Source organism: Physella acuta, unplaced genomic scaffold (genome assembly GCF_028476545.2).
Source record: "Physella acuta isolate Inbredline_101_S28 unplaced genomic scaffold, ASM2847654v3 ptg000010l, whole genome shotgun sequence".
Classification (NCBI taxonomy): domain Eukaryota; kingdom Metazoa; phylum Mollusca; class Gastropoda; family Physidae; genus Physella; species Physella acuta.
This window is the reverse complement of record NW_026731530.1, coordinates 268,092-393,842: the sequence shown is the minus strand read 5'-3', so window position 1 is coordinate 393,842 and position 125,751 is coordinate 268,092. Positions and strand designations below refer to the sequence as shown.

General features: G+C 36.4%; 7 protein-coding genes and 1 non-coding gene across 15 annotated transcripts; 4 read left to right on the top strand and 4 right to left on the bottom strand.

Annotated features, from left to right (window-relative positions):
* Positions 1-7,135: 7,135 nt before the first annotated feature.
* Positions 7,136-34,850, top strand: LOC131931552 (brain tumor protein). Of its 4 annotated transcripts, none has more exons than XM_059288475.1 (14): positions 7,136-7,438; positions 19,942-20,340; positions 20,619-20,741; positions 20,852-20,968; positions 21,057-21,317; positions 21,492-21,806; positions 21,906-22,266; positions 22,375-22,629; positions 22,825-22,924; positions 23,104-23,181; positions 27,119-27,279; positions 27,391-27,579; positions 27,681-27,832; positions 28,500-34,850. In XM_059288475.1, the coding sequence occupies exons 1-14, from the start codon at positions 7,361-7,363 to the stop codon at positions 28,806-28,808; spliced, it is 2,898 nt and encodes a 965-aa protein (XP_059144458.1). In that variant the 5' UTR covers positions 7,136-7,360; the 3' UTR covers positions 28,809-34,850. The 4 variants fall into 4 exon arrangements, with proteins under 4 accessions (XP_059144458.1, XP_059144392.1, XP_059144520.1 ...); XM_059288409.1 differs by having other exon boundaries at positions 23,101-23,181; XM_059288599.1 differs by lacking the exon at positions 7,136-7,438 and adding an exon at positions 17,121-17,267 and having other exon boundaries at positions 23,101-23,181.
* A 4,478-nt stretch (positions 34,851-39,328) lies between these two features.
* Positions 39,329-47,190, top strand: LOC131931465 (LON peptidase N-terminal domain and RING finger protein 3). The gene is made up of 10 exons (XM_059288308.1): positions 39,329-40,053; positions 40,325-40,566; positions 41,578-41,881; positions 42,260-42,436; positions 42,543-42,757; positions 42,973-43,094; positions 43,287-43,457; positions 43,994-44,184; positions 44,334-44,584; positions 44,770-47,190. Exons 1-10 carry the CDS (start codon positions 39,465-39,467, stop codon positions 44,803-44,805), a joined length of 2,298 nt encoding a protein of 765 aa, XP_059144291.1. The 5' UTR covers positions 39,329-39,464; the 3' UTR covers positions 44,806-47,190.
* A 769-nt stretch (positions 47,191-47,959) lies between these two features.
* On the bottom strand, positions 47,960-48,032 carry Trnav-uac (transfer RNA valine (anticodon UAC)). The gene has a single exon. It is a non-coding gene; the product is annotated as a tRNA-Val (tRNA).
* Positions 48,033-50,516: 2,484 nt separating this feature from the next.
* Positions 50,517-60,161, bottom strand: LOC131931188 (vacuolar protein-sorting-associated protein 36). 3 transcript variants are annotated; one of them, XM_059288088.1, is made up of 14 exons: positions 60,144-60,161; positions 58,895-59,062; positions 57,463-57,531; positions 57,076-57,146; positions 56,547-56,661; positions 56,319-56,411; positions 55,642-55,758; positions 55,433-55,510; positions 55,196-55,330; positions 53,056-53,121; positions 52,518-52,582; positions 51,874-51,958; positions 51,562-51,638; positions 50,517-50,703 (listed from the first exon to the last, which is right to left on the bottom strand). In XM_059288088.1, the coding sequence occupies exons 2-14, from the start codon at positions 58,988-58,990 to the stop codon at positions 50,610-50,612; spliced, it is 1,161 nt and encodes a 386-aa protein (XP_059144071.1). In that variant the 5' UTR covers positions 58,991-59,062; positions 60,144-60,161; the 3' UTR covers positions 50,517-50,609. The 3 variants fall into 3 exon arrangements, with proteins under 3 accessions (XP_059144071.1, XP_059143919.1, XP_059143994.1); XM_059287936.1 differs by lacking the exon at positions 60,144-60,161 and adding an exon at positions 59,754-59,867; XM_059288011.1 differs by lacking the exon at positions 60,144-60,161 and adding an exon at positions 59,754-59,867 and having other exon boundaries at positions 58,895-59,048.
* A 261-nt stretch (positions 60,162-60,422) lies between these two features.
* LOC131931375 (uncharacterized) lies at positions 60,423-62,169 on the top strand. The gene is made up of 3 exons (XM_059288209.1): positions 60,423-60,563; positions 61,340-61,539; positions 61,739-62,169. The coding sequence occupies exons 1-3, from the start codon at positions 60,524-60,526 to the stop codon at positions 61,802-61,804; spliced, it is 306 nt and encodes a 101-aa protein (XP_059144192.1). The 5' UTR covers positions 60,423-60,523; the 3' UTR covers positions 61,805-62,169.
* A 2,633-nt stretch (positions 62,170-64,802) lies between these two features.
* On the bottom strand, positions 64,803-75,265 carry LOC131930832 (GH3 domain-containing protein). Its single transcript, XM_059287512.1, has 11 exons — positions 75,115-75,265; positions 73,431-73,507; positions 72,502-72,752; positions 72,087-72,299; positions 71,232-71,377; positions 70,430-70,857; positions 69,324-69,496; positions 68,787-68,914; positions 66,037-66,194; positions 65,653-65,753; positions 64,803-65,550 (listed from the first exon to the last, which is right to left on the bottom strand). The coding sequence occupies exons 2-11, from the start codon at positions 73,474-73,476 to the stop codon at positions 65,329-65,331; spliced, it is 1,866 nt and encodes a 621-aa protein (XP_059143495.1). The 5' UTR covers positions 73,477-73,507; positions 75,115-75,265; the 3' UTR covers positions 64,803-65,328.
* Positions 75,266-79,872: 4,607 nt separating this feature from the next.
* On the bottom strand, positions 79,873-96,234 carry LOC131930183 (protocadherin gamma-A11). Of its 3 annotated transcripts, none has more exons than XM_059286702.1 (4): positions 96,178-96,234; positions 82,113-85,171; positions 81,657-81,767; positions 79,873-80,776 (listed from the first exon to the last, which is right to left on the bottom strand). In XM_059286702.1, the coding sequence occupies exons 2-4, from the start codon at positions 85,137-85,139 to the stop codon at positions 80,765-80,767; spliced, it is 3,150 nt and encodes a 1,049-aa protein (XP_059142685.1). In that variant the 5' UTR covers positions 85,140-85,171; positions 96,178-96,234; the 3' UTR covers positions 79,873-80,764. The 3 variants fall into 3 exon arrangements, with proteins under 3 accessions (XP_059142685.1, XP_059142614.1, XP_059142761.1); XM_059286631.1 differs by lacking the exon at positions 96,178-96,234 and adding an exon at positions 92,731-93,026; XM_059286778.1 differs by lacking the exon at positions 96,178-96,234 and adding an exon at positions 92,731-93,026 and having other exon boundaries at positions 81,657-81,764.
* An 11,790-nt stretch (positions 96,235-108,024) lies between these two features.
* LOC131930916 (beta-1,4-galactosyltransferase galt-1-like) lies at positions 108,025-110,910 on the top strand. The gene is made up of 3 exons (XM_059287614.1): positions 108,025-108,431; positions 108,942-109,184; positions 109,837-110,910. Exons 1-3 carry the CDS (start codon positions 108,043-108,045, stop codon positions 110,777-110,779), a joined length of 1,575 nt encoding a protein of 524 aa, XP_059143597.1. The 5' UTR covers positions 108,025-108,042; the 3' UTR covers positions 110,780-110,910.
* The last annotated feature ends 14,841 nt before the right edge of the window (positions 110,911-125,751 follow it).

The window sequence follows — 125,751 nt, the reverse complement described above, 5'->3', positions numbered from 1 at the left end:
GAATGGTGGCAGACAGTTTGCTATGGAGTCGTCGGTAAATGACGTCACACTCCCGGGGTCAGTAGTGGATTAAGGGGGCTGAGAGGGCTGCAGCCTAGGGCCCTGAAATTTGCTCTTAAAAACTATAACACTTTATATTTTCTATTGATTTTTTTTCTTTCAGTGAGTTAATTGATCGTTTGAATAGTTAGCCTAAAAGATATTTTATTTAACATGATTCACAAAAATAGGCTCTGTCCCCCTTGAAAAAAACCCACTTCAGAAACGCCCTCATCCCCTTAGGAGTTAACACCAGCTGTCATCACTATCTGCCAGAGGCGGTAGCGAGGGGGGGGGGCGGGGGGGGGGACATTATGTCCCCCGGGGCGCCGACCTTAGGGGATCGCCAAATTGAAAGTTTGAGGGGGGGGGGGGGTGCAAATGAAAAGTTCGAGGGGGGGTGCAAATCGAAAGTTTGAGGGGGGGGGGGGGTTGCAAATGAAAAGTTCGAGGGGGGCGCCAAATTGAAAGTATGTCCCCGGGCGCCGGGAAGGGTCGCTACGCCTCTGCTATCTGCATCAAACACCAACTAGGCCTGGAAAAAAAACATGTTTCCCTTAAACACGTGTGTTTATGATTGGTCCGTCTAATCACTAATTTAAAAAAAAAATGAACAGCTAGGGCCTATAGTGATATGCCTATGCCAAATCCATTTTTAGGTCAAATCGACACTTGATATTAGGAGTCATCCATGAATGACATCATCTTTTTTTTGGACGATTTTGCACCTCCCCCTCCTCCCTTCCGTCACACATCGTCACAAAAAAAAACGGACCCAATCCCCCTAAAATGACGTCACACCTCAGCCCTACACCCCCCCCCCCCCCCCCAAATTGCAGTTGAATTTTTCTTAAAAATACTATATTTTGTCTGAACTCTGTCAACATAGAGTATTTTAATCAATTCGTATTACAATTTATTATAACAGTTTTTCTAAAACGCGAAATAACGGCTAAAATTCGTTTTCTAACATTGCTTTTTTATAATGTAAAAAAATGTGACCCGTTCTAACCATCTGACCCACCCCCCACCCCGTCATCACACACCGTCACAAAATTACGGGACCCCCCCCCCCCCACTTACGTGTGTGACGTCATTTATGGACGACCCCTAAGACTGTTCATAAACAACGTAGGCTAGTACAAATGTTGATGTGTGCATCCAATCATAAGCAGTCAGACAGTAAGAGATATCGCCTAACATAATAGAAACGTGTATAAAGACGTAGAGGCCCACAAGATCTACAGTACGAACTGCAGCTGTCGTCGCTTCTCCGAAACAATAAGACGTGTGTCGCTGTACTCAAATAGATGTGTTCTTGATTAGGCCTAAACTCGATTGTAAAACAAGATCAGTGAGAAGTTAGGCTATATTAAGCCTACAATGGACCAGTTTCTTTAATGCATCCATTTAGGTTTGGGTGGGGAGAAGGGAGGGGAAGAAAACTGCCCCCGACGAAATAGAAAAAAATGTTGCACCGTCCAAAAGGGCCCTTGACAAAAACGGCTCGTCAAAAATGACCTCTAAAAATGACCAAGAGCTCCCTTGAAGTAGGCTCCTGATAGATAGGCTCCCGACATTTAGGCTCCAGAAATATGGGCTCACGGCATATTGGCTCCCGACAAAATGACCCCCAACTTATTAGCCCACAGGCACAGTTGTAACGATTTTATCCAACCCACCAGCAACACAAACAGTTTCTACCTCTACTACTACTTTAGCCTCTTTTAAATGCCTAAATTAAAAACTTCTCCATGAAACAACAGCCATTCATAGACAGTTGTTAACACCGATGTTTTTATTAGCCACCCTCCCCGACCCCCCCCCCCCCCCCCCCCCCCCGTGAAGGACTTGTTGCCTACAAACGAACACTGAAGTTCAAATGTATGATTATACATCATGTTTACAGGATAAAACACGTCTTGTTTCAATATCCTACAAAACATACTGAAGACAAATGTACAACATGGACCTCTCTCCCTACAATAACCTACAACCGACCAATGTCATGGACCGTCATGACCCTTAAATTTAAGAACATACTATTCCTTAGACTAGGTAAATTAATATAAGATAAGACCTGCGACCAACCCTACATGCGTTGAATTATTCATGGGTGTTGGATAAGCTAACTTTGAAGATGAAGGGTTCCTACTGGTATGGTTCATAATAAATGAGCCCGTTTCGCTGGGAGACTTATTGTCTCTGAGAAACCGTATTAATATGTTCTTTTTTGTCGGGAGCATATTTGTCGGGAGGAGTGATGACGGGAGCCATTTTATCAGGAACCTTATTGACGGGAGCCCATATGACAGCGGCCTATTTTTCGGCAGCCTATATGACGGGTTCCTTTTGTCGGGGTTCTTTTGGCGAGACCAGTGGTGTCTTTCAGACTTTCTTCTCCGGGGGGGGGGGGGGGGGTGGGGTGGGGGGGGGGGGGTATTTTAACATTTTCGGGGGGGGGGGGGGCGGACAGTAGTATATATATTTTCTATATAAATTCTATTTCGTTCGGGGGTGGGGGGGGACGTTAGACGTTTTTCGATATAGATGCCTGGGAGAAACTCAGGGCGGGACCTTTTAATCTCAGGCCGTTTTGACGCCGCACAAAAAAAAAAATTAAGTGCGCCCCGCCTCAACACATATAGATCTACATACGAATTAACCTCACCAGAGTTTCTTTCAGGGATATCTTTGAAAAAATAAGTGCTAATCCGTAGATACATTTCTGAAAGAAACTCTGAAACTCACGGTGTTGGTTTAGGCACTTAGGTTTCGATAGAGACGGCGTAAAATTAGTATCTAGCACTAAAAGTTGACGTAAACTCGGTTAACGAACGCTCCAGTGATCGAAATCATCGAATGATCCTATGTTGCTGTTTGGAAGAAAGAATTCAGGGATGCCTTTTTTTTTTCGTGTTTTAAAATAAATTGTGGTCGTGAGATTAAACCAGCCAGTTGCCAAGAAACAATGTATCGAACACAGAGATTTGATCCAGCAGACTCATAAATATCTTTGCTGATTCTTGCGATGACTAAAAACTTGAAAAGACACCTGAGGTAAGAAATGTACAAATGTAGTGTGCATGTAAGAGAGAGATAGGGTGTGTGTGCGCACATGTGTGTGTGTGTGTATGTGAGCAAAAAAAACGGAACACTGCTCCACCTCCTCAATAATGTAGCACGGGTGGTGTGGTTGATTCAGACCGCACCAGGCATCCGGCAAAATTTTCGGGTAAAGGGCACCACATTCATGTTTTGTGTTGTTTTTTTTTTTTTTCGTTACAAAAGTGAGCAACAAAGGCAAGTCTGCAATCAGAAAAGAAAGAAATATCCTACATACAGAACTTCAACAGCCTCCCCCCCCCCCCCCCTAAACGAACGACTAATCCGCCTACGCCTAATTGTTAACAAGAAATGACCAGCTAGTGATAGGCTAACCCTTTAGGACCAATAAAATAGAAAATCGTATAACCTACTGATCCGACTGTCTGCACAGTTCGAAAACACAACGTTTTTGTAAGGTAAGAATTGTGCTTTGATTGTGTTTATTGGAAGCGACAGGTCGGATAGTAACGATGTGCCACATTAACAATATTTAAAACCGAATCTAGACGCTAAGGACATGGTGAGGTTTATCTCAAGAGTACCGAAATTGAAGCCGTGAGGCCTTATAAGCTCGTCCCAAAATTTTAGGGGCTCCCAAAGTTTCACATTTTAACAATAATACACACAATTTTCCTGTCGATTTTTGTTTTTACTATCTCGATGAATGTTTTAACGTTCAAACCATAATTTTATTTTTGTACAAACACATAGGCCTATATTTGAAACTTATTCTCCCATGAAAATATACGTTTGTCCTTTAGACAGACACAAACGCACAAGTTGTACAGTGCTTTCATCGCTTCCCTTAAGACAATGTTTATTAAAGAGAGCTGTCCTTAAAATAATAAATCGTGTGACACTGGACTAAAAAAATAGCTTTTGATCGACCTCGCTTATAAAACACAACCAGAGAGTAAATTACATTAGACTAGGCCTAGCCTACATTGTCAGATCTGCATGTGTTAAGTGGACGGATCACATAAACATCTTATAAACTTGACATATTTCTTGAAATCCTGCTTCTTTAGTTCCTTCTTCATTTTCGAATGGATTTTGACTCGTTTTTTTTTGTTATCATAAGTTTGTAAAGATTTACAATATTTAGTCAGTCCCAAGATAAATACAAAGACAGCTGCATGCTGCAAAACCAAGTGTATTTTAACTCTCTTGCCAAATTAATACCAGTGAACATTTTATGACGGAATGACTGACACACGACCAGCCGGCTTATTATATATATATATATATATATATATATATATATATATATATATATATATATATATATATATATATATATATATATATATATATATATATATATATAAACATATGGGGCCCCAAATGTTTTTCAGCCGGGGGCCCCGCTCAAGGTTAATCCGCCCCTGCCCCACCCCCCCCCCCCCCCCCCCGAAGAGATGCCCGAAAGAAACTGTACGCCATAGCCTTCTTATCGTGTAACACCCTGCACATTCTATTTAATTATTTTTTCTCCTTTTCAGTTTAAAGAAAAATGAGAACGAATGATATTTTGTTTAAGAATGTGGACGATCTGTACACAATAGCTCAGTCTATAGGGGTCATCCATTTATGACGTCCACACGCGGTGGGGGGGGGGGGGGGGTCCGAAAAAACTCACTTTTGTGGACGCATATAGACTTTTATAAGGAAAAAAGTGGATTTTGGTGGGGGGGGGGGGGGTCCAAAATCCAAAAACATTGTGGGCGTCATAAATGGATGACCCCATATAGTGGTTAGCACTGCACTGTAGATGGATATTCAGATTGATTTTTTAATTTCTCTGACTCACTAAAATGAAGTGCAACTACTACTATTAGTCTACGATCGACCAGGCTGTACGTAAATCAATCACGGGCGGACACTGGATTAAGTATTTATTTTCTATATAAAAAATAAATGATCTGGCTCCCCCCCCCCCCCCCCCCCCCCCCCACCTTCACAACCCCCTTCACTAAGAAAAGCCTGAAGAAACTCAGCCCGCCTGTCGTTATTCGCCTTTATGTGACTGGAACATTAGCCTGAAATGAAACATCGCAGTACACAAGTAGACTAGGTCGGTCACATCGTCCTTGACGCTTCACAAAGCTTGGCTAGGCCTAACTGAAGTGTACGGCATCAGTCGGCGTGACCTTTAACCTCCCCCCCCCCCCTCGAAAGTCCCATACACATGCTTTCTTTACCCCCCTCCCACCATGGCTATGGCCTCTGTGCTCTAATCTAAAGCCATCTAGTCTTAAGTAGGCCCACCACACACGTTTTAATTGTTTCGTTTTATGTAGTTAGTACAACATGCTGAAATCGAGCAGATGCATACATTGGTTGTTAATACTTCTATGTTAAAATATATCTCTATCTATTCCAACATCGATCTACTAACATTGTTAGTAACAACACGATTGAACTTTATAAAATGTACGTATAATACTTTCCAAAAGCTGTCTAAAGTCGTAGAAAGAAAAAGTGTTAGGGTAGTTTATGCAAAATATAGATCTGAAGTCTATTGATCTATCTAGATTCTATATCTGGATTCTCTGTTGATATAACATCTAGATCTAGACCTTTGTTGTGATGTAGACTAGGCCCTACATTAAATAACTCACGTTCTTTAGGATCGGGTTTATATTATTTTAAAAAGAAAACGATTAGGGTAGTATAATAAATGCCTATCAATTTGAATTTTAAAAAATCTCATAGTTTCAAATTCTAATGGGCTATTTGAATGAAAAACATCTAGAAATCTAGATTCTAGTATTGAACATTGCGGTAAGTTTCAAAATGAGGCAAAAGCTATTAATAGATTCAGAACGGCGCAGAAGTACGTTCAACGAAGCAGTGCTATTGGAAAAGAGCCAAGTTAAGCAATTAAAAAAAAAAAAAGAAAATCAGCCGTTAACAGACCTAGTGTCAAATAAATCTATTTCTCCGAAGACTTTATTCATGGAAAATTGGAATGACTGGTCAATGTGATCTTACCGTATAGATCTACTTTTAAAAACGAAGAGATTGAGTTAAAATCATAAGACGATTCTGATTTAACTGCATTCAAATGCACTGAGTTAATCTACCATGAAAAAGTACGCAATGCAGATGGCAAATCAAATAGAAATATAGTGGGGGCCTATACACCATATTTCCCACTTGATTATGGTTTAGGTCCTACACACTGTGCCCTCCCCCTCAGGATCAACCTTTCAATTTTCACCCCCCCCCCCCCCTCAAACTTTCGATTATCACCCCCCCCCCCCCATATATTTTTTTATATTTATAAAGCAAAAATGCAGCTAAAATAAAATTTTATTTTGTTTTTCCAACCCATTTTGGGCCCCCTAAGGTCGGCGCCCGGGGACATATGTACCCCCCTGCCCCCCTTCGCTACGCCTCTGCTCCCCCTTCGTGTGTGTGTGGGGGGGGGGGTACTTGAACCTTGGGGGGGGGCACGGGTTCAAGTATACTTAGTATAGACTAGGCTATCTTTCTTGTATAAATTCAATTTCCTTCGGGGGGGGGGGGGGGGCGGTGTCCTCTCGAACAGATCCTGAAAAAAAAGCTCTGATGACGAATAACTAGACATTGGTTTGCAATCCTACGGTCAATCTTGTAGGCCTACATCTAATAGATTGATGTTCTATAATCTATAAGCCTACAAAATAATATTTAATTTTCGATTTTATATTCTTACACACGCACTATCAAACAGACATTGTGAACTAAAATAAAAGATAAAAAACAAAGCTATGGATTTGCGATTTTTTAAAAACTCTTACAATAACACATTTTTAAAAAAATAGACTAAAAAGCTAAATACCAGATGCAAAGACTGACAGTCAAATACAAAAGGGGAAAAAAAGCCTTTTCAGCTGCGTGCTATGCCCTCTCCCCCTCCCTCTTTCCAACTATCTGTAATATAGGTCAACCGCTAGCCAGTAAATAGGTTAAATGTACGGTGTGCCATGAATTCATTCACTCACTTGCTCTATCTTTGACGGGGAAGTGTGGCTTCGTTTTACTTGGTTTATTTTAGGAAGACAAAACACATTGAACATTAATATATATTGTTGCTACTAGATCTAGTCTAGATCTAGAATGTATACTTTATGACTTGCATTGCAGTTGTATTCGGTAGTGTTCATTTGAAAACAGCACTCGTAGATCTATTAGTTTAATAAAAAGGACGGACTACAGCAGATTTACAATGGAGATGGATAATTCAAAATGGTTTCAAAAATGTGAAGATTTCCAAACCACTGAATATTCCTTAAGTGTTCTGGAGGTAATTTTTAGTGCATGATGCTGTAGGCCTAGAATGTAGATCTAGATCTGTAATGTATGTAGATCTATAAGTGTATAGATCATCTAGATCTAGATTTTTCTAGAATCTAGAGATTCTAGATCTAGATCTAGACCAGGGGTGGGCAACCTGCGGCTCACAAGCCGCATGCGGCTCTTTTGATGTCAAGTTGTGGCTCTTTTGATGTCAAGTTGTGGCTCTTCATCTCCATGCACAAATATTAATAATTATTTTATTTCCAAAACTCATAACAATATTAGTCTGCAACACTCTGTAATAAACGACATAACAATACTAATAGTTATAAATTTAATTATAGATTCTATATAGAGTCTAGGCCTAAACAATAAACATTCATATTCTATCACTCTAGCTAGACTCTAGTCTATCAGTACCTATAGTATAGTTAGTTAACTCCCTATCTCAGTGTACTACTTTATATTATTGTCCATTCTGAATTGAAATATTCAACTTATCAAAGAAACTAAACCAGCTAAGTGTAAAACTGAAAGGAAAACCCAGCCTATGTCTTGCTTGAAGAAGTGGTTTGTTTCGAATTTTTTTTTTTTTTTTTTGTTGAATACAATATGAGCGGTAAATTACTTAATTACGAAAAATCTGAAAAAAAAAAAAACCCGTTTTGAAACCAATGCTTCTATTCAATCACTTCAGCATTAATATAAACAAAATAAAATGGTGTTTTCACTGAGAGATTTGAGCTATTCAAAACAAATGCAAGTACTCTTACTTACATAGTAGATCCTGTCAACACAAATTCAAATGATATTATAATATTATTTCATATATTCAAAGCTATTTAAGCCTATTTAATAATTTATTTTAAATTTTATATATATAGGCCTATATATATATATATATATATATATATATATATATATATATATATATATATATATATATATATATAGGCTATATATAGGGCCTATATAGTATGATATTTGTTTAGGATTATATATATACTAAACACATATACTATTGACATAAAAATGTTAGTGGCTCTTTAAAAACCCGGTAATGTTGTAAATTGTAACTTTTGGCTCTTTCGTCTCAAATGGTTGCCGACCCTTGATCTAGACCAGGGGTCTCCAAACTTTTCAGTCCGAGGGCCGCATTACCTACCAAATTTCAGTTAGGGGGCCAATTTCTTCCAGGTATGTCTTTGATTTTTCTGGGCAAAGTTCCTCACCCACCTCCAACAAACATTTTTTCCGTGGACAAAATGATCTACGCGGGCCGGATGAGAGGACCTCGCGGGCCGCATCTGGCCCGCGGGCCGTAGTTTGGAGACCCCTGATCTAGACTATAGATCTAGGGCCTACTCGAGAGTCTAGAGCAGGGGTTCCCAACCTTTTTTTACTCAAGAGCACATTCTAAGATATCGGTAGGGTGGCGGGCACCACCTATTTTAAATCAACAAACTCATTCCATAACTTGTCATTTTCCCATAATTTATTTTCTTATTTTCTTATAGTCATAAATGTATTAATAAATAATAAACAAAAAATGTTTCAAAATAATAAAATTATTTGACATTTTTTTCAAATTGTATACACACAGAGAAATGTATTTACAAAACGTAAATAGTTACTAAATAGTGATTAGGCCTATAGTGCAGTCTGGCTCGCTGCTAGACAAGTTGGGGCAAGTATCGAACATATTTAACAAACCTAGGGAGTAAACAAAAAAATTAAAATTATAACAAATGAATAAAAATAAATCATATTTTAAAATAATGTTTATTAAAAAAAATTCTGTCTGTCGAATAGTGAGAGGCGGGCACATACGAATTGTTCAGCGGGCGCCATGGCGCCCACGGACACAGGGTTGGGAACCCCTGCTCTAGAATCTAGATGTAGATTCTAGCTAGACTAGATTCTTTTTCTACATATTACAAGATTTAGATCTAGAATCTACTACAAATAATTACGTAAACTTAGACATTCTAGATCTAGAATCTAGTCTATTTTCTAGTTAGTAGTTACTGTTAGAGATCTAGAATCTAGATCTATCTTGTAGATCTAAATGCCTGCAGCCTAACATAATAATTATTAATTAGGCTAATTTAGTAGGCTAATCAAATAAATTTGAGATCTCGTAATCAAATAAATTATAAATATAACATAGGGGTAAACCTCCTAGGCCCTAGGACCTAATCCACTTTAAAAGCTAATAGATCTAGGCCTATTTTTTTTTTTCTTTCTTTGCGGACATCACCTGCTTATTAGATCTAGATCTAGTAGGTGTCTCCCACTGCAGGAGGTCTCAACTAAGCAAACTCTGACAAACTGGGTTAGGTATTAGTTTGCTTACAGTATTGGTCACTTGCGTCCTTCTGTTCTCACCAGGCTTATCAATATCTTTCATCCACTGAACGCAGGGTAAACTCGTACCCCACAGTATAGATAGAGAAATGCATTCTGAATAAAGTAACATTCTCCATTTAACTATTTTACAAAATTGGAATTGTTGCTATGGGGCTGTCCACAGGTTGGCTGTTGGACTGGGCCTGGTGCCCAAGTGGCTGTCAGCTGTCTATATACTTTCTACCTCAACTGTTGTCACTGTTCTCTGATGAGTTTTTTTATCATATTTAAAGTTCTATTTCTTTACAGTATAATATTTTTTATGAGTTTTGAAGATGAAATTATACAATCTATATATATAATTCTCTTCTGGGAGCCGTTAGAAAACAAGCTGCAAGCGCGCCTTTGCAGTCCCCTCTCTATCACTACCACCCCCACCCCACCCCCACATGATCTGGTGAGCTGTGGTTCACTCTAAATGTTTACAAATTGTAGAGCCGGGTTTGTTGACGGCTATTATGGGCAGATAATTTAGTTTGAAACGATTTTAAACTTAGAGGAGGTAACTAAGAGGAGGCTGCTATTCACGGGGGGGGGGGGGTAGTGTTTTAAAGCAAATATTTTCAGTGGCAGCATTGGTACTGTCGAATTCACAAATTATGAATTACTGAAAAGTAGAAAATAAAACAACTAAATAGCGGCGTATGATATGCAGCGGGTCGGCTCGTTATTAATATTTGTGCATGGTACAGAAGATCTGCATCTTGACATCCAAAGAGCCACATGCGGCTCCCAGATTGTCTACCCCTGACCTAGGCCTATTAAACTGATTTAAATGATTGTTGTAGTAGGCTATAGATAGATCTAGTATAGTTATGAAATCGGTACCGTTACACGTATTATAGGCCTATATATATTGTAATGTTATACTTGTTTGAGAAAAATATTTTGTAAAATGGTTATTGGTCAAAACGCAATGTGCTTTACTACACGTTGAACGATAATAGTGACAATGCAAAGAAATAATTAAATAGCTTGAAATCCGACACATTTAAAATAACATAGGCTACCAAATTCTTTAGAAACGCCAAATTGCATACATTATTAGTCAACACAACGCCATATTATTATTTAATAAACACCCTGATTAAGAGAATTAAATGATTCTGTTAAAAATCCGGCTGTTCAATGGTATTTATGTTTTTTTTTTTTTAAAAGTAATTTGCATTATGTTTGGCAGAGAAAATTGTATACATTTCATAGTGTATGTCTTGATAAGTATATCTATAGATTTAATTTTAAATCATATTTAAATGAAGTAGTTAATTTCTTCATATTCTAAAATTGGAAGATGATGCCATCAGTTGTGTATACTTTCCGTAGTTTAAACATGTGACGTCATTGTTTTTTGCGTTTTGTCGCAACAATAAACACTTTTCCGGTTGCATAATTAAAATGTTTCTACAGTCGAATATGCCTTTATTTTTATTTTCCTTTTAGTTTATACATTTAAAACAACCGCCATATTATTTTCAACAAAAGTCTGTATCTTTAAGTTCTCTGTATATTGCTAAACATACTGATCACATTGCCTCAAAAATGTTGAGGACAAAAAGAGAGAAGTGCGCACATGGGCTTTTAATATTAGGATAAGGACTGTCATAAATATAAAAAGTAGGCCTAACCTAAGCCTACATATTTTTGTAGGCCTATATAGTGATTTTAGCTATCTAGATCTATATTAGTGTTAAAAATATGTTGCTATGGTCCTAGAATCTACCTACTTGATTTCTATTGTTTATTATGGTTCTGCGATTATTTAACTTTTATTCTTTTGATTCTAGTTTTCTAGCATCCAAAGAGGCCTAGATCTAGATTTTTAAGTCAGGCCTTCTTAAGTTCTTAGGCTTACATTACAAGTTACTGGTTGTCAAGATTCTAGTCACTTGCTATTATTAGTTTATCTGATTGCTCATCTTGAAACTAAAAGTTTAGATCTAGAGAAGTAAAAATAAATGTGAAAATAGCTGTTCAGACAGAAACCAGGAGCTGTAAGTACATTTTTAAAAAATGAATGCTATTGAGAGTATTGAATAGCCGAATAGTATTTTATACCTAGATTCTCTACATCTCCGTGTAGAATCAAGATTGAGATCATAGGCTTAGATCTACATCTAGTTTTGGTTGGCTTCCAGTTAAAGAGATTTAGGTGTAGTAGTAGTCTAGTAATGACAATATGTCATCTAGATTCTAGTCAGTCTAGATCTACTCTAGATTTCTAAATCTTTATAATTATTATGAATTTTGCAGGACCCAATATTTTTCTCCTCCCACCTTCATTCATTCCTCCTCCCACAGGCGTAGCGACCCCTCCCTGCGCCCGGGGCGAAATTTCAATTTACGCCCCCACATCTATATGTGTGGGTGTAAGTGTGTGTAGGACAGTCCAAAAAGATTTAATAATTACTGTGTATGATTTTCATTCCCTAAAACTTCACTCGACACTAATTAAATTCCCCATAAGATGCATTTTCCTTTTAAAAAAGATTAGTAATATCAGATAAAAATATGCCTGATCTGAGTTTAGTTCTTAACCTGGGTTCGTTTGAACCCAAGAGGTTCAGTAAGTCAGTCTCAGGGCTTTGGTGGAGATCAAGACACACACCCGACTCATGATTCACAATCAGATTTTGTCAGTGCCAACGATGAAACTATTAAGAAGGGTTCGGTGAATGCGCATATGAATCTTTTGGGGTTGGGTACCTCCAAAAAGGTAAAGAACCACTGCGTTACCGTGTAGTTTGTAAAAGTTGCAAGCTTATGTGGTCTACTTTGGTCATGTCTTTAGAACAATTTTGATAATAGTGTATTACAGTTTTAAATTATCAGTTAGGTTGAACAAAGTAACAAAGCTGTAGCAGTCATCGTGTTGTAATATTTTTTACATCATTTAGTAGGTCTAGTGGCCTTAACTGTATGAAAATTGCAGTATTAGGACTTGTTATGAAACAAGCAATCAAAATATTATCTATTTGGAACAACATACTAATTTTCTTAGCTTATATAATTTCAGCAAAGATTATTGCCTTCCACCCACTCGCTCAGACCATATGCTATTTTACTGAACAGATAGTGATTTAAAAATCCGTAATATTTATTTTCCTTTAATACTTAGATCTAGGCTAGTAAAAGTATCTGATCTCTCACGTGAAGTTGAGAGAATTGTACAACGAACTAGTCGCATCATTTCTTAACAATACTGGCTAGTGAAATCCTACCTTATGTGTTGACACAATCGGTTTATATACTAAGTGTTAAACTATTTGTCTAATCACTGTTCTGTTCTGTTCACTTTACCTTGGTGAAAAAGCACCATCTTTTTCTTATTCTACTGTTACACTATACACTATGATACAATTGGTTTCTTTTCTAAGTGGTAAAAGAGTTATCTACTCACAAATCCAATATAAATACTTGAGATTTCTGTTGTCGAAAAAGTGACCCCCCCCCCCCCCCCCTCCCCCAATCATCTAGAGCAAAGTTGGTAGAGCGGGTTTTAACGTAACTAACTATTTAAAAATGTTACACAATCGTACAGTATGCTTTAAGCCAAGTAGTACAATTAGTTTGTTTTCTAAATTATAAAGGTTATCTACTCATCAACCAAGTAATTCTTCCAATTTTAGACAGTGTAAAAGGCCCCCCCCCCCCCCCCCCCCCCCCGCCATTTCTAGGAAAAGCAGGAAAGCGGTTTATGCTGGTCACTGTTTCTTAAGACTCAATATTTTACAGTTACACAATCAAGGTAGAAAACAGAAAAATCAGTATGTAAATGCTTGTAGCCATCAAATTTCTTAACTTAGACTGTTTATAATTCAAGACAGCAGCGTAAAATGAAATTTTATATTTTTTCCCCACTCTTTTTGGCGCCCCCCTAGGGTCGCCCCCCCCCCCAGTTACCCCACTGTTCCCTCCCACAAATAACGCCTACTAATACAGAAACTTTAACAAAAATAAATACCGAAATAAATTTACTAAGATCTAGATCTAGAATTTTATATGCCTATCATCAATGTATCGTTTAATCGTAAAACAACTCGTAACAGAAACAATACAAACTAGATCTAGATCGATATCACTATTAATATCACAGCCGAAACACACTTGCATTGGCTGGAAAATGTTGCAAAGCTAAAATAGGTCAAAGTTCACATCCTGTCCAACAGTTTCGCTTTTACAATGTGGATAATTTATGATTAATTATCACATGGACACTACTAGATCTGATACCTAGTGTGTATTAGGGGTAATCCATTTGACGTCCACAAAAATTTGTGATTTTAGACACCCCCCCCCCCCCCATCCACTTTCGACGAAACCACCCCCCATCATTGTGGTCGTCCACAAAACTTTAGTAGACCTCTTAATACATGCTGCAAAATTACTAATTCATTTACATTCAATGTATACGTTAACTAATAATGTAATATAGGGATTTGTTTTTTTCGGTAGCACCTATTACTAGGCCTAAATAATAACATCCAAGATGTCCGTAAGTTTACGGCGTGTTAACTTACCGTGTGAAAGTGCTAAGACTATCTAAAATTGTTCTTTATTGAAAGAGTGATCACGCATGTACCCTGCGTCTCGATTTTAAAGACTTTTTTTTACCCACTATTTGTCATAAAGAGTCCGAGATTGCAGGCAGTCATGCATTTTTTTTTTAAATTGAAGATGCTGTAGACCGAACTTTTTACTATCATCTGTGGCTCTCGAGCTATCATCGACTATATGGGTTCGGCTAATGAACGTGTCTTCATTATATTACTTTTACTCAACTTTACGCTGCATGTATTTCCATAACAAACCGCCTCTCCCCCTTTTTTTGTGGTCTCGCTGACCGTTAGCCCTAGACACCTGACCAAGCGAGCACATTTTACTCGCGCTGATATCTATAAATCTCTAATTGTGACGTGGGTATTTGAGTATTTACTTGAAGCATATGACTAGATCTACATAATCTTAGGCTTTGACATAAAAAATAATGATGTAGGCTTACTATGATTTAGTTACAATTGTTTGAAATGTTTAAAAATAAACTTGAAATACCATGAATTGTTTTAGAATATTGCCGCGGTTACTGCCCCATCCCCTCCTGCTTGTAAAAAAAAAAATCGCTTTTTTTTCTTAGGCGGGTGGTAAACAGCTACATTACTGATACATTTACCACGAGAACTGCCGATTTAATGTATAATCTACATTTTATATGCATTTTTTTAAAATGACAAATTTAAGTATTTTGTGGGGTAATTCATTCCGCATGTAGACGTCCACATTGACCCGAACTATCGTTACCTTATATACATTATTTATTGCTTATAAACCTACTACGGTATGGTAACGGATTGGTAAATTATACAGACCTTTAACTGCAAACCTCAAGTGGGTGATGTTTAATTGTTTGTTATTCAGTTATTTGCATCTTTGTCGTTTTAGCTAGCCCTAGTTGTATGTATGCAACATTTCTCCCAATGCCAGTATCTAGTATACATAGTGTTGTTGGGACCAGTGTTTTTTCCCCAGACGCCTTGCTCCAGGAGGAGCTTTACAAACACAATAGAACAGAAGGCTAGGCTTGTGTCCGTGTTAAAACGAGATGGCCATTTCTCAACGAAAGAAGCTGTGGCCAATGTGTTATATAGTCCAACATGCAGCGGAGGCTGGCATTGGGAGAAATGTTGCATACATACAACTAGGGCTAGCTAAAACGACAAAGATCGTGCGGCATCAAAACGGCCCCGTCACAACGATCTCGTCAAAAAGAGCTAAAGACAAATTGACCCCGCCATATAGGCTCTCGACAAAAAGGCTCCCGTCATTACAACTCCCGACAAAAGGGCCCCTGTCAAGAAGGTTTCCGTTCTAATTGATGAAATCCACTGTAAACCAGGCCTTCTATCTATATATCCACCCATTCCATAACCCCGGGAGGTTCGTTGAGCAACTCTGTTGACTCCCCAGTTCTTCACAATGCACCCTTTCCAGACGCCTGCTGTTTTTAGTGACTCTGCAAATGACAATCCAGTCCGATGTCATTCGGCCATTTTCTTAATTCTCTCGTATTTCCTCATGGCATTGTGACTCGCATGAATGTCTACAATGGCCACACTACTGATATAATTATTTTTTTTGCTTTGATGATGTTTTGCACGTTTGAAGACTAGTGTGAATTTTATATGCAGATCATAGATCTATAATATAAAAATCCACACGTCCAAACTAGACCTAGAGTACTAATGATTTTACAAGATATGTCTTAACCGATGGACGCAGCCGTTAATAGTCTCCGATGGTTCATAAAATAATAAAATATTTTCAAAACCTAGTGTGGTGTTATTAAAATAAAAGTGGTTATAAAAAAATTGTGATATTTTTGTTGGACTTTAGATTGGATATATTTGATGTTTTAATATTTTTGATAACTAAACAAAATGTCAAAGAAGCCAATATTTTTCTCCCTTATTTTATCACTGAAAATGTAAACTTGGCAGAACTTGGTCACGTGGTTTAAAAAATTATTTTATTTAGGCCTATTATCGTATCGACAGGGTTTTGAGTACAGCTCATTACAAAGTGGGGCTTTCAAAATATAGATCGCTGAGTTCCTGTACAGCCAATCAATGTCTTACGAAAGCGAAACAGGTTATTAGTTAGGCTTGAAGAAAAGTGAAATTTTAGCCTATTGTTTTATACGCAGAAAAATATTTTCAAGTTCTCGGAATCTGCTACCTTTGCAACACTCACAGGCTTAAGTGTTGTTTTTTTTGTCCCACCACCCCCCTTCCCAAAAAAAAACCCATGGTAGGTCTGTTATCCATGTCAACAGTAATGATGAAATCCATCTCGTCAAACTCGGCTGCTTCATAAAACGGATAGAGATATTGAATATGTTAAATATACCAATGCATTTTGAAAAATATGTTCAAATGCTTTTATTTTTTAGACAAGGTCATACAAAATTTCGATCTAGAGATCACTAAAGTTATAACGACAAGTTAAAAGTTGCTGGACACCAAAGTCACATTTCGAGAAATAGATCTAGAGCTATATATTTATTTTAAGAATCAATTACAGCTTCTAGATCTAGATCAAATATAATTTATAAACGAAATTTAGCCTAGATTGGTAAATCTCAATGTTATACCTAGACAAGCCTGTGGTAGGTTAGGCCTAGGCCTATTTTGTCTAGATTTAGGCATATTTAGCCACTACTGCCACCTGTTGAGCGGCCGTTGGTAGTCACGTGACTAAAATATCTCATCAAAATGCTTTTTCTCATTGCGCATGTCTAAACGGTTCTGCTCGTAAGAGAGATTCAAGATGGCGGGAAGAGGAATCTGAACGATTATTTTCATTTCTCGTTAATAATTGTACATTTTGAACGCTTTTCACTCCATTTCGTATTAAAGAAATCTTAAACATTCCAGGTATTTTGCACTTGTCAATAGTTGTTTATTTCCGCTAGTGGAAGTTTGAAGATAGTCTGCATTCTAAGCTCACTTTCACAATGACCTTCCTGTTGTCTGTCCTACCGTAGTCCTACGCTACTGAACTGTCCGTCTAGATCTAGATTCAATACTATAGTTATCTAGACAGTTGCAGGCTATTTATATATGCCGGCTCGATCTAAACTAGGCCTAATGTTTGTTAGGAATTAAGGCCAATTTATGTGCAAAAGAAACCTGTGAAAGCCGATTACTCCTTACGAAATAGGGGCTCTTAGACTTAGATTCTACTGTGAACTCCCCCCCCCCCCGCTTGATTATATAATATTAGAACAGATCTAGATCTAGAACCTACACTAATTTTGAGTGTCTCTTCCTATACTATAGACCAGGGGTCTCCAAACTTCTCAGCCAGAGGGCCGCATTAACTATCAACTAGAGGAGTTTACACTTTTCGGACACACACCAAAAATTACGTAGGACCGAACACTTCGTCGGTTTTTGGCTCATAGAAACTTTAATTAGCATGTCTCACGCGAAACCACGGCGCCTGCACGTAAACTGTTCATTTATGAACACTTCCGTGTCAAGTACTTCCGTTTCCTTTCTCAAGAATTATTTTTAGAAATTTTTTAACGTTGCATGGTACGCACATTTCTATTTTTACACCAGCCGGATGAAGTGACCTAGGGTTGGACTTAGGGGCAAAACTTGAACCAATCAATGCTTAGCTAAAAGGTTACACTATAAATAGCTTCTATATATGTATGGAACATCGTAAATGTCAAGGTTAATGGGTTTTTTCGTGCTTGAACAATAAAAAAGGGGTGTTCGCTAACTTTTTTGACCTTACATGGGATCGGACAGCAACACAAAAATATTATTTAATAAGAATTTAGAGCATAAAAGGGGCTGGTTATTGAAGGGAAAGGGTCAAAATAAGGTCAAGAAGGCAGTGGAATGCGAAAGAGGAGGGGGAATCATGTGACCTGGCTGGCTTAGCAGCGTACTGCGCGAGCCGCAATGGCTGAATGGGATGAACTTTGGGAGTGTGGGAAAAAGGTTTTATACTATTAAAATTACCTCACAAACAATCAATAACACAATATAAATGCATATAATATATGTTTTTATTCATTAAATTGACTTTAAATTATTCTAAATGAACAAAAAGTGCTATGTCCGATGACGGGTAAAGGTGTCCGAACACATGTAAAACTGTATTACATGTGTTCGAACACACGTTAAGACCCCCCAGTCACTATAACAAGAATAGCTTAAGTTCTATGCGTATGAATACAAAATGACACACACATTATTAAAGTAGAATGGTTGCGGATAGATATGATACTTTTTTTTGTTTTCTATGTTAAGCGGTTACTGAATGAGACCGCATGGAATTTTTACGTTGCGTTTTTTCGCTATGTGTGTCCGAAAAGTGTAAGCTCCTCTATAAGTTCAGGGGCCAGAGTTTCTTTAAGGGTCGTGTGTCGTTCCCCCCCCCCCCCCCCCCCCACTCAACGAAATATAATTATATAGAAATATATACAAATTTCAAGTGTCCACCCCCCTAGCCTAAACATTCTATTTTTATGTATGACATTTAAAAATAGTCACAAATCTTTCCCTGCGCCTCGTTTCCCCCAAAAGAGATTTTAATGAAATGGCATTACTGAGGGGTGATAATTTTCACCGAACACCTCATAAATTATTACCAGTTAATTGTAATGTGTGTAAAATTAATGCTTTGAAGTTTATTATTCACATAGTCTGGTTTAATATCGAAGCAGTATTTTAAAGTTATATGATTGCAAAGGTTTTGATTTGCTAAGGCGCCGCTTGCAGGACAAAGAAATTAGTTCAAATGTACACCTGACAATTCTTAAATAACAGACTTAAATAGAAACGGATAGTTCTGTTTTCTAAAATTGACTTTGGCTTCATAATCATTAGTTTTATCCCTCTACCGCTTAGTGAAAGCAAAACTGTAGTAAGCTGTGAGATGGCACGAAAACGCCTAACACGGAAGCTGTAAATCGAACTGCCTACATTTGAATAATTTGGAATGAGTAATTTAAACTACACCCCAAACATAAGCAGGGTATAATGGTCTTGGTAAATTTTGTGAATGCATTGTTTGGCATTTGAACACTCTTTATTTATGAATTCAATCAGCTAAATCGACAAATCCTGAGTTTGAACCCCTGGGTGTATGAGGCTTGCTAGCGCCGGACATCAAACCATTTAGAAACCTTCAAAACATTCAAAACGAAACAACTGCTGTCTTGTAGGGTCTTGGATGTGCAAAGGCTATAGAAGCAAATACTGAAAGAAAGATAGGCTGAAATAGGAGTTGATAGCCTATATGGCACATAACAAGTTGACAGTTAATAATTGTATTAACGAAATCCCTCCCAACATTACAATTAAGAACAAAGAAAAATAGTTTCTTCAGTAAGGTGTTACTTGTATGAATTTACAATCAACTTATGTTGGTTGCTTCTTCTGTAATCTCTATAATGTCCTGTAATAAAAATTAAAATAAAAATATTTTGGTCTTGCTACCACATTGAGCACCTTGCCGAACTTGGAGAAGTAGCTAGACAGGTCATTCACCCACCTTTTGTAAACAAACATTTTATTTTAACTTTCACAGACAACAATGAAAATGGCTTCAGAAAATGGTGATGCATCATCTCCAACTGCTGAACTAACTCTGACAGAAGACAACATGAGCAGCGGTCTTGATGGTGGCTTGGAAGACAATCAGGCTATTGACATTTGTAGATTGTGTGAAGATAAGATTAAAGTGCCTAAGGTCTTATCTTGTTTGCATGAATTCTGTGAAGGATGTCTTAAAAAGAAATATGACAGTGAAAGAGAAGAGGAAGTAAATTCCCCAAGCAGCCCTTTGGCTAAGGAATGGATGATGGACCTTATTAAATGTCCTTTATGTGGACAGAAGACTAGGTTACCAGATAAAGGGATTGTTGGTCTCCTCTCTGATACTGTACTCGAGGATATGATAGAATCTGATTCTGATGAAAAGAAACAGGTGACATTTTAAAATGTTTTTGTGGATATTTCATTTTGACAGTGTAATATTTGTTAATTTTTAAAAATTTCTATTTTATTTCAAAAGAAAATAATAGAAGTGAGATTTTCTATTTGCAAATGTTTGTGGTATATTTAATTTTTAAAGTTGAGTTGCTTTTCCCCTCTTCCAAAATATGCTGTCCTGTTAAAGCATTTGTTTTACATATTCAAATGTATATTGCATAGAGACATTTATATTTTAACAAAATCTGACAAGAAAATGTTAATAATTCTTAGATTGGTTGTACAAGTTGTAAAGCTGGTGACAATGCCATTGCAAGGTGTAGGACCTGTGAAAATTTATTGTGCCCTAATTGTGTAACAGCTCATCAGTTTATGAGGTGTTTTGAAGATCATAAGGTATGCTATTTTGTAGTTTGTTTTTTTAAATAATTTTTGAAATATGTCTGTACATTTATAACCTATACCAATTTTTTTCTTTGTAAATTCATTGTTATTTTAATACTCAGGTGGTTACTTTCGAAGAGATGATAAAGAGTGGAGAAGGTATTGAACATTTAAGAAAACCTGTATTCTGCACCATTCATGGAGTTGAAAGCATTAAGTTCTTTTGTTGTTCTTGCATGGTGAGTAAAAATGTTTTTTTTCTTGTCTAATTACTTTAGTTCTATTTCTGCTCATATGTAGTTGAAATGTGTTATATTTATTAACTAGGTTCCAGCTTGTGGTGAGTGTGTCCAGAAGTCACACAGCAGTCCTGAACACAGTGTAAAACAACTTACAGAAGCTGTTGGATCCAAAAAAGACACGCTTTCTGATTTTACAAAGGAATGTGGTAAAAAACTAATTGATTGCCAGAAGATAAATGCTAGTCTAAATGCAGCCTTCGAGGACCTTGAAATGCAAAAGGACAATACCAAAGGACTTATACAAGAGACATTTCAAAGCTACAAGACCATTCTTGAAGACATAAGGGTATGTCTAAATTTAGGGTTTAAAGTATTAAATACATATAAGTAATTAAGTTTTTTCAAAACATTCTGTTATACATGACAGAAATTTTGATAATCTGTAATTAAATTTTAAGTTATTTTATTAGCCTCCTATGAAGATTTTGGGTCAATTAATTAAAAAAAATTCTTTCACCAGGATTCTTTTTTGAAAGAATTGGACGAACTTCATGAAAAAAGAGAGCTATGTCTAATGGAAAGAATGCATAAATTATCTACTTACGAAAATCAGCTCACTCAGGCAAAAAGTTTTGTTGAGCGCATTTGCCAAAATGGCCATGCAGGTCAAGTTGCACAGCTTCTTCAAACCATGCTTAGTCAGTTGAACAAGTTGTGCATGGGGCTAATAATGCCAGATGTTCCTGTGAATACTGAATTTAAAACTGATGCTTCAGCTTTTGCTTCAGCTGTTAAAGGCACCTTTGGATATTTTGCTCGAGAGAAAAGTGGAATGGTTAGTAAAAATTTAAAAAATGCCTATTTATGATTTAGTCATCAGATGAGTTTCTTTTCATTTGAAATTCTTTTTAAATACTTTTCATCCATCTTACAGAATGGTATGTCTATACATTCGCCTTTTGAACCTGAACAGTTTTCCCTTCCATCCATGTTGAACATCAGTGGTGGTATGATGCAGGTTCAAGGAAGTCAAGAACTGCTTAACCTAAGCAACCTAACTGGTGTTCCCATAAATACTATTGGCATTGGTTCAGGCATGGAGACTCTTTCTATATCCAATGTAATTTCTGGGCTTACTGCTGTGAACCTGGGGCACCATCCAGATGGCTCCACCATCTCGGGCAATAATAGCCCTCTATCTGATAGTGGAATCTCTGTGGATAATGTCAGCCATAGTAGTGGAGGAAATGCAGCTGCAATGATGAACGTAGCAGCAATGGCAAAATTGCGTCAAAGTAATTAGTTTTATGTTCTTATCTATTACAATACAAAGTAATCTTTTAGCATAAATGACCTTTAAAAATTTCTTCGGTTGTATTGACTACACTTTTGTTAAACCTCAGGTCCTCTCTTTGCCTCTGGAATGAGTATTACAGGACCTGGATCTTCTTTGGGAAATGGTGGAAATGCTATTACGTCTGGTTCTGGAGATAATTCATTAGCTAGCATTCTAGGTTCCAACACCCCCGTATCTAGTTCAAATGCAGCCAACGTACAAAATGCTAATTTGGAGGGCCTTGCTTCATTGTTAAATCAGCCTCCACCTACCCCACTAAGTACTTTTTCAAACATCGGATCTTTTGATCAGTTTAGTCCAGGTAAGCTTAATATAAAATTCTTAAATTTTTACCTTAATACATATTTTATGTAGCACTTAAAAAATACTTTACTATTACATAAACTAAATAATGTGATCACCTGGAGGGGTGGGGGTTGTTCAATGTAATAAAGTTGTAATTTTTTTTATTAAACTACATCATTGTAATACACTTGTTATACTTTTTTTTCCAAAGCATCGATCCCTCAGGAACTAGGCTCTCCAAACAGTACTTACAGTAATGAGCCCTACCCGCCTGTGCGACGCACTAATAAAATGAATGCAATGCAGATAAGGTATCTATTTTGCTTATATATATACATATATATATATATTAAAAATCAGTTTTTTTTTTAGCATCCTGTGTTGGCCCATCTATGAAATTTACCTTACACCAGAGTATTCTACTTCATATGATACAGTAGCTTGTATTTTAGTAGCAGTAATTAATTTGGGTCATGGGGAATTTCAGCAGGTTCCAAGGTGGACTGGGCGATACTGAAATTGGCCATTGGGGACCTCAACATAAACAAGTCAATGAAGTTCCGTTAAGGTTGAGATTTTTTTTACCTGCATCCATGTTTTGGTGCTTTTAACCCTGCATCAGCTAACTAGCATATTATATGTGCAGCTTCCCATCTTTGCATGCATAAACTTCACAATTATGATTTAATTTGCTTCATGTAGTACTGCTTGTATATTTTAATTTCCATTAACAAAATATCGAATGGTTAATCTAAAGTTAAGCTTTGATAAATTTGTTGAACTTGTGATTAATGAAATATGAAAGCAATATGACTTAATCCTCTTTACTCCTTTTGGAGCAACCATAACCTTCCATTTTGTCCTGAAACGTCTTCAGTTCATCAAGAAGACTGCCTCCAGGTCTGTCATACTCCTTCACTGAGGGTCCACTCAAGCACATTGTGTGTCACATTTGAGTACGCCATTCGCAGACTATGCAACACCCAGTGCCTCTTCCTCATTTGATTTGTCATGGCCTCCTGTCTTGTCACCTCCATTTCAGAATGATCCATTTGAAAGAAGTTATGTGTAAGTGTAGGCCTTGGCGATCCTTCATAGCTCAGCTCCATCCAACAAAAGTGGGGCTTGACATGCAATCGTCTGATCCATAATGATTCTAAGATTTCCTACGGTTACTTACATCTTTCATTCTGTCCAGTATCCACACTGAGTAGTCACATATTTTTGGCAACTCCTCAAAAGCATAAAGGCTTGGTTATCAAACTGCTTAATTTTGAATTATCTCCTAATCATTTCTAAAAATTTGTCCGATTTCATTTTCAATCAAAATAACTAAAAATTTCAAATAACAGTCCATATAAATCTAGGCTATTTACAGTTGAAGACTTATATTTTTACCATTCCTATTTTTAGTAGAATATAACTATTGGGTGCCCTATCAGACGTAATTTAAAATTAAAAATAAGTACTTCTAGATTAGTGCTGTTTAAAAGTAGCTTAATATTAAAATAAAACTGAATTGCGTTTCTACATAGTAAAAAAATAAATTTTTTAAATTAATACTTTACAAGGCAAATAAAAATTGGAAACCGAAAAGACTTTGTTTTCGAGTAATGGAAACTTCTTTTATTAAAAATATCTATATTTAACAATTAAATAGTACAGTAACGGTATGAGCCTGGTTTAACTGCGAAAAAACATTGATAAAAGACTGAGTTATTGTTTGAAAAAAAATTGCCTATATTTTTTTTAATAAGCTGGTCACATCCCTGGATTTAACATCTAAATGCTTACATTCTAAAAACAAACATAAAACTTGTATCCTGCATGTAAAAAGTAAAATTAAGACGAATGTGCTAATGTTTAAAAAAAAAATAACAGGGTGTAACTAACTGTATTTAAATTTACTCTAACATTGTCACACTTTATGAAACATTCCTCTCAAATTTCTGGAGTGATGTTATTTATGGACGACCTCTAAATAAAAATAGTATCTCTTTGGTAAGCAACTGATGAAGTTAACAGAAATAGAGGTATGAACCCTTGTGACCTATCAATCTTACAAATGCTAGTGTTAATTATTACATCTGAGTACAGAGAATAACACTTAACTATAGCAGGGAATTTTTTTGAAAAGCAGTTGATTGTGGGAACCCTGTAACATTCCCCCTCCATACACATACACAGAGAGAAATTGTTTTATAATTTGCTTGTTTTGGTTGGTATTGTGGATAATCCTTGAAAGCAAAATGTATTTTTACTATAAAAGATACTAATTAAAAAAAAATTCTCTACTCTCTAGATTGTACTTATAATATTAATTGATAGCAATATACTAGTAATATTAAATACGAGAAAAATGGCCCGTTGAGGAAGGATACAATGGGCGCTAGGCTGATAGTGCTGTCTCTTTTCTCTAAACTAAACCCCCCACCCCCCAAAAACCATGTCTACCGTCCCATTCAACGAAATATAATTATATACTTTTTCCAGTGTCCGCCCCCTCCCCAAAAATTCTACCCCCGCCCCCGAAAATTTCAAGTACTCCCACCCCTCTCCGGGGAGGAAAAAGTCTGAAAGAAACACTGGTGTCGCGCTTAGCCACTACCCGAAGAATTGCGTTAAAGAAATTGCAAGAAAACCACTTTTTAGATTAGACACATTAATTAGGCGGTAATTTTATTATAGAGTATTGATGAAGAAATTTCTTTTGAGTTAGGGGGGGGGGGCCTCAGACGTTCTTACGCGGGGGTGGGGCTTCGCCCCTACCCGAAGAATTGTATGAAAGAAACTTCACGCAAACCACGTAGATTAGACAAAATTTCCTTTTTATTCAATGTTTACTCTAGAATCAATGACGTCATATTACTGTGTGCACTCTCCGGCTTGAGATTATTTTCTACTCTGTGCTAAATGTGACGTCATACTTCGTTTTTCGAATTACTATGCATGTTTTTAATTTGCTTGTGTTTTCTCTAGAGCGTTCTTGTCAGATAGACAGACAGCGAAACTATTAGTATTAATAATTCATACTCTGTGACATCAGGTTAAATCTTAAACAGATACATGGATTCGTAGTTGAGAAAAACTGTTTGCTATTCATTATCACAATTGTATATACAATCTTAGAATATATACATAAATACAGTTACAACTGTACAAGAATATTAAGTAGCAAATAGAATGCTATGTTTTCAAAAGCAACTTATAGTGACTCACACTTTCACCTACATTTTTATAATGGTTAATTATTTTAATTGTATATACAGCTTTTGTTTTCTGACTTAAAAAGAAAATTTAGTGTTTTGTCCTTTTAAACCTTATTTAGCTTTTAATTATTAATTAGTAAAAAAAATCCTTGAATTTCCCTGTATTGTAAAGCTCAATTTAAAAACAATATATTTTGATATCTGCTTATTGATTTTTTTTTTTTTTTTTTACATTTTTGGTATCATATTTCATTTTAATGCTAGAAAATTTATTATATGCATAAGCAAACTTACTTTTATATACACCTCAATTTTTTTTTTTTTTTTTTTTGAAGATTTAAAAAAAAATCTTTTTTGGTAACTCTACATGAGAATGAAATGTAGTTTAATGATATATGGAGGTGCAGGGAATGCTATGCTGAGTCATTTGTGTGCTTTTGGTGGGGCTTTTTGCATAAATGATTGGAGCCACTTTCAATATAGCTTTTTTAGAACATAGTTGTCTAGAACCTAATGGATGGGGTCATTTTGTTGCAGGCACATTTCATGTGGTATCATATCTGATAATGGCAAATCCTTTTAGTAGATTTTTAGAATGTTTTTTACCTCATGTAGTTTTATGCACTAACTATATATCTATGTTGTCATACATATTTTATTATACTTTTTTTGTACATTACTAGGTGTATTGTGACTTTAACCATTTTACTTTCAAAAGGATGCCTTTTTGCATGCTCTAATCATTAACTATTAACAATTTATCAGACAGTAATGATTTAGCATATTCAATATTTAATTAAAGGATATATTTACAAGTAATGTTTTAATAAACTACTTAATAGCTACATGGTTTTCTTCTCACCTAGCAATTTATATTAAGACTTATAGTGGATTGGTTGCCAGGGGCTTTTTACGTTTTCTTGATGAGATAAATATATTGTCTAGGTATGCCTGTATATTACTGATACAAAGCAATTAGAGCCTTATTTGAAGGTGACAGACTTGCCTGTATTCCTTGTTTTAAGCTTTTGCTAGTACACAATCTCCATATGTTCTAACTGCAGGTTCTAATTATCAAATTTTTTTCCCCCCATATCTAGCTTCTTGAAAGATCTTTTTTTTTCCCATTTTCACTGTTATGTTAATCTCTTCGCATATTAAACAATTTGTGACCTTTGTACCAAAGCACATGTACAAACCTATAACATTTAAAATTAAGTTTAATTTATTGCAGGGACTTGTGTTGTTTTTTTTTTTAAATTATATTGTAATTTATGCTAATTTCTACAAAATTAGATGCAAATTTGGTCAGCTTGGTCCTGGCAAAGGTCAGTTTAATTCACCTCATGGATTCTGCTTAGGCAATGATGAAGACATAGTTGTAGCTGACACAAATAATCATCGAATTCAAGTTTTCCAAAAAACTGGAGAATTTAAATACCAGTTTGGAATTCCAGGTGAATAAAATATTTCAGTTAATCTTACATAATAGTCTCTTAGATGTGTACACGTGTTAAAAGTTCATTCAAAGAAATTTTTGTTCATTAATAATTCTACTTTTGAATTAGGACGTGAAGAGGGTCAACTTTGGTATCCAAGGAAAGTAGCAGTCATGTTAAAGACAGGAAAGTTTGTAGTTTGTGATAGAGGAAATGAAAGATCAAGAATGCAGATTTTTAACAGAAATGGTCATTTTTTAAAGAAAATAGCCATTCGATACATTGACATTGTTGCAGGACTGGCCATAACTCCTGAAGGTATTGCATTTTATTTTTTTTACTATTCAAGTAAACAAAAAAATCTGTTCTGTAATAACATTCAATCATGTAATGTTTTTTATTCTTTCAACATTTTTTAGGTCACATAGTAGCAGTAGATAGTGTTTCTCCCACTGTATTTGTTATTTCTGAGAGTGGCGATTTGATAAAATGGTTTGACTGCAGTGACTACATGAGGGAGCCATCTGATATAGCTATCAATAACAATGAATATTTCGTTTGTGATTTCAAAGTGAGTCTTTAAAATTAATAATTATTAATATTAAAACTCATTAGTTCTCTTAAAAGAAACAGGTAAAACACATTTAATATGCACAATGCAACACATTTTTAAAAATTAAATTTTGTCCCCACATAAATTACAGAGACATGGGGTTTTCTCTGGCTTAAAAAATCTCTTGTTTTTGCTTTTTCTTTCCCATTTCCAAATTAATTGATATGATAGTGTTTGTAAGTAATTTTATGTCTTCTGGGACTCGCTTAGATACATACATCTCTAGAACCCAAACCTACTATCCTTAGTTAATGTGGATGGTTAGGCCTATGTGACCACAAATGTTATTTAAATGTATAATTTTAAAGATCATTTTGAATAGACTTATATTTCTTCTAGGTTTTAAAAATTGTTTTAATTTTTAAGTATTTTATGACGGCTTTCAACACAAATCATATTCTATATAAATACACATAATCACATTCCGGGATACTACTGTGTATGAATCTATAAAATACACTTATTGCTAACCCACAAGATAAACTAGAAATACTTATATAAAATTGTGTCAAATCTTTTTTCAGTAGTGTAGGAGAAAGCACTCTTGGTTCTTAAACTTTAAATTTTGTATTGCTTTTGAATTAAATCTGTTATGGTTTTAAGTATCTTTTCTCTTTTAACTTAGGGACACTGTGTCGTAGTATTTGCTAGAGATGGTACATTCCTACGCCGCATTGGCTGTGAAAACATCACTAACTATCCAAATGGAATAGACATCAGTGGCCATGGAGATGTGCTAATTGGTGACAGTCATGGCAACCGCTTCCACGTGGGTGTTTTCCAGCGGGATGGGTCACTTATCAGTGAATTCCAGTGTCCCTACGTGAAGGTCAGTCGTTGCTGTGGGTTAAAAATAACCACTGAAGGATACATTGTCACATTAGCTAAAAATAACCACCATGTTCTGGTTTTGAATACGTTGTATATACCATAAAGATTTAAAGCTGCAAGTGTTGTGAAATTATAATAATGCACATTAAATCCATTGCTGATTTCAGGGCTTACTTTTTCAACAGCTCTGCATTATTTTTTTTACAGAAAAATTGTATTCATTGAATTGTTCTAAAAGCCATTCTTATTTTTCTGATCACATTTTTATGGGTGGGGGGTGGCTCCTTACTCGATTAAAAATGTTTTGTCATTTGTAGCATGATCTACAGCTTTATTTACCTTTTTTTTTAATTTACTAAGAATCAGAAAGTGTTTTTTATTACTTCAATGGCATTTATTGGATATGTTTAAAAGAGATTTATGAATGATTGTAACATTATTTTAAAAGCCTGAGTACATTTCCAGTAAGTATTACCTTTTTGTAAAGAATTTCAGTTACCAATAATTTCTAATGCCAAGTGAATAAATAAGTCACCATTATGATTTTTATTTGTAAATTGATATTCAAATGTCATTAGTGTGAATGATAATTCTGTGTGATTTGTAATTTACATTTTGATCGTTTTATGCTAGTTGTGTTGCTCTTGGTTTTATGATTATAAAACTTTTTAATTATTAGAGCTTTAAAAATAACATTGCAGAAGTCTACTCTCCCTGTTTATTCTTAACACTGCTAAATGTTAGTAAGTGAAATATGCCCTAGGATAGGGGAAGTAGTAATAATACTTGCAATTATTACTTTGTTGTACAGTATTTAACACCATATATGTCATAATAGTGTATATACAATTTTTTAAAAATATATTTCCTTTGTAGAAAGACATAATGTCTCCGTGAAATACTTTATAATAAAAAAAAGTGCTCAAAGAGACTTTACTTTCAGCTGTTATACCAATTTTTAGTTGTTTTTTCCCTCCATATCTACAATTTTAGTATCGTTGTCATCTTCATACAGTATTACTTTTATTGTTGTTTAACTAAACAAATCTTTAGTGAGCAAATTTTCAGACTCTTTCAAATACAGCAAATGCTGTTGTAAAGTACAGGTGATATTATTCTCCCCTTTATTTTATTTTAGAAATCTATGCATATTGAAATGCGCAAGTGGTTTACACTACCCTTCCCCATTCCCCACCGCTTTTAAAGTTAATTCCCATGTCAGTTAATTTTACAGAAAAATATCAGCTATTTAGGGGACAACATTCCATGTAAAGATCAAAGTCTTGCTGTTTCGTCTTTTTTTTTTAAAGAAAAATGTATTGTTCTCAGGCTATTCTTTTTAAATTAAATGCATTACGAATTTATATATATACAATATTTATCCCTATTTAAACATACATTATATTTTTTTTAAGGACTTAAAGGCTATTGATTCTTCCATTTAAAGCAATTATTTTATCGTTAACAGTTTTAAAAAAAAAAATAATTTTTTTGATGATTTACATGAAATTGAATCAATATACCATATCATACAATATTGATTAGGATAAAAGGTGCACATTTTACAATATCTTCTGGTGTAGCTGTTAAGGTTTTTCAAAATTTGTGCCAATATGTTCATTGAATTTTTTTTTTTTAATATTTACATGACCTTAATAGCTCTCTTGTTCTTTTAGAGCAAAAGGAGCTCATAAGACCATTTTAAATATATAAATTCTGTAGGCTTTCATTTTTAAATAATGCATAGAGTATTATTTAATAATTCCTCAATAACTCATACCACAGTTTACTTCTTATTCTATTTACTTCCTTTGGTCGGAATATCTGGCCTTTTGATTAATTTAAAAAAGATTACTGTAATCTCAAAATTACAATGCATATACATTTTAAATATGAATGTGTGCTTACTAAATTGATTAAACACTATCTTACATCCCATTACCAGTTATTTTAGGTACAATAGTGTATACTTTATAGATTTTACATCAGTTATATTTTACAGTATCTTTAAAAGAATGGGAATAGATTTATTAATTGGTCTGTCCCAATCTATACATTGATTATGCAACTTGTATCTAATCTAGTCATATATACTCATCCGGACATGACCCGTGTTTTGGTTTTTCTCCTTCCTTTCCCATATTTTTTAACTCAAAAATTTTTATGTTTTTGTTATTTACTTTATTTAATTTTTTTTTTTTTTTTTTGCCGTGCCTTAAACAGTTTTTGTTTTGTTTTCGTGTTCAGTGTTAAAAAACAAAAGCTTTACAACAGATATTTATATTATATTATGACATGTGGTTTTTAAAAAATTAACCCATGATTTTTTTAAATCACATTTTAGTGTATTTTTAAAGCAGTTGTGCTTTTAGATAACTCTGAGAAGTAAAAATATTTGGGGGGAAATGACCCTTCAAGTAAATATTATTTTTTGGGGGTCATAATGCTTTTCAGTTATCTTCTCCTTATCCATCTGTAGACCCCATCCCCTTGCCACTGCAAACTTTTGTGCAGAAACCTTGTATGAAACTATTAAACACCCACCATACTTATACAGATAACAAAGCCTATATATTTTTATTAACCCATTAAATAAATCAAAATTACTTAGATCTCACCTTCTGAAATGGTCATAAATTTGGATGGTGTGAGTTTTTTTAAAACAAAACATGCAGTTTTCCATGCTACCATTTTCATCCTTGTTATAAACTGTTTTAAGCTTCATCATAAAGTATTCCAGAAATATTATATTTACCCAGTAACTTTGTAGATTTTTTTTTAACATGAACAGAAAGAAGGGAAGGAAAATGAGGCTTCCTTTTGAGCCCATTTTCTTATCGCCACATATACTTGGTCTCCCATTGTTTGTTTGCCTTTGTCATTCAGACAATCTAGTTTTATTTTAAAAATTTTCTTTCTCTAGAAATCACAACGAGTTTTCATCATATTTGTTACCATACTATGAATTGTGATTCTGTGTTCATGTTCTCAATTCCATCTTGATTATTTAAGAAAATGTGTACGTTTTTAATCACTCATGTATTTACATGTTACTTGACCCCCATACTACTGAGATTTTTTGTCAAGGGGATGAGTTTTTAAAAATAATGCAAACATATTTATTATATTTGTATATATCACAGTTAACAGCTGTTGCATTTTTTGCCATGTTGTGGTTAGTTTTTTTTAATAGCTCAATAGGAATAAGTCTGAAAGTCATTTGCTTCATGCTCTTGTGCATACGGAATTTAAAGTAGAACATCAATTTCAAAATATTATTTAAATATTTGTTCTAGTCTTTTGTTTTAATGATTCAAAATTATGTATATAATCATCCTATTTAATACAATAGAGGTTTGGAATAGGAGAAAATTAAATTCAGTCAGGTTTATTTTATCTTTACAAACCAGGGAAATCATCCATTTGGTTTTATTTTTAAAGTTTACATATGGTGCTGTATGTTACTAATTTTTTCTTTCATATTTATGATTATACAACATAAGTAATAATGGCTTTTTTTTTTACTTGAAGAACAAAGGTATTCTCTGAGTGCAATCTGATAATGCTAAGAAAAAAATTACAGTTTGTTTTTTGCTTTTTTTTTTTTATTTGTGCATCTAATGGGACCTATCATTTTGTAAGTTTATTGCACAGTTTTTTGAAGTATCAGATTGTACTCAGGTTAAAAATACTTTTGAGTGTTTGTAAATATATTTTTAAAGAAACATTTTAATGTAAAAATGTTAGGTAAATAGTGGGTTTTGTTAATTTTTGCCCACAAAAAGCAATGTTTTTTTTTTTTTGTTTTCTCTCCCATTGATTCATTTAAGGAGATGGTTTATTTTTTTAAGATTTTGTATTTTCTTTTATTTGTGGCCATCTGTTGTATATTGAAGGTTTTTAGTTGTACCCTTTCCTTTCATTAATTTCCACAGGTTTTGTATATATTTTTTTCCTGCTAATGTACCAAAATTTTGGACATTTCTTTCTTTAAAAAAAATCTGGCCACGAAGTAAATATTTTTCAATTTTATGCTGGCACCCTTGAATGTCCATCCAATCTCAGTTATATATTGTTAAGTTGTTTTTTTTTTTTTCAAAGTGATCTTCTTACACATTTACGTATTAATTCCGTGAGTTGATTGGGCGCATTCACATATTTACTATGAGATTTTGTTGCAACTTGGATTTTATGACTTTATATATAGTTAGTTGAATTGATGTTCCATTTTTTTTTTTAATAAAAAAAAATAAAATTACAAAAAAAAAAATAATAAAAAATAAAAACAAAAAAAAAATTTAAAAATTCAAATTTAAAAACTAGAATTGATTGTTATTTGACACTAAACCGTGGTGCATTTTTGTTGGTTATTTATTTTATTTTTAATAATTCTTTCTTAAAACTGTTTCCCCATTCCTTTTAATTTAACACGAATTTAAAATTATTTGAAATATTCAATCAATATTTACAGTAAGATTTTTTTAATCCCAAAAATGGAAAGTTTGTGCTTGAAGTTACTTTTTAACTCAATCACAAATTCACCAATGGGTTTTCACTCCTCATTCTGTCTTCTGCAGGTAACACAAACACAATAGTAATGACACACTGTTTGGCACCATGTAATTAGTGCAGATATTATTAAAGTTTTTACCTGTATCACTACTCATGACTTTTTCCTCAGCAACCATTTCCCTTTTAAGGGATAACTGTAAAATAACTTAATGCTAATATTAATAATTTTTAGGCTAAGTTTTTCAGTATTTTTAAAAAAATACTTAAAACTGCATTGTTTAAAATAGTGAACTTTTTGTAATTGGGAAAGGTAAACAAATTTTGTACATCTAAAAACAAGATAGTAAGTAGCCTATTTAAAAAAGTAATATTTCCTCAGAGTTGGATCTTTTTTATCTTCATTAATTTGCATGTCATCTAGTTTAATTGCTAGGTTAATTTTTTTTAACCATAAACTTTTTTGCCAAAGTTTATATTTCAGATTGTTAAAATGCAGCTATTTAAATTGATACTAGTAAAATTTTGCATAGTAATTTAGAGGTAGCCTTTTGTTTATTAGACAGTGAAACTATGCATTTATAAAAACAGTTTTAGAATAAAAGTGGGGGGATCAATACATCTATAGACATTTGCTTATTCGTCCTTACTAATTTTGATGTCAACTTCCAATAAGCGCTACTTAAAATTATCAAAAACATTTTATTGGCTATTAACAATGGTTTTTATATTTTATTAATTTAAAATTAAATTTCAATAGACAGGACACTAATTTCTCATGTCTTTTTAAGGAATAGTTTTTAAACTCAGATCTCAGTTTTATTTGTATTTAAATATTTACAGCTATATTTAAGTCATTGTCTTAGTAGTAAATTTCTTTCTCCATACATGCTTAAAGGTTTACTGCTTGTGTGATATTTTTAAAAAAAAATCATACTGCTGTTTCAGTAGATGCAACTCATTTCAAAAAAGGTTTTATATTTGGGATGGGCAAAAATCTATTATCAGAACAAATACTTTTATCTTCTGACAAAATGTTTTATAATAACCACGCATTTTATGCATTCAGCATTCTAATCACAGGTAACAATTATTCTTTACATAAGCAATATTGAACTATGTATTTACAGTATAATTTGCTCAAATTTTTTTTCAATTTAAATGTTCTATTTTGTACTTAGCTATTCATTTTTTTAAATTTGCTGTGTAATAATGCTTTTTTTAAAAAGTGCATTCTGATAATCAAAGGTTTTTTAACAAATTACTCATTCAGTTTTGTAATAACCAGGTCGCTATTTTAACCGGTGACATTGTCAAATTTATGTTAGTGCCATTCAGTGTGTCTTTTTAAATATTTTAAGTAATGTAGTTAGATTTCAATTAGATTTTCCATAATCTGTCTTATATATATATTATATAATAGAAACAACCTTCTAAAATGCATAGTGTTAATCACAATCCTACATACACCACTTTTTCTTATTGCTGCAATAGACAGGCATGAGGGGCACTATACACAAGTATTCATATATATATATATTATATATTCCTATTTTTGGAAATACATCGGCCATTTCTTAAAATGTACGTTTATGTTATGATGTATGCAAAAAATGGAATAAAGGTGTTCTTTCAATATGTGTTGTTCAATTAATTTAAAAATTGTTTTAAAGTGTTCTAAATAACTAAACATTATACATTTTAATGCCTTAATACTATACACTTTAAGCTATCTTCCTTTAGCTAAGTTTTATAGAAAATTATATAAAATGTGGATTACCGCTTTCACCTATTTGCCATTGCATATTTCTTGATCTGTACATTATTTTTTTATGTAAGCTCTAAAATTATATTAACAGCATAGTGCGCAGTTATTCATAGATAATTTCAAAATTTGCATTGCAATTTTATTCATAGAGGCCTTCAAACTTAAATTGCACAAACCATATGTAAGGCCTGTTCTATCACTAGTCTACTTGTAAATTAACCCATAAATGGTACTCAAAAATGCTTACAATGGATACTTCTCTAATTTGCTACTGAATAACCACTTTATTATTCGTGGAGGATTGGGACGTTGTTCTTCATAGTTCATGTCTCTTTTCTTTTTCAATTTTGTTTAGAGATGTAACAATTTCTAGTCTGGTCTAAGCTCGGCTAATGCCTGTTTATTCCGGCGCTAATGTCTTTGTCGGTTCATCCCGACACATTGACAACACTCAGGATGTAACTTGTAAGAAGCTTTTTTTTTTTTTTTAGTTAGAAAACTTTTAATGTGCAGTTCTAAAATGATGAATGAAAGAAATAATTTATGAAATAAATAGACCCTTACAGCCATGAACATACGAACCAGCCGAACCAACAGATTGAATTATTTAGGAGCCCACAATAATGTTATTGATGTGGATCAGCTTGACAAAAAATCCAATAAATCCCATAATAGCAAAACCAATAGCTGTGGCCATTGCAACTCTTTTTCTATCTGGCTTAGTGCATTTCTTAACTAGTCTGGTTGAGTCTTTTGCAAATGTCTTTGCTGGCTCAACAAACTGCATAACCTGATCCATGGCTTTTGATCTTTTAGTTCTGTTTCGACAACTGCTTACGTCTTACTCTCTTTTTTAACCATATTTTAAATTTGGTCCTGTATCTTTTCAACCCCATCTCGTTCTTGGTTAATCTTTGTTAATTTTGTTTCTTATTCTTATGGTTTATTTTAATATTAAAAATTTTAAAAAATAAAACTCTGGGCAAGGGACGTAGGCTACGCTGATTTTACACACATTTATCTAGATCTATATATTGGTTTCATAGTCGTGTTGCGTCGAAAAATAAAATTTAAAAACTATTTTCTAAATTGTAATTTGTAGAATATATTTATATTCGCCGATGAAATATTAACAGATCAAAGTGAGAAGTAATTATACACTGATACACTCCGTACACATTTAGGGGTCATCCATAAATGACGTCACACTTGTAGAGGGATGGGGGGGGGGGGGGGGGTCCGAAATTTTGTGATGAGGGGGGGGGGGGGGGGTTCAGATGTTGCGACGTCACACTTTTACATTATAATTATATGGTCTTCATTTCAAGTCAACGTCGAAATTCACGAACAGGACAACAGGAACTCTTTCTATCTTGTTGTGTATTCAAAAGATATTAATTGTACTCGTATGTATAATGTGACATAAATTATTGAAGTGAAAAGATATGCCACTTTATTATAGCTGCTTTTAACAGAGTTTTATTAATAAATTGCCGCCCGGGGCAGGCGTCCCCCCCCCCCCCCCCCCGAACGAAATGAAATTTATATAATTTATATAGAAAATATATACTTTTAACAGTGTCCGCCCCCCCCCCGGAGAAAGTCTACCCCCCCCCCCCCCCCGAAAATTTCAATTGCCCCCCCCCCCCCCCCGGAGAAAAAAGTCTGGAAGAAACACTGGGTGATGTCAGTAAAGAGAAAAAAGTTAACAGCGTCTAAAGTGGATTGGGAAAGTCCTACGGTTTTATTATTTGATTACTTATTTTATTATTCTGTCGAAACATGTGTATGTTTTAATATAAATACATATTATTTCATATTTAAAGCAATTAATTTTAAATAAAAAATATTTTTTTTACCTAATCCTAATCAAATACCAAATATTGAAATAAAAATGTTAGTGGCTCTTTTGAAAAAAATCTAGGAAATGTTGTAAATTGTAACTTTTGGCTCTTCCGTCTAAAAAAGTTGCTGACCTCTGCCCTACTTCAAAACGTTGTCCAAACGTCCTTTAGCACGCGCCCTCCATTCTAAATATCGTGCCCCCCCCCCCCCCAAGAGATGCCTGAAAGTTACTCATCTCTGAAGCGTCTACATCAGTGGCGTAGCGAGGGGGGGGGGCGGGGTGCAGACCGCACCGGGTGACACCATTGGGGGGGGGGGAATGACACCAAGGCAAAAAATAGCAAAATATATAGAGAAAAATGATAATTCTACTTAATTAAGTGATTTATTCGAGTATTAAATAGTATTTTAAGAGGTGCAAATCGAAAGTTTGAGGGGCGTGGTGCAAATCAAAAGTTTGAGGGGTGGGTGCAAATCGAAAATTGAAAGTTTGTTCCCGGGAAGGGTCGCTACGCCTCTGGGGGTGACACCATTAAGTGCCGCACCGGGTGACACCCGATCTCGCTACGCCACTGGTCTTCATTTCAAGTTAAAGTCGAAATTCACGAACAGGACAACAGGAACTCTTTCTATCTTGTTGTGTATCCAAAAGATATTAATTGTACTCGTGTGTATAATGTGACAAAAATTATTGAAGTGAAAAGATGTGCCACTTTAATTATAGCTGCTTTTAACAGTTTTATTAATAAATTGCCGCCCGGCAGGCGTCCCCTTTCCCTTTCACATCATTATCAGTGTTTCTTCCAAACTTTTTTTTCACCGGGGAGGGGAGGGTATTTTTGGGGGTTGAGGGGGGGGTGGTGGAAGAGTGGACACTGGTAAAAGTATATGTTTTCTATATAAATTCCATTTCGTTCGGAGGGGGGGGGGGCGATGCCTTGGAAAAACTCTGATCGGTAGATATCTATAGGTCGTCTCAAGCCACGTCTGTTGAAAAAAAAAACAACTTCCGGCAGCAACCGCCCGCGCATCCTTGTTATTTGCAACCAAAAAAAAAATTAAAATTAAAATCACACTTTGATTAGCCTTTCTATTGAATTACCGGTATTAGAATTGAACTGGAAAAATGAATACGCTGTGGGTTTCAATTTTAGGTCACTTTAGCTTGAATTTTTGTGATCTGATGTCTCAAGTTACATCAACGACTATTTGACGTCATGAGTTCGACAGGAAATGAAGTTCCATTACGGGGGAGGGGGATGCAGGAGTTTGTTTTTTGTTTTTGTGACAAGTGCAGAAAGATGTTAAAAAGTGTGACGACACAGTTTTTATTTGGAAAATTACTCATTTTTAAGATTAAATTTGTGTTGTTTTAAATTAAAATTTATCAGCAACATTATTGTTGACCCACCTAAATAGGAGGGGGCTTGCAGTGCCTAAGAGTGACCTAATTATACAACGGGGAGACGGAGGTTAAAATCTTCCAAACAAAGCATGACGTGATTTACGGCCGACCCCTTAGACCACTGCGTGGGAGATCAAGCATAAAAATAAGTGTCACACATCACATCTAGGGCGAGGAGAGGGTTTAAGAGGGAAGACGGAGGTAGATGTGTGATTTGAGAAATGTTGCTAAATCTAAAATAGTCTAAATAGAGACGTGTCTACATATTTTAAGCGCGCTTTTTTTTTGCCTCACTATCTCCAAACATTGTCAAAGTCAGAAACCTCTTGAAAATAAAGTTAAAATAACTTCCACTTACCCCGCCCCAAATTATGCAATTTAAAAAAAAATATTTTGAAACAGCTCTACGGCCTATAGCATTACTTGAGTCCAGTGTTTCTTACAGACTAAAATTTCGGGGGGGGGGGGGCGGACACTGATTAAAGTATATATCTGTTCTATATAAACTCCATTTTGACGGTGGGGGGGGGGGGCAGACTTTTTTTCGGGGCAGAGCCCTCCCCCGCCGAGATGCCTGGAAGAAATTCTGCTTGAGTCAAGCCCTCCCTATCTTCACATAGCACAAAAAAAGTCTAACAACCCTCTCCTTTGGAGTGTTAAGTCGTTTAATAAATCATCGAGGACCCCCTTAAGACTTAAGAACAAGGATTATTTAAAACGTTTGGGCAGGTGTGGGGTGGGTCAAAGATGTCATATTTTCTGTTATGTAATATTAATAGTTGCACGATATCGGAACGTGTTTTATGAAGTCAAGAAAACGTCCCAATTAAGAATATTTTAGCAAGCTCATTTAGCACAACTCATCGGATACATCTTCTAGTTTAATCAACCACTCAGTTCAGCGTTAAACATTTAACTTTAACTCTAAAGCCAAAAGCTAATGTTATTTAACAGATTACGTAATGATTATGAGACCAGCTATCTAAAAACATGGAACTGATCTTGAACGTGGCCTTCAAACTTGCTAGTCGGTCAAGTTTAACCAATCAATTGCAAGAGTTTAGTCATGTGATATTTATGTAACAAAATTGTTATATTAAGACTTACATGACATGTGTGCCATTGTTTAGTAAAGTGTAGCTAGATCTAGATTAGACCTAGTTAATTGTAGCTTTTATTTCTTCTTTTAAATAACAGTAAATTAAAAATTCAAGATCCAGATCTATGTTAAAATGGTAGATCTGGCCAAAGAGGCATTCAGTACGAATAATTTCAGTCTGGCAGCTGAAATTTACGAAAGAACTATTCTTGAAAATGGACCCACTTCAGAATTATTTTTGGGATTAGCCGATAGTTTTGCAAGAGCTGGTAACTTTTCTAAAGCATTTGAATCATATAAAATTGCCTATAGATACGGGAAAGTGACTCCAGAAAAATTGAAACATTTAGTGATTGGATTAGTAGATACAGTGAAACAAGATTTACTCAACATATCGGGAAACAAAGGGAAAAAAAGTTGTATGTTCATTTGTGGAGTTTGTCGCGGCCTTTTAGCTGATCCTGTCACGGTACCCTGCGGACATACCTTTTGTAGAAAGTGTCTTGAAAAGGATAAGTCAAGAACGTGTGAAAATTGTGGAATTGTTCACTATAGGCTTAAAACACGGAGTTGCAATTCAAATGTGGTGCTGACTAATTTGATAGAAAAATGGTTCCCGAATGAACAAAAGGCTGCTCGGTTAAAACAAGAAGGAAATGAATATTTTTCTAAGGGAGATTTTGTAAGTGCAATCGACGTTTACACACGGGCACTTGCAATAGGTGAGTTGAAGTAGCAATGTATATATTTATGAATACCTAGGCCATACTAATTAAGTAATTTACCAAGTCCAAAATACTATTACTAAAATATTAGCCTAATATCATCATATATTAAATAATTAAATTAAATAGGCCTATAATAAATTATTATATCATAAGTCAGTTGGGGCCTATTTAATAAATTTATCCAATAATAATATAATACATAATTATGGGAATACCTTTTGTTTATTATTTTAAAACTTTTAATTTCTTTTTGATTATTTTTTAGCCCAACAAGATCATCTTTTGCTTAGTAACAGAAGCCATGCATATTCATCACTTGACAGATATGAAGAAGCTCTTCGTGATGCTGAGGCAGTTATAAAAATACGCCCAGATTGGCCAAAAGGATATTTTCGTAAAGGCTGTGCTCTGTTTGGCCTTGCTTGCTATGAAGAAGCTGCTGTTGCTTTCTTACAATGTTTAGCTTTAGATCAGAAAGTTGCGTCTGCTAAGGACTATCTTTCTAAGGTAAATATTCATTCAAGATTTTCTTTTATTTCCCATTTAAAAGTAACATGTGAATGGTATATCCTTAATTTAACTTTTTTCATCTAGTTCAATTTAAAATATACATTTTTAGTTATAACTAGCCCATTAGAATTTCACAGAGCTCTTGCAGGACTATTGTACGTGTAATAGACATTATAATGAAAAACTAAACCATAAGCAATAGATAAAATAGCTCATTACTAATTTTTGTAATAGCGTACAACCTGAAAGAAAGGTAAATATAAATTTCTTAGTGCAAGACATGTAAGAAATATATTTTATACAAGCTGACCCGCGCAGTAAGCATACACCATATTTAGTTGTATTATTTTCTACTTTTCAGAATTCATAATTTGTCAATTCAACACTACCAATGCTGCAACTGAAAATATTAAAACACTATCAGTAGCTCATGAAGGACAATTATCCTCATCCTCCCTTTCCTCTCTTTCCCCCCCCCCCCCCCCCCCAGCCCTTGTGAAAGCAGCTGTCTGTGATGACAGTTTACAGTCGACTATAAAAAGAGCAAGCAGAACATGTTACTACCTCCCCTTAGTTTCAAATAGTTTAAAAACTAAATTATCCGCCCCTAATAGCATTCACTGATTCGACCCAGCTCTATGATTGTAAACATTTGGCGTGAACCACATCTTACCACAGCTCACCAGACGGGTGGGGGGGTGGTAGCTATAAGCATAGTGAGTGAGGGAGTGGGCGATTCAGCGTGCTAACGTGGTGTCCCGAATGGTCCGTCCTGAATGGTCCCTCCATGATGAGAAATATATATATATATATATATATATATATATATATATATATATATATATATATATATATATATATATACATATATATATATAGATAGATAGATAGATAGATAGATAGATATAGATATTATATATTTTCCACTTACAAATTTAAAAAAAAATCGAACAGCTGCTCTTTTGCTCCATTATGTAAAAATAAAAACAATCCTCTTTTTTTTTACAGGCACTAGATAAAATCCTGTCTGCTCTGTTGCCAGATGACCCTAAAGCGGAAGCTCTTCAGCAAAGAAGTAATCCAACTTTGCTACACAAGTTGATTGAGACTAATTTCACCTCTCCTATTTTGCTACCTGATATTGCCAACACCCTGTGTGGCTTGGCACAAATTGTTAAAGAAACCATAAATGTTGCTAGCAACTTTTCTACAGAACCTACTCCTTGTGTTGTTAATAAGGAAGAAGAAGTCCATAAAGTCCAGCCTGATATTAGTAATGTAGAAGAGGAACCTTTATCAGAAAATCTCAGATGTAAGTAGGTGTAATTAAAAATTTTCACAAGGCTTTTGAGCCCTTCCCTTAATATTTGTATATTAAGCACTTGGTGAAATGGAATTTATGTATAGGTCTAATGATGATAAGAACTACTGACAAAATTTTTTAAGCATGATGCCTTGGTGTATGAACCTTGTAAAAAGAAAAATATGGGGTTAGATAATAATTTAATGGTGTTTACCCCCCCCCCCCCCCCCGTAAATTATATATATATATATATATATATATATATATATATATATATATATATATATATATATATATATATATATATAAAATACACACTCATATACATTTTGGTGTGTTAATATTTAAGTTTAAAAAAGTAAGTATATATTTTTTTGTTTTTTTTAGGGAGTTCCCTACCAGACTGTAGTTCTGTGGACCATGCAGAGATAAAACAAATTACCAAACCCAGGTCACACTCTCCATTGTTATTAGCATCAAGAAAACGATTACGAAACGCGACTACTGCTCAGCATCCTCAGCACCCAGCTAGTCCTATCCGATCCACACCTCAAAAACTTTTGAGTAAGGCGCATAATTAATATTTGGTACCAATATTATATATATATTGAATACACTTTTTTGTATGTTCTTAAGATCAACAACTTATTCGGAGATAAATATATTTCAGAATCTACTTTGGAAAGCTCTTCAGCATTTGATTCTGATGCATGCCAATTGAAGCCTGAACAGAAGAGTGTAGAAGACCTTGAGTGTGGACTCTGTTACAGAATATTCTTGGAGCCTGTTACAACTCCATGTGGTCATACATTTTGTCGTAAATGCTTAGATAGATGTTTGGACCACACAGTAACTTGCCCTCTATGCAAAGGAAATTTAGCTGAGGTACTTCCATAAAGTCATGGGTTGAGTAAATAATTAAATAGAAAATCATCTTCTTCATTTTAGTTTGTATTTTACATACTTTTTTCATTTGAAATTTAAAACATCAGTAATTTAAAAACATCCACTTAACATTTTTTTTAAATCAATTGAAATGAATTTTCCTTCCTAAGTGATATGTTTGCACAAGTTAATGATTTTATCCTACTTTATTCTAGTATTTGGCAGAGAGAAGACAGTCTGTTACTGACTCTATACAGTGTATTATTGAAACCTACTTTAAAGCTGAATATGCTGAGAGGTGTAGAATTAACGATGAGGAAATGATTGAACTTACTAAGTAAAGATTTTCATTGATTAACATTTATTTATCTAGTAGAAGTTTGTAAATGGAGATTATTCAGAAATATATGTATTTTTAATGACTTAGTTGTTGTAAGTTTACGATTTACATGAGTAACATATTTGAATCCTAAAATAGTTAGAAATGTACCAAACCAATAGACAATTGTTGTAAAATCTTTTATTCTAGAATGGGAAGTGGTCAACAGTCTGATATCCCAGTGTTTGTTTGCACACTTAGTTTTCCCACAATTCCATGCCCTTTGCACATATTTGAGCCCCGCTACAGGCTGATGATACGACAGTGTATGGAATCTGGCACTCGTCAGTTTGGAATGTGCATGCATGTCAACGAACCTGGGTGAGTGAATAAAAATTGTTGCTGCTTTAATTTTTAAAATTTATAAAGGAATGGAAAGATTTATAATGTTCTTAACCTATAGCAATCATAATGCTGTTTAACAGTATCAAAGTAATGCCTCTGTTATTATTGGTACAAGTTCTCTGTTTAATTTTTTAGTTATTAATCACAACCATGTACATTTTAGTTACCGCTGTTGCATTTGTCTTTGTGTCTTGATTTGTTAAAAATTGGATTAATGTATCACACAAAATAATTTCTTATAAAAAACAATTGTTTTAAACATATTAAAATCCTTCTGTGTAAACAGATAAGACTACAGAATTCAGAACAATTAGAGTTCATAAAAGTTAAAATGGTAATAAGATGTTTTTCTAAAACAATATAAGAATTCAATTTCATGGTAAGAATACAATGAATTTTGTATAGATGAATTAGATGAACAATTTATTTCTCTTTGAAAACTTTTTTCCTATTTTTAAAAAATGTATGCTTGAAACAAAATCATTATTTATCGTAAACTTTTTATTTTACAGTAAAGAATTCTCTGACTATGGATGTATGCTAGAAATTAGGGATGTACAGTATTTTCCTGATGGAAGATCCGTAGTTGATACTATTGGTGGCAGGCGTTTTAAAGTACTAAGCAGGGGAAAGCGTGATGGCTATAATACAGCAAAAGTAGAGTTTCTTTTTGACAAACCAGTTCGCGAGGAGGATTCACAAAGTAAAGGCTTAATTATTGGTTGTTTTTAAATAACTAAAAAACTTAATTATACATATTTGTTACATTTATGTTTTATGTTGTGATGTTTTGGGTTGAGTTTCAAATTTTTTTTCTGCAGTCTAAATAAACATTTCTTAATTGTATTTCAGCTGTCAGTGCATTGCAAGCAGAAACACACACTATGGTAAAAAATTGGCTTTTGAAAGTACCAGCTGGACATCGCAATAAAATTATGCAACATTTTGGAGAACTTCCCGACTATGATGCAAATGCACCTTTTGCTCCTAATGGCCCGGCATGGTTGTGGTGGTCAGTGGCAGTATTGCCTTTGGATCCACGAGTACAAATTACTATGCTTGCAATGTGTAGCTTGTCTGAACGGTTGATAGCATTAAAAAAGGTAATTTTTTTTTAAAGCTGTATAATTTATCCTGGGTGTTAAAAAATTAAATAATGCATTAGCTTTTTAAAATAAAATATTATTATACCAAGCACATTCAGTTTAAGCATATCTTTCTTTTTAGAAAGTTGAACATTATATTTGCGCAACACACAAAATTTAAAATAATTTCTATCATTCTACAGGTCTTGGAGTATTTAAACCGCAGAGGCAGTCAATGACTATCCAGATTTTTAGCTGAGAAAGTCTTTTTGCTTGAGTCTCCAGCAACTGTTATGATACTCTTCTTCATTGCAGTTCTTTTAGCCATACATTTTTATGATATGCCAACCTTAGCCTATAATAATTTTCTGATCTGATTCATATATACTGTATTTAAGTTATTAATATTCAACCGTAATCCCATGGTTTTTTTATTTTTTTAGAAATTATGATTTTAAAATAAAATTTGGCTCTCCTGGTATAGCTACTAGATCTAAATTTGTAGAGTGAGATTAAAAGAAACTATTTGCATAAACACATCATGCCTTATTAAAGAAGTTATGATGTATATTTCAGTATGATGTATATTTCAGTATATAATAGGATGACGATAACATTTTTGTTTTTTAATTCCTTTGTTAAACATTTTTATGTTTTAATAATAGTATATCCAACAACTAAATTAGCAGAGAAACAAATATTTTCCAGAATTTACTGCAGCAGTTTGAAATCAAAATGTTTCCCCTAATGTTTAGATTACTTAATTTGCCATTACCTGAAAAATCTTATCTTCATTCCTTTATTCCTTTAGTATAACTTGTTCGTGATTCTTTAGTTTAGGTTTTGTTTTAAATGTAACTTTATTTGCAACATTTTATGAACAGCAGTTAAGACATTTTTTTTTAAACCCAAAATTCCTTTTACTGTCTACTTCCATCTGTGGAAGATAGAATATAACTTGTATTATAATTATAGACTAGATCAGCTGAATCCTTAGCCCGAGAACAAAATTACCCAAAAATTTGGTTATTGGATGATAAATAACTACATCCAAGTAAGGAACTCTTCTGTGTAAGAAAATGTAACAATGGCTTGGTGACAAATATCTCTTGAAAAAAACATTGTTTTCTTTTTATATCTTTATGGCTCTTGTACACATTGGATATCTTCCAGTTTTCTGGCCATATCACATTTGTGCCATAGTCTTATACTGTTTTGAAAATCATTTTAAATTTCTAAAGTAAATGATTTACCAAATCTCCTATGTTTTAATGTATAATTAATGATTATAAAAATTGATTTATCAAGATTTCCTCCTCTCAGTTTGTTTCGAATGGTCAACTTTTGTTTACTGCACTACTTTTCTGTACAATAAATTATTTGCTAATGTTGTTTTAAATGAAAATACAACTCTTTTTACCAAAAAAAAAACATACCCAGACTTAACAGAAATGGCATTATTTCTATCGCAAGAATTCACTTCTAATTCAACTGCTTTTGATGCAAAAAAAAAAAAAAAAAAAAATCCCCATTAACATATCAAAACCCCACTCTAACTGATAGTTAACAGTTTTATTAACTTTTATGCAAATAATGCAAAGCTGTTCTTTTGTAATTGTTTATTGCAATTTTATGCACCTACTTTTCATAGAGGACTTATAACTGATCCCTTTAAATTATCTACTATATAATTGGTTTTTCAGTGTACGATTGCTTCCGTATTTTTGCAATAAATATTAATTATGACTGCTGCATTGCATGAGTAAAGTCTAAGCTTTATTAATCAGGAAACCTCTTGCCAATAATTTTCTTTCCCTTGTATTGTTTCTCTAAATAAAAAAATCCTCAACGGATTTTTATAAAGATGTGATATTACCATGGGTTAAAAATGCTAAAAACAACTGCAGTCTGCCATCATTGTTCTGTAAACAAAAAATGATGAATGCACGGTTTTATGCAATTAATCAAACTGCTCTATGTTTTTGTGGGTGCTACTATATTATAAATACTATTTTCTTCTTTAACTGTCAACAACACTGATTTAACTTTTTCATACCTTTGTGGTTTTATTTTTTTTAAATCAGAAAATTCACTGCATTTTTGTTATACCTGTTTGGTTGCAATCCCTTTTAAAAATATTTTTTACTATGTTATTTATTAGCTGAATCTGTGACACATCTTTTAGCCAAATCCAAATATTTATTTCTGTTCATAAAACATTTTTAACATCTTTTAAAAAAAATTATTTTGTACTTGTATATTCTGTAATTATGAAAAGCTTAAAAAGAATTTGTTAAAATGACTATTTTTAATGGTAGGCTTATAGACTAAAAAAAATGTCTATTTGAAGACTCTGTAATTAACAAATATAATATTTTTATATTGTTATAGTTTATACTTAATTGATTTATGTGGTTAAAATGATTTATGAACCCAAGTTTAGTATAGTATTATTCCTTTTTGAAAGTGTGACATAAATTTAAGGAAAAAAATATTTAATACACCTTAAGAATGTACTGTAATTGTCATGTTTATTATTTATTCATTTAGTCATGAACAGTAAAAATAAAACAAAATGTTCTTTTGTTTTGTGCATATTTGTGAATTAAACATATGGTTTGGTCTTTTAATTTTTGGGTAAATTATTTACAATGATAATTATGAATGCTACTTCATAATTTCAAAGCACAGTGAAAGCATGTTCAACATACCTAGAGTTTACCTCAATTACTTTATGCCAGGCTTTAAAAAATGGCTTATTAGAAATATTTATTTGCTAAAAATTTCACTTGAGCAGAGAGTCACAACATGAAGTAACCTACACTGGTAATGCTACCTGAGAATCAAATTTCATTATAGCTTGATCTTTTATTTAATTGTTGGGGTCAATGCAGAGGCGTAGCGACCCTTCCCGGCGCCCGGGGACAAACTTGTCGATTTGCACCCCCCCCCTCAAGATTTTGATTTGCACCCCCCCCTCAAACTTTCAATTTGCACCCACCCCCCCTCGAGATTTCGATTTGAACCCCCCTCAAACTTTCGATTTGCACCCACCTCAACCTTTCAATTTATTTTTCCAACCCATTTTGGCGCCCCCTAATGTCGACGCCCGGGGACATATGTCCATTTAGATGTTCTAGCCTCTAAAAGTACAAACAAAGGAAATTTAGCTGGAATCAGTGGATCCTAACCTTTTTCATAGACACATTCACTGAAACCTTATTAGCTCTATGGTCCACATTGACAACATCCTCATTTGACCTTCGCAGAATCCAGAGAAACTAAACAACATAATAACCAATGAATACTGATCTTAATTCTAGTATTACCAACACCGACTACTTGGCCCCGCTTTTCATAGCAACATAAATAAGAGATAGAAAAAAAAACAGGAGGTTCTGGCGAGGTTCGAACTCGCGACCTTCTGCGTGTAAAGCAGACGTGATAACCACTACACCACAGAACCACCTAATAACCCGTACCGCTCAAGTACTAGTATGAGAATTAACAGACATCGTTCAAACAACAAAACAGGTTAGCCTACAGATCACAGTAGGAATTACTTGCCTAATTTTAAGTCATTTAAGCTATTTGTATTTTTGTGCAGTTGAAAAACCAAATTAGAATGTAAAAAATGTAGTATTTGCATTACAAAGGGAAGGTCTATTTAATAATAAGTCTACGTGTTTATGTTTTTTTTTAAAACAATGTCCACGCCAAGTTTATTTTTTAACAAGTCAGCGATTTATTTTAACAGTATGGATTGGAATGGGTATTCTTTTCATTAGGAGCAACAAGCTTTCTGTTTCTTTTCCTTTAAAATTTAATTAGGACGAACGTACCAAGGAAGCTGACAAAGGGCGAAAACCTGTTTAGACAGGGGAAATTTAGGCCAACACGAAAAAAAAATGAATTATTACGTCAAATATTACATAATAAATATTAAAGCATTTCTTTATGTAACATTAATAATTTATTTGTTATGTAGATCTAGGCCTAATGGACAATTTTATGTTGTTAGGCATGCTTTGTAAAAAAATAAAAAATAAAATTCAACTCGTAAAAAGGTTCTTGCTCCAAGTTAGACCTTGTAGTCCTCCTTTTAAGCGAAGTGAACATTATTCATATATATATATATATATATATATATATATATATATATATATATATATATATATATATATATATACACAGAGCCGGCGTTAGGGGGTGGCAAACGGGGCGGTCGCCCTAGGCCCCGCGCTTCAGCAATGTCATTGTTATCTGATTTAGTTTGTAAACTTTAAAAAATTGTTCTGTATATATATATATATATATATATATATATATATATATATATATATATATATATATATATATATATATATATATATATATATATATATATATATATGTGTGTGTGTATGTATATTATATATATATCACAGCCTCTCTCACTAATATTTAAATGTATAGGTCAAATCTCTCTCTCGCTATCTTTGTATATATGCCTATATATAGGAGTGATGGAAGTAGGAGATGAATCAACATTCAACAAACATTAAGTTGACCTCATTTATGGACGATTTATCATAGTTTATGAGCCTAAAAATAGACCTATGCCTGTGTCAAAAAATGTGCGTGTTACGCAATACCTAAATTAAATAAGGTTCGCCGAGCACGCCCCATATAGGCCAACTTTAACCTGAAATGTGTGAAACCCTACCTGAGCTACGTTTATAGCAACCTTTATCAAAAGCTGTTACACTGTCAAGATATGACTACAAAACGTATAAAAAATGCAGTATGCTACATTATATCTCAAAGAATCAAGGCGCAATTATGACTTACTCATAATTACAACTTGTTAAAATATAGTCAGCCATTAGAATTTTGGCGGTGTGGTTAATGGAGTTGTCTCAAAAATACATAATTGAGTAGTTTGCTGTGATACTTTAAATCTGGATGGGCCATGACGTCGCACATCTGAGGGGAGGGGGTGGGGGTGCGGGTGGGGGGAGGCGTAGGTCAAAACTTGTGACAATGTGGGATCAACCATTCTGACATAGCAAAACCTTTTTTTAATATTATTTATATATAAAATAATTTTAACGCAAAACAGGTCCACCTTCACTCTTCAGTATAGTTACTTTTTAGGCTAAGGGAAAAAGGTAACGCAGATACATTAGTTTAGGGAGGGTCCGGTAGTTTGTGATATTTGATAGAATGTGCAAAGGTAGCCACTATGGGGGTCCCTCTGAAATTGATCAACATCATAGCAGCTCTATGAAGACTCCAACTGCCAGATATCCATAAGAACAGGTTAACTAACTCCTTTTCGTCAAAAACCGGAGTTTTTTTAAAATAGTCATTGACTGGATCACTAGAAGAACAACCTCAGGCCAAAAAAATTAGACACATATTGCGTAAAGAAGAATCCCCTGAAACCGAGAGACGTGGTTGTGTCCCTTTGCTCCAAACTGAGACACCAGGAATGATGTGAAGGTAGCAGGGATAAATAGGGATGATCCCCATGTGCCTGCAGGAGTCCCAAAATAGCAATTATTTATTAGATGTATAAGGATCATCTTGAAGGATACAACCCCCCCCCCCCCAGATTAGAAACTGGGGCACATAGGCTAAGTTCCCAAACTATTCTATTTTTAGGATAGTTTTTTTAGGCAACGTCTGTCCCTTTGACCCAATTGTAATACAACAATTTCGTTTTAACTTTCCAGTTACATTTGTCTCAGATGACAACACAAGAATATCTTATTTTTAATCTAATTAGATTTCAATTTAGTCATCAAAATTGAAACTTTACTACACTCAATATGCAAAGGAAAGACAACAGGGTTGAGCCTTAGTGAATGCTTGATAAGCCAGGTGATAGTGACCTGTTTGTCGTGGGTGGTTAAAATTGCATACAGTTTCTAGATCTACCATTTGGATTAAAAAATAAGAAACATGATGCGATTTTATAACTCATTTATTTTAGTCTCATACATAAAAGATACATGCATTAAAAAACGTAAATTATTTGAAGTTCACATCAATACACTGGCTATGTTTTGGTTAAAAATAAATTAGGAAAAAAGCGAAGCCCTTCGATGGTTTCATCTCTACAAACACCTCCCATTTTTTCTGTTAAGAAAAGTCTGAAAAAAAAACGACATAAAAATTTCATAAAAAACGTTTTAATAACAAGCTTTTAGATCTATGTACTAATGCACTAAAAAGTAGAAAATAAATTATACACTACTATTTAAATAACTATAAAGAAATGCGTGGGTCTCTTCCTAAATATTAGACACTACTATTTAAATTACTATAAAGAAAAACGTGGGTCACTTTAGTATCTATTGGATACCTTTACTAATATTTAGGAAGAGACCCCGCTTTTCTTTATAGTTATTTAAATAGTAGTCTATAATTTATTTTCTACTTTTTAGTGCATTAGTACATAGATCTAAAAGCTTGTTATTAAAAGGTTTTTTATGAATTTTTTCTTAGTACTTTACATGTTTTTATTTACAATACAGGTTCATGACTAAAAACCATTGCACGCCTATTGAACGTGATGGCGCAGCTATTGAACGTGATGATGCGTGTGGTGTGGTTGGATAGACATGCCTACTAATTCGGTCCAAATTTTAATTAGTTCATAAAAAATTAATTATGCATCCAATTAAGTCAAATTTAATTTCAGATTGCATTGTCTTCATGTCTTGACCCACGTGTCAACTGTGAACCGTATGTGTCAAGTAGAAGTGTCAGAATTTTCGCTCGAGCATTTCGATCTAGACTGACGACAGAGGAAGCGAGTTAAATAAAAGCTTGTAAAAAGGAGGTAATTGAATATAATTTAAAATAAACAATCAGAGAAAAATGTCAAGAGACCAGCAGCCAGTGTGTTACTGTCTGCCCATTGGTTGTTACGACAACATGTTTTAGGATAATTGGTCGACATGTGTCCCTTAATGTAAATTGAGTTTAGGATAATTAAAAATAACAACCTCTCTCTAGCCAAGGTTACTGCTACTTCAAGTAACTGAGCCAGCTGTTCAGCAGTTAATGACCCTTGTTCCTCAACCTGAAAAATAAAAACATGATTTTTTCATAATTATTTTCTTTGATAATATTAGCAGTTTAGTCAAGATAGAGCTGTTATTTACAGGTGAATTTGTAATAACCAGTCTAGTTCTTTGAGTCAAAAGTGTACCGCACATAGGTCAAGGTATGCAAATGCAGCTGTTTACCAACAAGCCAACTCTTTTGTCCTAAAGATAAGAAATTACTGTTTGATCTACAAGGTTAGATTATCTCACCATTTGACTAGTCTTTGAGACAATTTCTTCCTCGTTCTGGTTCTCTGCCTGTAGAACTGACACACCGCTATCAAAAGTACGCAGCCTAAAACATTCAAAACACAAGCTGTCATTACAATTTTTTATTATAGTGTGAGAAAATATGAACACTACTTGTTGAAATGTGTGTCAAAAATAATTAAGAAAAATGTTTACTTTTACAGGAAACTACAGCGTGGTCAAGGGGTAGAGTGCTCCATAACAAATTTGAAAGCCTTGAGAATTCAAGGAGGATACGACTGAGAATATTCTACCCAGACTACCCCTTCATACAGTCAGAGAAATAGATGAACTCTGCTTATTATATCTTTGGGAACATATAATATAAAAGGGTACATTTTTTACATAGGCTTTACAAATACAATGAGTAATGTACTACTCTCACCTTGTAAAAGCAAAGTATGATTCCATGGGGCAAGTGGAGTTCACCTGTTTCTGTGACCTAGGCATATGAAGGGCTAGTATGGTCAGCACTATCCCAGGTACCCATCAGAGCTGGGTGGACTCAGGGACATTCAACCGACTAGAACCCAGATTCAAACTTAAGACTTTCAGGTTAGCAGTCATATGCTCTACCATTAAACAACACCTTGCCATAATCTCACCTTATGGGCAGTCTTAAAAGCTCCATCAGTTGACAAGCATGCAGCAAATCTTCAGGTGACAACAGCTAGAAACAAGATAACATTTTAAAACCAGAATTACAACCCCACCCCTACTTATATCTACTACCAACAAATAATTCTTGGGGTCCCTAACTATAACATAACAATTTTTACTCCTTGTATTAGTACTTAGTATGCATTGCTAATATGTATGACAACAGGGTACACAATATAGAAATGCTCATTTATTTCAAGTAAAAGCCTATTTTTAAGTCATAATGTGTGTGGGTTTGTTGTCAAATTTTGTGACTCAAGTTTCTAACGGAGCTTTCACATTTAAGCTTAGCAGTGAAGTACATCTCTGTATACAATCTATTTAAATATTACACTGAAAAATTATTGCAGTTAACTGTGAGTCACAATAGCAATTACTTGATTTAATCAGGTCATCTGATGCACACAAATGTACATTTGTAAACTTGTTTATTATAAATATAAGGGTTTTTATTGTTTTATTTAGAAATTTTCCTTTACAAACCTCCATGCCTCGAGCTCTGTTGACACGACAGTAAACATCAGTCAGGGTCATCATTCCTCCACTTTCCTGAAACAAAATGTTGCATACGCTCATTTTATTTTAAGATAATTCTTTTATTATGGATAATAGTTGGTAGAATATCAAATGCATTTAAAAAAAAACATTTTTAAAAACTCAGCAATGCAAAATTTAGTGTACAAAAGATGGTAAAAGTATTTTAAGAATAATTAAAAAATAATTATTCAACACTAAATTTTCTGAATTATTTACATAACCCTTACCAAGAATATAAAAAAATGTGCAAAATCTATGATAAACAGAACTAAAAAGTACAGATGTTTGTTCTTTAACTACTAGAAATTTTTGACAAGACTGGCTGAAGATCTATAGGGCATGTACATTTTTAGCTGACTAAACAAAAAATTAAAAAAAAAAAGGCAATGGAGAGATACATTTTTATAATTGTCACAACTATCTATTACCATCAGTATTAAAGGCTTGGTTAATAAAATTAGTAAAATAATAACTAAGTATTACCATTATAAGCTTAGTTAATAGATATTTTACAAATATTCACAACGGTGACAGGACAAATGATCTCAGACAAAATATCTCAGACAAAATATCTCACGGACAAATGATCTCAGGACAAATGATCTCAGGACAAAAGATCTCAAGGACAAATGATCTCACGGACAAAAGATACCAGGACAAAATATATCAGGACAAATGATATCATGGACAAATGATCTCAGACAAAATATCTCACACCTAAATTTTAATAGTGTATTGGGTGACTTTAGTTGATCTGAAAATTTTTTATTAACTGTTGTATGGTTTTGTTTAATATGTTTAATATTGTTTATAGGCCCATATGATAATTGTAAGAAATGTTTGCCGTATAAATTTATCATATTGCATTTTAAAATTAGGATTATTATTATAGAAGATTAAAGTAATTGTTCGATAGACAGCATAGGCGCGCTTGCCAAACATGAGACAATCCAACCATGTCAGGTGGACGAAACTAGATCAAAGAGGATGAAATAACAATAGAGAAACACCTTCGTAACAAGGTGGCTGCCCGCTTTGATGGTAGAGACATGCCTTAAGGGAAAGACATTCGCCCTCCATGAACAATACAACTAATAGCTAAATTCAATAGTTATGCGTCGGTCACACCTTAGTGATCAGGTGACAAATGCTTATTTAAGACAAACAGCGGTCATCGCGGAGTTAGATCATGTCGAGCAAGAGTTCACACAATACATGATCACATAGTATTGGAGAGGTGTGATCATAACGATGTACTGTCAGCAAAGAAACGTAAACGTTATGTTTGTGTTGATCATGCAATAAAAACAATAATTTTACGTTACCAACCTAGAGACCCATTAACATTTTTGAGAGATATTTCTCATGTTTTAAACATTATTGTTGTATAGCTACCGTTACTTTGTTTTATACATTATCATTTATCATACCTTTCAGGCTAAAGGAGAAAGTTTGTTTTAATTTTTATTTTATCAAATCAAAGGCCATTACAAAGATTAAGTTAAATAAATCTCTTGATGGTTTGTTAAGTTTAACAAATTCATTTTATTCACAATTATTATGCGTAAAGAAAGTAAATAAAACCATATTGACAGTCAATTTAAAAAAAAGTTCAAATGAACTAAAATCATTGTACATACTATTAACATTTTGCTGTGAGATATTTTGTCTGAGATATTTTGTCTGAGATCATTTGTCCGTGGTATCATTTGTCCTGATATATTTTGTCCTGGTATCTTTTGTCCTTGAGATTATTTGTCCTTGAGATCAATTGTCCTGAGATCATTTGTCCTGAGATCATTTGTCCGTGAGATATTTTGTCTGAGATCATTTGTCCTGAGATCATTTGTCATGGAACCTATACAACTATGTATTACCATTATAGGCTTAGTTAATAGATATTTAAAAAATAGTCACAACTATATATTACCATTATAGGGTTAGTTAATAGATATTTTTAAAATATTCACAACTATGTATTACCATTATAGGCGTATTTGATAGATATTTTAAAAATATTAACAACTATGTATTACCATTATAGGCTTAGTTAATAGATATTTTAAAAAATACAACTATGTATTACCATTATAGGCTTAGTCAATAAACTAGAAAGTTGTCTGGCCAACTCGGTGTAATATTTATCTCCTGTTCCATGGGTTTCCTTTGTAACTGGATTGGGTATACCCATACTCAGCAAGTATGACTTGAACTTAACTGTCTATTGAAATAACAAACAATATTACCATTTCTAAAAATGTATAGGATTCAATTTAGTTATAAATAAACTTGAAATTTTACCCCTTTAGTGTAAGCAACTTACCTCATCTTCAGTAATCTCCCCTTGTACATCTTTGATTTTTGCAGCAATGGATTTACTTAAGCTGACCATTTCTCTAGCCTTAATAAGTTAAAGATAGAACAATGTCAGTTAAAATAAATAAATGAAATATCTTGTAAATGTAACTGATAACTTTGCACATATGAAATATACTACAGGTAGAATTTTAACATTTAAAATGGTTAACTTGCCTTCTCCATTAAATTTCTGAGGTCTTGAAAAGCTTGAGATATATTTTTATTTGTTTCCTTGTTTTTTTGCTGGATAGATCTTTCTATGCCCACAATGCCAGGTCTTTGTCGAGGTAACTGTAAAGATTTATTATATATCATAAAAGTGTAAAAAAAAAAGTTATATAGCTTTTTACAGCAGTAAAAGTGAAAGTGATAAAAAAAACCAAGAAATATAGCTAGCACACTTTGTCTAGGTAAAATGCTTTCACAACAAAAGAAGGAGCTCTTAATTGCAAACATTCATTTATCTTATTCATTTAAAGTGATTACTGGAAAAAAAATATTTAAAACTGATTCCCATCGGAAGGCTACAGGTGTAAATTTAAATTTGGTTAATTTGGCTACAGGTATAAATTTAAAAGTAGTGACAGGTATTTTTACTACAGGTATAAATTTGAACATAGTTACAGGTACTAAGTATGGGGAATTTTAAAAATTAAAACTAACAAGCTTTATTTTAATATCTACACATTAAAAAACATATATTACTTGAAAAAAAAAAGTATATTTCTGGAATTTTTTTGGTAATATTATTTTAAAACTTATGAAATGAAAATTTAAAATGCTAATTAAACAGTATTTTTGTATTTACACTTAACACTATTTATATGAGAGCAATTAGCAGATATGCTTACAAGTCCAGGGTTGCTGCTAGCATTAGAAGTTTGGGGTGCAGATTGTGACTCCCATTTCTTCTTTTTCACTTCTTCCTTTAGACGCTGCATGAACTGTAGTGGCAACAAAAAAAAATAATGTAAAGAGAATCAAAGTTAAGCTGACTTTATAAAATACAACCAAGATTTGCAATTTATGTAGTGACAATTTGTTTTTAAATAATTTAAAATAACAACCATATTACATGCCTCTTGTTGTCCATATTCTCTGAAAGACAGTCTGATGTAGCTATGGGAACTGTGAGAAACTGGACCAGGTGGTTGCCCTGGAAACGGCTTAACCAAGTGGACTACAATTTTGGCACTGCAATGGTATATCAAATAATCTGTTAGAGTTTTAAAAATTGACAAAAAATTTAAAACAAGGTTTTAGAGGTTTCCACGACAACCAAACTAATTTTCTTTTTTGTTTTTGAGTGTTAGTACTTAACTTTAATGTGCTAAAAGCTAAAAATTAGCATTATATATTAAACAAATATTTAAAATAAATAGTGAGCACATTTTTAAAGACATTTCAGAGAAGTATCTTGAGATAGGGAACAGTGATGTACTTTATTTATAGAAAAAAAAACAATGACAGAAAATGTGGATATTTAATAAAAAGTTTAAAGAAGCAGATAAGGTGTGTACTGATCACACATCTATTATAAAGGTGGGACATTTACTTTGTGTTACACACAGGAAACAAAAATGTAATGAGTAATCGAGCTTGGCCTACCTCTTTGTTAAACCCCCTGGTTGTTCATCAAGTGATGAGATATTTGCCAAGGGTAGACTTATGACGCAATTCTGGTAAGTATAATGAATTGAATCAGATACTATTTATTGTCTTTAATAACATTTTTGTATAATAAAATCATAAAATAGTCTTGAAGAGAAAACGTTTCAATGGATTTTCAAATTAATTCCTCACACTGCAACCAATGTCAACATTGATGATTTTCTTGTTCAAACAAATATAAAATCTTATTACACAAAAAATTAGATAAAATGGGTTCTAGAGTAACCTAGTTGCTTTAAATAATCAACCATGCATGGTAAAAGAACATATACAACTTTAGTAAACACAACAGACCAAGTTTGACAAAAACCAATACCAATTTACCCTGTTTTTCTGGTCCTGCCAAAGTAAGCGGTGTGTGGTCAGCTTGAGAAGTCCATTAGTGAAAGCCGTCTGTAATATGAAAGTAAAGTTTAAACACATTTTTAAAGTAACTTTTTATTTTATAATAATGCAATTTGGTTTTAAAAAAAAATAAAGATAGTTTTTCTTTTACTTGTGAAGGGCCACACTCTCACATCAAGCAAAAGTAAAATGATGTATGGACGGAAGAACGCCCAAGTAAATATAGAAGATATTGGGGAAATAAAATAATTAGTAATGGCACAATGGTAAAATACAGAGAAAACGACTTGATAAATCATACCTGAGCTAATAAATAATGAAGCTGATGATGCTTTCTAAAATTTATTATTCAAACAACTTTCAATAAAGTGATGACAATATTTTTAAAAAAAAATCCAAAGAGCATACGTATACATTCATACAAATATATATATATATATATATATATATATATATATATATATATATATATATATATAAATAAATATATAGTCCTATATATATATATATAGTCCTATATATATATATATATATATATATATATATATATATATATATATATATAGATATATATATATAAATTTAGCTTCTTATTCCTTTCTGCTGCCTGGGCACATAGTGAAGAGTTCACAGTTTGCCATAATTTGTGGCTATTTAATTGTGATTCCAGTAATGAGCTTTGAGGAAGCACTACACACCCTTGTGCTGGATCAAAATATATACTATAGCTTAAATCCACCACTTTCTTGACCCCCCCCCCCCCCCCCCCATAGAAGTATTTTCTTTAAACTTTGAATATTAAAGGGCCCATACAGATAATAGCTCAGGGCCATAACAAGTCTAAATCCTCTACCAATTTATCTTTCTTTCAAATGAAACGTTTGGTCTCCTCTTACTTTTCCTACACCCTCCTACTGACCTACTGTACTTCACTCAATAAATTACTGGAAATTATCTACATACTTTCAATAATGTCAGGCTAATGCAGAACTAACTAGTCTACTGGAGTCAGCATTTATAAGTACTAGCCTTATTACTTAATACTAAGTCTATAAGTATAAGTCTAGACCATAGGCCTAAGTGGGGACGCCGTGACCTAGCGGTATAGCAATAAACTGCTAACTGGAAAGTCCTGAGTTCGAATCTGGATTCAAGTCAGTAGCACGTCTCTGGTGGCTACCTTACGGGTGTTAGGGAAAATAAAGGTGGCTGGTCATAGTGCTGATCTTACTATAGTACTATCCCTTCACATGCCGAGGTAATTGAAACCAAATGTGTCTAAGGCACCAACAGGAAAAGATAATAATCATTGATAGGCCTAACTAGAAGTTTAGATCTAGAAATTTCTAGATCTAGTGATTAGTAATGTAATGTTAACACTTATAAGTACAGTGATCTAGATCTAATCCACCTTGTCTTGGCCATCGTAAACTGCCACTCCCCCTCTCTGTTCAACAAGACTTTCATCTGGATACAAGCTACCATCACACCAGGAAAAACGATCCATCACTACACAATAACAATAACCAACATTGCCATCAGCTAGTTTTCCTTGATAGATTTACCTAGAGATAGAAATCTAGATAAAATGTAACAATAAAAAATCACATTGAGTGTTGACATCATTTGTCATGTATCATATTGAATCAATATTGATTAATTTAATATAGATGTCTAGATCAATATGTATTATTATTATATATTAATATATACCTATAGGGCCTATTAATAATATTGTTATTACTATATACATACATGATGATCAGATATAGGCCTAAATATATCTAGACTAGTATTACTATACTATAAGTTATAACTCTATTGTATACACTACTATACAGTTTACAGTTTAATATTTTGTATATATATTGAATATTAGGCCTATATATAATAATAATATTTAGGCATAGGCCTAGACATATATATATATATATTATTAATAATATTGTTATTAATATACAATGTATATTATACATAGAGTCTAGAGTCTAGGCTAATAATATTAATAATAATAAATAGATCTAGAATCTAGATCTAGATATATTAATATCTACTATATCTAGATACACTACTAGTACTAGATCTAGATCTAGATTCTTCTAGTCCTTAGACTAAAGTCTAGTGTAGATTTAGATCTGGATTCTAGATCTAGATTCCTAGATTTCTAGATCTAGTCTAGATCTAGATCTAGTCTAGATCTGGTCTAAAATTTTAGGCCTAATAATAAGTAAAAGTAAAGTAAATTATCGTAAATTATCGTAAGGCTCTACCGAGTGAAGAGAAAGGCCTGACTAGATGCCTGCCCAATTAATAATTAAATAATTATCTCATGAATTTGGGAATGAATAAAGTTTGGATTACTATTTTTAGACGTAGAAAAAGCAGACTTGCCATATAGGAAATGCACAACATTTCTCAACCATTAATATTATTAATCTTTTATAAATATCCTTTGACGAACCCTCACGTGGGAGCCTTTTGTGTAATTTAACTTTGAAAAAAAAACAAAGGCACAATTATATATATATATATATATATATATATATATATATATATATATATATATATATATATATATGCGAGCTATCCTATTTAGTTTATCTTATATAAATGATGCTTCATTAAAATCAGCGCTCCTTTAACACAAATTATAGACATACATAGCTAAATACATCTTATAGGCCTAGATTGACCTAGAATTTATATCACTGAACTGATAAGCCGTCATGCCCCTTTTTTAAAGTCTGAAAACAGAGCTACATTTCTATACAACTAAAAACATAATGTTTATGTTATCTATAACTAGCCAATCTTACGTCATATTTTTAGACGATTAATACACTTCAAGAACATCTAAAACATTGATGACATTAACAGTTTATTGTTTAAAAATAATATAAGCTGATAGAATCTAGTTTTTTGGTGACTAAAATATGAATGCACAATTTCTAAATATTTAACTGGCAACTCAAATTGGAGGTCAGTAAATAGGAGGACACTCACGTTCCTTAGGAGAAGAAACTAGACTCTATAATCTAGAATGTTGACCAAAATAACACCACTGCTTAGGATCGCACCTCGTACGTATTTTGACAGCTAATTTTTTTTTTTTTAAATTCTAGAAATCTTAATTTTTATCTAGAAAAATATCTAATTATTGATTAGTTAGTTAGTTATAAAGTTAGGCCTAACGGCTAAGCCGCTAAGTTACCGACTACAGACTCACTACAGAGCAAATAAAATTCCAAAACTAAAACTTAGTAAAACAACTCACTCATCCCAGTCATTGTCAGCCAATTTGTAGTTGCTAAAAAAATGAGTTGTTAGTAACTTATTAGACTTCTAGATCTAGATCTAGATCTATCTTACTAGATCTAGATCTAGATTTCTAGATCTAGATTGGAATCGAAATTCTAGATCTAATTTTGAATAAAATAAAATTTTCTAGAAACAGAAAGAGTTCTCTTTAAACTTTAAGTTAAGACCGCTAGGAGTATTGGTGCAGTAATGAGTAATGAGTATTGTAATTATTAATTATTCTAATTAATTGACATTTTATGATTTTAATCCATTTTCAATCATCAGTCAATTATTGTTTTATTGAGATTTTAGTGCTGTAAAAATTTTGCAGCCATTTTCTCATTTTAACACTATAACACCATCCAGCCTGTTTTTTTAATCCATTGGAATGAACCCCAGAGTTTGGAGAGTCCGTCTCAGGGGTTTGTCAGAGGTCAAGACAAACATCCAACTCCTATAATTAAATTCTTGATTGGATTTTCAAATAGCTGTTAGTGTTGAGGAGTTTTAGGAATTGTCTGTTTTGTTTTTTAAAAAAATCTTGCTGTTAATTTAGGCATCCAACAAGCTCGTATGAGCCATGGAGTCCCTGCACACTGGAAAACCATGCGTCAGATATGTGAAGAGAACAAGAATCACATGAACTTTTTACCAGTCCCTGAAGGCTCATGGTCTCAAGCTTATAAAGCAAAGAATGCCAAGATCAACCTGTATTTACTTTCGTCTGCACTAGCCTTCATCGCTACATTTGGATATGTAAGTCTTTCTTAAAAGTGAAAATAAACTTCGCTTTATTAGATTGTACTATAATAATTATCACAAGCTACTTTAAAGCGTTATTTTTTAAATGTTTACATTTAATTAGGCTTTTCCATAGCTTATGGGCATATTAAGTCATTATTAGAAACTAATTTTGTTTACTATATTTATACTCATTTTTTTTTTCATTTTTCAGCTGTACAAAAATGGTTTCATGTACCTACATTCAGCACCTCCAATGTACAACAGCAAGCCACAATAATTTATAAAGTACATTAAATTAAAGTTATCAAGTAATTTTTTCCTCACTGTAGTGAAAATATTTTATTTTATTACAAGCCCAGGGAACTTATTTTTGCCATGCATATCTTTTTGTTTCTACTGTTATAAAACACATTGATCCTTATATTTGATCAATAATTCCAGTGTTAGCAGTGGCAGAAAAATATTGAATAATTTTGTGATGTTAAAAATGACTCTCCCAGAGCTTAGTTAAAAAAGATTTGCTAGCTTTAATGTTCTTATAGCTTTCAAAAGTTAAATAAATGCATCAGAAATTTAGCGTGGAAATTGTTGAAAGTGTAGTTATGTTGAGTTTTAATATTGTAATAAACTTTTTGAACTTAATTTTTCTTGTTATCAATCTGTTGTTTTGAGACAGGTCATTCTGTAAATGTGGTTGTCCTAGCACTAGCAGTGATTGGTTCAAAACATTTTTTGTTTTAGATTTTGATCTCATACAGTTTATTAGAGAACAGTAATGTTGATGAATGAACAGGTGGGTTCTTCAGAAGTAGGTACCACGTTTAGAGAGTTATTTGAACACAGAAACTGGGGTATTGATCAAATGCTTTACCAATACAAGTGGACCTTGCCCATGTAATAAACATTTTTTCATTTTAATTTCAACAAGACTGACAAAATTAAAACATTTGATTTATTAAGTTACAAAGAAATCTTATGAAATGCAGTACATTATTTCATTTTGCTATGATTCACTACACTCAAAAAATAAAATACACAAGAAAAATTTCTCATGACTCTGCTTTTTAGTGGGAATCAATCAGAATAACACTGGATAGGTACAAAAATTAGACCTTAAAGTTACAAATAAACTGAAAGCAAAATAATACTGAAATGTGTACAAGCACTAGTTTAAAATGTTTTCAAATGTCTATTTTCAATCTGATTCAAACAATGCAATAGGAGTAGGTTATTTCCCCAGTAATGAATTAATCAAACCAGATCTATGGATAGGTTTTTCAGGATGAAAACAAATTAGCTTGGACCTTTCTGTAGCCAATTTAGAACATTTTAAATAATTATTTGCAGTTACCAAAGAGTCATTGTATTATTTGCAATTGAAAAAGTGACTAGCCTTGTATCTCTTAAATTTAATGTAACTATAACTTAAATTCTAAATGCCTCAATACTTCATACATATTTACTGATGTAAAAATCTGAAGTAATGTAAAACAACCTGAATGTAATAAATGTGCTGCTGCTTTTAAGCAAATTTAATGATAAAAATGATTATAGTTGACTTTTAAGGCCTCTTATTTAATAAGTCTAACTACAACTACTACAAGTGTAACAAAGTTGGAAAAACAACAATATCATCAAAGAAAAAAAGACCAAAAATGTACTGAAATGCATTGAGGACTTTCATCAATAAATTCTTTGATAACATTAACACTGCAACAGAGGGTACACATCTTGGAAAAATCAGTTGCAGAAACATAAAAAGCTATTTGATTATCACAGGACTATTTAATTAATATCACAAAAACTTTTTGCAATTATTTATTGTAATCATTTATACATTCCTAATCCTAGGCAAAATATTATTTAAATGTTTTCTGAATTTATAAATGTTAATATTTCAATGCAAAACTAACAACCAAAAAAATATTTGTGTCACAAAAAATCCACCTCTGTGAGATGTCACTAATGGACACACCCTAATAAAAAATAGTTCTTCAAAAGTGGATGGGGTCTAAAATCCAAAATGCTTGTGGACGTCATAAATGGATGACTCCAATATTTTCAAGAAAAACATTACTTTCCAGTGTCCTAACTTGAGCAAGTGTAATTTTCAAGGTAGGCAAAAAATTGTGCAAACACAAGTTTGAAAAAAAATTTAAATGCAAAATATCAAATTTTAAAATTAAACCATCTTTAAAAATAGATGTTTTTATAGACAACAATTATAAAGGAAGCACAATAGGCCTATTGTTTAAGCTTATCACAATCCTATTCACATAAAATGGTATATTCAACTTTCAAGTTTAAACTAGTACCAAGCTGGATGTTTAAGCCTAACACAGCATTTACACTTACTGATGTAAACTATACATGTCTAGAAATAATAACTCGCAACACGTAAGCATACATGTTAAATATTAAAACTTGTAGGTTTTTTTTTCTTCGTAAGTGTAAATACTGTATAAACTTATTCTGTTGTGTATAATGCCTAACCATTTGGTATTCCATCCTCTAATTAGGTAAACTTGAGTAATAGTAATAGATTGAATTGATCGACCAATAAAGATCTGAGGTAAAAAAAAAAAGCATGTAAGAATAGAAGTAATGAAAGAGGCTGACCATTGGTCATCTGAAGAAAAGTGCATAGGCAAAAACATGGAATGAAGTCACTTGAGTACAGCCAAGGTGTTAAAATGCAGTGTAAAAAATATATAAAGGTATAAGCATTGACTGGACATTTACTAATGCACATTGTAAATAAATTAGTACACAAAGGTAACCTAACCAGGTCTCCAATGTCACTAAAAGATTCACATATTTTGATCTTATTAAAATTTTAAATTGAAGAGTTATTTTCTAAAACTAAGTGATGAAATATTAATAAGTTCTATATATGCAGATATAGAGCTTGTTAAGAAATATTCAACCAAAATGTGATATGGATAAATTTTGAAAAAATGTATCAACTTAAATTCTTAAAAACTAATTAATAATGAACATAAATATGCAAAATAACCCAGAAAAAAATAAATTAATAAAATAAAAGCTGATGTATTTAATAAAATGTACAGGAAACTATCTGTAATAGTAAAACACCATGACTATCTTTAAGATAGATTCTTTTACATACAATATCAAAGAGTAATAGTAAAACATGATAACTATCTTTAAGATAGATTCTCTTACATACAATATTGAAAAGTAACAGTAAAACACCACAACTATCTTTAAGATAGATTCTCTTACATACACTATTGAAAAAAACCGTTTCTTTAAGTTATCAGACACATGACATAAACTTTAAAATGTTGACAATATCAATATAGTACATCACTTAAAACCGAGGCACCCATGCCTTAGTTTTCTTTACATTTAATCAGTCAATATATTAATTTAAAGCAACCTGAGTAAAAAAAAAATGCTGGGTATATTAACTTGACGTTATTAAAAATATCTAACATTAAAAAATAATTGTCGCGTACAAGCATATGATGTTTTATTTTATTCAAGACTGAAAATATTTTATTAAGTGTGAAATTATAATGAAAAACTGAATCTAGTCTAAACTTTTTATTCTTTTGAAAGCTCAGAAAAGTAGACATTAAAAAATATTTTAAAAGTTACAATGTTATTAATAAAAAGAAAAGCCCAAAGAAAATAAAAATAATTTTAAAATCTTTAAAGCACTTATCTAATGGTGCAAAAACACATTCAGTAAAAACATTTTTAGTAGTAGTGTTCAATCTAAAGCCACATTTAGTAATTATTTAGTTAAAGGAATGGGTCTGCGTTTCACAACATTTAATTTACAACCTTTGCCAGCATGAATTTAACCGCTTTCTCATCTCGAAGAACTCTAGGGACTTTGTATTGATTAGAAGCCGCAGCTGGGTGGTCCAACATGAACCGGCGCAGTGCAACAAAGGATCCTCTCTCTACAATGTGTACTTGAACAGGGTCAATACTCCGCTTGTGTCGAAATGAGGAGTAAGGGTACGAGTGGACCATAAGAGCATCATCCAGCTAAAGAGAAAAAACAATCATGAGAATGTCAACATAAATGAAACAGTGTTGCAAAAGCTAAATAAATGGAAACAAATAAACAAGAAGCAAAAGAAATAATACCATAGTTTTTTGTGCATTTGTTATAGATTTGACTACTTGTGTTCCATCTTCATTTTCCAGTTCAATGAAGACATGGTAACAAGGCTGAGAGGTTTTGAATTCTGAAAAATAGTTGTGAAAATCTAGTTTTTTATTGAAATATTAAATTAAGTTGTATTAATTGCTTAAAATAACAGTGGATATATTAATATACCTCAGAAAGATTTTAAAATGGAAAGATAAACTTATTACAAAAATATTTGTATACTTAATTTACATCAGGATTTTAATTAACTCATTTTTGATCAGACTATTGCATGAATACATATAAGTAATAGCAAATGGATGTGAAAAAAATCAAGCAAAAATAAATTGTAAAGGAAAAGTTATTTATTTAAAAACTACCTTTGGGCACATCCAGACCATCTAGAATGACACTTTCCAAACAACAGTAGTCTGCTAGACTGATATTTGTCCAGATTTTTGTAACAGCGCCTTTTAAAACTTCATAAAACATTGCTTCTGATATTTTTTCTCCTCGAACATTTAAAAACTGACCTTTCCTGGATAAGAAATAAACAAATCATTGAAAATATTTCCCCCAATTTTCTTAGCTATCATTGTATGAGTCTTGTAATTTGGGTAAACACATTTCTTAATCATGAACTTGGTTAGAATGCAATGTAACCAGTAAGAAGAGGAATTCCTAAAATGCAACTAGGTTTATGTCTTTAATCAAAATGTGTAGATATTTTTTATTTAGGGCTTTTTGTGACTTGTTTATATTTAATACATTTAACCACAATAATCCTGTGTTACTAACCTGTACTTAAATTCTACAATTGGACACTGATTATAAAATGTTTGTGTCTGTTTTTTTAAAACAAAATGTAACAACTATAATCCTGTATTACTGACCTGTACTTAAATTCTACAACTAGTCACTGATTATAAAATGTTTGTGCCTGTTTTAAACTGTTTATTTAAAAACAATGTAACCACTATAAGCCTGTGTTACTAACCTGTACTTAAATTCTACAACTAGACACTGATTATAAAATGTTTGTGCCTGTAAATTTAAAAACAAATGTAACCAACTGTATGCCTGTGTAACTAACCTGTACTTAAATTCTACAATTGGACACTGATTATAAAATGTTTGTGCATGTATATTTAAAAACAATGTAACCACTGTAAGCCTGTGTTACTAACCTGTACTTAAATTCTACAATGGGACACTGATTATAAAATGTTTGTGCATGTATATTTAAAAACAATGTAACCACTGTAAGCCTGTGTTACTAACCTGTACTTAAATTCTACAATGGGACACTGATTATAAAATGTTTGTGCATGTATATTTAAAAACAAATGTAACCAACTGTATGCCTGTGTTACTAACCTGTACTTAAATTCTACAATGGGACACTGATTATAAAATGTAACCAACTGTAAGCCTGTGTTACTAACCTGTACTTAAATTCTACAATGGGACACTGATTATAAAATGTTTGTGCCTGTTTATTTAAAAACAAATGTAACCAACTGTATGCCTGTGTTACTAACCTGTACTTAAATTCTACAATGGGACACTGATTATAAAATGTAACCACTGTAAGCCTGTGTTACTAACCTGTACTTAAATTCTACAATGGGACACTGATTATAAAATGTAACCAACTGTAAGCCTGTGTTACTAACCTGTACTTAAATTCTACAATGGGACACTGATTATAAAATGTTTGTGCCTGTTTATTTAAAAACAAATGTAACCAACTGTATGCCTGTGTTACTAACCTGTACTTAAATTCTACAATGGGACACTGATTATAAAATGTAACCACTGTAAGCCTGTGTTACTAACCTGTACTTAAATTCTACAATGGGACACTGATTATAAAATGTAACCAACTGTAAGCCTGTGTTACTAACCTGTACTTAAATTCTACAATGGGACACTGATTATAAAATGTAACCAACTGTAAGCCTGTGTTACTAACCTGTACTTAAATTCTACAATGGGACACTGATTATAAAATGTAACCAACTGTAAGCCTGTGTTACTAACCTGTACTTAAATTCTACAATGGGACACTGATTATAAAATGTTTGTGCCTGTTTATTTAAAAACAAATGTAACCAACTGTATGCCTGTGTTACTAACCTGTACTTAAATTCTACAATGGGACACTGATTATAAAATGTTTGTGCCTGTTTATTTAAAAACAAATGTAACCAACTGTATGCCTGTGTTACTAACCTGTACTTAAATTCTACAATGGGACACTGATTATAAAATGTAACCACTGTAAGCCTGTGTTACTAACCTGTACTTAAATTCTACAATGGGACACTGATTATAAAATGTAACCACTGTAATCCTGTGTTACTAACCTGTACTTAAATTCTACAATGGGACACTGATTATAAAATGTAACCAACTGTAAGCCTGTGTTACTAACCTGTACTTAAATTCTACAATGGGACACTGATTATAAAATGTTTGTGCCTGTTTATTTAAAAACAAATGTAACCAACTGTATGCCTGTGTTACTAACCTGTACTTAAATTCTACAATGGGACACTGATTATAAAATGTAACCACTGTAAGCCTGTGTTACTAACCTGTACTTAAATTCTACAATGGGACACTGATTATAAAATGTAACCAACTGTAAGCCTGTGTTACTAACCTGAACTTAAATTCTACAATGGGACACTGATTATAAAATGTAACCAACTGTAAGCCTGTGTTACTAACCTGTACTTAAATTCTACAATGGGACACTGATTATAAAATGTAACCAACTGTAAGCCTGTGTTACTAACCTGTACTTAAATTCTACAATGGGACACTGATTATAAAATGTTTGTGCCTGTTTATTTAAAAACAAATGTAACCAACTGTATGCCTGTGTTACTAACCTGTACTTAAATTCTACAATGGGACACTGATTATAAAATGTTTGTGCCTGTTTATTTAAAAACAAATGTAACCAACTGTATGCCTGTGTTACTAACCTGTACTTAAATTCTACAATGGGACACTGATTATAAAATGTAACCACTGTAAGCCTGTGTTACTAACCTGTACTTAAATTCTACAATGGGACACTGATTATAAAATGTAACCACTGTAATCCTGTGTTACTAACCTGTACTTAAATTCTACAATGGGACACTGATTATAAAAGCCCACCACTTGGACAACATCTCCAAATCTATAACGGTACAAACAGCTTGGGTTTGTGATGACAAGTTCGTAAGTCTTGCCTTCTTTAAGCTGGTTCAAAATAAACATTTTTAAAAAGTCAGGAGTGGACCAGAGACTTGTGATTTTAATTATAAAATTATCAAGTTAATGATGAGTAAATACTGTTATTAGGGGATAGAGAGTTTAGGAAGTAGAACAAACTGCTAACTCAAAAGTCTTGAGTTCGGATCTGGGCTAAAATCTATAGGAAATCTTAAGAAATGAACTAGTAACAACATGTTACCCATACATTTGATTTTCTAAATGGATTAACATTCACTTTAAACCTACTCAACTATTTGTCACATGTAAGCATTTAAAAATTATAAATTTATAAAGTGTATGCACTTTCGATGATATTCCAATGAAAAAAGAAAACAAAATTTTTTTAAAAACCCACAAATTTTAAATAAAACAAAACAAAAATTCACAAACCAACCTGGTGCATCAGGTAAGTAGCAGGCTCCTCACTGTCCATCAATTGTTCGGGTATGAACTCAAAAAACTGTGTGCGAGGGTGAAGCAGATATCTAGACGGGTAACTTTTAGGCCAAATGTTTATACCAAGCAGACCCTCAGATGCAGCATAAATAGGGGAATATAAGGGAACTCCTGAAAAAGTAACACACCATTTTAGGGGAATATAAGGGAACTCCTGAAAAAGTAACACACCATTTTAGGGGAATATAAGGGAACTCCTGAAAAAGTAACACACCATTTTAGGGGAATATAAGGGAACTCCTGAAAAAGTAACACACCATTTTAGGGGAATATAAGGGAACTTCGGAAAAGTTAACACACCATTTTAGGGGAATATAAGGGAACTGAAAAAGTAACACACCATTTTTGGGGAATATAAGGGAACTTTTGAAAAATTAACACATCATTTTAAATCAGAAATATATACATACAAAAAAAAAACAGGCCACCTATCTGAGAGAAACTAGTAGTGGTAATATGAAGTTAGTCATAACTACATTTTACAATAAAAAATAATAAAGATTTCAGTGTTGAATTATTTTTTTAATTAAATGTAAAACTAATGCTTATATGTCTATCTATGTCCCACAAAGCTCATACATTTCTTGTAAGACAACATGTCTGCCCAATGTGTCTTGGGCACTAAAGGAGAAAGTTGATAAAAACAAAATGTCCATAAGACAGGGTCATGATTCAATAGAATTCCTGTGAAAATGTTAATACAAAGTCAATAGAAAAAGGCTCATAACCTTACAGTTCAAGGTAGAATGTCAACAGCCAAGCCAGAAAAAAATAGGAAACTAAGCAATGACCACTGTTGAAGTTAGAAACTGAGAGTACTTTTGATGTTCACTTACCATACAGAAGATACTAAAATAGTAAGGATAAAATATGGAGATCATCTATGACAGTTTTAAAATATATTACAAAATTTGCAGTAAATTTTGAAAAAATATTTGTATTCCGATACATTGAACAAAAACCTAAGAATGAAGGAAACATTAATTATAATGTCATAGTACTGTTTTTTTTTAAAACAGGCGTAATTGTCCTATTACAGCTTACCTTTGCAGTAGCCATTCCTCAACTTTTCTGCATAGAGATCAAACGTTCCGGTATCGGCCCCCAAAAGTAAGTAAAGTTCTGGCCAAATCCTTTGAGCCAGGCCAACTTTCCCCCCTTCAGCGGCTTCACGAATTTCACTGGCTCGCTTAGGATTAGGTTTCAGCATTTGGTTTAATTTTTCCCGAACAGAATCTTCTATGTTAAGCTTTGGATCAATGGCGCCCTTCTCAATGTCTTCAGCAAGCTGGGGTAATTGCAGTTCTAATGTGGAGAAAGCATTGAATATAATGGAGGCAAAATTGGCCTCAATCATTCCAACATGGGGGTCAAGCAAGGCAAACAAAAGATACAGGTACAAGGCCTCAGGTTCAGACCTCACCTCGTATGCAACTTCTGGTGTTGTATAAATATGAAGAAGATCCTTTGACCTGTACATACAAATAAAAATGAAGACATATTTTTTTAATGAATGATTTTAACTGTAGTTATTAAGCTTCATCTAAAATAAAGCGTGGGTTTTTTCATATATGTGTAACAGTAAGGGTTGGGATGGCACTTCCAAAGCATTGAGCTTTAATTTAATGTCAGCAGAGCCTTCTTAATAGTAAAGTTAATCTAAGCCAACCTGGCTATATCATGTGACAGCAGAGAAGAAACCTAAAGGCAATTGTATTACACTGATGGTATGTTGATAAGACCCAAACTTTCTTTTTTAAATGAAAATAACTAATTTATATGGAAATGTAAAAAAAATATCAGGATAACCAACAAAAAAAAACAACAACAACCAAGAGTTACTAACCTGTCTGGTGAAGCAGAGTTTGGCCCTATAGGGACATCATCCAGTGTGTACCTCCAATTGGGGGTGTAAAATAGTTTCAGGTTTTTGTGGAGTAGATGAGCTTCTGGGTAGGCTTCAGTCATACACTTGTAAAGTACAGAGATACCCTAAGGAATCAATCACACACTTGTTAAGTACAGAGATACCCTAAGGAATCAATCATAAACTTGTGAAGTAAACAGTTACCCTAAGGAATGAATCACACATTAATAGAGATTTTTTTTGTTCTAATAAATTAAATGTAGGACGATTAATGCATTAAACTACTATTAATTACTATTTATAGGCCTCCATTTTTAAATTGATTTTCTAAACATTAACATATATATTTTATATTACCATGTAAAGTAATGAGAAATTAACGAGATCAGAAACAAAATTTGCAATGCTACATAAAAAAATAAAAACAAAGGAAAGAAAATTTGGGGTCGGCGTGGTCGAGCTGCTCAAGCTCATTGTTTCTAAACTGTAAAGTCTTGAGTTCGAACCCCCGGGCAGATGAGGCTCTTTAACTCGGGACAGCCACTATTCTAGGAGAGACAACTCCAAAATCAAACAACTGCTGCCTTGTAGTTTGTTCTTGGTTGGACAAAGGATATGGAAGCAAATCCAAAAAGAAAAGCAGGCTGAAATCGGAGTCAATGACCTCAATGGTGCATAACCAGTTGACACATATACTTAATTGTGTTGGAGGGGATCCCTTCCAATTCTAAAATTAAGAATGAAGCAGTAGAAGAAGAAAGAATTTGCAAAGCTACTTAAAAAATAAAAATTCAAACAAAGGAAAAGTGTCGTGTAGATCGTGCATGCCATTACCTCAAGGAAAAAGAGTTTGGTTTGTTTCATTAACATGGGCACAATTTTACTAGTCCCAGAAGTTCCAGATGTAACAGCAAAAATGATGGGATGTTGTGTGGACAAAACATTCCTTTCACCACTCATCATGCGTCCAATGTAGCGGGAGTAATCATGATAGTTTGTCAGTGGGAAAAGTGTACGAAAGTCTTCGACAGAGTTGACTTTATCTAGCTAGAAAAATTATATAAAATAGAGGCTAAATAAATTATTACTAATATTATTTAATTTGTTTTTACAGGAAATGAATTTAGTAAATACTAAATTTTAAAAGTAAAATATATTTCAAAACAAATGATTAAAATGTTGTATTAATGTTAATTGATTAGACTTATCAAGTAAGAAAAAATCAGTTGATAAAAACTAAGATCATGACCTGCATATCTCTACTAAAATCAGTGTCTGCATTCTCTTTAATCTGCTGTAGTAAAAAGTCTCTTTGCGCAGTTTTCACATCCAATGTTGCCTTGTGAAGTTTTTTCCACATGATTCCCCCTATGATGGACAGGCTGCGAACTGCTATGTAGTGTCTGGCTGCTTGTAGAAACGTCTGATCTGGGTAAACTTTACAGCGCTTGATGTCATAAGCTACATAGCCCAAACCACACAGGCCAATGGCAGAAACACCTAAAAAAACAGTTACATTTATAACAGCGGTGACGCAAATATAATAAAATAACAGGTAATGTTAAAAAACCTCATGCTAAAGGAAAATCAATGGAGATTTGGACAAATGGTTTAAATATCCATTTGATTTTAAGTCTCACTGACCCTAAATATATTTTTGTCAACACGTAAGAATATTATCTACAAAAAAAATACAATAGAAATTTCCAAGATACGTTATTTAGCTTAATTTAGCTTAATCTCTTAAAATTTAGGCCAACATAAAACATACGAAACATTTTTAAAAATAAGCTTTTAAATGAAGTCAGAATTTTTAAAAAATTACAGAAAAAAATAGCAGCTAAAGAAAAAATGTATATTTATTTTATTATTTCTAGTGCAGTTATAACCTTGTTATTGCAATTTTATAAATCATTTATTTTCTACTTTTAGTATTTAGGAAGAGTAAAAGTACAGTAGCAATTCTATATTTAAGTACTAAAAACAATTAGTACTGAATTTTCTTCCGAATTCCCCTTGAATCATTCTTAATTGATAACCCTCCCGATTAAAAATATTTTTTAAAGCTGATCATTTTAAAGCATGCAACATAAGTTAAAAGACTTGACCACAGACCCACATACAAACTGACAGAGTGACTTCAGAAGTAGATTGTTATGTAAAATAGCTGATGCTTACCTGCTAATAATTTTTTAGCCAAACCCATGGCTAAAAACTGGTACATGTATGCAGTTTCTTAAATGGCAGTAGTCATTCTGTAGAAACATAAACATGTAAGCACTATAAACTATAATACCAAATTATTTGAAACAAATCTTTTAAAATTTGTTTTACTAATCATCATGGTTAAGTTACAGATTATACATGCAGAGCCATCCGAAAGTATAATGCATCTGCTGAAATTGTTAACTTGGGAATCCCCTGATTTACTTGCTATGTCAGTGTTTCTTATGGGGGATCATGGAGTAATGTGAATAAAATAAAGATCACCTAGTTGTTGTTAAAATAAAATTTGTGCAATATTGTTTTAATGTTTAAATTCAACCAAAAATGATTGTGAGACAATATTGTACAGGTATTGTAATGTCAGCTGGTATTTGTTTTATAATTTATCATCTAAGGATCTCCAAAATTTTACTTCCATGCAATGTGCAGTTTCTTTTCAGCAATGTAAAGTTCCCTTTGAAACCTGAATGTCTATGGGGCAAGTGAAGTAGAGTTCACTTGTTTCTGTGACCTCGGCATATGAAGCGACAGTGTGGTCAACACTATGCCCAGCCGCCTTTACTTTCCCTGATATGAGTTAGGTACCCATTAGAGTTGGGTAGACTCAGGGACGGTATACTGACTTGAATCCGAATTAGAACTCAAGGCTTACGCGTGAGCAGTCCAGCTCTCTTCGGCTAGACCACTCTGTCCCACTTAGCAATGAGTACTTATAAGCAATTGATCTAATTCTAAGTTTTCTGGTTGTTGCTACTTGGTTTGTCTAAAAGATATTTTCACTGTTATGCTAGCTAAAAATTTTATAATGTAATTACGAAGTGACTACTCGGAAAAAGATGTTTTGGCAGAAAATACGAAACTCAACAAAAAATAAAATAAAATCGAACTTGATTCTAGATCTAAATCTAGACGACAATGATGAGATGATTATTTATTAATTTAATATTTAAATATTTATTTATGCGGTAATCTATCGTTTTAGGTACGTAAAATCGCCCGCGGCTAGTAATGTACGAAAAAGTTACCTCATTGTCAAGGCTTTAATAGAAGTATATTGTGATATATTTGAGTCAAATATTATAGATAAATGAATAATAAACCTAACTCAATGGCTAAATATACATATATACATATATAAAGAAATTAACTTTAAACAGCAGGATTTGCTATATAAAAAGCGGCCATCTGTAAGTTAGAGTGGCTTCCCCTGAATCTTGCACTATAAGTTTACAAAAAAAATTAACAAGATGGCTGCTATAGTAAATGAGCATGGTTGCATCTGTTGGAAACATCGCTAGTCTTCATTTATTACTGAAAAGTTTTGATTCAATTGTTTAAAAACAGGTAGATCTACATAAATGAAACATTTTTGTATTTTTCAAAACATAATAAATCCCCATCAAAATGTGAAATAATTATTAAAATTTAAAGAGTCACCTGTTTTTCACATTACTAGTCGCGGGTGATTTTACGACGTACCTAAAACGATAGATTACCATTTAGGCCTATGCCTATTAATTTAATAATTATATATTAATTAATTTGTAACAAAAAAATCTACGTCAATGACTAGAGATTCAGTCATTCACTAGATCTAGATTCTAGAGTATTCTAGAGTCTAGATCTAGATTTCTACCTTTGATTCAATTTAACAATGTTTCTATTTTTTTTACAAGCTCTGAATGTCGCTGAACATCTTCGAAAGATAGTAAGTTACATATTTAACATAACCACTTTGATTAAGCCGCTGGAGCATTAGATGATGATAGGCCTAGGGCCTAGGTAGTACTTTCGTCATTATTCTGATGAAAATTACAGGGAGACTATTCTAAACGTATTGTGCTTTAAATATTGTAGTAGTCTCCCTTATTCCCACAAGTCTAAACTTTTAGACTTTTGGCTGATGTAGAATTTTGTATTTAGATAATTCAACAAATATATTTTTAAAATCCTCAATAAACAATTAAATTAAAACTATATGTACTCCCCTGTACTCCTTTTTATACATTTATGTACAGTGCTAGAACCTGGTCCCACACCGAGTGACACCTTTTCGTAGGGTGGAATTGCGGGGGGGGGGGGGGATTAAAGTAAACAGTAGAAACATACATACAACAGTGACAAAAAATAAAGACTTACAGAGTTTCTTCCAGTCATCTCTTCGGGGAGGGGGTCTGCTCTTCCGAAGAAAGTCTACAAGTCTACCGCCGAAGGAAGTGAAATTTACATAGAAAATATATACTTTTAACAGTGTCCGCTCCCCCCCCCCCCCGAAGAAAGTCTACCGCCCCCCCCCCCCCCCGAAAATTTCAAGTGCCCCCCCCCCTCCCCGGAGAAAAAAGTCTGGAAGAAACACTGCTTACTCAGTTTCGGGGCTTACCACTCTTTTTGCGTTCGATTCCGCTTTATTTTGCCAGTACACAGATTTTACTATCAAGAATTATTTCAACGTCTTTCCGGAATTTTCTCTTGGACAGGTTAGGGGTTATCCATGTATGAGGTAACAATGATAGGGGGAGAGGGTTTGGAAATTATTTGACGTCTACCGCCCCCTCCCCCGAGAATGAAATATAATTTATATTGAAAATATATACCCCTAACCCCAGAAAATTAAATCGCCCCCCCCCCCCCGGAGATTAAAGTTTGAAGAAACACTTCTGAGGACTGAGCAGTGTTTCTTCCAGGCATCTCTTCCAACGAAATGGAATTTATTTAGAAAGTAGATACTTTTAACCGTGTCCGACCCCATCTCCCCGGAAATTTTAGCCCCCCCGTCCCGTCCCGTCCCGTCCCGCCCCCCCTCGAAATTTCAAGTGCCCCTTCCCCCACGCAGAAAAAAAGTGGAAGAAATACTGGGACTGAGGTCTTGTTAGGGTGGGTCTGGCTTTTCGTCACGATGTGTGTCGGTGGAGGGGGGGGGGGGGGAAGGAACAAACTTTCGATTTGCACCCCCCCTCAAACTTTCGATTTGCATCCCCCCTCAAACTTTCGATTTGCACCCCCCCCCCCTCATACTTTCGATTTGCACCCCCCTCAAACTTTCGATTTGCACCCCCCCTTCAAACTTTCGATTTGCACCTCTCCTCAAACTTTCGATTTGTTTTTCCAACCCACTTTGGCGCCCCCTAGGGTCGGCGCCCGGGGACATATGCCCCCGCCCCCCCCCCCCCCCTCGCTACGCCTCTGGTTACTAGTAATATTAATTATTATTCAACTGTCTTCTGATTTGACTCACCGGGTGACCACCAATGTAAAAAAAACAACCGCCTCCATTGTGACAATCTGATAAACTTAGCCCCTTACATCTATTAATAATCTCCCAGATCCCTTTACATTGATAAATAAAAGAAATATACACCGAGAGTCTTCAGGGTAATCCTGTCAGGTATTCCTACTGAATTTTTCCTTCGCGATTTTTTTTTCATCTCAACGGAGCCGTGCCGAAACTTGACGTGATTGAAGGCCACAAAAGCTCTTTCCAGGGGAGGCCACTCCATCGAAACTAAATAAAGGGAGACAATCAACGTCAATAGTTTCCATTAACTTTCATCCCGCACACAGCATGGCGCCCTCACAATCAACGACCTGGGTATGAAATTATAATCGGCTCATCGTCCCATTCAAGAATTCCTATTCGGCGCGTTTCTTTTCGGTTCGCTTACGGTCAGATAGCATAGAGATGCTTGTACGCACTTTAGAAAAGCTCACAAACCATTTGTTGCAAGGGGCCTACTGAGCTTGTATCGCCAGCGACAAAATGCCCGGATTAAGATGCTCTACATTGAAATGCAGCCTAATCCCGCGCCTGAATGAGATGAGGTGAAACCACTATCCGGACCTCTCGAACTGTGAGCTGATCCTACTCAGCCAAATCCACGCTTTGGCTTTTGTTTACACAATTATTTTTACATCTAAATGCAAATTTATTTTAATACCCTATTAATATATTTAAAATAATTTTTAAAATATCTTAAATAAAAATAACAACAAAAAACGGCAAATGTTAATTACAAAATAAATAAATCCCTTAATCTTGAATCGTAAACACGTTAGAAAAACCAGGTATGTACAAAGATTCATTTTATTGTATTAGTAAACTGTTAAAATAAATAAATACGATTCTCACTCTAATTCGTTTACTGGTATAAAAATAACAACTATATAACTAGCGTCGTTTAATAATCATTTAGATTTTGCTTTGATAACTGAACATATTAACAACATTAATTCTGCTTGTCAATATAAAAACCAGCAAGTTCACGAAAAACTTGAATTCACTAGCAAGTACAATATGGAAGAGCGTTGATTGTTGTCTCTCCCTCATCCAACGAGTGCCCACCATTCCCATACTTTTAGAGTGACACACTGACACGCACTACATTACATCGTACAGAGCAGTGCTTCTTTCATATTTTTTTTATTCTCGGGGGGGGGGGGGGCACTTAAAACTTTCGGGGGTGGGGGGAGCTAATTTTTTCGGGGGGGGGGGGGGGGCGGACAATGGTAAAAGTATATATTTTCTGTATAGATTATATTTAGTTAGACGGTCGACGTGTTTCGAGGGGGTGGTTTCCCTCCCCCTCCCCAGAATAGATGCCTGAAAGAAACACTGGTACAAAGTTCGACAGCGTTGCAACCAGGCGTCCATAACAAAACAAGGATGCAAATGATGTTATCTTACTCAGTTTCACCACTGTTTTTTTGTGCATGGTGTAATTTTAAAAGTACACAGATCTACAAACTGAGTTATCTGAATTCCGTTGAGCTTGTTGCCGTACATTTTATTTACTGTTTTAACCCTAACTTGATTTCTTCAGCCCCCAGGGCACCGCCATATTTTTAAAGGATAATTTCCATCCTCTCCAGGTGAGGCGATGCCAGAATGACATCTGCCACAATGGCAACATCCCCCCTCCCCCCACGCACAATGTGAGGCATTAAAACGTCTATTTGTAAGGGGAGCGAAGAATTTATGGCTTATTTCAAGGGAGTTAAGTTTGACGTAGTTTTGAAAATATTGGAGAGTTACAAGTGCATGAATGTTTGTAACACACGGTGGAGGTAGTAATGGGGTGTTCAGTCGGTGCAGCTATCTCGTTAGTGGTCTGACTGCACGTAATGTAGCGGGTATTGCATAGTATAAACAAGTAGCAACGATAGCTACCGTATAGCGGGGTATATACAAGTACCAGCTACGGTATTACAAGGTATATACAGGTAGCAATGATATCTATTGATATATTGCAAGGTGTGAATGTATTAGATCTATGTATAAGTAAACCATCTTGAAAGAAAGTAGGCTACATGTAAGAAAGGAGTATTACTATTGTAAATCTATATCAGTCCTCACAAGCCGATGATGAAAACTAATACTAAAGCGAACATGCCAACACAAACTGACGCTGTAAATTGTGTCTGAGGCAAGGTGTAAATGTAGAATAATAGCTTTTGTATTAAAAGGTATAAATATATTAGGTATTGCATGGTATATACTGGTAGCAGTGATAGACACGGCATTGCAAGGTAGGCTATATAAAAGTAAGTATATCGAAATATCAGAAAGTTGATACTTGCACTTAGACCACACAAATATATGGGAAAATTATCACAGGGACTATAGCCCATTCAGTAGAGATATGATCAGTATGAAAGATATCACTGATATAAAGATCACATATTAATGCTGCTCCTCCATCAAGTATTATTGGTTTTCAAAGAACTCGACTTAAAACAAAACAAACAACAAACAAACGATTTTCAAGCAAAATTCATTGTTGATCATACATTTATTTTATTTTAGAACAAGTCATTGTAATATTATACACTATTTACACACTTGAAACATTCATTCGTCACACACTAGCTCTGACAAACGTCTCTCATATCGGTATCAAATATTTAAAAAAAAATACTGTAATACATTGCAAGTTATGAGCAGAGAATACAAATAATACTGTACGTACTTAACGGCAAGAAATTGCATTGTCCAACATGATTTAATTCATTAGAATAGAATAATTTGTAAACATTCGTATGCAATAAACGTAAAATTGATTTCATTGTTTAGCTTTAAACATATGAAAGAAGCAACGTAACACGCATAGGCTTATGTTAGTGGATATCTCCATCCAGTAAATATTTCAAAGAATTATTTAAAACAACCAAATATTTATTCAATATATTATTACCTTTATCACATTTTACAATGTTACATTTTTGTTTAGGTTGAATGTATTTTAAAAATACTGCTACAAAATTCATTTTACACCCCCCCCCCTCCCGCCACAAAAAAAATCATACTATTTTTGCGAACCCTAATCTTTTTTTTTCTGACACCCCCCCCCCCCCCCCCCCCCCACTTCCAACAAGTACTACTTATATTACATTAGCCATACCCTTCTCTAAGTTCAATTATCTTATTAGGTTAAAACAAAATCATAAATGTACATTTCTAAAAATTGAAAACAACACAACACAAAAAAAAATAATCTCTAAATGAATTCATGAGTTGAAAGAACTAAAAGACTTGTCGAATTATCTGAACGATTTCTCTGAACTGGGCTGAGTTAAGGAACCAGCAACACCGGGCGTGTTCCCTTTCAACTCAACAGGATGATAAAAATGACATGCCAGTTTCAACCGAAACGAAATATCACAGAACAGCAATTGATTCGTCTCCCCCCGGGGGGTGCACAGCTAGCCAGGACAAACGAATCAGGGCTGGAGGGGAGGGGGTTGTCAGATAGCTGGGGCGAACGAAAGAGAGGGCGGGGTGGGGGGGGAAGTAACAGAGATGTAAAACAGGGGAGGTCACTGTTAGACGGGGGATCACCATGCTCCCTAGCACAAAAACAAGAGCGATGAAGGTCGAGCAAAATTTCAGATCATGCTGGGTAAATAAATGAAACAAACCAAAATATAATCTTTTAAAATGAAGGATGAGATAAGCTGTCTGAATTCGACAGGGAAAATAAAAACAGAAAGAAAATAATAATATTCATTTGGGTAAAGAAATAAAAGAAAGAAAGAAATCAGTCTCTGGCTTCTCTCTGTATTTGGTCTCGTTTATTTTCACAATGTTGCTCCCGAGTTTCACATGGATGACGTCATCGTACGCATCCCATTGTAACAGCCAATAGGGTTTTGGAGATTATCTGGCACTCTGGAGTATGCTGGCACTAGTACCTCGGTCCACTTCCACGAGGTGTTGGTCTGGGTAATCCACGAGTGATGGTCAAGGACGGTTGTTGTATGTTTGTTTGTCGGTGGTCGCGAGTTGTTGATACTCAAACGTTCATCTAAAACAAAACAAAATTATAACTCAATTTTTTTTCTCTCCCAAACATTAAAGCAATTTTAAACAAGCATCTATTGTATAAAAATATTTCTACTTTAAGTTTTTTTCTTCTTACTTCTTAAGTTTTTTTTTTTCGCGAAAGCATAATGGCAAATTAAATTATAGAGACGACAAACTGATAGCACACAAATGTGCACCCGATGCTTGAGAAAAAAAAACCGCAAAAAAGAACAAAGGCGTTTTCTTTTCTTTATAAACTCAAGTGTCACTCGTTTAATGGGTTCATAAATATCCAATTATAACAACCCCCCCCCCCCCCCGCGCTATTTAGCAATACAATAAATTACAGTAGCAGACGACAACCTGTGACTTAGAAGCCGCAAGAGGCTCCATAAACATATGAGGCTGTAAAAATGCTAGGCTCATGAATGTGATAGACCCCCACATTGCAATGTTAGCTTTTTAAAACGACTATTTCTTTTAGATTATTAATTAAGCTTGGTCAAGTTTAGATACACTGATTATTTTTTTTATAAAAATTATGGAATAAATATTTAAAAAATAGTGAAATAACGTAACATTTTATTTAAAAAAAATTAATCCGTCTTGAAATGCAAAAGTGAGACATCGTCCGTTACACTTTTTTAACCCCCCCCCCCGAAGTGTGATGTCTGACGTCCTATGTAACGGTCCATTACTAATGAAGAATTTGTATATCACGGGTAAGCTAACAGTTTTGTAAGTTTACACAATTTTGTAAATGGTGTGTACAGTATGAGAGGTAAACTTTTATTTAGAGATCCTCATCGTTAATGTACATAATCATCCCCCCCCCCTCCCCACCGACCTATGAGCTCTATGAGCTGTCGCTAGAGGCCTACCTTGAGAACGGACACGTCCAACTCACTACCACCGCGACCACTGTCGCTGGTTTCCACAGAGGAACTGCTGCACAGGTCCGTGTCGTGGCTGGTTGATGCTGGCCTCACCTGCTGACCAACACATTGAACATTACTCACTGATGGACACACGTGTAGTTAGTAACTAAGTAGGTGTTAGCGTAACAAATAATTAAAGTCATTTAAGATTTGATTCTCTGTAAATATGAGTGTATTTTCGATGTCCCGATAATTTGCAATAAACAGCGAATATTAGATAACTACCACAATTTTCATTTCTTATATGCTGCTGCATTAAAATATCTCAAACTGCAACTAAAATAAGCCGCTATATTGTATATTATTCAACTAACAAATTATTGAATGTTTCCCGACTTAAAATAGCCCCAGTGTTTTAAAATAAGCCCCCCCCCCGTCAACATACATCCCCCCGCTCACCTGTTTGTTTGGACACGGCGGCCGTCTCCCTCCCCTCATCGACCTGACCAGGGCGTTGTGTTTCTGTAGGGCCACGTCAACCAGCTGGTCCCCCGGGCCCTCCTCCTCAAACACCTTGATGTTGAACCCACTGTCTGGCTTCTGTGGAAACTGACTGCCGGTTCGAGAGTTCGTCGTGGAGGGGTAGAACGGGGCCGGCGACACGAATGGAATTTGGCCGCTGCTGAAGTTGTTGTACGGCTGTGGGAAGCTGTGGTTGAAAGCTGGGGAGCTGGTGCGGTTGAAGGAGTTGGGCGGGGCCGGGTTAAAAGTGGAGAACCCGCCGGTGAAGCCGGTGTCCGGCTGGGAAGTTGACGTCTCGGAGGTGTCGGAACACGGCACGGCGCTGTCGAAGGTGACGCATTTCTTCCCGGGGCGTGTCTGGGTGCCGAGGCGAGGCTCGGGGAAGACGGTGGGGTAGGTCAGGGGGCTGGTGGCTAAGACCTTCTCCAGAACGTCGTCCCCACCCCCCTCCGTGATGTACACCTGGGTGCTGCTCGCGACCTTGTCGAACGTCTGCTTGTCCACGTGTTTCTCGCGGCTGAACTTCCGCTTGTCCATGAACCGGATGAAGCACAGCGTGGCTAAAACGATGACGGCCACGCACAATGTCACACACACCATGATGATGACGATGGTCATGTAAGAGTCACGTGATCGAGTTTTGGTCGTCTGCTCGACGATGTCCACACGGAGGTTCGCCTGAGTCTCTTTCTGCGGGTTGCCGTTGTCGTGGACGCTGATGACAATGTTGAAGCTCTGAATGTCCGTGGCGGTGAGGCGCGTTACCAAGGTAACCAGCCCGGTGTCTTGGTTGATCCAGAACAATCGGGAGACCGTCGTGTTGGGGGTGAGCAGCGAGTAGGTCAGTCGGCCGTTTTCACCGCTGTCAGGGTCGTGAGCGATGACCTTGACGACCTCGTGACCGGGGGCGACGTCCAGGTTGAGCACCACGCTCTGGTTGTCCGGCCCTGGGAAGGTGATGAGGGGAAAGTTGTCGTTCTCGTCCAGGACCTCGATTTCAATCTCCACGGACGAGTTGCGCGGCGGCTTACCCAAGTCAAAGGCGGTGACGACAAAGTGAAACTTCGGGCTGGTTTCGTAGTCCAGGGTACTCGTCAGGGTCAAGGTTCCGTTCGCGATGGACAGGGAGAAAGGAGGGTCGGGCTGGAGGGGAGAGTTGATCAGGATGTACTCAACTTTCCCGCCTAAGCCAAGGTCAGGGTCGGTCGCGGTGACTTGACCCACGACAGCGCCGGGTTTGGTGCCCTCGGTCACCTGGAACTTGTACCTGGGGAGCTCGAACGCCGGCCAGTTGTCGTTGAGGTCCTCGATGTCGATGATGACGGTGGCCGTGGCGGTCAGGGGGGAGAGGCTCTCGTCAAACGCCAGGACCTGGAGCGTGTACTTGCTGGTGGTCTCGCGGTCCAGGCCGCGGACCGCCGTGTAGATGTAACCGTTGGACTCGTTGATCTCGAACTCCACCACCCCCGGGTCGAGGGCGTACCTCAGGCGGGCGTTGGCCCCCGTGTCGGCGTCCCTGGCGGTCACGCTGCCCACGAGCTCCCCGATCTCCTGGTTTTCCTTCACGCTCATGACGTACACGGCCCGGCTGAACACGGGCGGGTTGTCGTTGACGTCGTCCACTACAATGGACAGCTGCGCGGTGCTGGACAGCGGGGGGCTGCCCCTGTCCACGCACACGATGGGGAGGACAAAGTTCGAGTTGGTTTCCCTGTCCAGCGCCCTCGCCACCGAGACGGTGTAATAGTTCTGTTGCTGCTGTTTGAAGGCGAAGAACTCGCCGCTCAGGGAACAGCTGGTCATCCCGTTCTCGTTGGAATCGCTGTCCGTGACTTGAACGGCGGCTATGATGGTGTCGAGGGCGGCGTCTTCCGAGACGGCAGCGGCGTTGCCACGTTGGTTCAGGTAAACAACTTTAATCTTGGGTGGGTCGTTGACTGTGTCCTCGACCGTGATGACCACTTCGGCATCAGTAAACAAAGACGAGGGCGTCACGCCGTTGTCGGATGCCCGCACTTTAAAAGTGAAAGTAGAACCGCCTTCCGTTTCCAGACTCCGCAACGTTTTAATCTCACCGGTAGATGGATCTATACCAAAAAGTTCAGAAATTTTGTAGTTGGCGTTGGCTTGATAAAATTTATACCCCACCTTCCCGTTGATTCCTTCATCGGCATCGCTAGCGGAAACTATGAGAACAGTGGAGCCTACGGGCGTCGTCTCTTTGATGCTTCTCTCGAACCTCCCCGAGCTAAACACAGGCGCGTTGTCGTTCGCGTCAATCACATTCACCTGTACAGGCAGCTTCACCTCATGAGGCCCATCAGACGCCACCAGAGACAGAGAATAGGACGCCACCGTCTCCCTGTCCAGCTGACCAATCACACGAAGGCTGACCATAAACTTCGGCGTGCCGTCAGAATTCTTGGTCTTCTCCACCACCAAATCAAAAACCTTCGGGTAGTTATTGTCCAGTCTGTAGCTCTGGACCTGATTCGCTGGATCTATATCCGCATCGGTGGCCGCGGGCAGCATGACGGTCGAGTTGATTTTCACGTCCTCGGAGAAACTCGCGACGTAGTTCTGAACATTGAACTCGGGTTTCCTGTCGTTTATATCGAGGATATTGACCTGGACGGTGGGGTAGGTGATAGGGGTGGTGCCCTCGTCCATGAGGGTAATGGTGAGGAAACACACCAGCACCTCCGGACACAGCTTCTCCGCGTCCAAGACGACGATGGAGGAAATATCCCCGGTGGCTTTGTTGATTCGAAACAGGTCTGACCGCGAGACCTGACTGATGGTGGAGCTCGAGTTACCGGCCCTGTTCATCTTGGCGAATATGTTGCCGAAGAGAAAGGGCGCCGGGCGCTCCTCCTGCACGTCGAACGTGATGGTCTGGGCAAGGGTGGCCACGAGCAGGGACACGGCCACGGTCAAGGTTGTTGTATCCATCGGGCTAGACATGACGACAGCTGACTTCACTCACGTGATGGGCGCTGCCAAAAGAAAATAAACGGACGGATTAGACATGAATACACATCATAACCAGGAATAAACGTCACAATAGGCTATAAAACAAACGTAGGGCTACTGGTAACAAACAGGATATATATATATATATATATATATATATATATATATATATATATATATATATATATATATATATATATATATATATATGTGTGTGTGTGTGTGTGTATAAAGTTCGGTAAAAATATAAACGACCGTATTAGATCTATCGCTTATAATGACGACTGAACATAACTTCCCTAACTAGAATGACGACACATTTTGTTATATCCTTTGTTCATCAGCACGGCACGAAGCCTGCTTTGAACTAATGCTAATGTATATACACGGCCTACGCAATGATTATAATTACATACGGTAATTACCTTTTAAGTTTTTTTTTCTTTAATGAAAAATAGAAGTGTTGGCGGCAGACAGGAGAGAAGAGATCGATAAAATTATCAGTAAAGCGGAAATACGATTGGCCCAGTGATATCGACAGGAAGGGAAAGTTTTTTTGCATCGCTTAAATTAGTCTTCAGTTTACATTTTTTTTCTTCCAAATTAATATTAAAAAAAAAAAAACAATGCAATATCACTAACTCTGTTGCGCATGATAAATCGGCTCTACTCCCGTGAATGACAACTAGCCCCCCCCCCCCCCCCCCCCCCCCCATCAATCGTGCTCTTGTTCAACTCAGAAAACCTGTCCATTAAATGGCCTCTGTATCGGGTGGGTTGATAACTCAGCAAAGTCGCGTTTTTTCCCCTGTATACTCGATGTAGTAAGTCATACTCTGGTTAATACTTTTCAAGTTATTTTTAGCACTATCGAAAGACACGTTACAGAAAAAAAAACACACAACACAATCTAATGCTTTGAATGTTATTTTATTTTCTGTTGGGTGGGGGTTGGGAGAAGAAAGGGGGTCGGTCCCGGTGTCGAGAGAAAGGAGGAGAATAAACAGAGGCTTTAATTAAAAGTCATCAGTCTTAACAGACGAAAAAAAAAAACAAAACATGACGGCAGTTAAGTACCCAATAAAGTTATGAAACGGATCGAAATAAATGTTCAGACCACCGCGTGATTTGAACAAGTGCGTGGTTGTCGGCTTGCAAACAGCAATAAAAGATGGAAGATTGCAGCCACGATTAAAAAAGAACAGCTAGAGCTGTTCAAACAATTTTTTTGCGCTGCTTTTGAAAATTGCAATAAAAACCGAGGAAGGGACATAATCAGATAAAACTGTTAGAGGCAAGGGCCGGCAATTTGCAGTAAAATTACCACAGCTACCATCGGAGCGTTGAATCTGAGAGCGCGATGACCTGTTTCTCTCCCTTGATTGAAGTCCCCAGATTGCCCGATAGAGGGACATTGGCAGGGCCGTTCCCTAGACAACATAATCAATCCACGATTTGACGGGCTAATTTTCTGGCCTGCTGTATAAAATCATGTCTCAAGTATTTAAAGGAACATCTACCACTAAAATGGTAGAATGCCTTTGGATTTGATATTTAGCTGAGAAATAAGATTTATGATTGAAGTACAATGAGCTGTATTTTTAAATTCTGGAACATAATTACTTTTATGATGCATTGAAAAGATGACAGGTCAATATTACTCTCTCCGAAAACAAACACACAAAGCTTTTGGTTAAACAACAGAATCAAGAGTACTTCCTGATGTTTGAAAAAAAAATGGAACCGATTTTGTCATGCATAGAAAAGATGGCAGGTTCCGATAACTCTCATAGAACATCCGACTGACAGTTAGGAGAATATCCCAAGGGCGTTGGGCGTCGTTCGCGGAAAAAAAAAAGTTCCATTTCTAGACACGCCGAAGATGGATTAAAACTTGATACCATCTTGACCTCTTGTTAACTAGACTAATTTTTTTTCCGTCACCAGTAGTGTCGGCAGGCCAATTAGGTTTAAATTTAATTAAAGACAGCTGTAAAAATCCGTCGAACCAAACCGACATTTTGTTTAAGTATGACTGTTATAGTTAACAAGATTTTAAAAAGAAACAACAAATGTTGATTGCCGTGTTTTTATTTCTTAAAGCCTTTCAATTATTGAGAATTAACTCAAGCATAGACAGATCAACTGACATTTCCTGTCTACCTATTCTCACACACCAGGACCGGAAGACGCGAGATTATAAAAAAAAAATCTCGTGTCTTATTGTAATCGTGTGTTATGTAAACACATCATTTTAGTTTTTGGGATTTTGAAATTTTTCATGATAACAGAATTTATCTGAGTTGTAAAGTCTTCCGGTTTGGTTTAAAAAAAAAACCAACGGAAAATGTGCGCGCATGCAGTTTTCGGAGCGCAGTTGCACATTCAAAGAGGTCTAAAGGAGATTTCTAGACACAACATTTTCTTGTAACAGCTAGCCAAATACAAGTAGAAGGTTAACAACGTCGTGTCATTTATATACTGATTTATACCCACGATTACTGACATAGCTAATGTTCGGCTACTTGGGATAGGATTAAGTTAATCTAAAATAGATAATGTTAGACTTTCTGGGATAGGATTAAGTTAATCTAAAACAGATAATGTTCGGCTAGTTGGGATACGATTAAGTTAATCTAAAATAGATGTTAGACTTTCTGGGATAGGATTAAGTTAATCTAAAATAGATAATGTTCGGTTAGTTGGGATAAGATTAAGTTAATCTAAAATACATAATGTTTGGCTATTTGGGATAGAAGTAAATTATTTGTGTGTGAAAGCAAATACATATACGGCTAAAAGTAACCGACTTTTAAAGTAAACGAATTTTTGTAATGGTTAACTAGCTTTCGTTGATTACACACACATAAAAATCACCAGAGTAAGATTTTTTTAAAGTCGTTAAATTTAAACGCACGGTTCATAAACTGTCCTGATGTATGCGTACTCGTGATGAAACCACCACATCAAGTCGCTTAGTATCAAAAGTGAGCTAAAGAAAATATTTCGATCTTGCAAAGTCAACATCGTTTCAAGTGGCTGCAGGCGGCCAAGCTACCCATTAACGGAGACTCAACGGGACAGACAAGGTCAGTTTAAAGCTGGAAGGAAAGAGTCCACCCCTCCCCCCTTACCCCATGATCTGTATAAAGGCTTGAAATGGGAGAGAAACGGTGGATGAGATTTCATAGGTCCATATAGTTCTGACTCATTTGACTGAAGGGGTGATACAGAAATCTTATCCAAGATCTCACATCGTACAGCGGGGACGACCCTAACCGTGGTGGTGGCCCCTCAAACACACTCAATTCTTTTGTTGCCTGCTTTCACTGAAATTTCCCTGACCGGCGTTCGTTCATCTACTCAAGATGGCGCTGATACGTCAAGGTCAGAAAAGGACTATAATTAGATTTCAGGCTGCGGGCCGCCGTGGGCTATCAGCATGGGATCGCGGGCTGAATGAGCACTATCAGCATCTACGCCGGGCTGGAAGCCAGCCCTCCCACCTGGGACCCTTTGACCCACCTGTCATGCCACCTAGGGACACAAAGAGGGCGGCAACAATGGCCAGCGGTCCTGTAAGTCAACTGCATGTCACGTGATGAGGTGTTAACACAGAGTCAACTGTCAACACTTGATGGTGTCTCAGATTTCGCAGACGACACGACAGGCGATTGGTTTCTCGCTGCCCTACAGGCCAGGTTACAGCCGTGTCACTTTAAATAGATTTTTTTTGGTAGTCAGATAGAACTGTATTTTAGAAGCCACATTTATATGAAGTTGTCTTAGAGATTTTATAAACCCGTTAACTACCAACTGAGACCAATGGTTGTAAAATAAATAGTATCTACTTGTTATATAACTTTTATTTTTCTTTTTATAATTCTGTAATTGATTAGCACTGACATAATTGTATCAAGTTATTTTTTTCCGGCAGTGAAGCTAAAATAAGAAATAAGTTAGGGGTTTTGGGCCAGGGTTAAGATAAATACTAGAAAAAAAAACAGCATAAAATAATCACCGACTAATTAGTGCCGATAAGTACTGAAAAAATATTTCTAATGTGCCGAGGAAGGGAGGGGGGTACTTGTATACAGGAACCAAGTTACAATTGAGTGAAATAAGAATACTCTCGGCCCCAGAAGTGTTTAATGGGGTTGTTACAATGACAGGGTGGAGGCTGGGAGGTAGACGATGCCAGTTATTACACCCTGATGCTAGACAGGCCGCGGATGGATTTTAGCGTCAAGTGCTGGTCATTTGGCCAGTTAATAGAACGGTCAGCGCCAGACCACGGCGCCGAATGTCAGTCTTGGCGCTGGCACGGCACGTGAGTGAAGCAGGTAGAAGGGACTGGTGAGTGAGGCCTGTCTACACGTTGGTACCGGGGAACAGCTGGGTGAGCTTGATCTAACTGGCAATAGAAATGGATTTTAAGATATCAACTTATCAAACTGTTGATTCATAAGCACAGTGGGTTGTTTATAGCTAGAGATATCATAACCCAAAACACTAATCCTGAACTTAAGCGACAGAGAGACGCATTAATACAGCAATATTTGAAGTCTAACCACAAACGTTATAACTTGCAACAACAGCTGCTTGTTAATAAAACGAGATGTGATTTAGCGAAGAAACTATTTTCATGATGGGAGACAAATCAGCGGATACGTCTAGCTCACCGTTTACACAACTGGATAAGGGGGGGGGGGGAGGAGGAGGAGGAGAAAGAAAGGGAGAGAAGGACGGCTAGTGTTGGTCCGACAATCCCTGGACTGCAAATTTGACCAGCGCTGACCTCCGCGTGAAAGTCACGTGATCAGATGTAAACAAAACCATGTGAGCTCATGCAAATACCGCCGAGCCCCTAGACCTGGTGGTTTCCTATCGGCTGCTAGTGCAGGAGCTAAGCTACAGACAGAAAGTACAATTCAATGAGGGGGGGGGGGGGGGGGGAGGGAAAGAAACAACAACCGCACAACATCCAGACTATAAAGCCTATGTTTAGTGTAGCTGTGAATCAGAACAGATCGAAACAAAAGACATACACCAGCCAACAACAAGAGGATCACATTAAAAAAAAAAGCAGAGCTCCCTTGCTCACGGGGCTAAATTAGACGTGAGCTAGATCTATTTATACGCAGACCCGGGCGCTCCAAGACTGAGGGGCACTCACCCGTGACGGCTTGATTTAGAATGCTTCAGGTACAATGTTAACATTAATACCAGGGTTATTTTTTTAACCCCCCCCCCCCCCCTCGCAGGCATCTAACCATAAACAATTATTTTCACAATTTTTCTTTTTATACACACCATTATTTTCACACTATTTGTTTTTTATTCGCTGAAAACCCAACAAGCTTAATATAATTAAGTTCTCATCAAGAGGTCTGTTTTGTCTGCTTGTGAATTTAAAATATCTCTTCACGTGAGGGAATGTACTGTCTTGACATCTGGTTTTTGTTTCGTTGTGAAAAAACAAAATACTGTTCAGCATTCCTTAAAACGGGACCCGTTAAACCGTTAATTGCAAATAAATGACGTCATCGGGAAAAGTGGACAGGGGGCGTGGACACAGGGATTTGTGCGTCAACTCCTTAGCCGGAACGCAATAGTTGCATGCGGTACTAAGCGCATGCACATACGGAATGCGGGGGCTTTACCTTCAACGGTCAATATTGGCCCAGGCATCAGCCAGACTTAAGAAAGTTCAAACCTCTGTAACAGTGACCACAGTCAAGTCACTGACAGACGCTCGTGTTAAAGCTGACTGTCGACGTCATTGGTGACCTAAGTGTACAGAGTACAACCAACGGCGACTGTTAGGGACAGGTGACGTGCTGCAACGTCACGGTGAGGTTTGAGGTGGTGTTGGTGCATAGTATCACCACCTTAACACTAATCCTCATCTAAACTAGTGTTCATAGTATCACTATCTTAGAACTAGTCCTGATCTAAACTAGTGTTCATAGTATCACTACCCTAGCGCTAATCCTGACCTAAATTATTGTTCATAGTATCACTACCCTAACCTAACTATTGTTCATAGTATCACTACTCTAACCTAAACATGTTCATAGTATCACTAACCTAGCGCTAACCCTGACCTAAACTATTGTTCATAGTATCACTATTTTAGAACTAATCCTCATCTAAACTAGTGTTCATAGTATCACTACCCTAGTACTAATCTTAACCTAAATTACTGTTCATAGTATCACTACCCTAGCGCTAATCCTGACCTAAATTATTGTTCATAGTATCACAACTTTAACCCTAATCCGGACCTAAAGTATAGCCATCACCCAGGCCATAAAGGATATAACGGTAAAGAAAAAGTAGATGGGATAGGTACAGTGCGGTATGTACAGTCAAACTAACGTTTTACTTTCTCTTTTCATTTTGCAACAGAAAAAAAAGTAATTTTCCTCAAAGATGTTAAAAAAAGACACGTTATAACCTGAATAATTAAATCATCAGATGAAACAAGAAGAAATGTAAACAAAATCACGTGTTATTAGTAAATAAACATCCTAGGTGGGAGGGGGGGGGGAATTAAGTAAAGGAACCAAATCTGTAACAAAAGTTGTGTACAAATCTGTAACAAAAGTTGTGTAGAGTTTGGCGCAGGTGAACTCCATGGTGCTAAACTCTTTGGATTAGAAGATAACATATAAAGGGTTTATGTTACACACCAGAACTTAACAGAATAGTTCAACAACACACATATAAAGTGAGACGTCGGTTTAACCACTACACGATCTGCGTGCAGATGAAGCAGAGTTTGACTGATCACTAAGCCTTTCTGCCTTTGTTTTTCCGAATTCAAGTCAGGTACTTATCTGAGCTGGGTGGACTCAGGGAAAAGCCTTTGGCGGCATTGTATTTGTTAAACAGTTCAGTGGTCATTGCAGTGTACAGCTGACTTTGACGCCTTTTGGTAAATGCTAAAACTGCCAGTGGTCATTACAATGTACACAACTTCCTTTGCCACTTGCCTGTTAAACGCTCACTAGTACTTTGTATCAGCAAATCTAACCCAAACGGAACACGTCTCATTTAACATTAGAGATACGGTGACGTTTGGGGCTATGAAGCTAACGGTTAAGCTTTAATAGAGTAAATGTTGATTAGTTCGGGCCGAAGATGAAGGCATTTTTAATTTAAAAAACAAAACAAGGCTTAACATAATAAGCAACTAACAAAGCTCAGATGACCGAGCTTTAAAGAAATATTTCTAGCTATCTAGATAGAGCCAAATGTATTTGATTGTTTTTAGTTAAAGCTTAGAGCACAATACATCACCAATCAGTAGGCCAGTCTTTTCATTTAGTTACAATATATTAGTTCTACACAACGTCTAGAATATATGGCTGGGTGGTCGCCATTGACACGACAGGCTTTAATTTTAATCTGGTATTAAATTAATAAAAGTAAAAACTTGAACACACAAAAACAGCAATATAAAACAATTGGATCTACTTAAGTTTTATAACTCATGATATTGTATGTTAAGTAAAATATCAATAGACTAAGAGTCTAAGACGATGAAACTAACAAATCTTCAACACCCAACACTTACCCTTGTTATCAGCATTTAACAAACGGCTGTTTTCTGTTTTGGTTAAAATTTTGCAAATAACTTCCAAAAGACGGGTGTTTTTTGTTTCCTATGAGTTGTTATTCGTTATATCCACATGAATGAAAAACTGAACTATTTCCTTTAGCTTGTGAATTAGTCTAATGGCACTTTATCTTGGAATGCTGCACTAAAAGAATTTCGGTGCAATCTATCGAACTGCATCTACAAACTCGATACAATGCCACAAGACACAGGTGAAATAGAAGTAGAGCGAACAGGACACAACGATGCGGCGAGGGAACAGTGAGAGCAACTTAATGACACTTGAAGACCAAGTCCAGCTAACAGGAATTACAACACAACATCTGCGACGGCCGTCACAACAAAGCCCCAGCCAATAAGGTCCGAGCTAATATCCGATGGGCGGGCTCTAAAAACATCGCTCGCCCTCGCCGCTCGCTCAACGGACACGCGGCACGCCGATGCTGACGAGACGGACGTGGTAGCGCGGGAATTCTTTTCAAACGACTGGACTTGTTGAAACATTTATTAAAAGTAAACTTTGAAGGAAATAATTTCCAAGCTTTGCCTTCCTAAAATGTGTGCAAAACAACTTATTTCATCGTTAATGTTCACGCTCAAAGCCTTAGCACTAGACGTCACTGGGCTATATTTAGGACATTTATTGGAGTAATGGCGGAGGCTGTTGAATGGAACGATGTGAATCGACATTCCAGTAGTGATTCACACGGGCGAGTCAACAAAAACAGACATAGTGTTAAAAGGCTGGTAATGCGAACACGGTGTTATTACAAAAGGGCAGAGGAGCGGCCTAGGGAGGTTCAACATTAGCATGTAGTATGAAAGAAAAATGGGAAAATTTAAAAATACGTCAAATAAGTATCAAATTACTAAACGTACACGTTAAAAAAAACAACAAACAAGATAAAAGCAAACGGCAAAACATGCGTATAATAAACAGTGACATAATAATACATCTCGAAGCAGCCACGAGAAAATAGAGACAAATGTTTTGGGAAGCAGTGAGTATCGAGGACTAAAATATGAGGACGATTAAGCAGTAGCGTCACACGGCGGGGGGGGGGGGGGGGGGGGGGGGCGGGCGGCGGCGGTCCGCACCGGGTGACTTCATTTGGAGGGTGACATCAATTCAGAAAATGGTAAAATTTACTGTCAAGACAATCTTTATCTAGTTTAAATAAAACAGGGAGTGAGGAGGGTGCCATTAAACCTCAGTTAACACACCGGGTGACACACGACTTAGTGACGCTACTGGGATTAGGGTCGTGGCTATAGTTTGGGTTAGGATAGCGACACTGGCTAAGGTAATGCCACGAATATCTCCTGCTTACCTAACTGACATTATAAGTAAAAAAAAAATCACCTCCAGATAGGAACTAGCTATGTGACGACGAACAAGTCTGACCACACCACAGTAGCGGAACGAGACCAGCTCCTACTGGCGTCACCACAGCCGCATCTGTCCAGCTGGTCAGTGACGCTTGTCCAAACTTTCCACGTGACCCAAATTGTGACCCGTCGTTTATATCGGTAACAGCATTGATCTCTAAGGCCATCAGAGCCGCAACAATTTCCTCCCCGACCCAGCACAACAATCGCGAGATTCGCTGCAGTGATAGCCGCCTTTGTCTGCGAGACCGCAGTCGTTACAGGAGGAAGATCCACCATCGTCAATTAGAAAGGGGGGGTCCCTATCTATCGTGCTGTCGACGGCGGGTTTAAGGGGAGCGCTGACCTTTAATAAACCGGCACAAAGGACTGCCCTGCCTACTTATATTACTGACCGTTGAAAGTTTGGAATTGTTCAAAGGACCACAAAGTAAATAGTTTCAATTGTTGAGTCAGAGTTTAAAAGGGGGGTAACACCCCCCTCACCCCCGCCCTCATAAATCGCCGTGGTTGATTGTAAATCCACGTGTGATCAGCGATAAGTAAATTGTTCCGACGACAGCTCACGGCTAGAGCTTTCTTCCAAAAATGGCCCACGGGGAGGGCACCCATTTCCTTGGGTTCAATTTCTTTACTGCCTAGTGCACTCGCGACGCGCACTGATGAGTTTTCAATCTCAGCTCTCTCGTCGGCGCGAACCGTAAAGCGCTTAAAAGTCGGCGGGTTTTATTTGGGTTTGCGGCTTTGATCCCATAAAACATCGCCCCCAGGCTTATCCCAGCCTACCCCTAGTCTACCGCGTTAGTCTCCACCTACCCCGTCAGGGATTTTTTGAACAAGTTCCTTAAAAGCTCATGATTCATACAGGGATTGACAATCCCCCCCCCCCCCCCCCCCCCACAGGTAAATACCGTTCTAATGACCTGATTTAAATTACTAGTTGATTCCTTGGCCCAACATTGCCACTAGGTCTACACTGAACTCTACCAGGTTTTGAACTTACTTAATACTCCAGAGGTTTGATCAATGAGGATCTATTGGGTGTGTGGGTGAAAGGGGTGGGGGTGAGGGGACTCCTAACATCTTGAATGAGATTAAACACCAACATAGAATGAAGGTCATTTCTCTTAGTTTTATCGATGATAATGTGTAGGTGTAGTGTAGCTTATGTTTATAGTTTGTATTATAAAATTAGCTAGAGTCTAGATTCTATGTCTAGCTCTAAGTCAAGGTTTAAATAAGAAAAAAAATATTTTTAGGTGCAAAATAAGATTCTAAGAATTTTTTTTAAAAACTAGAAAATCCAGACCTAAAACTAAAAATCTAGATTTTTCATCTTTCGATTCTAGATCTAGATCTGTGTCTAGATGCTACAAATAATTAAGATGAAACTTTATGCATAAAGATAAACTATTATAAAAAGCTAGTCTAGGTGTTGTCACATCAGAAATGCACCCACATAGAATCTAGATCTACATCTAGAATCTAGATCTAGCTAATCCATGACGAATCGCCAAAATAAAAGTGGCTTGGCTAGATCTAAGATAGCTAGATCTAGATTAAATCTGGAAGATTTAAAATTTAATCTAGATTCTAGATCTAGATAGATCTAAGAGTTTTCTTACTTTTCTAGACTTTACTAGAATCAGTAGAATCTAGATTTGATCATTATAGTTTATAGATCTAGATATCTAGATCTAGAATTCTCACTCAGTCTAGATTAGAATCAATCTAGAATATAGATCTAGATTAGATAGAGATTTAGATCCTAGAGTGATTCTAATCTACTATATCTAGGATCTATCTCTTTCTCTAGAAGAGTAGTATAGAAGTATAGATCTAGAATCTATTTTATATTATATCTAGTCTAGAAATCTAGATCTAGAAATGAGATCAAATTCTAGATCTAGATTCTCTAGATCTAGAAGTAAGAAGAGATCCAGATTTCTAGACTAGATTCTCTAGACTAGTCTAGACTCTAGATTTAATGAATAGTTTAAATTAGAAACTTTTTACCGTTGTATTATTGTATTTTTAATTTCATTTGTTGGCATTTTCATAACTTGTGACAGAAATTCCACAACTAGACTTAGTCTAGTCTAAATTTCTGCGTTAACAGCGTCTTTTAAATTTAAAATACCTAGATCTAGATCTAGATAGATTCTACAATTCTATATATAGATTCTACAATATAAATCTAGAAAAATATTCTAGATCTAGATATTGAACCTAGAAACTAGACCCATGATAAATGTTTCAATCTCAAAACATGTGTTCGTAATAACAATAATTCCAGCACTAGAATCACTGAAATCTTAGCCAGAATTTTGAACATTAATTTTTCTAACTGGTTTAAACAAGATAAACTGCTGGATTCTATATCATCTATGTCTACATACGTTATAATCGGACTACTTTGACTTCAATATTTTTTAAACGTATTTAGATCTAATTAGAACAATATATACATAAAATCTAAGCGAAAAGGTTAGAGTCTACAATTTCAAAAGTTGGCCTTATTTTTCTTAACTGCTTGGTCACGCCTACTATGAATGAATCCATTGTTGTTTTGCTGCACGGGATGGCATGATTAAAATAGAACCAATCAGCTTTTGCTTCCTTTTCCCTTTAACCTTTACAATTTGAATTCGACATTAGCCTAGCCCTACTAAAAACATTAAGTTTAGGCCTATGCCCCTTCTAACGCTAAACCTGGTTTAGTTTTAGATCTAGATTCTAGACAAGTACGATTATAATTATTTTAAAATTAAACAATTTCAAAAGAGCAAAAGTAATAGATCTATACTGATAAATGTTTAACTATTTTTTTTTTAAACAAGCATCAGACTTAGATTTCTATGACCTACTTTGTTATTCGAAGTTTTAATAATGACCCTGTTTCGATGCTGAACACAATTACACGCAATCGCTTCAAGATGAATATCACAAGGCTGTGGACTTAAGCCTAAGACAGAGGCGTAGCGAAGGGGGGGGGGGGGGGGCAGGGGGGTACATACGTCCCCGGGCGCCGACCTTAGGGGGCGCCAAAATGGGTTGGAAAAACAAATAAAAATCTCATTTTAGCTGCATGTTTGCTTTATAAATATAAAAAAATATATGAGGGGGGGGGGGGTGCAAATAGAAAGTTGAAAGATTGATCCCGAAAGGGGCGCCAAAATAAAAGTTTGTCCCCGGGCGCCGGGTAGGGTCGCTACGCCTCTGGCCTAAGGACTGGAATAGCATGCACATGCATATATTATTTAAAAAAAAAACAATATCTAAAACAATTTAACTTCAAAACCTTCCCAATAATTTCCGACACAATGTTTTAAGGGAAGTATTTATTGTAGTTCAAAATCTTCGGAAAGAAGACCTAAAGTTTAAAATGACTTTAGATTTAATGTATTTCTTATCAGCCACCTTTGATTTAAGTTTCTAAGTAGCCTAAAATTAATCTCGCTTTATGCGCGCAGGTGCGTAAGCTCCTATTTAGTAGACTTTACGTTCTTTCAAGTGTTATGTTTTCTATGAGCATGGTTTCACATGAACAAAGCTAGGTTACACCGCTCTCTATGGAGTATATACTAGCGACGGGTCTAAAAGGTTACTTATTGAATCAATGTATTGAAAACGTCGCCGGTGAATTTCTCGAACGGCTATAGATCTACAACTTGATAAAGTAGAAAAGTATGTTGGCTACTTTTCTTTGTTAGTTATACATCTACCTTCGTTACATATTTGTATGATTACTGTTACATTCAGGGGCGTAGCCAGGATTTTTGTCGTGGGGGTTGTTACAGGGTTACACCTACGCACCCTCAGAGCAACGCCACAAGGGTTGGCCTGAGGTGCGGTTCGCACCGGGTGACACCATGTAGGGGGTGACACCAAATCGGAAAAAAACAACTTATATAGTGACACGTAAAATCACAACTAAAAATCGTCGTGACTTTTTCAGTCGCCATTTGATAAAAATGTGACAATTTTCTTTTCTTCATACAATTGGTTTAGGTCACGCTAGAGTCGACTTAGGTTGTGCACATAAAACAAACTGCCTTTAAACATGTTGTTGATGGTGTATAGTTGGGACTTTTTGGATAGGAAATCTTTGTCGACGGCTCATGCAAATATTAGAACTAGAGATCTTCAGTCGACCAATCTACCCCCACATACCCCCACATACCCCCACACACCCCCACATACCCCCACACATCCCCCTCCCACATACCCCCCTTCCCAATACCCTCACGTAGACACACCACGCCCGCCACCACAAAACGACACCGAACATTAACTTTTAATAACTTTAACTGGTCCACGTGAATCATTTAAAGGACGTGGAAGGTGTGCGAGGGGAGAAGGGGTGGGGTTGGGTGGGGGGGGGGTAGTCAATAGAGAGATTTCAACTCAGCCAGTTTCACCAGCTATAATTTTCTATCCCGTGTTTCAATATTTCCCCAGCCTGTTCCTCACCTCATACACAACCAAACCCCGACCCCCCCCCCCCCACACACCCCGACCCCCCAGTCCCCGTTCGTTACCTCCCGGACACCACCCCAGGGCACAGGTTCGCTTATCAGCTCTCATCGCATTGTCCAGCGTTGCGCAAGTGAACAAAGCGCCACCTTTCGGGCAGGTAACGCAAGGTGTGGAAAAGACTGGGGGACCTGCAATTATCATCCCCCAACCCCCTCCCTCCCGTCTCTTTTCTCACAGCGGAGTCCAATGACAGTGAAAACCCAGCCCACCATCTTTACACAAATACGTCCAGACATTGAAAAACCTGCGTCGTGTTGGTAAAGACGAGCTTTTGAGTGTCATGGTTTTCAGACAATGGCAACTCCCCATCAACCCTCACACACTACTAGAACTGCTAATCCGCCAGCGAAAGCACCAGAGGCGCAGGACATTGTTGCTTACCTGGCGTGGCACGACGTTCTTTACAGAAGAGGTGATGGACCCCGTGAGACAAGAACTGACAGTCAAAATACATAGGTCATATGATAAGTCAGTGAATGGGGGGGGGGGGGGAGTTTTAATGATATGGTGTTCCAAGGGCGAGGTTGGGACGTCATTTTGTTATTTGTATTGTCATTTTTGAACTGTTGGTAATTTAAAACAAAAATGAATGCTCTTTTAAAGGTTTGTTACCGATGGAAAAAAAAGCTGACAAGCAGCGTAGTTTGTCAGCAAAAAAGAGGGGGGGGGGGGGGGGGGGGGAGTGCGATACGATACACTATACTATTGATAACTTTGTGGGACGGAGTGGTCTAGCGGTAGAGAGATGGACTACTAACCCGTAAGTCTCGAGTTCGAATCCGGGTTCAAGTCAGTAGACCGTCCCTGAGTCCACCCAACTCAGATGGGTACCTAACTCACGTTAGGGAAAGTAAAGGCGGCTGGGCATAGTGCTGACCACACTATCTCTTCATATGCCGAGGTCACAGAAACAAGTGAACTCTACTTCACTTGCCCCATAGACCGTCAGGTTTGAAAGGGAAACTTTACTTTATTGATAACTTTGTTGTCGAGTTAAACGACATGGCTTCTGTCGACCTGAGGTTCTGAACTTGTGCTATAATTAGCTGAGTCACCTATATCCGGTCTACGATGCTGCATGTTCGAAACATCAGGGCAGACGAAATCAAAGTTTCAGTCTGTTGCAGAACCTCGCGACAGAGGCGTAGCGACCCCTCCCAGCGCCCGGGGACAAACTTTCAATTTGGCGCACCTCCCCCCTCCCCATATATATTTTATATTTATAATTCAAAGCTGCAGCTAAAATGAGCTTTTTTTTTCTCAACCCAATTTTGCGCCCCTACGGTCTGCGCCCGGGGACATATGTACCCCCCCCCCCCCCCCCCGTCGCTACGCCTCTGCCTCGCGATGTGCGTACGATGAAACTGCGACATAAATGGTTGGGAAAAAAAAATGTCGCGCTAAATTCGTGAAAGGTGTAGCGCGCACTAGCGAGGTGGTATTATATTATAATGTATGCTTAGTCAGTTAAATAGTTCTTCTTCACGGAGCGTAACGGCTGTTAGCCCCGCCCCTATGTTTATGCTTGGTAAATTTACTTCTTCAACTAGATAAAATTAAACTAAAATGATTCAATTTACCTAACAAGTGATATTGTTACATGGTCTGGATCGATAATGAATACTGATGAATATTTTACAAGAATAAACACACACATATACACAAACACAAACACACACACACACACACACACATACACGCACACAGAGGTGTTGAGGGAGGGGAGAAGATAAACTAAATCTTTTTAATCATCATAACACTGTCGGCCCTTCCTCCCTGCTGGGATATAGGCCTCCAACCAAAGATCTCCAGAGTTCTTTGTTCTTTGAGGGTATGGACCGCCAACCAAAGATCTCCAGAGTCCTCTGTCCTGCTGGGGTATGGGCCGCCAACCATAGATCTTTAGTTCTCTCTCATATGGGATATGGGCCTCCAACCAAAGATCTCCAGAGTCCTCTGTCCTGTGCCATCTTCTAAATCTGACTCCAAGTGTAGCCCATTTTTGTAGAACATCTTTCTAATAGCTAAAAGCATTATGCGAGGTTGAATGACTCGAGCTAATGTTTGATCTTATAACGAATGCCATTGAGAGGTCTGTTTACCTTCGCACGCTATTAACAAGCAGGTTTTGGGGCGCATGATGTATTAGGGCATGTCTTGATGTGCAGGGTGTGATACTAACAGTACATGTGACACTACAGGAGAGGAAAGGAACATGAAGTAAAATAAACCGGGAGTGATCTCCCCTAAACTTTCTCGAATATATTCATATATAAAACAACAGGGGATGGGAACTCGGGATATAGACATATAGACATGATTTTTAATCCATTTTAAATACTTAAACTTTTAAAAATAGAATTAAATCTCGTAGAAAAAGAATTGCACAACAAGTGAACGCCGAATAAAATGAGCATAATAGTACGCAATATTATAAGCACTTTATAAATTTACATTAGTTTTTTGAGAAATCGGAAGTAGCGTAAATTACTACTTCCGGTCAACGGAAATTACTCAAAATTTGACAGAAGGTAGAGAATTAGATCTTTTACCTACACGTCTATCGTCTATATCCCGAGTTCCCATCCCCTGTTGTTTTATATAAGAATATTCGAGAAAGTTTAGGGGAGATCACTCCCGGTTTATTTGTTTTTGTTTAAGTAATAATACTCTTTTTCTTCTTCTTCGTTCTTAATTTTAGTGTTTGAAGAAATCCCCACCAGCACAATTAAGTATACGTGTCATGATACTAATATGCAACATAACAACGAAAACAGTAATAAAAACATATAGTGTTAGTTACCTCACAAGTTAAAGACAATCACAGGTACACAGTAGCGTAGCGAGGGTGGGGGGGGGGGAGGGACATATGTCCCAGGGCGCCGACCTTAGGGGGCGCCAAAAAGGGTTGGAAAAATAAATTGAAAGGTTGAGGGGGGTGCAAATCGAAATCTTGAAAGGAGGGGGGGGGGGGGGGTGCAAATCGAAAGTTTGAGGGGGGGGGCAAATCGCAATCTTGAGGGGGGGGGGGTGCAAATCGAAAAGTTTGTCCCCGGGCGCCGAGAAGGGTCGCTACGCCTCTGCAGGTACAATGGACGTTTTTAACTTGTGAGCTAATTAACACCATCTGTTTTATTACTAAATGCATTAACCTCACCGCAGCTACCAATTTTATTTAAACAATAAAACAAGCATTGTGTTAGAAACAGTGTGCTAATTTACTTTATTTAAAACAAAAATCATCCGAATTAGTTGCAATGATAAATTAAAAAAATAAAAATAAAAACGCGTTTGAGCCTCCACCCTGAGAAGTGTCCCACCCACCCACGGGTCTCACTGACTTTCTGATCTACCATTTTATTTAAATTTTTTCACGCTTGACTGGTTCCAGTCTAAGGGCGCTTGTGTTCACGTTAGGATCATAAATGGCGTTGTGCATGGATGGATACGATTTTAAGACAAGATTTTAATAGGTTTCAATGTCAGTCAGTTAAACGGTTGATAAACAGTAAGATAGACATGAAGATAGACAGTAATATAGACAGGAAGATAGACAGTAATATAGACAGGAAGATAAACAGTAATATAGACAGGAAGATAGACAGGCGGATAGACAGTCAGATAGACAGACAGACAGTCAGATAGACAGATAGACAGATAGATAGTCAGATAGACAGTCAGATAGATAGACAGACAGACAGACAGTCAGATAGACAGATAGTCAGATAGACAGTCAGATAGACAGTCAGATAGACAGTCAGATAGACAGTCAGATAGACAGTCAGATAGACAGTCAGATAGACAGTCAGATAGACAGATAGTCAGACAGTCCGCCAGGGGACGGAGTGGTCTAGCGGTAGAGAGCTGGACTGCTAACCCGTTAGTCTCGTGTTCGAATCCGGGTTCAAGTCAGTAGACCGTCCCTGAGTCCACCCAACTCTGATGGGTACCTAACTCCTGTTAGGGAAAGTAAAGGCGGCTGGGCATAGTGCTGACCACACTATCTCTTCATATGCCGAGGTCACAGAAACAAGTGAACTCTACTTCACTTGCCCCATAGACCGTCAGGTTTGAAAAGGAAACTTTACTTTACTTTTACAGACAGTCCGCCAGAAAGGGACATATTATAACACATAACTCTTTGCATAGTTTCCACTATATCCAATTCGTTATTTCATGGTTAGTTTATTATTATGTAATGGAGGGCACATACTATTAAAAAAAAACATTCTGTAACAATTTAGACTGCTTATTCAATCCATTTATCTGTTCATGTGTTATCTCCCCTAAATAAATACAGTATCAGAACTTTACCCAAGATATCCGAAAAAATATTATTCTTCAAACACAACTCTGTCCGAGTAATAATGGGTAAATTATATTTACATTCTTGATTTAGCAATTACATACAGTACTTATTATACGGTATTCTAAGCTGAGCTACAAATGTGCCAATTTGAAAAAAAAAATGATTCAGTAGATGCGGGTTAAAACAATTGTTCCAAAAGAAATTTATCCAATGTATACAAAAATGAACGTACAAATATATAGACCATCTTTAGTGTCGGTATATAAAAGAAAAAAAAATCTGAAAACTATGGACATTCATTGGCACTGAGGCATGACGTGTTAAGGCTAACACAGCTATATTATACGACATTTCTGTGTCATTCGCATTCAACCAATCGGCTGTCGAGTTTTAGCCCATTGAAATTAAGACTGTAGTTCAACACTGTAGTTTTTAAAACTAGCATTTTGGTTGAAAACATAGGCTTAACTATTTCAATTTCACACGTTGCGAAGTTTTCCATATGTAAAACACAATATATCGATATTCTTTTTATAAGGTGTAGTGTATGAAGTGTTCAAGGGGATTTCTTTAAAAAAAAAAGAATTGTCACTAGAGTTGGTTGATGAAAAGTTTGTATTTTACATTTCATTTTCATTTTCTGCCTTCATTTCTAATAAAAGTTTTATAATTGAGTGAAATAAATAAGTATTCGAAACCAAGACGGGAGAATAAAACGATAATTTGTTTCAGAGCTTTTAAAATTAGCAACTGTCAGTTTTAATCCATTCGGCCGTACTATATAACTAGATAAAACGTTATTTTTGTGTACACAGCATTCGTCTTTACTTTCAATTAATTAATTAGGCTGTAGCCTCAATGCTCGATATTTTAAAGGTGTATGCATGCAAGTTTTGTAAAATACGTCACAATCCTGAGGATTAAGTAAGTAAGTAATATATATATATATATATGTGTGTGTGTGTGTGTGTGTGTGTGTTTTAGAGCACTAAACAGGACTAGGAGCAACGATTTCACTGTGTGTAATAAAATTTTATACCGGCAACAGTAAAACCGCGAGGTACTTTTATTCTTTTTTTCTGACTATTGTGTTAGGCCAGTGTGTTCTGTAGAGGCGGGGTATGTGTATTACATTGCATGTGTCGGGTCTGTGTGCTAAAACGGTGTATTAAACCGCACCGTGTAATGTGTCTAGCGGCCATTTTTTTTCCGTCTGAGAAGGCACTAGGTTAAGATAGTCAACGGTATCGGTCGCCATTTATGCATACGGGACAGCATTGTGTCACCTGACACTGACATTAGTGCCACAATTTTAACGACTCTTTTACATGACACACACCGACCTTGACACCAACATGTCCGTTAGCACATGGGGGCAGTGTTTCTTTCAGACTTTTTTTCCCGGGGGAGGGGGGGCACTTGATATTTTCGGGGGGGGGGGGGGGGAGCGGGGGCGGTCAACATTTTCCGGAGGTGGGCGGACACTGGTAAAAGTATATGTTTTCTATATAAATTCCATTTCGTTCGAGGGGGGGGGGGGGCGGTAGACTTTTTTCGGGAAGGGGGCTCCGCCCCCTCCGAAGAGGTGCCTGGAAGAAACTTTGCATGGGGGTCGGGAACAAAAGCTGAACTTTTAGAAATTTTAACCAGTTTGGTTACTATACATGATCGTTGAGCGGTTTACCATTTGTTTATATATGGAGGTAATATATCGTTATACTATATAACACGAGCATTGATTATTATTTTATTGAGTGCGTGTACGTGTACGTGTACGTGTACGTGTACGTGTACGTGTACGTGTACGTGTACGTGTACGTGTACGTGTACGTGTACGTGTACGTGTACGTGTACGTGTACGTGTACGTGTACGTGTACGTGTACGTGTACGTGTACGTGTACGTGTACGTGTACGTGTACGTGTACGTGTACGTTTGTTACATCCTATACCCGAGAAAAATATCCGTCTCATAATGTTTCATGGATGTCTATAAAAATGACTGTGTAAAGCCACATTTCTCGTGTTACTTTATCCTCCTGTAACTTTGTATTATTCCTGTTTGTGTACTGTGATACTGCACCATTGAAAACGTGAACAGATTTTCCATTTACGTGGCCATTCTAATCCCTTTAATCGCTATTCTTCATTCACACTCTGAAAGTTGATTACTACCGCAAGTGCTTAATTAAAAAAAATCTTTCCGCAACATGCATAGAGTCGCACACTATTCAAGTGGGCGTTCAAAATGTAAAAAAAAATAATTCTAAAATCTTTTCAATGTTGGTGTGCTGGTAGTCTTCAGATTTTTAGTTTGGTGACACCACTTTACTGATTGGTGACACAGTGTGTCATCAGATTTATAGTTTGGTGACAATACTCTACTGATTGGTGACACAGTGTGTCATCAGATTTATAGTTTGGTGACAATACTCTACTGATTGGTGACACAGTGTGTCATCAGATTTATAGTTTGGTGACACAGTGTATCATCACATTTATAGTTTGGTGACACTACTCTACTGATTGGTGACAGTGTCATCAAATGCCTTACATGTTGGTGTGCAGGTATCATTTCAATTTATAGTTTGGTGACATAGGGTGCCACTAATCTAAAGATTGTGACACAGTGTGTCACCACGCTACAGATTGATGACACAGTGTGTCAGCACGCAACAGATTGGTGACACTAGCCATGTAACAAATCACAGCCTGTGTTGGACACACTTCAGTGAACTTTAGGTATACCCCGTTTTGGTTGCAAGTGCCAGACCAACAGAAATATGTTGTACGGCTCCTGATAGTACAAGACACTGGGGTAATAGAAGTACCAGATGAGGCTGTTAACAGAGGCAAACTTTAGGAATATTAAACTCGCTCCGCCTGTTAACAATACGTGTTTGTTGATATGTGTGTTTGTTTCTATGTGTATATGTGTGTGTCGGGGGGGGGGGGGGGTGGTTGTTGTCGGGCGGAAGTATTTACATCCCCATTTCCTTGCCAAATATGAAGAATAAAGTTCTAATTGTAGATATTATTAAAATATATATTTGATCTCAAACAAATTTAAGAAAGTAATATTCCTCTGAAACCAGAAGTAATTGTATTTTATAAATTAACATTTGTTTCACTGTAAGTGTAAGTAAAATTTTAAAAATGTATCGCATTTTCTTTAGTTGAATTTATGTATATCATAAAATACTAATTTCCCCGTGTAGGACGTAAGCTTCCAATTGTTTACATTCACCTGTGTCCATACATCATTTCCTTACACCCCAGCCTCCGTCCCTATATACCGATAGTGTTCAACGGCCGTCTAAACAGAAGAGCCATTCAAATGTCAAGTCATAGACTAGCAAAGCAATGACGGAGCTTGCATCTCGAATTGAAATATTTGGGTACCTATATATATATTTAATCAGAGCGAATAAAAAAACGGAACTGAATGCTAATAGTAAATGTAGAATATTTTCCTAAAATCATATAATAAAAAAAAATACTTTCTTCTACTCCTACTGGCGAGGTATCCGAGGATAGGTAATTCAAAAGACTCACTACTAGTGATGTTTACAGATAATTATATTTTCAGATAATTGCCACTCTCATAACTAATTTTAAAAGCAGAAGTACTTCGCAAATAATTAAATTCTACATTAATGATACTCTAAGCTACGTGATATACACGTTGTTTTAAGTGCTTAATTAATTAGACCTAAGCTACGTTATACACATTGTTTTAAGTGCTGAATTAATTAGACCTAAGCTACGTTATACACATTGTTTTAAGTGCTGAATTAATTAGACCTAAGCTACGTTATACACATTGTTTTAAGTGCTGAATTAATTAGACCTAAGCTACGTTATACACATTGTTTTAAGTGCTGAATTAAGTAGACCTAAGCTACGTTATACACATTGTTTTAAGTGCTTAATTAATTAGAAGGTCTAGTGACACCGGAAGTAAAACGTCGTCTGGGAAAGTTCTTGTTGCAGTTGCGGATTTTTTTTTATTAATAATTTGGGAAATTAAAGAAAGACGGGAACCCTAATAAACATCTAGCTCAGCAGCCAGCCTGCAGATAAGCCGGTCTATGGCTAAAACCATGACTAGTTCAACCCGACTCTATCCGTTTCAGATGAACGAATACACCACTTTTAAAAAGCAAGTAACGCACGGGTAGAGGAATTTTGAAAAAAGATACCATTGAATTAAAGTTATGCCTGGCTGCGCTTAAATAGCTTGCAGTGTGTGTGTGTGTGTGTATTGTGTGTGTGTGTGTGTGTGTGTGTAGGGGGGGGGGGTTGGGGAGGGGGGGCGGGAACAAGGTCGCTTAGTGTTGGTTGATTGCCTACACATAGAGGAATCTTACCAAACTATACATTGGATAATATTGCATGAATCTTTACCAAACTACACATTGGATAATATTGCATGAATCTTTACCAAACTACACATTGGATAATATTGCATGAATCTTTACCAAACTGTATATCAGAGAATATTGCATGTATATTTACCAAACTACACATTGGGGAATATTGCATGAATCTTTACCAAACTTTATATCAGAGAATATTGCATGTATATTTACCAAACTACACATTGGGGAATATTGCATGAATCTTTACCAAACTTTATATCAGAGAATATTGCATGTATATTTACCAAACTACACATTGGGGAATATTGCATGGATCTCTACCAACAAGTCGGCATGTTTTGTTTTTTTAAAACATGTTTAATATCTTAATATATATTACGATAAATCACTGTTTCAAAACGTATTATATCAATTGAAAATAAAAAAAATGGGATGTCTTAAACCAATGGAAGGGGTGGAGGAAGGGGGGCGCCGATACCAGGTTCGCTGGAGGGGTGTAGTTGTAAAACGCCAGCGTTTTTACGATGATAGAAAGAGCACAACAATTAGACAGTATAAATATAATTAGTTTTCTATAACTCCACAGGGGACACAACCCACGAACCTGCGGGAGATAATTTCTATAACTCCACAGGGGACACAACCCACGAGAGATGCCGTGCTGGAAAGGCTGTTGGTGCTCCTCGATGATCCGATCCAGGTGCAAGTTCCTGGTCGTCACGTGCGTCGTCGTGCTGGCCTTGACCTTTGGCCTGCGCTTCAAGACTGTCGTCACGCTGAGCCGTGAGTCCAGAGAGCTGCACGGTTTTCGGCCGGCAGACAGGCCGGATGTAAGAGGACCGGCAGATGGGCCGGATATAAGAGGACCGGCAGATGGGCCGCATGTAAGAGGACCGGCAGATGGACCGGAAGTTAGAGGACCGGCAGACAGGCCGGATGTAAGAGGGCCGGCAGACAGGCCGGATGTAGGAGGACGGGAAGTAAACAACAACATGGCACCTCAACTGATTAGATCCAACAACACAGTCCAAACATCGGTCAGGTAAATCGACATCTGTGGATAAAATAAAACCTCACACTTTATGTTATACTTCAGTCAACCCTCCCCCCCCTCTAATCTCCTATCATTTCAGTCCCAGGACAGTTCAGCTACTATTTTGTCCATCGGCATGTATTTTGTACGATACATCATTCTAAGTGTAAAAGTAAAAAAAAAATAAAGATTCCTCTTTAGACCTAGCGATCCATCGGGCAGTTGAGGCAGAGTTCATATATTTCTTGACCTCGGCTTATCAAGGGATGTGTACCCAGCCACCTTTACTTTCCCTAACGTGATTTAAGTACCCATCAGAGGTGGGTGGATTCGGGGACTTTCCATTGATTCGTGACTTTCGGGTTAGCAGTTCAACGCTCTACCGCTCGGCCACATCGTCCCCTCCTTTGTCTTCTTAGTTCTAGTATCTAAATCTGTTCATTTTGTGCATGTCCAAATTAATTCTAACACAACTTAATTTTCGTACCTAATTATCACGGGTCATCATTATATCACCAGGGTCAACCCTACGGGTCAGCGTGGGTCAGCTGGAGATGACGGTAACTTCCAGCCAATCGGCAGCCATCAGTGCTGGGTGTATTCTGCCTTCTACGACACTCTGAACGGCATCAGGTTCCTGCGGGTCATGGCTATAGAGAACAACGAAACAAATACGCCCGTCTTCTGCCAGATTTGGGAGAACGGCTCCAGTCGGCTGATCGGCGGGAAGAAGATATTGTTGCCAGATCACCATTTTAAGAGGTAAAAGAGTTTTTTTTTAAAAAAAATTAACGAATTTCAATAAATCAATATTTTTAAAATTTCGAACTCTTTTTTAAAAGGAAAATTTCTATTTTTTTTTTACAATGTACATCTGCTTGTCATCATCTTTAACACGTACCCGCCTAAGGCACATGGGGCAGGTGAAGTAGAATTAATCTGTTTCAATAGCGTGATCACCTCTATACCTAACCGCCTTAGTCACCCTAACATGAGCCTGAAGTATTTGATCTGGGTGGATACAGGGACTTCCTACATCGCGGGATCCGAACTCGAGACTTTTGGGTTAGCATTCGCGTTTTATCTAGATAATAGTGATCTTAATATTCGTGTGAATATGTGTCTATATCGTTTCATTTTTAAAAGAATCTAGCTCGTTAGTGACGAAAAGGAAATTGTGATATTTAATTTGATAATCGAGGGTGATGTTTATGTCATTGCTTTCAACGGAATCTCGATATTTCAACATTTTAACCTACCGTTTACCTCAAACTCAACCCCAACCTAGTTTTTCTTCGGCTGTGCGAAGGATATGATTCTGAGAACACGGAAAGCTTAAGGAAATATATCAATCATTGATCTATGTGCTGGATCGTTAAATCAGTGATTAAAGTTTAATTTTTCTTTTCCCCAGGTACCGAAGTGTGAATTACGAATGCACACTAGACAACAATCAACATCCGGACCACGTCTCCATCGTATTTGATTCGTCAGAAGTTCCCACCAATCAGCTTGTGGTGAACTACCCCGCCCCCCAACTCCATGTTTTCACCACGTGTTATTCCGTCTTGTTCAACTTCAAAAATCCTTCACAAATCATCCAAAACATTGAATTTCACAGATTTTTAGGCATTCAACATTTTCACCTGTATAATTATAGCGTCAGTAATGAGACGGATAAAGTGTTACGTCATTATATACGTGAAGGTATCCTAACGGTTCACCAGTGGTCGCTGCCGAGCCTGGAGATCTGGTACTTCGCTCAAGTCCTCGCCATCAACGACTGCGTCTACCGCAACCGCAACGTATCCAAATACGTCATCATTCACGACATGGACGAGTTCATCGTTCCCATACGTCACAACACGCTGTCTGACGTCATAGCCATCGCGGAAGAAAATTACAAAAAAGAAAGCGTCACCATTACAAAAACCACGGGGAACATCGTTCAACCCTTGGGGTCTTTGACTTTTGAGACTTCCAACTTCTACGGAGTGTTGTCGTCGGAGGTGTGGGATATGGTGAAGAAGAACTTCTCCGTTTCGGCGAAAGACGATTACCTGATCCGACGATACCAGATTTTGCCTTTTCTTCACGTTCGAAGAGTCAATGAGACTTACAAGTACCTGGGTCGCTCCAAAACGATGGTCAGACCGGAACTGATCCTGTACGCCGGGATACACTACACGCGCGAACACCGTCACGACGCTACTCACACGCAGATTGGGGCCGAGCTGGTACTAATACACCACTTCCGGTATAACGGGAACACCCCTGTCCTTGACACGTCAGCCATGAGGTTTAAAGATCTGGTGTTTCCCAGAATTTTAGATAAACTCTCGGCGTTGATTGGTTGATATTTTACTCAAACTGAAAGCTCCTTGTTTATTTCGCTATCTTACAATGGTTATGCCCCTTTCACAAACAACACATAGATATCTATATTTATTAAGAACATGCATATATTAATGTTTATAAACGTTGATAACTAGGCATTTTAAAACTATATAACAAGTGATTTAAAAAAATTCCACAAGGATATAATCTACGGATAAGTTTAAGGAATCGACTTTTCTTCATCAGCCCCTCCCCCCCACCCCCCATCCCGTCACCCCCCTTCAGAGGCGTAGCGACGCCTCCCGGCGCCCGGGGCGAACTTTCAGTTTGGCGCCTCCCCCCCACATATATATATATATATATATATATATATATATATATATATATATATATATATATATATATATATATATATATATATATATATATATATATTTATATATATGCGTGTGTGTTTGTGTGTGCGACAGTCTGGAAAAAAATTAACAATTACACTGATTGTCGTTCCCTAAAACTTCATTGGACGTCAATCAAATTCCCCTTAAGATGCCGAAACGAATAAAAAGTAGAAAATCAAAAGAGCTTAGAACATTGGGCTCCATCGAACCCGAGAGGTTCGGTAATTCAGTCTTAGGGCTTCCGCGGAGGTCAAGACACACACCCGACTCATAGGATTCACGATCGGATTTTGTAATTGTGGACGATACAACTATTAAGGAGGGTTCGGTGATTGCGCATATCAAGTAAGAACCACTGCTTTAGAGTGTATTTTGTAGAAGTTGCAAGCCTTATTTGGTCTACTTTTGGTCGTGTTTTTAGAACAATTTCGATAATAGTAGGCCAATATTGCAATTTTGAATTATCAGTTAGGTTAAACAAAGTAATAATCAGTACAATATACTCATTTTCTTCTCTCTTAAAATTTTGGCAAAAAGTGTCGCTTCCCATCCACCCGCTCCGACAGTCTGCTATTTTACTGATCGGATAGCGATACATAATCCGTTATATTTATTTCTCTTTAATGCATTGATCCAGGCAAGATGTAATGCAATCAAGTAAAAGTATCTGATCTATCACGATCAATTTGAGAGAATCGTAAGAATCGTACAAAGAACTAGTCGCGTTATTGCTTAGAAAAACTGGGTAGTGAAATCGTCCATTAAAGTGTTAATACAATTGATTTCTTTTCTAGGTGTTAAAAGAGTACAAATCCTGCGATTTTTGTTAGTGAAAAAGCGCCCCTCCATCTTGGACAAAAATGGTAGAGCGGATTTTAAACGCCACTAACTCTTTTTATGTTACACAATCGTAAAATACGCTTTAGTTCAATGGGTTTCTTTTCTGAGAGATATCAGTTATTTATTCTTTAATCCGGTGTGAATTTTTTCGATTTTAGTCTTCGAAAAAGCCCCCCCCCCCCCCCTCCTCATCTAGGAAAGCCGGAAAGCGGTTTTTCCAGTCACTGTTTCTTAAAGATATACGTTTTACAGTTACACAATCAAGGTAGAAAACAGTTAAATCAGTATGCAAAGGCTCTTAGCCGTTAAATTTCTTTACTGTGACTGTTTATAATTCAAAACTGCAGCTTAAAATGAGCTTTTATTTTTTTTCTACCCCTTTTGGCGCCCCCTTAGGGTCGGCGCCCGGGGCGGCCGCCCTCCCCGCCCTCCCCTAGCTACGCCTCTGCCCCCCTTGGAGTCCGACTTTGAACCATCAGCCACAACTCTCTAAAGTTCTCTGTCTGAGCCACTCGCCTCAGCTGGCTCCAAATGTGGCCCACACCACCGAGTTGGCTCAATGGGCGGCCCATCAGGGAGGTGTCTACTTCAAGCTCTCACCCCCATTTGTTATTTTTGGGACAGCCTCGTTCCCGATGTCATTAGAGATACTCAACACTTTTCCAACCCAGACCTAAATACAGGAAAATATTTGACTATATATTACTAGCTTCTTGCTAAACATCATTTCAACAAAATATTTCAAAATAATGGGGATTTGAATTTGTTTCATTAACTAAAGACCAAACAACAAGCTTATCCCTGTGAATATAATGTGGTGGTATTTTTCAAAATGATTAATTAGATTGGAGGACAATTAGGCACTGGACGCGGGAGGGGGGGGGAAGGGTCTATATTGAAGCCGTAGTATAGCAACTACACATAGAATGTAATATGTTTTCCAACACGTTGTAGTGTTTACTGATGCACGTGTGTGTGTGTAGTTGTGTGTGTATGTGTGTGTTTACGTGTGTGTATGTGTTCCTGTCGCTGTGAATGACAATATGTATGCATACGTGTGTATTTTTTTCCTCTTTTCGTTCCACCTTCTATTAAATTTTCCATTCTAGTATTTCAAACAAAAATTTATTTTTCTTTGTAATTCTTAATGCCATTAAATTTTTTATTAAAATATCCTAACAGTTATATCGTACATTAAATTGTAATTGTAGTTGTACTGTAATTGTTTTCCCCTAACCTGGATCAGAATAACGTTACCAAACACTACAGAAACTAAATCTTTATATCTGGAGCGAGATCAGGTCAAAAAGCCGACGTAGAGAAAAAGCAGACGTAGACAAAAGGCCGACATAGACTGCCAGTCCGACAATAGACTCTTCCAAAATATAGATGTTTTAGGTTGCTTGCAGTATTCTAATATCAGTTTTAATGTTGGAGTCAAAATTGAGGTTAGAGCTTTATTAGGCCTTAACATAAGATTTTGATTAGGGATTAGGTTGATGGCATTGATTTTAGTAAGTTATATTAGTCTAAATTTACTACCAGTAACCTAACACCCCTTTTAAAGAATATTCCATCATTTTAGTAACACTAAACACACACCCATTACCAATCAATTGGAGACAAATCTTCATTGAAACCTACACTACAGTACACTAAGTCCATTTATATAGCTCACAATCTCCCCCCCCCCTTCTATTGCATCAAGCATTTGGTTGTTGACAGATAAAGGAAAAAAAAAACATTGATTTTTATTTCTTGACAAAACCATGTTCATTGAGTCACCCACTTGACAAAAGCCATGTTCATTGAGTCACCCATTTAGACGCATGACTCAGTCCGTGACGTGCTCTTCTAATCCCATTCTCCGGGACGTTTTGTGTGTGTCTGGGACGTCATTGTAATGCCATTGACCGGTAATGCACTGTAAAATCTACACCAATAGGGCTGGTAAGTAGGTCACCAACCAGTTCTACGGCTCAATAAAACCATAGAACTGGTTGGTGACCTACTTACCAGCCCTAATATTGTAAGCCCACTGACGTCTTCGTCAATGATGATTAATCAATGACGTCAACAACTTGCTCATATAGCCTATAGTAATCATTATGCAGCTCATGTTTACATACATGACTCTCGTGAAAATGACTACCACACAGTGGGATACTAAAAATGACGCCGGCGAAAAATGACGTCCACTTCAATGATTACATAAATGACGTCCACGTCAGTTACAACAAGAAATGATGTTCACATCAATGACTACAAAAATGACGACCACATCAATGAATACAAAAATGACGACCACATTAATGAGTAAATAATAATCATTAAAAAAGTTTTTAAAAACCCACGTTTTCTGATTGAACTAAAAAGTAGAAAATAAATGTTATACATCACAATAATGCAAGCGATCACTCTACTATAAGCGATCAAAAACGTGGGGCGCCGTGATTTTCTTACAGTTTCTAATACTATTGGCTTTTATTAGGGAGCTTGTAGAGAGTCAAGTCTCGTAAAAAGACAAATCGTAAAAAACACGTTGTGTGAATACGTTACTGACTAGAACACATAGATTTGAACCCGCGCCGAGTGGGATAGCAATCGTGTGCCCAACCACTCGACCATATCGTCTCCCCCATACTGGCCACCAGTTGTTACGTTCTGGTTGTTTGTACACAAACACTGCGTGAACACTAGTCAGTAAGCAAAAAGAGGGAGAGTCCCGAACTTTGTTTTCATCAAATTACAGTTACTGGGTTATGTCCCTTTTCCCCACGTTTTTGTACAATTATATAGCGGCCTAAAATGATCAATAAAATGTTTCCATGGATCAATTTAGTAATAATAACAATTGAATATTCTATGGTCATCGGAAACAAAGCTCCCCTGAAAATTTCAGCGCGCTAGCTAACCGGGAAGTGCCCGAAATTTCGATCGCAAGATTTGATTGGAGAACCAAACAGACACGAAAGCAAGTTAAAAAAAACGTGGGAAAAACATAACGTCCACATCAATGACTACAAAAATGACGACCACATCAATGAGTAAAAAAAAACGTCCACATCAATGACTACAAAAATGACGACCACATCAATGAGTAAAAAAAAACCGTCCACTTCAATGAATACAAAAATGACGACCACATCAATGAGTAAAAAACATAACGTCCACATCAATGACTACAAAAATGACGACCACATCAATGAGTAAAAAACATAACGTCCACATCAATGAATACAAAAATGACGACCACATCAATGAGTAAAAAACATAACGTCCACATCAATGACTACAAAAATGACGACCACATCAATGAGTAAAAAACATAACGTCCACATCAATGAATACAAAAATGACGACCACGTCGATGTTTACAAAAAATGACGTCCGCATTAATTACACCTGCACCATAAACCACACGAAACCCCTTTTATCCCAGATCGTGTTCACCTACCACCACAAAACCCCTTTTATCCCAGATCGTGTGTTCACCTACCACCACGAAACCCCTTTTATCCCAGATCACGTGTTCACCTACCACCACGAAACCCCTTTTATCCCAGATCGTGTGTTCACCTACCACCACGAAACCCCTTTTATCCCAGATCCTATGTTCACCTACCACCACGAAACCCCTTTTATCCCAGATCACGTGTTCACCTACCACCACGAAACCCCTTTTATCCCAGATCCTATGTTCACCTACCACCACGAAACCCCTTTTATCCCAGATGGTGTGTTCACCTACCACGAAACCCCTTTTATCCCATATCGTGTGTTAACCTACCACAATATCACGTGACCACGCAGGTCCCACTCATTACGATCAGGCCCGCTAATGACCGACCCCACCACCACCAGGTTTACCTACATAAAAGTCAACGCGGCACAGTTTCCACCATTTTGTTTGACCCCCTCTGACCCCTGCAGTATTTACCTCGGTCTCAGCTATCAACAAACCGTCGACAGCTAGACCGTAGCTGTGGGTGTCACTGGGGCTTAATTAAGTGCTAACTGCATGTCCAACCTCCACCCCTACACCACCCCCTATCCCACCCCCGTTAACATAACTACTTGTTATTATGTTACGTCTATTCCAGAACAGTCGAAAACAGAAACCTAGACTAGGTTCAATAACGAGAAAATGTGTTAATAATTTGTTTTTGTGTTTGAAAATATGTGTCATGTGTTTTTTAAATTAAGAAAATGATTTGCTGGATGACAGACGAGCGATGCTTTTGATGGACGACGAATACCTATTATATCAGACTTGCATGCTTTGTTGGACATTTTAAAAATATTTTTGTTGGGCTTGAAAACTGTTTTTTGGGTTCTTTTTTAAAATATTTTTTTAGAGCGTGGATGATGAGGGCGAGTGATGGCGTGAACATGCTTTAAAAATAACAAATAAACATGGCTGAAGTTTCGCTGAAACGAGAAATACTGCTAGATCAGGGACGGATCAGGAACATACATAAAGGCTGGAATACAGAAAAGAGCAGGCAGTTCTAAGCTAACAGCTGGTAAGACAGAACTACGAATTAGTAACTAAAATGTAAAATATGTTTTGTTGTACAGCGTTGACAATTGCCGATCGACAAAGGGAGGGGTGGGGGAGGGAGGTATTGAAAGGGCTACATTCTTTTATAAATACCTGCCAAAGGCGAATATTCAATATAGGTTAGGTTATGTTAGGTTAACCTGACGCTCTCTATCTTTCCAGGCATCTCTGTCCTGGGCTCTCTCCAACTGTCCCCAGGCCAGTCTCTCCAACTGTCCCAGGTGTATCCAGGCTAGTCTCTCCAATTGTCCCCAGGTGTATCCAGGCTAGTCTCTCCAACTGTCCCCAGGTGTATCCAGGCTAGTCTCTCCAATTGTCCACAGGTGTATCCAGGCTAGTCTCTCCAACTGTCATCAGGCTAGTCTCTCCAACTGTCCACAGGTGTATCCAGGCTAGTCTCTCCAACTGTCCCCAGGTGTATCCAGGCTAGTCTCTCCAACTGTCCCCATGTGTATCCAGGCTAATCTCTCCAACTGTCCCCAGGTGTATCCAGGCTAGTCTCTCCAACTGTCCCCAGGTGTATCCAGGCTAGTCTCTCCAATTGTCCGCAGGTGTATCCAGGCTAGTCTCTCCAACTGTCCACAGGTGTATCCAGGCTTGTCTCTCCAACTGTCCCCAGGTGTATCCAGGCTAGTCTCTCCAACTGTCATCAGGCTAGTCTCTCCAACTGTCCCCAGGTGTATCCAGGCTAGTCTCTCCAACTGCCCCCAGGTGTATCCAGCCTAGTCTCTCCAACTGTCCCCAGGTGTATCCAGCCTAGTCTCTCCAACTGTCCCAAGGTGTATCCAGGCTAGTCTCTCCAACTGTCCCCAGGTGTATCCAGGCTAGTCTCTCCAACTGTCCCCAGGTGTATCCAGGCTAGTCTCTCCAACTGTCCCCAGGTGTATCCAGGCCAGTCTCTCCAACTGTCTCCAGGTGTATCCAGGCTAGTCTCCCCAATGGTCCACAGGTGTATCCAGGCTAGTCTCTCCAACTGTCCACAGGTGTATCCAGGCTAGTCTCTCCAACTGTCATCAGGCTAGTCTGTCTAACTGTCCCCAGGAGTATCCAATCTTCTTGGTTTCTTCATTCATGTCACGTCTCCAGCTTTTAAATATAAAGAAGTTGTTTGATAAAAAAACCTAAAACAGTAGTTAAAGAAAGGAAAGGTGAAGTTCCAGTGGAAGAAGATATCTGAAAAAGGAGATTGATACATACGTCAAGGAAACCGGTAACACGTATAACCAGACAAAGTATATCGTTAAATCAACGAGGATCAAGAGAAAGTGGAGAAAAAGACAGGAATATTATTTGAAAGAATTCAATGGGAAAAAATTCAGTAAAGGACAGATCCTGTAAATGGATTATTCACCACTGTGAGTTGAAAAAGGCGAAGATGAAGAAGATTTATTGTTAGACCTAGATTGATTGCTCAACAAAAATGTTATATTTGACATTGCTCTTAAATTCTGATTTTCTGAGAAATAAAAAAAAAACAACCCAACTATTGTATGTGTAGAAAACAACCAACAACTACCAATGTTTTTAACTTCTCAACTCTTATAAAGTACTAGCTTATTTTCCCATAGTTTACGGGTCAGTCAACTGGAGAATGCGTTAACTAGGCGTGCAAACACTTATTTAAAAAAAAAGTGCTTAATAGTGTCGCACGCAATTATTTTATTCCCAGGTTAGGTGTTTCGTTTGACTAGGGCTTGCCTTTCTACAGTCTGGGTAGCTGGTATATGTCATACACCATGTGGTGCAGTGTGGTTGTGGTTGACGGCTGGTTGGGCCGTGGTTGTAGTTAACATCTGGTTGCCATGGTTATTTTTAACTCTTGGTTGGGACAAAGTTGTTATACACAGATGGTTGGACCATGGTTGTTATACACAGATGGTTGGAGCATGGTTGTATTAGACAGCTGATCGAGCTATGGTTGTGTCCGACAGATGGTTGCGACATGGTTGAGCTTGGCAGCTGGTTGGTCAATGGTTGAGTTGACATCTGGTTGCAACCTGCCAGTATTTGACAGCTGGTTGCGACATGATTATACTTGACAGCTGGTTGCACCAAGGTTGTACTTGACAAATCCGCCCTCTTGTAAAACAACTTGTAAAACTTAGCCACGGGATTAAAGTGCTCAGCCAATTTGTGTACCTGACATTAGATCCACCCCCTCCCTTAACACCCCCCTCTCCCCAACATACGTTGCCCATCTAACGACTCTCTAAATGGCGTGTGAAGTCGGGAGAAACGAGTTAAAAAAACATTTCCACAATTTTTCTATTTTTTCCCCTCTCACCTTTTCCCCTCGCACTCCCCCGACCGACGTGAGCTAAAAGCGGCGCGCGCAATCAAGGAACAAGCGTAAACATTAGTTCAGCACTAAATGAGCGCGCTGCGGGGCTTAGAATCACGTGCAAATTGAAAAGCGATACCCGGATGTAGACTTTTTTTTATTATTAGAAAAAATATTATGGCACTGAAATTTAACAAAATTTTAAACTGCAGAAGCTGTTAACATCGAAATTTCACAGGAAAATAATAAGCCAATATGTAATTTAGAAATGTTTTGAAACATTTACCGTCTTTGAAAAATATTTTTCAAAGTTTATTTCTGTTTTTATTTTGTGGTTGGTTGTGAGTGATGTCTCCGGTGAGCTTGTAAGATCTTTGTATCGGAGTTTAAAGTACAATTTATTTCAAAAATACAAGGAACTCTAGACTACTGAATGGCTGGTTTTACTTTCCATATTAGTTTATTACAAGACTTTTCCACTTAGAAGACTTGTGAGTTAATTATGCCTCTGTCCGAAAAATATTGTCCCCCCCCCTCCCCCACAGGCTGGGAAACATTTTTTTTCAACAATAACAATAATCATCGAAAATGAACGAATCGTGACATGAAACCAATCAGCTTTATCGATTAGATTCCACACGCCTATTACAGAAGAAAACCAGGCTCTAGAGATCAGGACCTCTGTCGTAACGAATTCTATTTCAACCGTTTTTATCCCGCGTAATTTCTGCGATCTTCATACGAATATTTGGCATTGCGGGTCAAAAGACAATCAACATTTCCCCAAAAGTAATTAATCCCCCCCCTCCATCCCCAACCCGTCTAACTCTCGATGTAAATGAAACAAACTACTTTTTGCCCAAATATACGATATTTTCAAACACCTTTTTTTTTGTTGACAAATCGACATTCATTTCCGCTGTAAATTTGGCTTTGCAGATTAGGTGTCACCCCCAGCCCCCTTGACCTAAATGGTGTCACCCGGTGTTGTCCGCACCACTTTCCCACCTTGTGACGCTACTGCAAACATTAACAAGTACGAATTAAACATAGTCATAAACATGATGTCTTTTCATAGGATAGTAGCGTTCGTCTGTTTCTTTGACATAAATGAGGTGTTTGTGTGGTCAGAACAGTGTCCAGTCGTCTTTAACTTATCCAACATTAAGTCAGGTACCCATCAGAGCTGAGTGGACTCTGGTACCCTATGTCTTACTGACTAGAGATAATCGAAATAGACGCTTCCTAGTAAGCAATCGAGTATTTTACCAATTACAATGTAATTTTTAAAGCAGCATATTTTCCGCAAATAGGAAGGGAATAAATTACACATAATTCCAACTCTAGCGAAACACTCGGCTCCAATATAAAGCATCTTAGCATTATTCTTATCGCTTGTCTTATCGGTAATGTTATCACCAGTCTCATCCAAGACATCCGTCTTAATCAGCTCCGCGACAAATTAAACCTAATGTTTATTAATACACCCCTCGCCGGGTGCCAGCCCCTGTCGTCTGCTGGGGTAGAGCTGGAAGGATGAGGGGCGGGATAAGGAGATGGCTGACACCCCGGGGTGAGATAGCTGTTGTTAGGAGTGACGGAGTTGTCGGTCTGGGGTGGCGCAGCCTCGTTCAGGAATCGCTTCGAGAACGAGGCTCAATCCATCATAGGAAAAGAAAAATGTAAAAAAAAAAATTCTTCCCCTATTTTAAAACTATTTTTTTACCGTAGAACTATGTGTATAATAATGTTCAGGTTTCTAAAATCCAAAATGTATATTTTTGCTTGAAAATAAATAAATATTGGATCAACTTTTAACTTTCTCGTTCAAATTTTAACTCTTAGAAGGAAGCAACTTTTTTTTTGTAATATTTATTTTTTCAAATTTTTTTTTGGTTGTTTCAAGTTTACCTAGCCTCGCTTGTCAAGCGCGAGCTAGAAGAAAACCTATCGAATGGGAATTCGTTCTGCCTTGTCGGCTGTTAGCGGTTCACCGCGGTGAATAGACATAAATTTAGCAATTTTTGGCTCCTGGTTTTCGGGTTGTTATTTTCCCCCCTGTCTCCCGTGTTGTGTTACGGTTATTAATCTACTACAATGTACCAGTCTTTCAGCTACGTCAAAGGGGTCAGGGAGGAACTTGTTCTGTAATAAATTTCACGAAATTTGTTTGAAAACAACAGAGTGCCTTACCTTTCCTACACAGTACTTTCCCCTTTTGTATCTACATCGGTATCTTAAATTTATCTCTTGCTCTTTGTTTTCTTTTGTGCGTATTAATTTTTCTTTCGCCATATTTTCTTTGTTATTTAGTTTTTCTTTTTCCTGATTCATAATTGTATGATTGGAGGGGATTTCCTCCAACTTAATTAAGAATTGTGTCAACAAGTTATGCACCATAAAGCCCGTTGAATCAGACTTCAGTCTAGTTTTCTCTCAGGATTTGCTTCCATAGCCCAACAACAATCCGCAAAAGTAGCAGTTGTTTGATTTTGGAGCTTTCTCTCCTAGATTGGTCGCTGTTCCCGGCCATAGAGTCTTATATATCCGGGGGTTCAAACTTGGTACGTCTAGAGTTATGTGCTGCCCCACCCGACCACCCGACCACGCCGTCCCCCCCCCCCCCCCTCTATTTAGTTAACATGCCGCTTGTATTTTAGTAAACTTTTAATCTCTATCTGGAAGAGTTTCGAGTCACTAAAATATTTTGGCGTGTACCTTTTAAAAGAAATGTAGTGGCTTAGAGGTAGAAAGTCATTTGATGCAGTGTTTCTTTCTGATATTTTTCTCTTGAAAGGGGTGTGGCATCTTAGACTTTCGTGGAGGGGGGAGTAGGGACACTGGTTACAGTATTTATTTTCTATCTAAATTATATAGTTTTTTTTTCTATTTCGTTCTAGGGAGCAGTGGGTAGTAGGGGTGGTGGACCTAATTTGTGTGTGTAGGAGGGGTTTACCTTCCCCTTAAAGAGATGCCTATAAAACTGTCATCTGATGTTAAGGATTTAGCTTATCCTGCATTGCCCAAATTTACAATTCTAGTGGGTGCCATGGAAACCACAGGCTTAGGGCGATGTGTCGGACACACACATACCACAGCATAAGGTGAGTGTCGGACATACACATTTATCACGAACATACAAAACGTATGAGAAAAGATGTGTCAGACACCCACATAAAGGTCTCAGGAACAGATACACCCAACATTACCTTACAGTGGAGCAAGTCAAAATTAATGAACCTGCATCAAATATAGAATGGGTTAAAACGACTAGCTTCTCGAAGAATAAGTTAAAGATTTTTTTTATTTGAACGGAAATATCTAGCATCACTGCTCAAACACATTTTTACAAACTACGTTATTACCGCTGGTGAAGACCGTACGTACAGGTGCCGTACCTCTTCAAAAACACCCCCCATTTTGCTTCGTGTTTTCATCGCATAAGATCTTCCACCATCTCGCTATTGTACCTGCATCTTACTGCGCTGAAAGGTTTTCCTTAGACAAAAAAAAATCTTCCACTGACAACAAACTTTAATGAAGAAAATTGTTTTCTGATTCGAGTTCCCATCTCGCCATTGTACCTGCATCTTACTACGCTGAAAGATCTTCCTTAGACCAAAAAAAAAAAAATCTTCCACTCCCAACAAACTTTAATGAAGAAAATTGTTTTCTGATTCGAGTTCCCTTCAAGCCTATTGCGTTACTCCCTAAAGATTGCCGGCAACGATGAAACGCGATAACGACGTACGCAGCGATGACACGGCTCTTCATCGTCGAATGAGATGGCCAAGACCGATAGGGCCAATCTCTGAAGTTGGCCCGGGCCAACCTGGGCGGTAGCGCCACGGTTGCAGGTTCGTAAACAATTGTTTTGGTGAGGCGAGATTATCACAGGAACTGAGAATAGGGGCAGATCATAACAAGGGAGATAAGTTTATCCACAGCGGGGATTCTTGCACCGGTTTTAAGGCTATGGAGTAGAATTTGATACCCTCAAAGCTGCGCGCTTACCCACAAAATACCCGTATTGATGCCGCGTTAAGTTAATAATCTACTTAAATTGTTAATCCTTCATTATCTTTATGGTGTTATCTGTTATTTACGTATAACCACAATTTATTCTCAGAATGAGCGAGCAGTTATATTTTGTTACGATTATAAAGCAAATATTTTTTCTTGAGATTAATTATAGAAGATGCTATATTATACCACATAAATGTATAAATAAAAAATAATTACACAAAACTTTAAAACAAAAGCGCAGTATATGGCGTCTGGCCCATAAGTCTTTGTAAGAACAAGCCAATAACAGTAATTTAATCAATATTTAAATGTTTTGCTGATCTAAGGTCATACTTAAAAACAAAGGCCAGGTTTGAAGTATAAACTTAATAAACCGGGAGCGATCTCCCCTAAACTTTCTCGAATATTATTTCATAAAAAAACAGGAGATGGGAACTTGGGATATAGACATGAATTTTAATCCATTTTAAATACTTAAACTTTTTAAAATAGAATAAAATCTCGTAGAAAAAAGAATTGCACACCAAGTGAACGCCAAATAAAATGTGCATAATAGTGCGCAATATTATTAGTACTTTATAAATTTACATGCGTTTTTTTGAGAAATTGGAAATAGCGTAAATTACTACTTCCGATCAACGGAAATTACTCAAAATTTGGTAGAAGGTAGAGAATTAGATCTTTTACTTACATGTGAACATTTATTTATCTATCTGAAATAGTACTCAAGTTATCGGCTTTTGAAAAATTCAAAGTAAAAAAGTACCACTTCCGGTTATCGGAAATCGCGCAAAAGTTGATACTGATCTACGATTTTGATAAAATACTTATATATGAAATTTCATCAACCTAGCTGTAACGGTACTCAGGATATCGTGGTTACAGACACACAGACACTTAGACACACTGACATACACACAGACATACGGACAAGATTGCAAAATTATGTTTTTCCGTATCAGTGAAGTGTAAAACGTCGAGATTTCCAAAAATGTCATGTTATTTTTGTGCACGATTACAATACTTTCTCTATACTTCGTATATACGAGAAAGTAAAAAAGGCTCATACAATTTTTTTTTAATAAAACAACATGACAAAGCGTTTTTCTAAAATAAGCATTTTTTATCTAGATACATGTAAATATATACTAAGATATATAAAAGTATATTTGAAAATAAATTCACAAGGTCTCGACTTCGGATCTGGATACGAACCTGTAACTGAAAGACGTCCCTTAGGAGGCTGGATATAGTGCATACACCAACCCTTCGTATACCGAGGTCAAACGACATATGAACTCTACTTCTTCTGCCCAACGGATTGCTAGATCTCAATAGGAGACATTTTTATATAAATAAACAAAGAACTTCTATTTAACAAATATTTGAACATTTCCTCACAAATAGATGCATCTTCAGTGTTGTATACAAGAAAACACCGCTTAAATATACAATGGGAGCTACGTTCACACGAGTGGGTAAACCGTTTTTTAAAACCTAGGTGAAAAAGATGTTTAATCGTTCGTTTCGTTTTCGTTTGAACGGAAGCTGATTACAAAAACATACAGCGCTGTTGGTATGACGAGATTAACTCGCTAATCTTCATAGTCCAGACACCGATAGGATCATCCGTGCCGCAGTGTCGACCGTCAGACGTGAGTAGTGTCATAACAAAGTGTCAGACCTACTCTGGAACATTCTGGAAGCAGAGAATTCGGGTCTAGCTTAAAAGGCCGGAGAGTGTTTTTCCCCTCATTCCGCCTCCATAAGCGTGACGTCATGTGATTGGTGACGCGGGTGAAAGCTTGTGTAAGATGACGCGATATCGCGGGTCATTCAGTGCAGACTAGAGAGTTTGTTGTGAGGAGACGATAAAGAGATAGATAATATAAATGGCGCGTATAAACAGACGATATAAATAGCACTGAACGGGTAGGGTGGAGTGTGGTTGAGCTCACTTGAACATGACACTGTGTAGAAGAAAGCTTTGAGTTCAAGTTAGTTTTTATTTATTTATTTTATTTTTTTCTAAACATACCTTTCCACGAAGATTAATGGTGGGTTAAAATGCAAGAACATTTATATCGAGAAATATAAAATTTGAATTTTTCGATTAGATTTCACAAGATGGTCCAGCTTTATTTGGTACCCAGCATAAATTAGTGAAAAACAATTCTAGTAATATTGTGCCGCAGTTGGAAAAATGTGCTGAATCTGTCCTCTAGTTACTTTAAGCGTTGATTAGAACCAAACAGTACACACGCACACTACTAACATTTGTGACTTGAAGTATGTACATAATTGGATGGGTACGGTCTGATACCATCTAGCTAAATATAAAATTCCGATATGATTCCTATAATCACCCATAATAAAAAGAGAAGAAAGAACGTGTACTTTTCTGATGCCCACCAAATGCTTGTACTTTTCTGATGCCCACCAAATTCTTGTAATTTTCTGATGCCCACCAAATGCTTGTACTTTGATGGTGCCCACCAAATGCGTGTACATTTCTGATGCCCACCAAATGCTTGTACTTTTCTGATGCCCACCAAAGTCTTGTACTTTTCTGATGCCCACCAAAGTCTTGTACTTTTCTGATGCCCACCAAAGTCTTTAACTTTTCTGATGCCCACCAAATGCTTGTACTTTTCCGATGCCCACCAAATGCTTGTACTTTTCTGATGCCCGCCAAATGCTTGTACTTTTTTGATGCCCACCAAATGCTTGTACTTTTCTGATGCCCACCAAATGCTTGTACTTTTCTGATGCCCACCAAATGCTTGTACTTTTCTGATGCCCACCAAATGCTTGTAATTTTCTGATGCCCACCAAAGTCTTGTATTTTTCTGATGCCCACCAAAGTCTTGTACTTTTCTGATG

Excerpts from the sequence above, each read along its gene's own strand:
- LOC131931552 (XM_059288409.1), top strand. The coding sequence starts at position 7,361 with ATGGAGATGGATAATTCAAAATGGTTTCAAAAATGTGAAGATTTCCAA. Across the intron at positions 21,318-21,491 it reads CCATTCTTGAAGACATAAGG|GATTCTTTTTTGAAAGAATT; the intron begins GTATGTCTAAAT and ends TTCTTTCACCAG. Across the intron at positions 22,630-22,824 it reads TTTTGATCAGTTTAGTCCAG|CATCGATCCCTCAGGAACTA; the intron begins GTAAGCTTAATA and ends TTTTTTCCAAAG.
- LOC131931465 (XM_059288308.1), top strand. The coding sequence starts at position 39,465 with ATGGTAGATCTGGCCAAAGAGGCATTCAGTACGAATAATTTCAGTCTG. Across the intron at positions 42,437-42,542 it reads CACACCTCAAAAACTTTTGA|AATCTACTTTGGAAAGCTCT; the intron begins GTAAGGCGCATA and ends AATATATTTCAG. Across the intron at positions 44,185-44,333 it reads TCGCGAGGAGGATTCACAAA|CTGTCAGTGCATTGCAAGCA; the intron begins GTAAAGGCTTAA and ends ATTGTATTTCAG.
- LOC131931188 (XM_059288088.1), bottom strand. The coding sequence starts at position 58,990 with ATGGATCGTTTTTCCTGGTGTGATGGTAGCTTGTATCCAGATGAAAGT. Across the intron at positions 55,331-55,432 it reads GGGAGATTACTGAAGATGAG|ACAGTTAAGTTCAAGTCATA; the intron begins GTAAGTTGCTTA and ends TTATTTCAATAG. Across the intron at positions 51,959-52,517 it reads CTTTTAAGACTGCCCATAAG|GCTGCGTACTTTTGATAGCG; the intron begins GTGAGATTATGG and ends TGAATGTTTTAG.
- LOC131931375 (XM_059288209.1), top strand. The coding sequence starts at position 60,524 with ATGTTGACCAAAATAACACCACTGCTTAGGATCGCACCTC. Across the intron at positions 60,564-61,339 it reads ACTGCTTAGGATCGCACCTC|GCATCCAACAAGCTCGTATG; the intron begins GTACGTATTTTG and ends CTGTTAATTTAG. Across the intron at positions 61,540-61,738 it reads TCATCGCTACATTTGGATAT|CTGTACAAAAATGGTTTCAT; the intron begins GTAAGTCTTTCT and ends TTCATTTTTCAG.
- LOC131930832 (XM_059287512.1), bottom strand. The coding sequence starts at position 73,476 with ATGTACCAGTTTTTAGCCATGGGTTTGGCTAAAAAATTATTAGCAG. Across the intron at positions 71,378-72,086 it reads CCAAACTCTTTTTCCTTGAG|GGTATCTCTGTACTTTACAA; the intron begins GTAATGGCATGC and ends TTGATTCCTTAG. Across the intron at positions 70,858-71,231 it reads AACTCTGCTTCACCAGACAG|GTCAAAGGATCTTCTTCATA; the intron begins GTTAGTAACTCT and ends TTGTATGTACAG.
- LOC131930183 (XM_059286702.1), bottom strand. The coding sequence starts at position 85,139 with ATGTCTAGCCCGATGGATACAACAACCTTGACCGTGGCCGTGTCCCTG. Across the intron at positions 81,768-82,112 it reads CGCCGTGTCCAAACAAACAG|CAGGTGAGGCCAGCATCAAC; the intron begins GTGAGCGGGGGG and ends TGTGTTGGTCAG.
- LOC131930916 (XM_059287614.1), top strand. The coding sequence starts at position 108,043 with ATGCCGTGCTGGAAAGGCTGTTGGTGCTCCTCGATGATCCGATCCAGG. Across the intron at positions 108,432-108,941 it reads ACAGTCCAAACATCGGTCAG|GGTCAACCCTACGGGTCAGC; the intron begins GTAAATCGACAT and ends TTATATCACCAG. Across the intron at positions 109,185-109,836 it reads CCAGATCACCATTTTAAGAG|GTACCGAAGTGTGAATTACG; the intron begins GTAAAAGAGTTT and ends TCTTTTCCCCAG.